This window comes from Danio aesculapii, chromosome 8 (genome assembly GCF_903798145.1).
Source record: "Danio aesculapii chromosome 8, fDanAes4.1, whole genome shotgun sequence".
NCBI classification, from domain to species: Eukaryota; Metazoa; Chordata; class Actinopteri; order Cypriniformes; family Danionidae; genus Danio; species Danio aesculapii.
The window spans coordinates 37193117-37337295 of record NC_079442.1 but is presented as its reverse complement, the minus strand read 5'-3'; the positions used below and the strand labels follow the sequence as shown (position 1 = coordinate 37337295).

The 144179-nt window shown below is 36.8% G+C and overlaps 2 protein-coding genes across 7 annotated transcripts in view; one reads left to right on the top strand and one right to left on the bottom strand.

The window, feature by feature from the left end:
* Positions 1-11945, bottom strand: part of agbl4 (AGBL carboxypeptidase 4) — a 746666-nt gene extending 734721 nt beyond the window's left edge. Inside the window, exons 1-2 of the mRNA XM_056463891.1 lie at positions 11897-11945; positions 8032-8154 (exon numbers count right to left, since the gene is read on the bottom strand). Coding sequence (XP_056319866.1) covers positions 8032-8154; positions 11897-11933 — 160 coding nt within the window. The 5' untranslated portion in view covers positions 11934-11945. The remainder of the gene's footprint in view (positions 1-8031; positions 8155-11896) is intronic.
* A 13106-nt stretch (positions 11946-25051) lies between these two features.
* On the top strand, positions 25052-136189 carry elavl4 (ELAV like neuron-specific RNA binding protein 4). Of its 6 annotated transcripts, none has more exons than XM_056463887.1 (8): positions 25053-25587; positions 64718-64804; positions 73693-73933; positions 95862-95965; positions 112966-113119; positions 124193-124418; positions 129727-129765; positions 132172-136189. In XM_056463887.1, exons 1-8 carry the CDS (start codon positions 25540-25542, stop codon positions 132497-132499), a joined length of 1227 nt encoding a protein of 408 aa, XP_056319862.1. In that variant the 5' UTR covers positions 25053-25539; the 3' UTR covers positions 132500-136189. The 6 variants fall into 6 exon arrangements, with proteins under 6 accessions (XP_056319865.1, XP_056319862.1, XP_056319859.1 ...); XM_056463884.1 differs by lacking the exon at positions 25053-25587 and adding an exon at positions 26184-26285; XM_056463889.1 differs by lacking the exon at positions 25053-25587 and adding an exon at positions 43546-43858.
* The last annotated feature ends 7990 nt before the right edge of the window (positions 136190-144179 follow it).

Sequence of the window (144179 nt, the reverse complement as noted above, 5' to 3'; positions counted from 1 at the left end):
GGGTAGTTACTTTTGAAAGCAATCCATTATAATATTGAGTTAATATTGAGTCTTTAAGCTGCCATCACCAAAAAAAAAAACTTTTATATAAAATATTAAATACATTTCAGTAGTTCGGTACTTTCTCCTTGTGTCATTTCATTGTTAATACACATATCTCATTTTTCAGATTATTTTTATGTTTGATTTGTTTGGGTGTTTACCAAAATCTGTTTCAATTCCACAACAACTCCATTAGATTTATTATTCCCAGGAAAAACATGACATGTTCAATACATCTTTTCCCCACTGTAAGACTGGTTTTGTGGTCCACGGTCACATAAAACCTCTATTCTACATGCAGTCCTAATTCTGTTTTATTTGTAAATGTACACTGTAAATCACAGACGTTTCATGTTCTGCTACTGCGGTTTCAAGACGATTAAAAAAAGCAAAAAATCCACTTTGTAAAATAACTGTAAATTTAACAGCTGTTTGGCTTTGTGCATTGAATGAGTGATAGGGCCACAATGAGCGAGAATGTGTTACAGTAAAAGTCAAGAAGCGAGGCTCTTAACCTTGTGGTTTAGGAGGGGGAGAGCATGAAACCCCTTCCACACATCGTCTCTGAGCGAAGGAATATTTTCTTCAGGGTCACAGCCATATAACACCATAGGCCTGAGTATCAGAGGAATGAAAGAGATAAAGCTACAAAACTGACAGAGGACAAGCAAGCCAGCTCCAACTAGCTAAAAAATAAAAAAAAAACGCTTGATAAAAACAATAAATCAGATAACGTCTCTGGTTTGTTCTCAGACAGCAGCCCAAATCAATTCAGTCAAATCCTTCTTAAACCCTCCAGAATAAAAAAACAGTAAGACACCGGACAGTGATGCAGCCTTCTTAGTCGGAGCTTGACTCTTCTGCTAAACACCAAGGCGTTTACAAGCAAAACTTTCATCTTCTGAGCGCTAAGCACAAAATCTGCGACTAATATCCTTTCCACTTGTCTTTTTATGCATGCCCATGTTGTTATGTTTTGTCGAGGGCAGGAATACATCTATAGTACCCTAATATCTGTGTAAGTACTCTTCATCCTCCCTGTAAGCCCCCGCTGTCCCCTGCAGCCACTTGTGCAGAGCGCAGAGCCTGATTGTTAGAATGTTCTATAATCAATGGGGTCCTGACTGTCTTGATGCAGGGTACACATCTGAAGTATATAAATATCTGCTTGCAATCCTTCCTGGTTTTTTTTTTGTTCCCATTGCATCCTTGTGTGTGTATTTTTTTTCTTCAACCCCCTCTTGTCTTTCTGGGGTGTTAAACGTAATCATTCATCCACTAGATGAACTCTGCAAGAGTGACATGAAGCATTTTTTTTTGAGGGAAGATAAAAACAGACGGAAATACTACTGAATGAAAAAAAAAGCGCAAAACAATTAAAGCCCCATCAGCGGAGAGATTTTTCCCTACTGTTTATCCTCATTAGCAAGCATGCGACTGAGGCCTTGTCCCCTCTCCGAACACATTCTTTTGTTCGCTGAATCGAAGGAGTTTTTTTTTTTTTTTTCATCTATTATGATTACAATGGATAATTTAAAATCCCTAGTGCAAATCCGTTAAATGCTTAGGGGGTACCGCACTTCTTGGATTGTCATTGGTGGATGCCTTATATTCTGCCCTTGGTAGGAATTGAATCATTATGTAGACACACATACACATATATGTATTTGTGTACACACACACACCTTCTTCCTCTGCCTCTAGCTGGCACCAGATTTAATCAGCAGCTACAGTCAGTAAGTTTTATCACTCAGAGCCTCTGATAAGCATCAGCATGTGGAGAAATATTTTCAACATAATTTGCCCCCGAATGAATTATGACACTGATGAGAAAATCTACATGAATGGAAGGCAGGATGACGCGTACTTCAAAACCTTCAAGATCTCCTCAAAATGCAAAGTGATTTGCATTAAATATACTTTTAAACCGGCATGCATGATGCAGATGCTTTTAACCAGAGGCCATAGATTAATGCAAGACTATCAGTGCCTGTTATTGTATATAAAAAGTATGAACTAAAAGTCAAAAGAAAAAAAAAATTATATATATACATATATTGATTAAACAAATGTTTCTAAACTCGAATGAAAGTACATTAGTTTAATAAAACCCTCTGATAATATCACGCGATTAAAGTGCTAATTATAACCATTAAAGCTCTTTTAAATTCAAGAATCTATGGAATTTACATAATGCAGCAAACGTAACTATATCTATAGAGCCATCAATACCGTTTTAATGACGCCTTGGGGAAATATTCATTATGTTTTTTACTATCAAACTGTGCATAATGGGGGTTATTTTAATAAGTTATGCTAAAAAAAGACAGAAGTGAGAGGGAATTAGAAACCTGTAGGCCCAAATGCCTAAGAAAAAGATATACCACTGACCTAATCTGCATATGGCTGACAAGAAAATGAGTTACATCTCATCTAAATGTAAATTAAGTGTTTTATGCCTTCAGTAAACAGTTTATGTATCCATGGTCTGTTTTAATTAACCAATTAGAATTTATTACCCGGATACTAAAGATAAGAGGCATTCTTCTGACTTTTTTTTTTTTTGAGGAAATTCATGACAGCTGTCTAAAGAGAGAAAAAAACACGAAACTATTTTTCTGGCAGAGGAAAGGAACTTGACTGATATCTTGGCTTTCAAGTGAGACACATTTGCTTGAAGTCTCGCTAGATGGTGTGTTCTTGGTTTGAAAGCTTGCGTGTAGCAATCACAGTGAATATATGTCATTGTTGGGGAGCTGAAACTACTGCTCACCAAACTACAAGAAAATCATTATTTGAAGAGGTTAAACTGCACTTGTGCTATTGTTTTGTTTTAATTAGTTACGAAAGACTTTTTTTAACATGAAAAATAATGAATGTCAGAGGTGGAGCAAAATCAGTCAAATGTATTTTATTGTATGAAGTATGCATCTTATTCTATGAAGTAAAATGTATTCTAGTTACTAAATAAAAACAACATATTATGAAGTGACTTTGTTCGTTTACATGGAATGGCTAAAAGTTTCACTTGTTTTAAAACAGCTGAACAAAATGTCACTCTACTGAAAAATGTATTTATGTTATTAGCATCGGTTTGTTTATCTCTTTTTATATTAATCCATATAGCTTCATGTCTTTATAAACATTTCTGGCACAGTAAATTGCTTTAAAGGGTTTGTTCACCCAAAAATGTGAATTCTATAATTATTTACTTACCCTCATTCCATTCCAAAACCCTAAGATTAAGATATTTGAAATTAAATCCAAACTGTCTATGCTCTCTGATCCTGCATAGACAGTAATGACCCCTGCTCATTCAAGGTCCAGAAAAATACTAAAAACATCCTCAGAACAGATCATATGTCTGCAGTGGTTCAATCTCAATATCATTAAGCTGCAAGGATACTTTTGTGAGCATGTAAAACAAAAATAATGACTTATTTAACAGTTTCTTCTCCTAAGTGTCAAAATAGGGTGCTCATTCATGAGGATGAAACCATTTGGCAAAAAAGTATTCTTGTTGCGTCATAATATACTGATTGAACTACTGAAGATGCATGGACTGGCTAAAGGCTGATTTATAGTTCTGCATCAAGCGTACACGTATGGTCCGGCGCAGCCTGCCCGCGGTCGCATAGCCCTCGCCATGGCTAAAGCCAACAATGACACGTACCTATGAAAAAAAATTTAACTACACAATGCAACGATGCATAGCGCAAGCTCCGTGATTGGTCAACTTGGTACCGGTGATGAGTGTGGGAGGTGCTGACAGCTGTGAGCCTATAAGTGTTGAATGAGCTCCAAATGTAAACTTTTGTTTTGTGTTTAACTTATGATTAAAGTTGTTGTTTGTCCGTCGGTTCCTGCCTCAGAATGAGCGAGTTTTAGCTACTTGTTGCGTTCAGAAAAAAAACAAAACATCCACAAAGAAACTTGACACAGAGGAACTTAAAAACCTACTGCCAGCTAGCATTTCGAAAGTGTTATTGCAGAGCAACACAAACAGCACGCAGAAGTTCAAATGCACGACTACGCGCAAGGCATGCGACATGGGTCACACTGATCACTTGATGCAGAAGTATAAACCAGCCTTAACGAAGATAAAAGAAACCATTGCTGTCTATGGAGGATCAGATTTAATCTAAAATTTCTTAATTTGCTCCCGGGGGTTTGGAATGACTTGATGGTGAGAAATCAATAATTTTTTTGAGGGGGGGGGGGGGGGGGGGGGGGGGTTAACTAACCTTTTAAATTGTTGGTGATTGGTATTTCTTGCCAAATGGTGCTGCAAACACATACATTGGGGAAAATAAGTATTGAACACGTCATGTTTGTTGGGAGCCTTTGACATGGAATTGAACCAGGTTTTGGCAAAAAAAAAAAAATGTTAAATCTGAAAAATGATTCAGAGGGTTTCTGAAGAACTACTGAGAGATTTCAGCTGCTGTCTGGGCTTTCACTGCCTTTCTACACCTTCCTTTCTTCGTGTGTTCAATACATTTTCCCTGTGTCATTTCAATTAATTACACAACTTAATTTGTAAACTAATTACTTTATGGATTTATTTGGTTGTTACCAACATCCAGTGAAATTTACAGGTCAACAGCACCTTTAGAAGGATGTTTTCTTGAAAAAAAATTGTGACGTGTTCAATACGAAGGACAAAATTACATCTGTAAAAATAACTGAATTTGCTCATACTCATTACGTATTTATTTTGAAAATGGGTTTAAATACTAATACTTTCAATTTCATGTTATACAATACATCATGTACAATACATGAATTTCAAGATGTGGTATTTTGTCCTTTAACTATATATTTCATATCATTTCTATTTCGAAGGTGCTGACTTTCACTGTAACAAAGGAGACTCTGCAAATGGTGAAAAGTTATCACTCGCTGACAGGTGGCTTTCTGATAAATGAGCCCAAATCACCAGAAAGCTTTACATTTCCACATCTTCTTCAACATAAAGAGAAGAGTGTTTGATTAATGACCGTCTACGTTAAGCTCCGAAAACTTTGCTGAACTATTGCATCGCAAGTCCTTCAATTGACACGGAGGCTTTAGCTCTCAAAGTCACTTACGTCAAAAGCCTCGATTGTTGCCAAGAAAGTGTCGCTTCCCTTTTGTCAGTGTGCAAGTGGTTAACATCATTTCACTGCAGTGTTGCTTTGCTGAAGCAGCAACAGGACATTAATTTGACATTAGCGCTGTAACATCAATTCTTCTCCATTTTCCAACTTGGATAATGCGTTTACTGGAAGCAGATTAATATCTATTCCATAAATCATTCAGAGAATTTGCCGAGCCAGAGACATGGGGGTAATGTCATATATGTTAGCTGATCCTGGTCTTGCGGGTGGATGTTCATTAATCAGTGCCTCGGGGTCCTTGGGGCCAGTCAGATGGGGAAACAGAGAAACTTATAAAACATCCTGATTATTTATTTATATTGACTTTGGCTCTGAAACCCATGTTATTATTCCGTGTCCTTTTATTGCCGTCCTTCGCTGCATATCATCATCTTCCAGTCTTGGATATCGCTTTCACAAACTACAAGCATCAGCATCCAAGCAAGCATACAACAAACATCAGTTTTGATAGCAATAAAGATCTCTGTAGTGATGGACGGCTCGATTCTTGAAGCGGAATGTGAACAGGGTTTTATTTTTAGTCTGGTAGAGCGTCTCAAAATCATATAGATTGATCAAGTTACTTTGGAATTGATTGGAAGAGGTCAGTTTTACGTTTCAGACACTAGATCCGTAACCAACTGCTTTTTTTCAGCTTAACATTGAGCACAAACTCACCAGCAACTGCTCAATAAGACCAGAAAGACTTGCTCCACCTAAAAATTGTACTATTACAGAATATTTCCAAGACCAAAAAATCTATATAAAAAACCCTCCCCACGGGGAGCCGAGCCACAGGCGAGCTTTTTCCCCGCAGAGGGGTGAATTGGTTGCCTGTCAAGAATATGAAAGCTGAGTCTCATCTGCTGGAGACCCTGAACCTAATCTCCCAGCAAAGAATGATATTGTGCCTGTTCCAGCCATACTGATTCACTGTCAATCTGGCCCAAAGCTGCTCTCAGCTGCCCACTTGACCTTGTCACTGCAAAAGCACTTTATTTTCATTACATCACTGTTCATTCAGACCGGCAAAAAAAGTGCCAAACAAAGGCCATTTTACTCAAAGCATTCTTCAAAATATCATAACTTGCTTTAATTACAGTTTTCAGCGAGGTAGACCGACAAGAGCAGTCACTTTCAAATGAAACGCTTTAATTTTAACCCCCTCCATTTAAAAGGGAGATAATTATCCATTAAAAGCCCCGCTTGCATGGACAATAGTCTCTCTCTGAGCTGTGCTGCCATATACGAAAACAGTATGGTTAAACAAAAGACACTGACGATGATTTCTGTACAAAACATGTTTGACGATTGAAGTCTACTGCTCTCCTGGGAAATCAAGGGGGTATTGCATTTGAAAAGGGACCACAGTGTTATTCAAACCGTTCAACGTATACATCCTACTAAATCTTTAATTAACTGCCATGTTAATACATTGTTCAGCTAAGGTACCGTTTAATTGATATTCTGGTTATATAGGAGATAAATTAGATCATGAACATGTCAACACCACAAGCTTACGTTAATATGTTACATCCTGCTTGTTCTCATGACAAGCTCAGCACATGCATTTTAATGGCGACTTAAAACAATCCATAGTAATAAATAATGACAAACAATGTGGATTAGTTAAACAATTGGATGCACTTTTATTTTTGTGTATTTTTTCATTAGTAGTTTACTACAATATTATAGTATAATATAATTACTAAATATAAACAGAATGTTAAAATGCTTTTACTATTGCAGATTCATGGAATGACAACTATAAACAAGTCAAGAATAAGTTGATGATGCAATAAACACTATTGTACTGAGCAATTCAGGCGTTATGGATGTGAAAATTGCAGTAAAAACGCAAAACAAAAATTCACATAGAAAGTATATGTTGACATTATATTGAAACATTTGTTTATATTTTCCAGAACAACTGATCACAGCATTAAGGGACAAGGAAACTATCAATCTGTGAACATGTTTTGTACATTAAATGAGGCAAATAAACATGCGTTATGGATGTGACCAAAAAAATGCCAGTTTAAAGTATGCAACAAACTTTGTAGAAATTCTGTCAATTAAACTGCACAACCCAAAAAAATAATGCTAATCAAAAGGATAAGAGTTAGCTTAAGAGTTAAGCTTTTAAAAACGATCACTCAATCAATGATTGATTTTATTTTATTTCATATTTTTGCATTTATGAGGAAAAAGTGTCATTATGGATGTGACATCTCTCTGTTATGGATGTGACGGATGTAAAATTCCACTCGTGTGACTTTGGTAAATCAAATATAGTATTCTGAAAACATTGACAGATATTTTTTGAGTATTTCTAAAGTACTGTACTGTAAAATACTTGCTTACACAAAAAAAACTTGAAAACGGTTTCCGTAGTTCCATATTTATTTTTCATGGCAAGGTTGTCATTTGCATGCAAATGCTCTACTACATTAGAGCATCAACACAATCCAGAATCTTTATATTAATTTCTCAATTCTATCGCACCCTAGCAGTGGAGAAACTACACTACCGTTCAAAAGTTTAGGGCCAATAAAAAAAAAGTTTATTATTATATGCTAATTAGAACTTTTATTCAGTGAGAATGTATTAAATTGATCAAAAGTGACAGTGAAGATGTTTACAATGTGTGGTCCAAGTATTCACACAGTGCGTCTCTCACATTTGACACTAATCCAAATGTGTGTGCATTCGCACATTTTGCTTGCTTGATGTAGATGCATTTTCAGATTTCAAAAAGGGACTTATTTTCAGAAAATAGAATAAAATTGGGATAACATTTATTTTGGAGAAAGAGAAAACGAGAATGTACAAAATACAAATAGTCTCTCACCACTCTCGAAGCAGGCATCGAAAATGACATGGCCCTTCTTGGGCGGTCCGGTGTATCCTGGAGGAGTGACCATCAGTTTGTTCACGTTCCCCACGAGAGCATCCTCTCCTCCTGCTTCATTATCTGCCACACAAACAGTCAAAAATGTTGTGAATGACCCTCAATGTACAATCACTAAAACACTTTAATCACTTATTAAAATGAAAAAATATAAAAATATATTTATGCTATATACATTTATTATGATTGGTGATATGCTCAAAATTATTTGGCAAAAGTTAAAGCATATTCTAAAACTAAGTGATCAAATATTGTCACATGATCAGGGTTGGGGTCTGAGTGCACTGTATGACAGTAACAGCACCGACACTGATTTTCTCGATTTATTTAACTAACATGAGCTGAAATTTGACAATGTAACTAAAACATTAAAAAAAGCTTTGTAAAAATTGTAATTAATTAATTAAAAAAAAGTTATTGTGTTAAAATTTGGGGGAATACATATAAATCTAATTTAGATCCTTATGTACAATAAAGAAAAAAGTCATTAGAATGACAGAAAATGTGGGGTATTTGAAGCGTACAAACCCTTTATTTTTTTAAATTGAAGATACTCAGGTTCAGTGATTTGGTTAAATTTAAAACAGCACAATTTATGATAAAGCTAGGACTAAATTACGTCCGAAATGCCTACTGAAGTTTTTTTGGAGAAAGACTAGGGGGATATAATCTGAGAGAAGAACGGAATCTTAGGAAGTTAAAAACAAGGACAATATTTTAAAAAGTGTGTGTCTGTGGTGTGAAATTATGGAACAATCTGGAACAGATTCTCAAACAATGTCAGGATATTAACCAATTTCAAAAGTTGTATTATATATTATTAAACAAATTTAATGATGAATAGGGGTGATTGAAAAAGAACAAAATGAGAACGGTATGATGATATTTCAATTAATGGCTGTTTGCAATATGTATTTTGTGGGTCTATGTTGTAAAATGTAAATGTATAAATGGAATCAAACATATAATATGTCAAAGATGCCAAAAGGACAAAATATGTCTCATGTAAAGCTCATATGTCTTGTGTAAAAAGAAGAGATAAGTAAAAGAAGAAATAAGTTAAAGTAATAGACGAATGATGTGTGGTGTAATGGAGTGGGGAGAATAATAACCTTGTGCTTTATCCCGCTCCATTTCTACCATGTTGAAATGTATATTGTTTAAAGAATTGTTTTGTGTATGATTTTATGTTCAAAATAAATAAATCAAATCAAAAGCTAAAAAAAAAACAAAAAAAAATAGCAAAAGCTATTTGCTAATGTTAAACAGTTAAAGTTATTACAACAAAAAAAATATTATTATTAAGCACAGGAATATATAGATCTGGCCGCATTAGACTATAGCATGATTTAATCACTTATCTTTGCATAACACATTGTTGGCAGTTGGCACAATACACAATAGCTTTTTGACAATACCTTGGATAAAAACATTAATTTCACATGTCACTGAACAAAGAAAATGCTCTTGAGAGCACATGTAAACATCACAGCCTTTCGATTTTCACATAGCCTTTTCATGTGAAAATCAAGTTGGGGAAAGTCTTGATAATTTTTCTCAGAAAGAATATTTCTAAAGGTAATGTTGACTTGCAGTTGTCACCAGATGTATTAAATACATGAAGAAAGGAAGGTGTTAAATGGCAAGGAAAGCCCAGACAGCAGCTGCAATCTCTCAGTAGTTAGAATAAGGGTGTAAACTATAGGGGAGCTAGGGGGAGCTCGACTGCCCTAAATAAGACATGGGCTTCCCTGAAAACATGATTTGTTAAATTTTGTGGGGGGGTCTCAAAAATAATTACAATGTGCTATTTTGACGTGCGGTTTCAGTTTTGCGTAATGTGATCATGGATTATTATGTGTAAAAGTGCAAAAATGTCATTCGTTTATGCATGACGGCGATTTACACCTCACTTAAAAAAGAAGAAACTACACATGCTATTTTTGACATGAGCATCAAGGTGTGGGGGCGCTGAGAAGCAAAGTCCAGTCATGTCAAAGACTGACAGCCAGATGCTTTCATATGGACGTTGACATATGACACTGCTTATTCATTTTACAAAACAAATGATGTGACGTTGTGTTTTGATTTATTTTCTTTATACAGTAGGCCAATACAATGTTCTTTTTACAATACAATGTTCAATACAATGTTCACACAGTGACACTGCTGTAAACATGTTGGACAATCAAGCTGAAAGGGTAAACTTGACGAAATGGAACCCCTTTCAATGGTGTATCTTTAATTTTCGAATTCAAGATTATGTTTTACTGGAGTGAAAAGTGAGATCCCATGACAATCTATAGGCCTATGTAAAATAAAAATGCCTATGCTGTCCTTGATGCCATCATCTTGAACTTATAGAGTGAAAATTACTGTTGTTCATTTAGCCCAAGCCCCAAAGACCACGGTAATGCAATCTTGGCCCTCATATTAGATAAATATTAGATCCTTCAGTCCCAACACCTGGACAATTTTCACAATATTGTTATGACACGTTTAACGTATCATTATATCATCTTTGCATCAAATTACAAAAAAATGAATTGCCACTTATGTGAGTCGTTTCTAATGCAGCATCTATGGGCTAGACAGCAAATTTAACATTGTTCACTCCCCTGGTGGCTGTTTTCAGTCTAACACAATTTTTCCTTTTTCCGAAAATCGTAATAAAACTAACAGTAAATTTTACTTTTATTATTTGAGCAAATATGATTGTAAAAAATTATTTTCACATTCACTGCGCTCTGAGTTTACCAAACTATGATAACTTCCCCTGCTGAGAAACTATACATGTGAAAAGGGTTCATAACCAGATGATGAAGATGAAAGCATGGGTGGACATTTCAGCAAGACAATGACCCAAAATACAACAGGGGAAACTTCCAACACTGCTTTCAGACAAATAAAATAAAGCTTCTAGATTGGCCGACCCACACATATGACCTGAATCCAATAGAAAATAAGAGCTAAAGATCAGATTTCATAGACAAAAGACTCCTGGAACCATCAAGATTTAAAGACTTTTATATTGATCTTAAGTTCAATATAAAAAAGTGCTATGCAAACAATCATATTAACATGTTTTTTTGTTTGTTTTTTAAGTGGCACCTTTTTCTTTCAATTATGAAAAACTGACTACTCTAAATTACACTTTATATTATTAAATTTGAAATAAATGTCATTGGTAGTTATAGTTAAATAATTTTGGTTAAATAATTTAGACTATTATTAACTACAAATAAATATGTATAAACTAATAATAAACGCAAAACATCCATTATAAAAAACTCAGAAACCCAGTTTTGCAGAAGCTAGTCTTCTCGTCTGAAAAAAGGCTGCTGTGGGATCTGATTCCACCCTTTCTAAATGTATCATAATAGAGTACACGTCTAATAAATTGACAAAACAAATGCAGAGCAAACTTAGTATAGTCGCATAAGGACGTAGCAGAGCCAGCAGAGTATAGGTATGCCAGTCACCGTGTCAGTGAATGTCCATCTTAACAAAACAGCATTACAAACACACGTGCTGAGGCATTTCATGACTTATGCACCTGTACCTGAACACGAATCTAAATACATAGACGCTCTGTAATATTTTGACTCTCTACATGCTGGGAAGTGTCGCATAATAAAGGTTTTATTCGGCTAACGTTAGCAAACAGTCGCTGTGTTTACATGGACGAAGCGCTGATATCATGCACCTGTTTCTCGCTCTCCATACAGAGACCGTATCATGTGCGCATATGTAAATGGAAAACGGTAAAAACGACTCTGTATGAATGTGTTTTAATTTTACACACCAGTATCGAGATGTTCTCTGCTGTTTTCTTCCATCATCCGCTCATACAACCACTGGCTGGCGACGCTGAAGGTGCGTTTCCAAGACGACGGCGTACTGCGCGCGAGAGGGAGGATTTGACGTAGCAGGTGCGCGCGCGCGCGAAAAGCGCACAGCTCCCCCAGCCACACGGATGTCTATCCACACCGCACCAGCTAATGTCAGCAATGTTTACATAGTCCTTTAGCAATAGCTGCTGATAAACCAAGAACTACAACATCCACTTTATTTTGCGTTCATTGGATTATTATTAATAATAATAATAATAATAATAATAATAATAATAATAATAATAATAATAATAATAATAATAAAGAGAGATTAGTGACTAGGGTCCATGTCTATTTTATTTGAAGCAACATATTTGCAATGTACTCTTTAACGTCTAACTTCAATTGTGTAAACTTTATTTTCAGGGAAAATGGGCAATATGGGAAAGAGTATGACCTGACCTTGGCCCACTCTCTTCTGTATGCATATAATGCTCTTAGACACTAGTACATACTCATTAGGAAAATTCTCAAAATAAGAGACGAGCTGATAAAGGCATTTTGTAAGAGGATGAATGGAAAAATGTGGTTAAAGCATCTAAATATAATTTCAATAGGCTTTTTTCTTTTTTTTCAGGCTACAGTACTGTAAAGGTAATACGTTATGGAGCATATGTGAGTCCATATATTTTTATTATGATACTTTTAGTACATGTATGTATATTTTTATTATTATTAAATTTTTTTATCATGTTTCATTTTATTTGACTTAATTTTTTCACCACTGCAAGGTGTACTGTTTTGATAGAAGTATTCAAGCATATTTTTTTTTTACCATTTTGTATCAGTCACATTTTAATTTGAACAATATGTTGGGTTTAACTTTTAAACATCCATAGCTTTTCTTAAATAAAAAATTAATAATAATTATAATAATATGTGAAATAATAAACAGTCTGATGACTAATGAACTACAATCTGTTCAGTGTGTCCTTCCCAAACCTTGTGTTTCAGGTGAAATATGGCAAAAGCTATCAGTTCCATTAGATTTGAAATAGGTATAGGAATGTGCATCAGCTTTCTATTACTCAAGATTACAATCCAAGAACAATATCATCTCAAATATAAGACCAATGTATATTTTCAATTTATTTTCATGGTCCTTTATACCATTTGAATCTGGTCATGACTCAGGTTTGAGAGAGTGGTTACATAAACCGCTTAGACTAGTTTTAAAAAAAAATGTCATCCATTTTGTTTTGTTTCAACTGACCATAACTTTTTAATACCAGATACAAAATAGTTGCTCTCTCTAATAAGAAAGCAAGACCTATTACCCTCTGTGTTACTAGCTGTCTGTCTGCTAGCTGATTAAAATAGCCAATCATCTAATTCCACACTCTATAGTGAAGCAAACATTCAGTGGTTACTTCAAGAAAGCCATTTTATAATTTATAACAAAAACTGTTTTGGCCTTATGTCAATAAAAAACAGTTTTCCTGTTGTGTGAAGTCTGAAAACGAAAGCTTTTGAAAATTATCCCTCATTTTTAATCACGTGACAGTCATGTGACTCACTCAGCTTAAAGCAAGATGGCTGACAATGAACACCATGGCTGTTTCTCAATTCCAAGAACGCAGAGAACGGACTTCTTGAGAAGACCGGTCTTGCTAGGTCACCTCAGAAGAATGAACTCAGGTGACCAGGAGAACAGAGAACACGTCCTGTGAGAAATGAGATGCTGCATTCTTCCTGATGGTCACATGACTTTCACGCGTTTTTTAATGGAAAATTATTTAAACATTACATCATTCAAACAACGATTTGTTTTTCTCCTTTTCACAATATACACTATGCATAAAGACCTTACAAATATACGTTGCACAATATAAATAAAACATTTTAATATGAATATCAGCCAACAAACACCCTTAATGTGTTTATGCCTTTATAAGATCATAGTAGCGTAATGTTCATCGTTTAATTTAGGGAAACTCCTGAGGTGAATAAGTTATATCTCTGAACTTAAATAATAAATCTATATAAAATGCTGCGCTTCCCACCTCCAGTCGCAATGACTTCTGGGACTTCTTGAGCGAGTTCTGTGCTCAAGTCTGTATCCATGCGTCCTTGATATCAAGAATACATTGGAAGAAGTTTCACGCGTCCTCCGTTCTTGCAGTCTTGAGTATTGGAGCTGAACTTTGTCTGTTGATGATGACTTTACACGAGAACATGAGGATGCAAGATCGCTGAAGAACACATATTGAGAAACCCATGTTCTTAGCTCCAACTTGCCTCAGCATACCTACACGAATGTTTTTAGAAAGCCTAGAAGCCCTCCAGAACCGAGTTTGGACACCGCTGATGTAAACATAGATGTCAGTTTGCATACACTGCAAAAATGGCTTTTCTTGCATAGATTTTTTTGTCTTGTTTCTAGTCCAAATATCTAAATATTCTTAAATCAAGAAGTATTTTCTAAACAAGGAAAACATATTGTTATGCGAAATAATAAGCCTAAATTAAGTGAGTTTTCCCTTAAAACAAGCTAAATATTCTGCCAAAGGGATAAGCTAAATAATTTTGTTTTTTGTTTTGACATAAGATTATTTTTCTTACCCAGATGGAAGATTATTTTGCTTGTTTTAAGGAAAAACTCACTTCATTTTGTCATATTTCTGAAAACAAGCAGTGGTATGAAGTAACAAATTACAAATAGTCAAATTACTGTTATTGAGTAGTTTTTCTCAGGAATTTTAATTTACTAAGTAGTGTTAAAAATATGTACTTTTACTTTTCCTTGAGTACATTTAAGTGCTGTATCTGTGCTTTTACTCCACTATTTTTCTCCAAACTGTTGTCACTACTCTATTGTTTCTTTATGAGGAGTAGCTGAGTACAAAAATCAGTCCTGTGATTCCTGTCCAATCAAATCAAACAAAGAAAGTAAATCGCATCATACTGAACAACCTCAAGACGGGCGATTTATAAATGCAGCAAACCTTTTGGAAGCATTAAAAATGTCCAAGAAGATGTCTAAAATCATCACACTCAGTGACCCAGACATTGTTTAGATGCATATCACTGATAAGAAAATGAAAGATGTCGACTATATGATGACTGAAATTGCCAAACAGCCTCAAACAATCACTAAATGGAACTAATGAAGGAAGGAAGGACCAAATGAATGAAGGAATCAAGGAAGGACTGAACAAACAAAGGAACTAAAAATGACTGGACTAATGAATAAATGAACAAAGAACCAAATGATGGAAGGAACAAAAGAATGAAGTAACGAATGGAGGGAGGGACAAACACATCAACTTTTCCACAGTGTATTTCTCACTACTCTAGAGTACTTTTAAAATGGCTACTTTTTACCCATACTTTACCCATTACCCATACTAAAATGAATTGCTAAAAAATTGTCCGTAGTGTATTTGTGTGAATGAGAGTGTATGGGTGTTTCCTAGTGATGGGTTGCAGCTGGAAGGGCATCCGCTTCGTAAAACATGTGTTGGATAAATTGGCGGTTCATTCTGCTGTGTTTATGTCTATGGTGCCGATTTGGATTAGACAACTTGTTTTTGGACGGTAGGAGGCAATCGGGGAACCCAAGGGAAACCCATGTGAGCACGAGGAGAACATGTAAACACAGAAACGTCGACTGGCTTGGTAAGGACTAGAACCAGTGATGTTCTTGCTGTGAGGCAACAGTGCTAACCACTGGGCCACCATGCCAGCCTGTCAAGGAAAAGGTTGGAGTGGGGGTGGAAGGGGGATTCTTCAAAATGAAGATGGCTGCTGTTATATGGAACTTATAAAGGTGCTTAAAATACCTTAGAAGGGTATTTATAATGGCTTAGGAATCGTCTGACTGGTGAATCATAAATTGAATGATGCAAGACTAGATGCAAGCAATCATGAGCACGTGATCCTCTCGATATTAGTTTAGAAATAAACTTAAAGATTTTTAGATATTTGGACTAGAAACAAGACAACAACTGAAGTTTTTTTTTTTTTTTTTTTTGCATTGTATATTTCAGATTGTGTTATTCAGAAGATAAAAAAATAGTGTTTTCAAAAACCTGAGTAAAAATGAGCTACATTGAAAATTATTGAAAACACTTTTACAAAAAAATTAGAAATCTTATCTGTTTTCATGGCCTCAGAGTTAATTGTACTTAATCTAAGCTACAAACCAGCTGCAAGTTAAAATAAATGTTTATTACAAAGGCTACATTAGATGCAAATGTTTTTTTTACCACAGAAATATTACTGTGTCATCAAGGCGACATTCAGATTCACGATGAAGTGGCAGTCATTTTATGGTTTGGCGTTGGATATTTTAAATGACCACATACACTATAAGATTTCAATTGCTCTGACCTTCACAGTGATTAGGATATAGTGATGCTCGCTTTCGAATTTGAATTCACTCTCTGGAGCCTCAATAATAAAAAAAAAACACTTAACATTATGGCCTTATGTAAATATGAAAAAAAGGAGAAAATATTATACCTGATATTACATTGAACCTAATATCTCTTTTTCATATATTGTGGGGACAGAGATAGCCGTCATCAGTCGTCCCTTCAAGTGTTTCATATTTTAAAATTGCAATGTTCTTCGCAACCGACATTGGCTGTCTCTCAATATAGATTGATTAAAGTGTATGGATTCCAGGACAATTGGAGCATAGCCTGTGCCATCAACCACAATCAAATCCGACCTCATTCATTTTCCATTAATAGTGCAGCTTTCTGATTAGCCTGCAAATGAACAACCATATGACTTGCGTTTCAGGAGGACATAGGCATAGAGACCCTCAGACACTAATTTTCAGGTTATGAGTGGAGCGGCGAGTGTCAGAAGCGGATGAAGAGAACGGGGGTCATCTTTAATAAGACAAAATTGGCAATGATTTTCTTTTTTTTCCCTGCGATCATATTTGACGGCAAACTACAACCAGCAGGGCAGTCAGGGTAGTGTGATTGTTTTTAAATAATGAGGAATTGTGCAGCATGGCACACCCTTCAAACTGAAAATTGAAAAGCTGTCCTTCATGGTGTGTCATTCCCTAACATCTCCAATTATCTGGCTCCATGCCTCCCTGTTTATTTATTGAGACTGTCAATTCGTATTATGAATACGGGCAACAAAAATATAGATCGTTCAACATGATCCCCTCCTTGTTTTTATTTCTTGTGCTTTTTATGTCTGCATATCTATGAACACCATACAAACACCAGACACATAGATACAGTTAAAGTCAGAATTATTAGTCCTCCTGAACTATTAGCCCCCCTGTATATTTTTTCCTCAATTTCTGTTTAACGTAGAGATTTTTTTCAACACATTTCTAAACGTAATAGTTTTAATAACTCATTTCTGATAACTGATTTATTTTATCTTGATGACAGTACATAATGTTTTACTACATATATCTCAAGATATTCAGCTTAAAGGGACATTTAAAAGCTTAACTATGGTAGGGTTTGTTCTGTAGACCAGAGATGGCCAAAGAAGGGCCCACAGGCCAAAGTTGGCCCATTGTAACCTTTGATTTGGCCCACTATCCCATCTTATAGGGGATTGAGGGGTGATGAGAGGGGTTGGGGTGCTTTATTGCGGAGCCACAAAAAAAAAGCAAACTGAATTTTAATGTTGTAGTTAAATAAATCTGAGATTGTAAAATGTCACTCGACAAATAGAGGACTCTCCAGAAGACCTTGGCAAGCAAATCAAGGCGAAAAACTAGTGTAACTCCATTCTGTTATAAATTTCATCGTTTTTGGTTTTACTGTAATAAGTTAATTTTAAAATGTGTGTTTATATATATATATATATATATATATATATATATATATATATATATATATATATATATATATATATATATATATATATATTTATACACACACACAGTTGAAGTCTGAATTATTACCCTCCCTTAATTATTAGCCCCCTTGTTTATTACTCATTTCTATACATAACAGTTTTAATAACTCATTTCTAATAACTGAGTTTGGTTTTGGCCCTTCATAAAAGTTTGGGCACCCCTGCTGTAGACACAAAAAATGCTTAAGGGGGCTAATAATATTGACCTTAAAATAGTTTTAAAAAAATTAAAAACTGCTTTTATTCTAGCCTAAATAAAACAAATAAGACTTTCTCCAGAAGACAAAATATTATAGGAAATACTGTGAAAGATTTTTAACTCCTTACTCTGAAAAATAAATTCACAGGAGGGCTAATAATTTTGAATTCAACTGTATGTGAACAAGACAGGACCAAAAAAAATGTTGTAAGGAAACCAGAATCACAGCAGATATTTCTATGACAATTATGACGTGCCAGCAAAAGCAGAATTTCTTCTCCACGCACTGGTCCTGTCGTGCGGTCTGCCAAGTGAACAGATGATTTAATGAACCCATCAATCATACAATACAAAAGCGTAGTACAGTCCACTTCTTGATCCTCTGATTTTTTAATTGGTTCCCACGAGACACAATGTTTTTCCACATCAAAATAAGTTTTACCCCACCATTATAACCGACTCCGCTGCTAACAATCATGCGAGACGAGTGTGACGCCAACGACGGTAGGGTGGATTGAGCAAAACACTGGAGTTGAGAATTTCTATTTTGGCAGGAGCCATTTCAAGCAAACGATATACAAGAAGAGTCGACTTGAGTGTTTTTGAGCACATTTCCAACATGGCCAACATGTTTCTGGTGGTGTACAGGGAAACCCTTTTTAGACGGACCATGTTGGGACTCCACGCATGAGTCCCTTGCAGTGAATGGCAGGTCATCTGCATGGAACAGACAGCACACAGGAGAAGCGGCAGGCTCTGAACAGGCTTTATGAAGACACATAGAGTCACTATGGAGACAGCAATCAGAATCCTCTTGGGATCCTGGTGGACAGAAGAGGGAGAATGAGAGGCAGATGACTCGAAAATCAAGCGGCAGACTCTATGATTCAAGTGACAGCCCATCCCAGTGCATGAGCACGTATGAACACAGTCTCCTGAACACTTTCTAACCAGGTCTGTAGCACAGGATAAAATCTGATAAGGCCTAAAGTACTTGGTGAATAGAAAATGCTGTAACAGCAACAATGCAATTACAGCGAAAGAAAACATTGCTTTTTTAACATGATCCCTTAGTAGTATGCAACACACTGGGTGGACTCTTAACAAAAACTGCCTTTAATATAACCCCGAATCAGAAAAGGTTGGGACAGTATGGAAAACTTAAATAAAAAAATGAAAGTAGTGATTTCCAAATTTACTTTGACTTGTATTTCATAGCAGACAATACGAACACAACATATTTAATGTTTTGTTTGGTCATCTTCATTTCATTTGTAAATATACATCCTTTACTGTCATTCAGACCTGCAACATATTCCAAAAAAAAGTAGTGACAGGAGCAAATTAGGGCTAGCAATTAGGTAAAATGGTTAAATAATGATGTCTTTTTAAAGACGTGACGTCAACAGGTGATTGTAATTTTCCGCTTGTTAAGTGTGATGTCACACGAAGCGGCTTCCGGGTCCAAGCACCATATCAAACTGTATGGGGACACTCAACAAATGGTAATAATAAATGTTTACAAAGCGATGCAATTGTTTCGAAAATCACGATCGCAATATAGACAGTCTTATTCAAAATTTTGGGCACCCCTCTGTGGCTGCTTAACCTCTTAAGGCCCAAGGTGTTTTTTACATGCATTTTTTATTTCTCTTTGCTATTTGGGCTTATTGGAAGCTAATTAGAATACAAATCTAAGTATCATCTTTTGATATGATGTACTTTTAGAGAAAAATTATGTCCATATATGTGGACTTGTGGTCCGTATTTACATAAAACACTTTTTCCTTAAATTTTTTATTGCAAATATAACATAGAATTTTTTTTAAACTTACTTTGACTATCAGAGAGTAAAAACTATTTTTTCCCATTTTGGACAGTTAAAAATAGGGTTTGGGACAGTTCATATGCTGCAAAATAGCCACTCAAGCCCTAGGAGGATAATAATGTGCTCTTTCTTTATGAGAAAAGATTCCTTTCAGTTTCTAGAGAAAGCTAGATAATGTCATGTTTTTTAGACAGAAATGCGTAGTGCAGTATATTGAAATGCGTGAAAATAAATTGAAACTGAAAAATAGGCTATGCAAAAGTTTGGGCACCCTCTCTTTTGTGTAGATTTCAAAACCTGTAGTCAATGCTGATTGATTACAACACAAAATTGACTGAGTGACTCAGTTAACCTGAACAATCCTAACATAGGTGCAACCAATCATGAAAAAGGATATTTAAGATAGCTGATTGCTAGTTGTGCTTCTCTTTATTGTGAACCTGAAAGTAGCAACATGGGAACGTCAAAGGGACTTCCTAATGATCTAAAAACTAATACATCAACATAAATTAGAAGGATGCAAAAAGCTATCACAAAGGGTTAAAGTCTTTCCACAGTCAGAAACATAGTAAGAAAATGGAAGGCCACAGGAACAGATCTGATGAAGGAAAGATGTGCTGGAACAAGAAAATTATCTGAAAGGCGAAGAATGTTGATTTGAAAGGCCAGCAGGCTATGGCTTGCAATTATGAAATTATGAAAATGATCAGGGGTGTGTGTGTATATATATATATATATATATATATATATATATATATATATATATATATCCAGGCCTAATATCCGACGGCCAGAAAGTATATGTGTATATATGTATATGTGTATATATATATATATATATATATATATATATATATATATATATATATATATATATATATATATATATATATATATATACATATACATAAATATTTATATATATCCAGGCCTAATATCCGACGGCCAGAAAGTGATTAATTATTTATAAATTGTTAAAATATTAGTGTCTAAGACGCAGCAAGTCCAGTGACTGTTGTGTACACCATGATTTTATATAAAATTCACTTTAATGTGTGATATGACTAAAACGTGGTCATAAATAAATATTTTCTCAATTCAAATGAGTAGCGGTAACAGTATTGCATATGTCACCGATACGTCACGACTTAACAAGCGGATTATTTGGTACTAAAGCAGGATACAAGAAAGGTCTAGTCCTTTAGGAGCAAAGATAGGCCGAGGATCGCCAGTTTGCCAACAAATACATGAGAAAATTATTGAAATGTTTAAAAACAATGTTCCCCAAAGATAGGAAGACATTTGGATATTTGACCTTCAACAGTGCATAACATAATTAAAAGATTCGAGGAATCTAGAGGAAATAAACATTCACGATTCTCACAATAGATGAATTGCATTACATTCTATCAAAGACTATAGAATACACAAGATATGTCACAAAGAGAAAAAAGTGTAAGGGTCAATATGGCGAATTAAGCCCCGCCTACTAGTACAGGAGCCAATTATAGATCGATATAGACTGACGTTTCTCCGGGGGAAAAGCTCGAACCAGATATGTGCTTTTACAACACTTTTTGTGGTCAGCAAACACACTAAAATCTTAACGAATACTTGCTTCACAGACATAAGAAATATATCCACATAAAGCTTGAAACCTGTACTTTTAAATGAACCAACATTTGAAAAAAAAAATTTTATTTTGTAATCTGTATGAAACAAAAGCAAGGTACAGTCCGTCCTGTCAAATACACATCACATGACAGCAACTACTCAAACGCTAACAAACTTGTAAATAAAGAGTCGCTGTCATTTCTGAAGGAGATTCACTGTCAAGACCAAATTGTTAATTACTTCTGAAGACCAGCGCAATCTGATGATCATAATCTGTATAGGATAATAAATATAGAATAATAATGTGTGATACGGCCATAAATGAAGTTGGTGTCATGATCTCTTTATTTTCTAGTGCGCATGCGCATCAGCTCTGGCAACCTGAAAATATGCAGATTTATCTTGCTTCGAACTTTTATAATCAAACCTTATGAGACGAATGTTGTTTAATTTTATTGTTGATTCCGAATTTGTAATGTAATAGTAAGCTTGGCTAACAGTTTTGAGGAATTTAATGTTTCCCCATTCCGACAGAATGCCCAAGAATACTACCTGAGAGGCGTTTCATAGATGGCCGCCGAGTGAAAAGACTTGCCTTAAAGGGACTTTGATTCTATTCAACTTTTTTTTTTATCTTTTGAAATGTTACAGATAAAGGAAATTTTTGCTAACTATTTTTGCGAATGTTATAATCCACAAGTAATTTTAGAACCAGGCATATTGTCCATTACTTCATACATACAAAGGCATTTACAGCGCCTCCTGAACACACCTTCTGTTCTTAAAATCTGATAAGCCCCACAGAACTTGTTAATGAAGAGAAAATTCAGTAACTGCAATAACGCAATTACAGCGCGCCTGAGAAAGCATAACTTTTTTCACATGATCCCTTAGTAGCACACAACACACTGGGTGGATTCTTAACTTCATAAGATTTGCCTATAATAATATTATTCTAAATAGATTAAACATTAGGAGTTACAAAGCTGCCACCGTGGAGGTCCAAACTGTTCTATAATAACATAAAACAAATGTGATACATTTTTAAAAAATGCCTCATGCATACAAACACAAATCCTTGATGACATAAAAAAAATGGTAGCATTCTCTCTTTCTCCATCTCCCTTTTTTCAGTTGGCTTTAGTCCACCCCAACAGATGGGTCAGTGTCAATAGGCTGCTATTAACTGGACACACGCCTCTCATGGGGCCTGGAGACCAGATCATACTGTACCATACGCAGTTTTCAAAAAGAAGAAAGAAAGAAACAGCTCATTTTCCTGCAGTCACAACCACTTTCAGCTAACCTCCGCTTTTCACACTCACTAGAAACAAAACAGGCTGAAAATGACTTATTCTTGCTTGCTTTGTTATTCTGAGAGAGAAACATATGGTTTGTGGTTCGTATTGTACCTGAGTTTTTCGCTGCATCCATTGGCATAAAGATGATGATTAGGCTTTGCCATAAATGATATTATATTTAATGTGAAACAAATGATAGGTAATTGTCTAACACAAAACAACATAATGAATCATAATTTCATCCACTAAACATTTTAAATGAAACATCTTGTTAAAGACTAATTTAGTATGCACGTAGGAGATGATTTTTAAGTAAGATTGCAGCGCTATGTGGTCATTGGCTGATGGGAATACATCTGCGAGGCTATGACTAAATCAATGAATAACCATGACCTCACGATTGCTCATACCGCTTGAAGTTTGCTCATATAAAATTAATATAAAGGATCGTAAAAAGAGACATTTTAAAACATTAATCAAGAATCGCAGTCACTAAAACCTATCATTAATAGAAAAATCAGTTAAAACAACTATTATGAATTATTTAAATCTGATTTGATTACTGTAACTGTAAAGCAAAAAAAGGCTAAACAGCAAATAACAAATATTGAATAAGAGTCAAGTTGTATAATATTCTATGCCATCCTCAAATCAAATTAAGAGCTTTTTTGTTGACGTTTAATTATTGAGCGGACAGGTCATTAATCTCCGGGTATCAATTGCAACGTAACAAAAATCAGCATTCATATTTCCCTCTAAAGATTATTGCATTATAATCTTTCAAACTTGAAATTGTTGAAACAATAAATGACAAAATAGTTGGTCACGCTTTACAAATAAGGTTTCAATAGTAATGTCAGTTAATGTATTTACTAATAATGAACAATTCTTGTACATATAGTTAAACATTAAAAATTAAAATCTAAATTCATGCTTGTTTACATTAGTTGTTCTCCCTGTGTTTGCATGGGTTTCCTCTGGGTTCTCCGGTTTTCCCCACAAGTCCAAAGACATGTGGTATATAGTAGGTAAATTGGGTAAACTAAATTGGTTGTAGTGTATGTGTGTGAATGGGTGTTTCCAGTGATGGGTTGCAGCTGGAAGTGCATCCGCTGCGTAAAACATATGCTGGATAAGTTGGCGGTTTATTCCGCTGTGGTGACCCCAGATTAATAAAGCGACTAAGCCGAAAAGAAAATGAACGAATGAATTGATAATGTTAACATGAACTAACAATGAGCTATTTAATTTCTATTAACTAACATCGTCAAAGATGAATACATATTGTAATAAATGTACTGTTCGTTGCTTGTTTGTGTTAGTAAATACATTAACTACCATTAATACAACCGTATACAACCAAATATTCTAGCAAATTCCACAGGCAATTTTTAAGATCAGACTCCTTCATTTATATACAACAGTTCTAAAAGCCATTTATACCAAACCACATGTGAAAATGTATAAACTGTACTATATTATACCACTAAATGTATAAACATCATTGCCTCAAACACATTTTGAAACCAAGTGACAAATGTATCTAGACCTTTCAAAATGAACCAAGGTCATGTCACATTATCACTTAAAAGCATCGTTCACAAGCTATGTACATTTTGTTAACATTCAGTGGAATCTTTCATTAAGATAAATACCACTTGGTTTGATATTTCATTACATAATGTAGTGGCATTTATATACACTGACTTGATACATAAGAGTCTAAACGCATTTTGGGGCAACTGCAGCTTGAAAATCGAATTCACCAATATCTTTCTCTGCTGCCATTTCACAGAAAGAGGCATGGCCATTTCGCAAACATGCTCTGGTAACATCTCAGGAGGGGTTTTCTCCGGCTAGGTGCCACTGGTTAAAGTTTTCCTAATGCTATTGGTCTATAAATCAGCCCTGTTCTCTGCCATACATCAAATGCGGCGGTTGCAAAGCGATGGAGGAGCAAGGGGGAGCCAGCGGAGAGTAGAACGGAGGTGTGCGGGTGCCAAAGCGATCATGTGTTCCCCGCAAGCAGCAGGAGGAGAGCCGTGAAGCCAAACAGAGAGGAAAAGATGAGCCAGGAAAGGCAGATGTGCCTGTGTCATGTCTGTTATGAACAGTCTTCCCACCTTGTGGTAACACTGTGAACTGTAACTGCAGGAGAGCGTGATCGAGAAATAGAGAGAGGGAGCTAGTGGAGGGTGGGGTGGGGGTAAAGAGAGATAGAGAGAGAGAGGGAGTGATTGTGAGGAAGGGAGGGAGCAAGGAAGGAGAGAGAAAGAGAAAGGGTTGAGGGATGGAGAGAGAGAGAGAGGAGTTTAAACTAAGAGCTATGTTTTGGGACGAACTAATCTGCTAGAGAGCAGTGTGAGGATCGGAACGCATTGTGCGAGCGAGTGTGTGGAGGACAGATAAGGGAAGAAGCCCGGCAGACCGACTGCTTGTTTTAATGTGCTGACTCTGGGGAGCTAAAAAAAAAAAAAAATTGACTCTTCAGTCGTGCGGCGTGAGCCAGGGCACAAGCGCCACATTTAACAAGAGGTGCACCAGAAAATACGGGCGCAAGAGAGGAGAGAATACATCCAGCCAGACAGCACTTATAGAGGATTTCTCCTTCCTTTTCTTCTTTTTTTTAATCTGTTCATTTTTCTTTCTTTTTTTATTTCTCGGGACTGATTCCCATTTCCAGTAAAGAAAAAGGAGCCGTAGAGCCAGGAGAACGCCAAAAAGAAAGCCCCGCAACAAAGCGACAAGAAACGAAACACCACCAACAAGATGTTTGAAATCAGCCGAACACTGAACGCTGCTTTGTTGAGCAATGAGGTAAAGGAATTGGATTTTCTTCTTCTTCGTCTGTCACCTCACTTCTCTAAGTGTGTGTTCATTATTGTTGTGCGTAACGTTTCTATGTTTGATCATGCTTTTAAATGTGGCAGGTCTAAATGAATGTGCAGGGATTGAGCATTTAGGTCCAGTTAAACGGCTGCTAGCTGAAGGCAGAACCTCTTTGCTCTCCGGGCGTACTGTAATGGATGAGAGACTAGACTCGCTCTCTCTCTCCCTCTCCCACGCACAATCATTTCATTTTCTCATTTACTCAAAGCAAGATAGCTGTAACTGCTGAGCTTGCTTGATGACTTGCCCATCTGGGGCTTGCACTGACTGTGTGCGTGTCTGTTTGTGTGTGTGTGTGTGTGTGTGTGTGTGTGCAGGGTAAATGTGAACGTAAGCACACGGCTCTTTATCACTGTGGCAGTCCAGTTTTCTCTTTTCCTTCCGCCACTTGCTTTTTCTTTAGCCTGTATATTTGGTTACCACCTTGGCTAGCATTCTGTTCTTCTCCTCTTCTCTTCTTTTCTCCTCTTCCCTGTAAACGCGCACCTCGCGAGCAGTGTCTGAAGATGATGGTAAGGTGTTCACAGAACTCGGCAGCAGCCCAGGCGGAAGGCTCCTTCCCAGGCATGGGCTCGCTGCTTTTCCCCCGAGATCCATCCAGCCAACTGGGGGCCAGGGCACTGGGGGTAAGAGGATAGACTGATGAACGAGAAAAAATAGATGGCACAGTAGAATAAGAACACTAACTTCAAATGTGTGCAACCCTAAGGCTTGAATTAGCCGATGTTTTCATGCCTCATTGTGTGACGATACGGCCGCCCACTCTGACTAGATCTTTCTATCAGTTAGCCAGAGAGAAATAGAAAGTGAGACAGATTGCGAGAGAAAAAGCAGCTTGTGTAAGTGTATTGTTTGTGTATTCCTGCTCAGAATGTGTTTGTGCCGCGGTGTACTGATGCCTGAAATTGAAAGTGCGCCGCATGTGTATGTGAGTGCGTATGCTTTAAGTCATTTGAGCATAGTGCGTTTAGATGGCTAAAGGACAGATTTTTTGTACGTACGTTTTGTTTCGGGCGTCATTTGGAATTTTAAACAACTTTCTGAATGTGTGGTGCTGTGCAAAACATGTGCCTGGATATTAATACACAGTCAGTTACAAGACTATCTCAAGTTAAACAATATACCAGTGGCTCTGCTGTGTTCCTTCTCTAATTTGTAGCACATCAAAAATGAAACTTTAGTTTTATTTCTCCACTGATAGGTGGCCTTACTTGCAGATAAATAGCTGGCTAAGGCTTTTCCTGATTATAATGAATGTGTTTTCACTAAAGTCTGGAGCTGTGATACTGGGTATTCATCCTTATGTTCTCATTCAGTCATTTCTGATCTTCTACTACAGTCTTGGGGGGGGAAGAGAGATGGCTGTATGGGAAAGCCCTGGCTGGCTGGTGCTGTAAGCGCCGGTCGGTTAAGAATAAATCCCTGACTTGGTGCATTAAATCGACACGAAACTGTGGGTGTCTAATCTGTGATGGGCTCTCGTTCCTCGTCTCCACAAAACAGGATCAGCCTGCCTGCCTGGAGCCGCACCACATTCTCACACAAATCAGACTCATACTGACAGCACTGGAGCTCCTCTGCCAGTGCACAAACACACACAAGTACACACACTGCGATCGCATGCAGCTGGATGGTTATAGGCAGAGAGAGCAGATTTTTAAACCCTTCTTTGCAACCTTTCTGAGGTGTGTGTGTGTACACACTTGCCTTAAAATCCTCCGCAGCTCAGGGATTTGAAACATTTTGAATATTCATCCTGGTGATTCTCCAGCTCTAAGAAGACAGAGAAAAGAAACAAGGCATGTAAAGTCACAAGCACAAACGTTGTCATATGAACTACAAGCAAATCTGGAAAATCACTGTCACCTAGAAAATTTGTCACTATTTAGAAAAAACGTATGCAAATTTTCACATTTAATTTAGATTAGTAGCAGGGATATGTATGCGTTACTAGTCATTGGAAATCGTGTGACTGCTTGAAGTCTAATACTGGATTTTTCACATTAGTGAACACCTTTTATCGAAGATAAAGATGTCTGGTGAGAAACTGAGCTACTCTTGGTTGCTCTTTCTACCTCAACAGACTGTAAACAAACTGTTATAATGCTCTACTTTTGTACTTTTATGTTAAATATTAAGAATAAAACTGTGAAATGACTGATTCAAATTTTTACTGTTACAATCACTGTACATTTTATGTGAATATTTATATTATTTCTCTATACAAAACATTTCCTTGTCAGTTTTCTTTTTTTTCCATTACATTTAAATAACATATTGTGCTGTTTATTTATTTAGGATAAAAAAAACTCTGCTACTTATTTTTCTTGTTGAAATCTGCATTTAGTACTCACATTTATCCGCAAACACACAACTCACATCTCAGATTGTAATTAACCAGGTTAAATCAGACCATCGTTACAGTGATTAATTGTGCCTTCATTAACTGAAGCCAGATCATTTGCATACATTAAATCATTGTACAGGGAAGAGGTGGAGGTCTATCTAGGCTTTTATTTTGGGGAACGGGAGAATATATTCTCCTTTGTAGTTCTCTGTCAGTATTTTTTTTTACAAGCATTAGGTTACTCTCAGACATCTTGCTGAGAAAAACGACTAGAACGTTCCATCTGAATGCAGCTTTTTCAATTATATTTCTATATGCGCAGCATGTGTAGAATTCATACATCAAAGTTATGATTATGAGTATTTTATGATTAAGTAAATCAATCAAGCAATGGAAACACTCGGAGCTACATACAAAGATGTTTTCACAAACATGAACTGACATTAAAAGCCAAGCGCAATCATGAGAAGCAATGGATCAGTAACTCTGAGAACGCTCTACCTATAAACAATCTGGAATAACTGCATAAATATAAAACATTACGTTTGTCTAGCAAAATAGAACAGTAGTTATGTTTGATTTTGGTATCCTCCTGCCAACCCACTCTCATGGGTTCTCGAACATCCAGAAGACATTGAAATGATTTCTAATCACGGTTAATAACTGCAGTGTTTTTTTTTAATTAAGCATGACACATTGCCACTCGAGATACTGTGCTAAGCAGGACACGGTGTGATTTCCAATTATAGAACATTTTCAAGCATTCAGCACAAATGATGAAAATCTCTGAAATAGCGCAAAAAAGTACAATTACGAGAAAAACGGCATGTTCCAAAGAAAAACGCGTCTGACTCCATAGGGTTTACGTGTATAAATCCAAACACATGCAGATTTGCTAGATTAAAAATCTCTGATGATGATTGGAGATGCTATTCATGTGCACACACACACACGCACACACTCCAGCAGGCCAGGGGTTACAGCTGCTCTATGTCAAATGTTGGTGTGCTGGCTTTCTAACTTCATTTTCAGCCATTTCTGAAGGTTACGTTCGCTCCTAAATTCGTTGGAGGGAGCTGAGAAACAAACAGAGATGAGGGGGAGAGGAGAGGGAATTGAAGAGCGATTGGCAAATGTCTGTTGGCAGTGCGAGAGATAGGCAGGGTCATCTCTATTTCACAACAATGATTAGCTCTGCCCATCTGCCGGCTCGACAGGCTCCTCCTGCTGTGATTGCAGTGTTCTCTGTTCAATGTAGCCCTGGAAATTAGTTCATTTGTGCTGCTCAACCCCAGCCTAACTGTACTGAGAACAGGTGCAGCATTCTACCCCCGCACAAAGCCTTAGCGAGCGTGTGCGAATCCTGTACAAGAGCAGCCGAGCAGCAAGTAAAGCAGACTCATCAACTGTGAAAAGATTCACATCTCGCAACACAATAGCGGTAGATTGCAGTGGATCAACTTCCTGTTCAGAAATAAGAACCTTTTTTCTCCTGCTACTAGAATGTCTCTCCTTGCCGAGTTATTAGTGTTCACCTCGGAATTCCGACATCAATAGCTTTTTACCTCTGTGTATATTTAGCCAGCTACAAAGCTACTGCTGTAAACCAAATATGACACTAGCACTTTCTCGCTGCTGAGAATTTTAAGTGCTCCCCATCAATATTCCGTCCGGATTTAATTTCCGATGCCTCAGTCAAGGACAGACTCAGTCCGTGATTCTGTGCTAGTGTGGAAATGCCAGAGCCATCGCAGAGAAAGATCTGGAGCCCTGCAGCTTCAGAGGATGCCGCTATTGTAAGGGCGCTTTGCCATTTTGGAAGAAAAGGCCGCAAGAATGAGCTATTTAACCTGTGGGTCACTCAACGGTCACTGCGCACACATTCACAAGGCATTCACCAGAGAATTAGCCACCTTGCATTGCTCAAACACGCAAGTGTGTGCATGTATAAATGATAGAGTGCTGAAACAGAGACTCCTGTTCTGCAAACTAGCGATGCATCGCCACCTGTTTTTAATAGACATACGCCAAATGTTGCACAGGACTGCATCCAAATACTGTAAGCATTATGATGATGCTCGAAACTCATGGGTTGCAAATAGATGTGAAATTAAGTTTTAAACTAACATATTCCAAATCATAAGAAAAACTTAGCAAGCACTGTTGTTGTTTTTAAGTAGTCTGGTGGTTATAGTCCTAAAAATACATGTTTTTTTTAAGCAAACGCAATACTATCTTTTTTATACATAGAAAATGCAATAGGATCTTTTCTTGTGTGTATTTCGCTACAATTTCACAATATTGATCTATCCATCCAGGAGTGTCCACTAGTGGCTTAAAAATTGATGTGCTAACTTAAAAGTTCAAGGTTTAAACCCTATAAAAAGTGATTTATAAGCTACCACCTCTGTGCCCTTGAGCGAGCTGCATCCACCACCTAATCCATTTTGTGTATAGATTTATAATATACTATAAAGATTCTAATACCAAAACAACAGGACAGTCCACTCAGGATTAGCGTGTTTCTATATTACCGTGTGTCAAAAAAGAGAAGTTTCACTACAATAATGACTACTGGTTTAAACTGCACTGTAAAAAATGCTGGGTTCCACTCAACCGATTTGTGTTGGGACAACATGAAGGAATTAAGTTAACTTATTAGTTTTTACAAATTTAAGTGGATTGAACATAAATCAATTAAGTTGCCCCCCTACCCCCAAAAAATGCAAGAATTGTGTTCCTTTAGCTCATTTTAAATAAGTAATAAGAACAAACAGAAAACATAATATTTTAAGAAGGCAAAGTATAATACACTGGGGACCCTAGACATCCTATAATATGTGTATAATATGTGTTCAATCAATCTGGCTGCAGGAATAAGTATATTAAGAAGGGAAAAATTATGGAAGTGCTCATTACGAAACACATGTAATGAAATTTTGTACTTCTCAAGGGCGCATTGTGTGTGCATTTAGATATGAACGCACACCTCACTTACATATATGCACACGCACACCGCTTCAGGATGCGTGAGCATGTGTAAGTAGATGAAAAAAGCTCCACTGGGGGCCCGTCACCATTGAGGCGAGGAGCAGGTGTCTCCAGCCAGGCAGAGAGGGAAGCAGGCCAGTCTGCCTCGGATGATTCTTAGCCCCACCAGAGCTTCCCTCGCACTGGTGACATCTGTATGTACTGGAAGGTTCTTCTTCCAGGGATGAAGGGTGGGATCTCTTAGCCCTGAGTCAGAATAGAAAGATCTTATTTTTTCTGTACTTTTTGAGGATTTCACAGGAACTAGGTATTGATGAATAGAGCAGCAGATTGGAGGTCTTGAAAGCTCTCCCTCTTTTCTCTTTGAAAAGACAGCTAAAAAAGCAACCGCAAAGAGAGGGGTCAGCGTAAGTGAAACAGGCACCATGACCTGGAAGTAAAAAGCCTGTGATTTCAGCAGCAGGGGCCGTGTGTTGGTGATGATGGTCCCCAAAGAAAAGCACGTTCACGTACCTCTCTCCACGTTCAGTATAAAGGTCTAGTCTTCATCTGGAGTTTCAGGGGTGTGATTTCTGCAGGGAAAAAAAGAACATCAAAACAGAGGATTCAGTGAACAGCGAAAGCTTTGTGTTTCAAGTGAGACTATTCAAGCAAAAGCCATAAAAAGATACAAAATAAAAGAAAGAGCAGAAAAGGGGAAAAATTACAAAGGAAGAGTAATTTCTATGGCTGAGCCAGCACTCAAGACTGTTACCGAGAATGCATACAAAAATTCATTTTTTTTAAATGCAGAAAATAGTTCGTGCTTTTTCAGCATCAGTGTGGTTTTATTCTTTCAGGTAAAAGAAATAGACATTTTAATGATTTAATGTTTCCGAAATGATGATGAAGTGATTTTTTAAAAGCGAAACATTAAATGCTTACACAGGAATGTGTGTTAAGTGCAATACTCGCTTGTCTGGTTTACCCCTGCTTGCTTAAGTACTATAATTAATGGTTTTGTTAATTGAACAGGAATTGCGAAGGCGCTGTAGTGTAGAAAGCAGCACCAGTAATTCATCAATTTCGCTCTCTTTTCTCCTTTTGCTTTTTCACTTTGCACGCATGTTACCTTTTCAGCTTGAGAATGCTTTAAGAACTTGATTCTGACCACTTGGACATGATTTGTTCCCTCAAAGATGCTTGTTTGTTTACATTAAAAACACATTTGTGAGACAGTTTGAAACACTCCAACGGCCAACATGATGGATTTTATGTTCAAGACAAAAGCAGTTCAATTCCAACTAGTTGTTATTAAAGACGTCCAATCATCTATCAGAATCGGGCGGCCATTTTGTAGTAGGATTATCCGCGTTGCTATGACACGCAGGCTGTTTCTAAAGTGATAAATGTGCTCTCTGCCTGAATGATAGCCTGTGCCCATGAGCTGACACGTTGACGAACGGCGCTGTTTCCCCGAATTGATAGTTTCTGAGCCCATACATTTCATTGATTCGTTAATTGTTCGAGGGAGTTGGAGGCGCCTGACTGTCATGAATAAATGATAGATGCCTGGCATGTGTGCATTACCGAGGAAGACCTTTGAGGCGTGGTGTTGCTTCCTCAGAGACGCCAACCGTCCTCTTCACAGCCCTGAGGAGCTGCTGGTCCCCGTTAGTTTCCCCTCACATTAATAATGCATTCTCTCTAACAGCAGTGTTCAGCATTAAATGCTCTGCCATGGAGCCTGTTCAAAAACATCAATACAAACTCACTGAAATAACCCCGTTTTAGGCAGGGGTGGTGGTGGGGAGGGGGTGAAGTTACATATGCAAATTGCTTCTTAAGGCATTCCTTCTGTCTACAGCTAGCGGCTCTTGATTCTTTTTCTCATTCCGAATCCTTTCCTTTCTCTCGCCTTGCTCTCTGACTAAGTACAGCACCATGAATTCTAGGAGAAAGACAGCATGGATGGAGGGGCTTGGTGCAGAAATACTGACGGTGCTTTTCCCAGGGCTCAGAAAGACAAGGTGATGGAGTATCCACAAACAAGGAAAGATAGGTGGTGGAACAGTTGGAACGAGAAAAGGAAAAAGAAGAGATCGATGGCACATTTCTGTTCGATTTTTCCCCAGAGATATGAGTTGTACATATAATATCAAGGAAGTAAAATGACATACATTTTCAAATAACTCAAAGTAGTTGCTCGGAATCAAATTCTGTCCATGCAGCACTGAGAAATTATTACATGATTGTTATTTGTCATACAACAATCAGAGATGTAAATTTGTCAGTTTAGTATTATACTAGTTTAGCAAGCAGGACTATTTACATTGACCTATTGGTAAGCACATACAGAATAGGCACCAGCAGATTACCACGGAATTTTTAGCCCATCAAGCCTACTTATAGGCGACGCAGTGGTGCAGTAGGTAGTGCTGTCGCCTCACACCAAGAAAGTTACTGGGTCAGTTGGCATTTCTGTATGGAGTTTGTATGTTCTCCCTGGGTTTGTGTGGGTTTCCTCCAGGTGCACCGGTTTCCCCCACAGTCCAAAGACATGTGGTACAGGTGAATTGGGTAAGCTAAATTGTCCGTAGTGTATGAGTGTGTGTGGATGTTTCCCAGAGATGGGTTGTGGCTGGAAGGGCATCCGCTGCGTAAGACGTGCTGGATACTTTGGCGGTTTATTCCGCTGTGGCGATCCCAGATTAATAAAGGGACTAAGCCGAAAAGACAATGAATGAATGAATGAATGAAGTCTACTTATTTACTTATGTAAATGTGTTTTAATATATATATATATAAATATATATATAAAATCTGTTTTGATTTTAATTTCAGAAATATTATCGAATAATAAGTATGCAAATGTTTATGTGATTTTTGTAGAATACTGTTTACTGTGTAAAGATATATTTTCTGTCTTTTAGTAGATATAATATATGAGAGACTTTTTACCATGATTTTTACTATACACGTGGTTCTAGTTAGATTTGCATTATAAACCTTACATAAAAGGTTTTTGTTTTTTGTAACATGTGAAGTTCTTAGTTAATATACTCTCAAAATCATTCTGCATAAATCACTAAAGTTGTTTACAAAATTCTGGGCAGAAATAGCAAATAATTTCTAGAGTCTATCTGATCTGCACTCAAAAACATAATTTTTGTTGCTTTTTTAAACTACTTATTTAAAATTAGATGAAACAAAACAATTTTTGAGATTTTGTTGGGACAACTTAATTGTTTTATGTTCAATCCACTTAAATTTGTAAAAACTAATAAATTAACTTAATTACTTCATGTGGTCTTAGCACAAATCGATTGTGTGGAACCGAGCAGTTTTTACAATGTGCCTACACTAAAAATTGCTGTTTTGTTCAAACTACTTATTTAAATTAAGTGGAAACAACACCACTATTGAGTTTTTTTGGGCAGACAAATTTGTAAAAACGAATAAAAATAACTTAATTCCATCATGTTGTCCAAGCAAAATTCGATTGTATGGAACCCAGCATTTTTACAGTGTATTAGATATATATACTTTGCATGAATATATCGGTATTAATAATGAATATAATTTGTATTAATATATAGTACTTATCAGGGATATTATAAAATAAATAAACAAATAATACAAATGTAGGCCCACAAATACACCATTATGAAAATTCACTACAGATTAATTGAAATCCACAGTAAATATTCAGTGGAATGAATAATATAACAAATATGCTACATTCATCTTGTGGTTGCTCTAAGCAAAATCTGGTGTGGTCAGCTCAGTGAAAGTGTGGCCCCCTCTCTGAAGGGAAGCACTGATTAAAGACCAGGACAGATGGACCACAGCGGTCTTCCTCATCGTGCTTGAGAGCTCCGACTGCGATCAAACACAGCAAAGGCCACCCTACAGCCAACCGTCATACAACTCGATCTTCACTATTGCTCAGTCCCCCCTCCAGCCAACCGGCAATGGCTACACCGAGCAAATGAGATGGAGAGAATCGTCAGTGATGTTAATGATCAGAAAAGAGCTGAAGTGTCTTGCTCAATGTCACCTTCATTTGGAACAGGCCATGAGGAGAGTCTCCCACCGGGTTTGATATCTACTCAAGGATTCACCAGTGCCACATTCATCTCATTTTCCCCACAAATAATGAGGCTTCCCTTAATGTTAAACAGAAACACACACTCATTAAAAGCCCTCGCGATCATTTCTTAGTCATATTTTTGACCTTGAAAATGTAGAGTAAAAACAATACAAAAGTCTCTGAGGAAAAAATGTGAATAGACAGACAATATATAGATATAGTTTTTACCAGTTAAATCATAACACATGCATTACCTGAGCCCTCATCCTTTAAAATATCTCAGATTTGAGAGCAAAAGTGTCGCTTTCAGACAGGTTTTTCGTATCTGAACGTGGCGAGCTCCATCTGGGTGAGCCGAGCCTAAGCTCAGCAGCCTGACACATGCAGTGTTGCCTGGCGGTGAAGCCGCCAAAAAGAGTTGATGTGGTGTCGAAGTTCTCCTTTGAGAAGGTGACAGGAACAGGAATTGGACTGGGTGATACTCATGTCCTCTGACAGAGAGAGATATTTGCTTCAGAGGGAGAAAACTTCACCCCTTACTCCCATGGCGAACGAGGATTGTGACAATCGGGATATGTCACATAAGAGAGAGAATTTGATGTGAGAAGAAAAAAAAGTCCTTTAACAAATCGAAATTAAATCGAATCTATGTCTGGGACTATCCAATTTTGTTTTCTCCTTTAAAATATGTGACCATTGGCCACAAAACCACCCATAAGTTTCCATTTGTAGAAATTGAGATTTAGATATCATAAGAAAGTTAAATGAATATGTTGTCCATTGATTGATTTAGGGCATAACGTCAACATTGGGATGTGAAAGTAAGGGATCAAATTAAATAACAGAGCTAGGTGTCACTTTACAAATGCAGACATCCATAATAAAAGCATTCGATTGCTTTCCTAACTTTTTATGCTCATTTGAGACAAAATTTGTTGTGTTTAAAAGTAAACCCACCAAGATCGACATGTTTAGATATTATTATTATTATTATCATTATTATTATGTGTAAATGTCAGTTCAAACACACACGCAAAACCCGCAGTGTCCCATTTCACTCCGCTTCAAATCATGTGTACAGAATCCGTTAGGGAAATAGCATCTATTTATCACTATAGAGCGAGCCTGACAGTCACGCACCGCTATATGAAAATACGGGAGAAATACGGGAAAATACCTTTACGGGATGATAGCGGGATAGAATTGTAAAATACAGTAGAATCCTGGGAAAAACGAGAGGGTTGAAAGGTATGATTTAGGGTTTGTTAGGATTAGATAATACTTGGACATGATGCAACTATTTGAATATCTGAAATAGGGTTGTATATATATATATATATATATATATATATATATATATATATATATATATATATATATATATATATATATATATATATAAAATGAGAAATAGCCTTTAAAGTTGTCTAAATTAAGTTGTAAAAATTTCATATCAATATTTAAGCTTTGATATTTTTACAAATTGTCTTCACGAAACAATCTTTAATATTCTACTGATTTTTGGCATAAAATAAAAATCTATCAGGATCACATATACTTACTTACTCCCAGGGATATTTATATTGAAGTTGATTTTTAAACACACTATGTTGGTATTTCGTAACATCTAATTTTTTACGAGGTGGGTCGTTAGCCCAATGCTCAACTCTCAACCTGGAGGACCAGGACAAACAAACATAAACTACAGACAATTTAGCTCACCCAATTCACCTATTATAGCGGATGTCTTTGGACTGTGGGGGAAACCCACGTGAACATGGGAAAACATGCAAACTCCACACAGAAATGCCAACTGACCAAGCTGGGACCTTCTTGCTGTGAGGCGAAAACGCTACCCACTGCGCCACCATGCCTGTATTTGCTTAACTTTTTACAGGTAATTTACAGGAAAATGCTAACAAACTAAAATAAACATGAAGAGCTTTGAATGTATACACATGCATTTTTTCTCACTTTTTTCTCTAATCTATTAGTGGATTTCCAAATAACAGCACTAAGTGAAGTGTGTTTAGAGAAATTTCTAAAATTTTAAAATAAGCCTCCAAATGAGATGTGCAATTTTTAACACACTTGAGCTGACAGCTTGCAGGGGATCTACACTTCAGTGTCTTTAAATAAACCTGTTATTATTCAGGGTGAAAATTGAGACAAAATAAATGCTCCATCTCACTGGAAGATTTTCCTCAGTTGAAACAATTATCACCACGTCTGTTGCATGTTTTAACATGTTCAACTCTCAGAATAGACGCCCGGTGATCACGTTGGAAGCAAGAGCGAAAGTGAAGTGAATGTGTAGGACACATAAGGAGGAAATCATTAACATTGACAGGACACTTACGGGGTGCAAGCAACAAGGTGGACAGAAGGTTTGAAATATTTGACAAACAAGAGCACTTGAATTTGTGGTTATGGCCAACGGAAGAAGTCAGGTGGTGTGTAGTGTGTGTGTGGAAGCAGTGAGAGATGGGGCATGCAAGGTTCAGAGTAATTAGTCAGATTGAGGGCTGAAATGAGGCAGTGTGAGAGGAGGCTGGGGCTAAGCATTTGTGTGTGTGTGTGTTTGTGTGTGTGTATGTGTGTGTATTTGTGTTAGAGGCCAGGCTGGTGGGATGCTCTAATTGGAGCTAAGCGGCCGCAGAGGATCAGAGGTACTCCAGAAACAAAGGAGCACAGGCAGAGAAAGAGAGAGAGAGAGAGGTTGCTGTACTGGGTGTGTGCATGTGTCTCTTAGTGTTTGAGTGAACAATAACTAAAGTGACATTTTACATGCTCAGCTAGCAAAGGCTTTGACCAAACCTCTGACTGCATCAAAATCACACACATGCCCAAACTCAGGTGTGAAAAAGAGAGCAGACATTCTAGGGAAATTCGCGAAGACAAAAGGGCTTTGAAATATGTACATAAATATTTGGATTTCCAAGAAAATGCGTTCTGAGTGTTCTGCACTTCAACCCACAATGACACTCAATCAAACATTACAATTCAATTTAACAACTGTACGCCGAACGCATCCAAGATTAAAAAAAAGAATACATTTTCAGTGTCAATTAGTTAGCTGAGCATATAAAAACACCATTTTACAGAATGAAAATAAATCAATTAGCCTCGTTGCTTTTAGCTCGTTACTCAATTCACATGCTGCTTCACTTTTAATGGCTTTTTGACAGCCGATAAATGATGTGATTTACATTAGCCGGCCTGTTATAAAAAACCCTCCGCCGGTGGTCAGAGCAGCCATCCTTTAGCTCGACAATACCTGCATAAAAAGCTCATTTGGCAAAATGGCTGACATAAAAATGCATGTGGGTTGGAGGACAAATAACGGCATCTTACATAAAATGATGCTATCTTAGTTTGACTGCTATTATACCTGCTGTTCGTTTAGTTTTTTTTCCGAGAGGCTTATCCAACGCATGATGACTAAATCAAAGTCATTTATGTGTACAGACATACACATACACATTTCTGCAATAGTAAAGACCCCTGAGGTCACATCCTCCCACTCAAAACCTCCATGTATTCTTGGCCAAACTTCCCACCACAGACCTCATGCCAGTCTAATCCCTGAGACCCCTCCCTCCATCTGTCCCCACCCAGCCCAGGAGTGAGCAGATACACAGAGGGTCACACGCAGCCTCTGAGTCATACTGGACGCATTCCCTCAGCCTGCATGTCTACTGTTGTGTACGCGGACGTAATTTAAAACACTTTTTCATGCAGAAATCATATTAGATATTGATTTAGATTAACTTTTTTTGTTAACAGGTTTGTAGGTGCATATCTAGAAGTAAAAGTGTGCATTTTAGATGCTCATTACTTTAGATTTTTAAAAACACAAACATTTCATGTACTGTAGTTTCTCCATTCATAAAAATGTGTATGATATTGTACAACAATTTGAAAATGTTTCAATTGCAATTAGCTAAATGCCAAAATCAAGAACAGTGCTTGATGACAGGACTACATAAATACAGCATTATTTTTAGAAACACAAACATTTCATGTACTGTAGTTTCTCCATCCCCATATGGGGTTTTAGAAATGTGCGCAATTGTACAACAATTTTAAAGTCTTTAAACAGGTAGGACAGTGCACTACCTACATTAAATACAGCATAACGACAGTGATTATGAGGTTCAGTTGCGATAAGCAAAATGTTAAAATGCACAACTACATTGACAACTACATGTACAACTACATAAATACAGCATAATGATAATGATTTAATAAAGATATTTCCCAGCCATAAGATATTTTAAAAATCGCATGATAGCAGGTATATTCCTATACTTAAAAATAGTCAGATATAAACATGGATTAACTTATTTTCATGAACATAATTTTATGCATAGGAAAAAGTGTGCATGTTAGATGCTCATTACTAGGCCCACACGGAATCTGCGTGCACAGAAATCTGAAGATTTCCGCAGATTTTTAGCACATGAGTCCATGTATTTAATTGTGTAAATGTGTGTAAATTTAAATTTATTCAGTTAGATTTTTAAGTAGTCCTAAGCTATTATTTTTTAGAAAATGCATGTACTGTAGTTTCTCCATTCATATGGGGTTTTAGAAATGTGTGTAATTGTACAAGTTTTAAATGTGATAAGCAAAATGTTCAAATGCAGAACAGTGCTTGATGACAGGACAACTACACAAATACAGCATAATGATAATGATTAAAAAAATAAATAATGATATTTACCAAATATAAGCTATTTTAAAAATAGCATAATAGCATACTTTTAGTTTTCTGTACTTTAAGATATTTCATACTAGTCAGATATTGCATATGCATGTATAAGAAAAAGTGTGCATTTTAGAAGCTCAAATTTTAAATTGCCTTATGCTATTATTTTTAAAAACACAGACATTCCATGTACTGTAGTTTTTCAATTTATATGGGGCTTTTAAATTGTGTGTAATTGTACAGCCATGTTAAAACATAAAAAAGGTAGAACAGTACACTGCCTAAATACAGCATAACAACAGTCATAAAAAAAACTAATATTTTCCTAACCATTAGCATTTTTGATGATATATTCCTATACTTGACAGATATTTCTGATTTGTCCAAAGCTCATTTGTATAAGCACTGGACAAATAAGCATGTGTGTAATTGTACTACAATTTGAAAGCGTTTCAGTTGCAGTAAACAAAATGTCAAAATGCAGGACAGTGCTTGGTGGCATTACAACTATCTAAATACAGCTTAATAACAGCGATTAAAAAAAAAATAAATACTAATAATTTCGCAATTATAAGCTATTCTGAAAATTGCATAATAGCTGTTATATTCCTATACTTCACATATATTTCAGATTTGCCCAATGATTCCATTTATAAGCATTGGAAAAATAAGCATACATGCTTGTGTATGTGCAGAATTTTAATACAAAGAAAATTTAAACCAAACCTTCCAGATGGGTCTCGTCTCCTCTTCTATCAGCAGCATCAGCTGTTACAAAGACCAGCAGCTGACATTTACTGTAGTTCTTTATAAATATTTCCCAGCTAGACACGGGCAAAGAGACAAAAATAATAATAATAACTGTCATTGTAGGAATCCCAATTGCTTATTTATGAACTGTTGATGCTTCTTTGATTCCTGACAAATAGTGTAAAACACCTAGTGATGAATATTACAGAATTTTCACAGCATTCTAATTTATTTTCTGTTATGTATTGTTGCTTGATACTTACAATTGCCAGAAGCCGATCACGTCTGCCACTATTGTCTGAAAAAGGCACAAAGGAAATCCAAGAGAATAAGAGAGTAAAACGTTCAATCTATATGCAATAAATCCACTCCACTGAAAAACTACATGCAAAACACATCTGCATAGAGGCACTCAGCACTTTGTTTACATCCAAATGAGAGTGCAGAGACCTTGGCATTGAATACCCGCATGAATATGTCTCTCTCACATACACAGATCTATGAAATGCCTAATGGTCAGATGTAGAGGAAAAAGTAAAAACCTACCAAGTGTAGCAGTTTCCTCTATTCAACATATTTTTTTCTCTCGCTCTGAATAAACACACTGTATGAAAGTGAAAGTCAAAGCACACATTTCTGCCTGAAGCTCATATTACGAAATGGTTGGTGGTATTCAAAGGGAGATACAGATTCTCGTTCAGTTTGGAGGTTGTGAAGAGCTCGGTGATGTTGCCATCAGTGGTTGCTAGACATCAGATTGGTGAACTCACAGAGAGGTTAATGGACTGACTCAAGTTTCCATGTGCTGTGATGAGAGGTCCTGTGTATAATTGAATCACGCCAGCACATGAATGAAACGACAGCTCAGTTTTTTTTTTTATTTCTCTCCCTGTTGGTGGGAGGGACCTGAATTAATGTCTTGTTGTGAGGAAGATGAAAGTTAATGCTTTCCATAACTCACATCGAACCACATGGTTCAGTGAGCAAAATGGGATGTAAAACACACTAACTAGTTTATGGCGTGTTTAATTATGTTAGACGTGTTCATTTTAACCTATTCGAGAGAAAAAAAGAGAGAGAGAGAGAGAGAGAGAGAGAAAGAAAAACGCTACTAGGGCAAATGCTTTTAAAAGTACAGGGATATATAAATAGGCTGCATAAAGTTTGTTTTTTCTTGGGTCGGGCTTTCGAGGACCTATCGTGTCCCTAAAAGTAAGGTCTGGCCATCCAATGAGAAATGTCTTTCATTTTTTATGGCTCCGCTGGACTCTCATGCCAAAAGTGGTTCTTGTCAAGTCAGTTGCTCACCGTAAGAGACCTCCGCTGTGGTTTTTAGAAGTGCAGGTGCAGAGACGATAAGACCACAGACGCTTTCCAGCCCATTCCAGCCCTGTGATTTGTTCTATTGTATCAGTACAGCAGCACAAAGACCCACACCATATTAAAATGACACCCCCATTATTTCCCCGCAACAAACCAGAGAGCAAAATGCATTCACACAAAACTCCCTGAAGACCCATTGAATGTGTAACATTAGGATTGTATATGCGGAGTAAATGGGTGCAAGCAGGAAATGTGTTTTTTGCCCGTGATGAATTCCATATCTTGGTAAATAAAACAAGATCTGAAATCCCTTCATTCGGCAAGCAGTCGCTCTCAGGCAGCCCTCACCGGTGGAGATGTGAAATGGGTTTTGTCAGGGGTGGGAGCGGCTGGTCTCGCGCTTAATTATTGATTCAGTGCGCGTGCAGCTGCGAACAACAGCAAATGTGAGAACAGTTGGCAATAATATCTTAAAAAGAAAATATAAAAAAAGAATAATACAATGGACGACATTATTTTGCAGCAATGTCCTTCTCACCTGAGTAGATGGCAACTGAGGGTAGCACGTGCGTGTTTGAGTGGTGGGGGGTGACATCACTCCAAGGGAAGACTGAGCTCATGAATATTAATTAGCCTGTGCTGCTGTTGCTTATGTTCTACACTGATTTGACATTGAGATTTATTGTACACATGTTAATAATTAGCTAATATGGACTGTTAATTAAACATTTAAAGACTACAAATGCATCAAGATTTTTAAAAAATGTAAAGCTTTTTAAATTATTGGTAATTATTACTGACGATACACTCAATTTGATTTCTTTACATAGATATAAGATTTCGTAAATGATCATGTGAGATAATTGTGAGAAATGTGTTATTTTAGCTCAATTCACAAAGATTTTTTTACATTACATTTAAAATTAGTAACAACATTTCTAAAACCTCAGGTAAAATATATGTCCATCTGGTAAAGTACACATTTCATCTAGTTTCATCTTTCGCCATATAGATCGCAAACAGATGTCAAGTTCGTCTGAGGAGGTAACCATAGCAACAGTAAGCTAAGCATTGTCTAATAAATAGCTTTTCTGTAATTGTTTATCACAAATTTATCACAAACAACGATTGTGAAATTAGTTTTAAAAGTCTTGGGTAACTGAAGTAAGTAACTGCGAGTGGCGCCAAATTACGCTGTTTCCCGAGAACATCATCAAATTGGGTCTTGAAAATTACGTTTAGAATCATTTAAAAAAATCAATCATCCTAAAAGTCATTGCATAATTCACACACCGAATTCGACCGAGGTAAAAGACACGGTACGACCGCGTGCGTTCTCCTTCATGTTTCAAATAGTAAATTAATTCCCATCTATTAACCTACTCCTCACACGTACCGTTTGCTTTTGACAAATTACACTTAAGCCGAAACGTTTTACATGTACTTGTCTCCATCTTGCAACCGAAGGTCAAACTAGGTGTCAATCACAGCCCGCTGTTTCCCCAAAGGTACCACGCGCGCTCCCAAATGACTCGCGCCTCACACACCCTCTCCAACCGTCTTCTCTAGAGCAACGCGCGCCACCCCGTCTGTCCCGCTCAGCCAATCAGATCTCACACCATCCTGACACTACCTTCCATAAATGGTGTGGAGGAAAAAGAGACGCGCGCAATACTAGCTCCACAGAGTCGCAGAGGAAACCGTCTTTTTTGTTTTTATCGTTTTATTTTGGATTCTTTCCCCTCAGATATATTCAAATACGAAAACATAGTCGCTTTTCGACTGCAGCTGTAAGTTTTCGGCTCCATCTCTCCGCCGACCTGTCTGCATCCGACTGTCCTTGGGTCCACGCGACACCTCCTACAAGACTTTAGGAAACGACTTACCCCCAAACGCTCAAAAGCGCAACGTTATTATATATTTCTTTTGTTTATTTATCACGTATTTGAATAAAATACCGAGCTTTTACTTCCCCCCTTCACCTCCGGACACGAGAATGGTCATGGTGAGTAATGTGCTCGTATTTGAAAGAGAATTACACTGTAACGCTAGTGAAAATCACTGAAAAACCGTCTCGCGCAGCCTTAGCATAATGCCTTCATCCCTCGCAATATTTAGAATTCCACTAATTTCTTTCTTTTAAGCACATAAATAGCGACAACTGGGATGAAGACAGAATATTATTGTTTAGACTATTTGAAGGTGCGCACTTTGCGTAAAGGTGTGTGCCTGTAAATGTGTTTAGTTATGGTTTGTACAAAGACCAGATGTGTGAGAACAGTAACCTGTGTGCTTTGTACCCTGAGTCTCATTTGCCAACAGTTGTGTCGTCCCACATTTGTCTTTTTAATTGCAGCTTTATTAAAATTCAATGTTGGCTTTTTTGATCATACATTTAACAGAAATACATATAAATTTGGAATACACACACACATACACACAATTTTAAACATAATATGGATTTACTATATATATATATATATATATATATATATATATATATATATATATATATATATATATATATATATATATATATGTGTGTGTATGTATGTATGTATGTATGCAAAAACCTCTGGAATTCTTTTACAAAGAGCTTTTTCTCTGTCTCTTATGTTTATGTTTAGTTATTTCATGTGAAAAGGGATGAAAATAACCCATTCTTTGCCATAAAAGTGAAATTACTGAATCAAGATGTATGAGTCTGAGAAAAATGCTAATATTAGAAGAAAATTTCAGATGGCACTTAGAGGTTTTTGCATCTGAGCTCTTTATATATATATATATATATATATATATATATATATATATATATATATATATATATATATATATATATATATATATATACACAAAGTCTTATTTGTTTTATTTCGGCTAAAATAAAAGCAGTTTGATTTATTTTTTTAAACATTTTAAGGTCAAAATTATTAGCCTCTTTAAGCTATATATTTTTTAGATAGTCTACAGAACAAACCATCATTATACAATAACTTGCCTAATTACCCTAACCTGCCTAGTTAACCTAATTAACCTAGTTACGCCTTTAAATGTCACTTTAAGTTGTATAGAAGTCCATTATAAAATATCTAGTAAAATATTATTTACTGTCATCATGGCAAAGATAAAATAAATTAGTTGTAAGAAATGAGTTATTAAAACTATTACGTTTAGAAATGTGTTATATATATATATATGATAAATATATATTTTAATGTGCAATACAGATATGTATTATGTTAAAATGTCCAAAACTATTATCTGTCACACATACATAAATGCATAGTGGATATTCAGATATTTAGATTCATTCAGTATGGTCAGTTTTCAGAACAATGTATAATTGACTGCTCAACCAGTTTTAACCATTTTAATATAAAATTATCTTACTTGGAAAAAGCAAACAGACACTTTACAATAGCTAAATTCAATACTAAATGTCTATGTTTTAATCCTTTTTCTATTTAACACTGTAATAAGCTTCCTATATAAAGTCATTGTGTATGAGAATAGAAGGATATTTAAAATCTTTAACGTACTCTGCAATCATTGCATGCTTTTAACTTGCATTAATTAGCAGTGCTGCGAGAGCACCCTATTACCATAATGCCTGTAGGTGCAATCAGTCCGCTCTAACTCAAGCTGAGCCCTTGGTTGCGATTGATTGCCTTTGCTGGTACTGAAAGGGCTTGTGCTAGCCGAAGCGCCTGTGCCGTCTGCAAGGCTGCCAGAGCGAAAGTGTTAATTTACCAGAGTAGAGCAGATGACGGACTGCTGAGGGAGCCAGTCAGAGAAGTGAGGAGGAGGGGGCTGCTCTGACCTCACCAATGAGGAGGGGGCAGGGAGTGGGGCTGCAGCGTTCAGCTCATGCCGAAGCCCGTGCATTCACAAGCAGCCTCACTCGGAGGAGGAATGCCCACTCTCTCTCCTGCTGGCCACACGCTGCCTCGCCACCGCTGAGACACATACTGAGAGAGAGAGGAGAGACCGAGAGAGATCTCCAAGTGAGGAGACATTAGCACGGCTATAGGCGAGAACTCTGCCCGCCGACTTACAAATGGAGTGGAACGGGTTTAAGATGGTAAGGATGCTGCGGTGGTTTCGTGCAGACAAGCATGTGTGTGTGTGTGTGAGTGAGTGTGTTTTTTGCCCTTGCTGTGTCTCACTGCCTGCAGCTGCAGTGGTAGCATTGGAGTCTCTCTGTCTCTCTCCCCTTTCTCCTCTTTTTCAATTCTGCATGCTACTCCTCCCCTTTATCTCAGGATGAGAGGAGCTTTATTTGAGAACAAGGCTGAGGAAAGGAGACGAGAGGAGAGAAAGGACAGGTGTAGCAGGTTCTTAGATGCTGCGGTTTAAAACCATTTACGTGTGGAGGCAGCGTTGAATCTTAATGCTCACCTTTTTTTGCTCTCATCTTCCATTTTCCACCCAGTTTTAATGCTGGCAGCTCCAGTTTGATCTGTCAAAAGGATACAGTCATAGTATTCATATGATAAATATGATGATCTTATTTTTTCTATACGATTTCATATGAAAATCAAGAAAACCTCACATTGATCATTATGTGTAGAAGGTTGTGTAACTGTGTACCCATGCCAGAGTGTAAGTTTGTAAATGAGAATGAGTGGGAGTGACCTCATGTGTGTGTATGAGAATCTATTAGGTAGGGAAGGTGTGTTTTCTATGCATAGTGTATTTAGTTATCTAGCACGTCTGGAAATCACTGCCTATGTTTTCCCATCTTCTATGATAGAGGTAGGGCAGGCTGCACTAAACATGCTGCACTGTGTGTGTGTTGTGCAAGTGTATGTGTCCATTGTTGACTAAGGGCTCAGAGACTGCCTCCCCCGGCTGTCACCAGGCTAGTGGGAGACTGTGCCTGCCAGGAACCAACTCTCCCCAAGAGAGAAAGAGAGAGAGAGGGATGTAGCGAAGCTTACAAACGAATGAAAAAATCCTAGGCCTGTGTTAGCACATACACAGCAAAGGTGGAAGACATTATAATTGCTCAAAAGGCTAAGGTAGTGCAGATATATGCATTTACTAACTTGCAGTGACTGTCAGTTCCCCCACCTGAGCAGTTCGGATTAAAATGTGGGCAGCATTATTCAGTTTTCAGGCAAATGTTTGACTGTTTGTGTGTGGGCTTTAACATGCAATCAAAATGCTAATTGAAAAGAGAGCGATTCCCAACGGTGAATCTCTGCTTTACCTCCTTTCCTTTGTGCGAAACAGTTTGTTCAAGGCAGAAAAACATTGGGGCAGCGAGGAGGCTTGTCCATGTTGCTTATAGTGAGGAAATAAGGTGTGGGAGGGAGGAAGTTAAGGGAAAAGAGCTTCCACATAGGCCTATACATTTCTCCTCCTCCTCCGCAGTGCTGACGTCCCAGCTCCATGCACACCTAATGGCCATTACACAGAACTATGGCCACGTAGATACAGCCTCTCGTCTTCTTTCACCTCACATCCTTTCCTCCCTACCTTCTCGTCACCTCTATCCTTCCTCATAATTTCACTCCCTCCTCCAAGCAGCCTCACTACTCTGCTTTAGGGCTTTCTCCTTTGTTGTCCGACTCCAAGGTTGCATATCAATGCTAATAAGGCTAAAGCTGGACTGAATATTAAAAAGGGGTGGATGAGGGCGCAGGTGGATGACCGAGAGAGATCCAGAGACGAGCTGCCGAGATGCTGATATCTGGGCAGCAGGGGTGGAAAAAGTGCCCCAGGATGTGTGATGGCTGGGTGGAAGAGTTTGCACCCGTCTCCACACAGCGTGACTACACATGACAGCTGAGTGTCAAAGTGGGCCACCTGATATTTTTTTCTGAGAGTTAAGAGTAGTGGCTCAGGTTGCCCCCCTCTGGCTGCAAAGACTCAAGGGGCTGTATGAGCGTGTGACACTACTGCATCCATCCCTCATTCCTCCTGCTGCAGAAGAACGGCAGCATCATTCTGACTGAAACCCTTGCTGTGCTTTTGCAATGAGCCCTCAGACGGTGGCGCCGTAGAGCTTCCACCTGAGTGAGTTTAAAGCATGTTTCGTGCAGGTTTTAGTTTCAATATTTCAGGCACACACTTTTCTTTTTCTCTTTATTGTATTGTTTTTCTGCATAAAGACATTCATTTTCTTATTAGAATGATTTGTCTATATTAGATAATTTTACTCTGATGACGGCTAGGCAAACATTGATTAAATAGCTAGTTTTTTTTTAATTCTTATTCAATTTTGTCCAAAAAATGTGCAAGATCACAATAGCAGTAAATGACACAACAAATGACTAACATTATTATTACTATTTCCTTTATTTATCCAGGAGATCACATTAAGACAGTACTGTCTCTTCTTCCAGTGAGACCTGGCCAAGACGGTAGTTTCCCACGCAAAAATCACAAAAAACAATACCACAAAATTACAAAATCCCCATTCATAAAAAAGGTCCGATCATAAAAAACAATTACAGGTATCCTTTAAGATGTCATACAGAAGATGTTTAAAGTTACTCAGTCGGAAGTGTGTCAAGATTAAGCCAGTTTTGCAGAGCATTCCAAGCCCTAGGAGCATAAAAGGGAAAAGCACATTTGGCAAGTCCTGACAATACTCTTGGGACTATTAACTGAATACAAAAACCAACTCTAGTGTGTGGTTATTTGTGTGAATTGTTAGCAAATTAGACAGATAGGATGGTAGTTTACCTTAAAGAACCTTAAAGTAAGTACAAATGTAATTTTCTCCTTTGATACAAAGATAACCAATCTAAGGAATCATACAAAATACAGTGATGCACCTGTGACAAAGCGTATAGTTGCATGATAAACAAAATCTAGTTATCTAAGTAGAGTAGCATATATATAAAGTTACTGTGTATATATGTATATATGTATATGTGTGTATATGTGTATAATATATATATATATATATATATATATATATATATATATATATATATATATATATATATATATATATATATATATATATATATATATATATATTTATATGTCTCTTGTCTTTCTAGCTCTTTCTATTGGTACACCATTCGAGGATGTGATTGTCTGGTCCGTTACCTTAGTGCGGCCATTGCTAAAATCATATATTTAGTCTTTTTTTAATTTAAAACCAATTTTAATTCCTGCAACGTACACTGTAGTACTTGAAAAGTGTTCTGTAAATACGCTTAGATTAAATACATGAAATATGGCAAGACATGACAGGGAATACTTTCAACAATCGGAGATCATGCAATCATATATATATGATCACCATAATCAATTATAGACAAGAATGTACTCTCTACTTATTTCTTACGGGCCTTATAAGGAAAACAATAAAAGCGGTATAAGAAACGTTAGCTTTTTCAATAACTTGTCAATGTTTATATCAAAGGCTAGTCTCTCATCAATCCAAATACATATATATTTATAAGAGCTAACTCTTTCTATTGGTACAAAATTCGAAGAAGTGATTGTCTGGTCTGTTACTTACCAAAAAATCATATATTTAGACTTTTTTTTATTTAAAACCAATTTTAACTCCTGCAATATATGTTGTAGTACTTGAAAAGCATTCTGTAAATATCAGATACATGAAATATGGTCAGACATGACAGGGAATACTTTCCCTTCAACAATAATAAATGGAGCGACCACACAAAACAAGATTAATTTCTCATCCTTTGGATTGCACACAATATATTTATGAATAAAAGATAATAAGACAAACAAAAATATTGTTATATAGTTTAATTTATATGTAATGTATACATATTGTATATACACATTAGTGACAAGTGTAGACTTTACCATGTTGAAGTCTGCATGCTATCTCTGCTATCCTGCCATGGCATACTTAAGAGTAAACAGTGCTCTGTAATCTATTTGCTATGCTCTTCACTCCGATTTGAAAAAGTATCCTAATACTTAATCGTTTTCAACGGCTTTGACAGATTTAGAACACAAATGTAACCTCTGAATGTAATTACTGAATGAGTCTCACTCTGCCAACTGATTAGAGAAAATGCCTTGAGAGTTACTGAGGTAACTGAACATCCAGCTCTAGGGAGGATAGAGCGCACTGACAGGTGAAGGCAGAATGCGCTTATTAGACAAGTCTCGCATTCAGACTTAAATAACTCAGAGAAGATTTCAGAAGCTAATGTGAGCTTTCATCACATTCCATATTTGCGATCACATCACTTCTGGGAGAGTTTTACCCTTAGTGTTCGAATAAAAACCTAAGAAGATACTGTATCTGTTCAATAAAATGTTCAGATGAAAACTGCCCATATAGAGAGATATCTTTTACATCTCATTTTTCACCCTAGATGGCAATGAGACTTCTCAAATTAAGCTGAGAAAGGTCCGTTTCAAAAAACAGATTGTCACATGTTGAGCTCGAATTTGGTATCTTGTGCAAACAAAAGTAGAAAAATGTCAATATATTCAATACTGATCAGTTTATTTCAAGATTAAATTATTTGTGCTCGATAATGTATTAGCATTAACTGTATAGCTCCAGTGCTTCCCACAGATTTGAAATATACTTGCGGTGGTGGCCAGGTTGAAACACACCTTTTACCCACAGCACATAAATTGTTTACTATATGCGACAAACAAAACATAATTTGACTTTTAACACTATTTTTATTATTATCTGTTTTGAACTTTTTCGTTTCAATGGGTTAAAGTAAAATAAAACTGTTGAAATAAATAAAAAAATCCACTATTTCCCTTTTATGTCATTTCTCTTATAAACGCTACTAAAGCATTTTAGATGTATAAAATATGTAATTTATTGACATTATCAAATCAATAAAATATACAGCAAATGAGAACTAAATGACATAAAAAAGGAATAAAAACAGACAATATCTCTAAAAATTATAATAATTACAAGAATAAAATGTGTAGCTAATTTAAATAAGACAAATGAGTTGGTTACCCATTTCTAATGGTGTACAAATATTCTGCAGCCAATTTAGATGTAATTTTGTCCTCTCTGAGTATTTAACAAAGTTTTTCTGAGTCGTTTAGATTAAAGAATTAATTATTTAATATCTCTCTTGCGGCTGTGCGCATAAAATGAACGACAGCTTAGAAAACGAAAGGAAAAGCAAATCCCGAACATTTTAGTAGATTTAGGAACCCCGACCGTACTCAAAAAAGGTGCATGTCTCCAAAAAAAGTGTAAAAGGATGATAATAATAGTAAAAAAATGTGTCACTAAATATACTCGGGCTCCCGTTAATATACCTGGGCGGCCCGCCCAAGTAAAGTCTATGTGTGGGAAGCACTGAGCTCTACGAAGTTAGAATATTTCAGTTATTTGTATTTCACAAAATTCTCAGGAGAAGGTTTGAGGAAAATATACTTAAAACATAAAACAGCTAGAAAGTCTTTTGACATTTAATAAAGAAACACCTAAAATAAAAATGGTGTGAAACTGAACGCCTTTTATAAATAAAAATGATCCCACCTTATGTATTAACAAGGTTTAGGTAAGATTAAACAATGTGCTATGAATAGTAATCTAATATAATCTTAATAACATGCTTTTGCGAAGAGGCTTTTTATTATGTCAAAGCTAAATATACATGAATAACAACAAAACGCTCAGGTTTAAATTTTAATAGGCGTCCACAGTGATTTCTCAGTTTGATTCATCCTCATTTTCTTAGCAGAAAGCTGAGGAGAGAGCAAGAAGGAGAGAGGGAGCGAGCAGGCTTCACAAGCGCGAGCATAATAATTCCTCTGGCGCAAATTCAAAGTGCCACGCACAGACAGACGATAATCAGCCGAATATACACAGCACACACAACCTGCTTACCAACACAACACACCGCTCGTCCTGGCATGCTGACAGATGCATAGATATATAAAATAATATGTTCGGCAGAGGCTCCATCACAAACAGTGATTGTTGGTTAGAGCTGATCACAAGATAAAATAGAGAAAGGTAAAAGAAGCACATTACCGCCCATTTCTTTCAAGCTGGCTCTCATCCCCTATCATTCTAGCTTCCGACCTCCCTCATCCTCCATCCCACTTTCTTTGTTTCATTCCTTCTCCTCTCTCCCCCACCCTCACTCTCTCTCTCCGCCTGTGTGTTTTGGTATTCATACAGACGTTCGGATTTGAGTGGCAGGCTCTCTCGAGACTGTGCACAAACTGCACATTTCTCTGATCTACATTTTGCACCCCAGGAAAAGACAGCAACAGCAGGCGAGTTTTTGCTCTCACCATTGCAAATGCAGTAGCTTTTTCTCTCCTGCCTATTACCCAATTAACTGACCTGCCTCCCGTGACGGTAAAGGACTTCTCAAGGTCATTCGCATTACAGCGACTCGCATCACACAATCACACGGAAATCAAAACCTTTAAAACCTTTACAGTGGGAAAAATGGCTGATGTATTTAAAAAAATTACATAATGTGGCATAATGATGGCTGATACGGCATTCAAAAGAGCACACTCGAGGACTTTTATTTGTGCTTATTCTCAGTGGATGAAAAGAGGGATGTGAGGAGTAGAAGAAATGCGACGAGAAAGGGAACATGGATATAAATGTCAAAGAAAGTTGCACTCTTTATATATCAGTGGTCAAAGGTTACAGCAGCAAAGGGTTATGGAGCATGCAAAGCATGGCAGCTCCCGCAATGAACCCTAACTGAGAAAGGGCAAATGGGGTGGCACACAAAAACCATCTTTCCCACAACAGTAACCATAGATACCACCGTTGGCATTTCATGGAAAAATTACTTCGCGAGAAATCTTGCCCCTGTAGATGCGCTTGGGTTGTGGATATTGTTATCTTGCTGTCAAGAAGAGTTAGGCTGATTAGAGGTGGGAGCAGACCTTTAGCAGAAGTTGCTGTCTTGTCCGGGAGCTAATGTCTTCCCTTCCACAAACACGCCCTGTTTTGTTTGTTCTTCTTCTTTCCAGGAAACCTGGCATTTATTCCATTAGTTCACCATCAACCTGCAATCAGAAAACCATGATTAGTAAATGAATGTCGAACACACACTGATAAATATTCTGAGCATAAACCAGACTGCAAAAAACATTCCCCTCACACTATGCACAATCATCGTTGAACTTCTGAGATTCTGATGGATTCTATGAGGATAACCCTATATTTTATAACAAATTATATATGAGTATAGATGCCCCATGTAGGCATTTGCAATTACAGTGTAGCCCTGCATCTGAAGATTAATCTGCTCATTTGAATGCACGTCCCATTTGTTGCCTTTGCTGATATTCTACAGAGGTTTTATCTTGCTAGCTGCAATAGAACACATTTGGTTGCCCTTTTCGTCATAATGTCATTCTTTATATCCTCATATCCCGAAAAAAAGGAAATCCTGGAGACATGTTGGCACAGCCATTGCTGCTTTGTAAAAAGTGAAATGACAGTAAAGCACACCACTTCTACTGTAAGTAGTTGCAAAAGAGAAGAGAAAAAATATGGCAGAACATCCATTAATCTGCATTTTGTAGCCTGATGTATATGAAGAGGTTAACAGATTGAATTTCATTTACCTCTTTGTCTCTAATATTGAGATTGGTGCTATTTATTAGCTGCCCGTGCTAGTTAGTAATTCAGCCAATCTTCCATCAATTACCCTGGCGTTCTCTTATTAAAGCAGATGCTGTGGGGTTGCCGCTCTGTCTTGCAGCTACTTTCTTTTATGAGCTCAAGCGCGGAACCCAATCAATAACTAAACTGACTTCATACAATACACAGAGATGTTTCTCCACCAGCTGTGGGTTCTGTAGAGTTAAAGACAGAGAGATTTTTGTATGTATGTAAATAATAATAATTTACTGTTTGATTCAGAATAACATATTTTATGCCAATATATATTTTATGTTTAGACTATATTGAATATATATCAACTAATTTTGCATATGTATTTATGCATGTTAATTTATGCATTGCCCTATATTTACCCTCATTTTGTATTCTTTAATCTAAAAAACAACAAAACAATTAATTAAATCATAATGAATAATAGAGTACCCAGAGCTGTGCGATTCATTGAAATCGAATCACAATCGCGATTTGAAACGTTGCGATAAGCTAAATCGCAAGAGGCTGCGATAGGAAATATATATTTGTTATTTAATTTCCCCCGCCCAGAGCAAATGTGTGACTGCCGTCTGTGTGTGACAGTCTTACTAGCTAATTGAATGAGCACACTTTCGTTCTGGCCAATCTGAATTGCGCAACAAAACTATGCAGAACGCCCACAATAAAAAACAAACAAACAGGAAAGCACGGATGAGTGGGATGATGTCTGCTGATTCAGAAGGATTAATAGACGAATTAATATCAAAGAAAAACAGGACATTGGTAATATAAGAATATTTTGGTTTCAAAGTCACCGAACAAAAACTGATAATTTGTAAGAATAGTTGACAGCACAAGGAAATACAACAACCAGCACCTAAAAAAGCACCACAGGCGGTGAAGTGTCTTGCTAAAAAGTGAACTGAAAGTTTTGCCAGTGACACTCAATCTATTAGCAAGCAACAGAAAAGTACAATTTCAGAGTTGTTTCAGCCATGTTAGTTTGCTGAGTGTTCTGTATTTTTAGAATGATTCTTTTTTGTTTTTTATTATAAGCTACACTATCTCCCTAATTTGAGTTGATTTTGTTTAAAGAAAGGTAAGCTCGTTTTATTTGTGTTTACTGTTTGCTCTTGACAAAAATGAGTGTTTAATTTCTAAATATTTAAAAACAATTTGAATAAATTTGAAGTTAATATCTTTTCAGTTCGTTTTTATCTAACACTCACTGCATTTTAGCAGTAAGAAGCTACAATACAGTTTACTGAGCTGAAGCTTGACTACAAAATTAAATCGCAAATTAAATCAAAATCTCTGTCTCAAAAAACTCACAATTAGATATTTTCCCCCAAATCGCACAGCCCTAAGAGTAACCCTGCTAATGCTATCTCTAGCAAATTTCTGCAATTTTCCTAATTTTTATAATAGTGTTGTGATTCCTCTCTCACTTGTAGCATTTAAAATGGTTGTTTAGTTTTTATTATTTAGTTATGACAAAATACCAACACAATGTTATGGACAAACTAAACTACTGCACTGTAAAAAAAAATCCTGGTTGCCTTAAAATTTTAAGCTAAATCAAATTAACCTTATAAGTCCATTGAACTTAAATTGTTTAAAAACTGACTTAAAACAACTTAAGTTAATAATGTTCTAACCTAATTTTATAAGTTACAATGACATAAAAACATATGCTGTCAGGCCTAATTGATCATATATATTTTTTTACAATGTGGGTTAAATCTTTAAATTATTTTAAATGACATATTTCTGAACCCAATTTCAGATGAAACAGACATTTTTGAAGTGTAGCAAAAGCATACAAATAACATTCAGTTTAGTATTTCAGCCATGTTTAGCATTTTGTGCACATGTAATTACCATGCATGTGTTTTGGTCTGAAACAGTCATCGCACTTCCATTTAAAGGATTTGGTTTTGTTTCCCTGAATTTTTTTCTGGAGCATAGTTTTTTCCTGTAAGAGAGAAAAAAGTATATTTGTTGATGTGTAGAGAACCCATGCTGGTGAAGAAAAAAAAATGGTTTAAAAAACACAGAACGTAAGGTAAAACAAAAGACCACTAGGGAATGAGAAGAAAGAGCGATGGAGAAATTGTGTGTAGTGTTGGAATGGAAATGGGAAAATAAGAGATGATGTTCTGGAAGCCAGAGGGTGTGGAGAAAGGGACTTTGAGAAATAGGCTGCAGGAAGATGAGGAGGCTGAGATTGGATTAACCAGAGCTCATGTGTGTGGTTTGCTGGAGTGAAAAAGAGAGAGAAGGAAAGCTCAGTGTGTTTATGTGTGTTCAGAAGCCCACCTCATCCTCTCAGGAACTTGAGACCACAGTTAGCTGCCTTACGGACACTGTCTTCCTTTCATTTCACTCCCCTCATACATTCACACACATCTACTTTCAGGCTATTTGTAAAGCTTTTAATGTTTCTCTATAATGAGCAAACATTGCGTGACAAGCTTATACAGAGAAAATAATTAAAAGACAAATATACGGTGCAAGGTCTTTAGCTGGGTTTCACACTCCGCATAACAAAACACATTCATCCTCATTTTACCAGCTCTCCACGCTCACTGCAACACTCACCAAGGGCTCCCAAGTGCAGCTTTACAACTCATCTATATAGCCTCAATGTGATTTGTAGTTGGTAAAGCAGCTTGTTAGCCAGAGAGGTTCATGAGTGCACAGTATGCATAGTTTCCAGGGCGCGGAGGATCGAGGCTGCTCTTGCTCTCCCTGTGCCCGGCACAGGTGCAGCACTGTTCTGCCACCTGCCAGCTACCTATACAGCCATGTCAACGCCACACCTGGAGCTGACACAGCCACCATAGTGCATGCACAGAGTAAAAGGAAACCACACAGACACACTCGAGGCACAGGCCACATATACACTCAACCTTGAAAGAGGAGATATCTGAGAAAAACTGGATGTGAACTTATATAAAATAAGGAAGCTATGGGCTGCCACTGTGGCTTGCAGTATGAATAGCTTTATAATGCATCTTTATTTTGATTTAGATCAGGGGTGCCCAAACTTTTTCTTTTAAAGGGCCAAAAACCAAACTTGATTGAGGGCTGTGAGATGGAGTAAAAAATACCAAAGCTTATTACTTTAAAGTTTCAATTTTTTTTTGCTAATATTTAAAAATAACTAGAAAAGGTTGCTTAAAAATATATTAAAAATATTGATCCAGTGTCATTTTTATTGTTTTATAATGAACTTATATCTTAAAAACATAAACAATCCCATTAATAAAATAATGGAGTTCAGTGTTGAATACACTAGTCGAGCTGATCCTGCCTTTGCCTTGATTTGCTCATCAATGTCTTGTGGATTGTCCTCTATTTGTCAATTGACAGTAATTACATTTTATAAGTCTGATTCATTTGCAACATTTAATTGAAATTGAAGTTTTTTTGTAACTTCTCAATTAAACAAAGAAACTAAAGGTTACATTAAATTTGAAATGACATCGAACTCCCCATTTTCTCCCTCCCTTTTCAGATGGGATGGTGAGCCAAACCAAACTTTGGCCCACGGGCCCTTCTTTGGGCACCTCTGATTTAGATGCAAAGCACCCATAAAATTGTTAAGCAGTCTATTTTGTGAATACTTTTAAGGCATAGTTAATCCAGAAATGAAAATGACCTCACCCTCATGTAGTTTTAAACCTTTAAGTATCTTTTTTTTTTTTGTTTAATTAAAAATATATATATATGAGCAATTCTATGAAATTTTTTTTTTTCATGCAAGCAAGTATTTTACAGTACTTTAAAAATACTCAAAAATATCTCTGTCAGTGTTTTCAAACTATTATATTTATCAGTCACATAAGTGGCAAATTCACATCTGTCACATCCATAACGGAAAAGTGTCACATCCACAACCAAGCTTTTTTCTCATAAATGCAAAAAATGTAAAATTAAACAAAATCAACCATTTTTGTTCTATAGTGAGCCAACTCTTATCCTTTTGATTAGCATTATTTATTTTGGGCTGTGCAGTTTAATTCACAGATTTTCTACAAAGTATGTTGTATACTGTAAATTCGCAAACTTTTTTGTCACATCCATAATGCATGTTTATTTTCCTCATTTAAAATCTAAAAAATGTTTACAGATTGATATTTTTCTGATCTCATCACTCTGTGGAAAATATAAACAGTTGTTTCAATATAATGTTAATGTATACTTTCTATGTGGATTTTTGTTTTGAGTTTTTACTGCAAATGTCACATCCAAAACGCTAACATCCATAACGCATTTGCTAAATATTGCAACAAAAAAAAAACCTACAAACAAAATTTTTCAATTGTTTTGCTTCTCTTGATGTTTCCTCTTTTTTAAATTTGTATTTATTATTTTTCTTTAACATATAAATTTGGCTGGAGTAGTTTTTGGGCCGTTAATGTGAGTTATTTTGTTAGATAAGCTCCAGATTTGGCTTCAGTACTGACTAATCTAATGTATATGCACAAATATAATATTGTATAGCTTCCTATTAAAAATATGAATTTAAAAGATAGATTTGTGAGGGATGTACTTATATATGCTGAGCATTGTATACTTTTTACATTTTTTAATACATAAGGACTGTTTGTCAGGTTTTTACTCTTAAATCTGTCACCAAAATATGAAAAATCATAATTAAAGAAAGGGTTATAAAGCATTTTTCTTAAATATTTACTTAATATATATATATATATAAAAATATCAAGGTCAGTTGATGTATTAGTCATCAAAAAAAAGAAACAATATATATACAAAACAAAAAAATACAAAATTATTCATACTTTGTTATAAAATTTCAGTCATACTGCCCACTCCTGGTGTAGCTCAGACATTTCCTCACGCAGACATGGCAAGGTCACCTTTACTGTAATGCAGAAGTCCCCCAATGGTGGGAGGAACTCGTGTAACATCTATAATATGTGTAGGGGTTAGATAGAGCAGGCAGAAGTGTATGTGAAAGAGAAAGAGCATGTGGGGGTGGGCAGTGTATCTCTGAGCCTGTCACTGACAATCAACTCGTGGTCCGGGGCTAGTTGACAGACAAGGACAACACGCACACAAACCTAAAGAACTCCCTTGTCTGGCTTTGATCATACCCGGCACATACAGTGAGTTTCATAACACAGATCTAAGTGACTTTACTGATACATCCACCAAATACTACTCTGATTTGACTAAATTGCCTTGCATCTGATAGCAAAGGTCGCTCTGCGTCATAAACAGCGTTTATGTCCACAGGAGATATCACAGAGATGGCCAGGGGCTGGAGCATGTCAGTGGCGTGCCACTGGGTGTGTATGTGTGTGTGCAAAGCCAGGCCCAGCAGGCCCCTTACCCCACACTGCCTGAAGGATGTGAATCCTGCCGGAGCAGGCATAGGGCCAAACTCTCTCATTTTCCATCCGGAGCCTGAGGATAGAGCTGGTCACTGGAGCCACACAAATTTAAGTGTCATCCCTGAATCAAGATGCTCACCAATTTTCTGCTCGCCTTGGCAGTGAGCTGGGCTGCTAGCAGTGGCTAACGGAGCCAGCGGCCCCCATGGCCGAGATAGATAGTGGATTGTGCAAAATACACACATCCAGCTCCTATTTGATGTGTATGAACGATCATTTGTTGGTTTGCATCAGCATTCACCACAGTTGTGTAACTTCACAGGAACATTCATTTTTGAATTGCAGTTCATCAGCACAGTATTTATGTGTTTTTATTTTTATTTTTTTTGCTTTTTTATTTGAAAACTTGGCTGAACCCTCACCAACACATTAGCTGCACTGTCACATTGGGCGCTAATTCGTCTCCACAGAAGATCTGCAAGAGAGGTTAATTTAAGGCCAAGGAGATCCCACGCACTGAGAGAAAATACAGCCATTCATCCAGGAAGAGAGAGAGGGGGAAACTGCAAAGGAGCGACGTCGGATAGAGAGACCGAGAGAGAAAGAGAGTGGGGTCAGCTGATGAGGTCAACTTTGTGAGATTTGGAGAGAGTGGGTAGGGAGAGACGCAGGTGTTTCACCAGACCTGTAGCCCAAAGGAAAAACACAGCCTGTGTCACTGATGCTGCCATCCCCCACATGCATGTGCTCCTCCTTTCTCTACTCCTCTATCATCTTTTGATTTCATCTCCTTCCTTAAACATCTCCTACATTAAATATCCATGAACAACATTTAGATGAATCTAGAACCATGATTATGTGCACTACTTCATGTGCATGCTTTGTCAATTTGTATTCATTTAATTTTCATCATTTAAAATCTCTTATAATGGTTTCAAGCAATTAAACCCACAGACAATCAATCATTCTAATCTTTCTATCATCCAGGCCTTCAAGTGAGAAAATGGATATACACTTGAAGTCAGAATTATTAGCCCCCCTTTAAACTTTTTGTCTTTTTTTTTATATTTCGCAAATGATGTTTAACAGAGCAAGGAAATTTTCACAGTATGTCTGATAATATTTTTTCTTCTGGAGAAAGTCTTATTTGTTTTTCTTCGGCTAGAATAAAAGCAGTTTTTAATTTTTTAAAAAACATTTTAAGGTCAAAATTATTAGCCCCTTTAAGCTATATTTTTTTTCAATAGTCTACAGAACAAACCATCATCATACAATAACTTGCCTAATTACGCTAGCCTGCCTAGTTAACCTAATTAACCTAGTTAAGTCTTTAAATTCCACTTTAAGCTGTATAGAAGTGTCTTGAAAAATATCTAGTAAAATATTATTTACTGTTATCATGGAAATAAATCAATTGAGTTATTAAAACTATTATGTTTACAAATGTGTTGAAAAAATCTTCTCTCCCTTAAACAGAAATTGGGAAAAATAAACAGGGGGACGAATAATTCAGGGAGGCTAATAATTCTGACTTAAACTGTACTTATTTTTGGCAGCTTAAATTACTTTAGTTCTTTTTTTAAAGGCAGAAATAGGGATTTATTTTCTAGTAGTTTATCATCTGAAGCTAGAAAATTGCTTATTAACACTTTAAATTTATTTACAGTGTGCTGACCTTAAAGTCCTAATTATTTATTAACATAAAACTGCTCAAGCACCATAGATCTGTGAAGTGCTGGCTTTCAGCGTTCAGGTGTTTATGTTTCAGCAGCCATCTGTATTCAACCCTTACTTATTACTTTACAGACCTGTCATTATGTAGTCACCCTGAATCACCCCAGGAAGTGAATCCCGCCTTTGAACAGCAAAAGGTCAGAGTAATTCCTCTGAGATATTCATTGGACCCATAGACGGGTGCAAAGAACTCATCTCTGAGAAACAGATGCTAGGAAAGCACACGAGGCATGAGCTAAATGAACAGCAGCCTTCATTACTGATCAAATGAGGCTCGCTGTAATGATGGGGTAATGTGATCAGGGTGTGGTCCTTTGCTATCTGCTAACGTCCAAGCCCATCGTCATCGCCCAAGGGAGAGAGGCAGGGAAATTAAGCGAGAACCACCTTGGAAGCTTCTATCGATCTGGTGTAACATAAAACCGGACTTCATCTAGAGAGGGAAGAAGAAAACGTGTCAAGCAAAAGTTAAATGAAAAATTGCTTTTATACCGAGGCATTTATTATTCCAAGTCCCTCAGAGGTAGAATAAGAGGGAGAGAGAAAGAGGTACTCAATGAAAGGAGGGAGGGAGGGAGAGAGGTAGGACGGATGGAGACGAAAAAATCCATTTGGTAAAGTAGATGCGGATCGATGGTGACGGAGCGGAGCAGTCTTGGCGCATGCCGTCCCACATTACTGCCCTGATTGATCTGCCGGAGTGGCAGTCTGACCTGAGGGCTCTGGAGGAGGTGTCCCACTGAGGAGGGGAGCCCACGCAAAACACGGGGAGAGAAAAATAAAAATCAATACACACAGAGAACTTTACTGACCTGACGTTAAGATACAAGAAATGTATGAAGCTGCGTACCTGAATGGGTTCTGACAGCTCACATCCCCTCCAGCAGTTCAGTGCACAGGAGGGTTGGAGTCTCAGGCAAGTGTAGCGACCTCTGTGAACATTAAGGAGACTTGTAGCCTCCGCCCGGAGACTCTGTTAAGTACAAATTTGTTTATTTCTCAAGCTAAGAATTATTTTAAAGGATTTAGTCTAGGGTTACTTACCAGACTCCTGCTGCTTCTCTTAAGAAGCTAAAAAAATGAATGAAGAAAAAGGTTATTCCCTGGCTATGTGTTTTGGCCAGTATGAGTAATTTAAAATTATGGTGCAAGAAGAAACATTTCGAGGTGAAATTCTCCTTTATGCGGCACTGTACGTCGTGAGTGTGTGATACAAAAGAAGATCATACATACACATACATTTAGCTGCTGAGGTGACCTCCATTTTGTGGCAGACAGTCAGTTTTTAACAGCGTCTTTGTCATATCAATTATCTGCCACAAGGTTGTCTGATACGAGCTGTGGGCGCATGGAAACGATTGTGTGAGATGCTTGGGTCCAGTATGGTTCCTGTACAAGGTTAAGTATGGGTTGTTTGATCGAGAACGTTCTGTTGTGGATGAAGTGGCTGATTTATTGACCATCAAGACAGGAAAGAAAAGTGTGGGAGATTTTTTGTGGCAGAGGGTGAGGTGACATCTCTGTCTTTATTGGTTTTTGTTACTACTGTGTATAAGGCAATGGTGAAGATGTATTAAGGTAGAATGAGATCTTCATTTTAAAAACCCCATTGAATTTTCTGTCATGTGTAATTCTGTAATGTATTAGCCTAAACAGAAAAGATACATGTTTTTAGGAATGCAACGATTAACCGATTTCACTGTTAACCACCCTTTAATTCGTCACATTGAATTAATCGTAAAGACTTCTCAACATCGCGTTTCTGTTGCACAGAATGAAACAAAGTTATGCCAACTGGGCGCTAGTTCCGAGTTTATACACCTAGGCTAATATGCACGCACACTGGATTAACTATGGCTGAGACACCTAGCAGCAGCCAGCAGTCTTCCGCACACAAGTTAGTTATTTCTGATGGAGGAGCGCAGCTTGCGTGTGCATATAGGTTGCAACGCGCCAAGCAGCGTGACGCACTTGCGCCTTCCAAGCACGTCCAGTTAAAAAACATCTCATGCTGTAGATAGTCGATATAGTGCAATGTAAACAAAAAAATGTATGTATTGTTCCAAATTATTTAAATAATGATGTATGTTTGAACACAGATGATAACAGCAGTTCATCTAAATACTTAGCTAATATAGATTTATATTAGACAAATACAATTATTTATTCTTATTTTTATTTATTTATTTCTTGTTCTGTTATTTATTTTCAGTGTAAAACTATTACTTATGTTTAAAATTAAGTCCAAAGAGACAAATTGACTATTGCTTGTTTTTATTATCATTTTGTGCTGTATTATTTGCTTACTGCGATAAATAACACTTTAAAATATGAGTTTTCATGTAAATTACTAAACTAGTAGTGTTTTGAAATTAATGAATGCATAATAATGGTGATAACCGTGAAACCGTGATTATTTCTTAGACTATAATCGTACAACCAAAATCTATAATCGTTGCATTCCTACATGTTTTATTAATTTTCTTTTTACATCATCAACATTCAATCTAATTTTCTTAATAAAAATACATATATTTTTTAAATGGGTATATCCACAAAAGTCATTTTTTGTGATGTTTAGCATATAGATGAGCTATGAGTTTATATATATCACACGAACTAAAGTCACAAAACTTGAATTCATGGGGTATTTAATATATGCAGGTTTTTGGTTGAAAACACTGTTAGTGATTCTTTATCAGTAGCATATTTTGAGCAAATGAAGTGTTTCATTTATTGTGTTTGTGTGTGTGTGTGTGTGTGTGTGTGTGTGTGTGAGAGAGAGAGAGAGTCAAAAAGTTAATGTAATGAAGTAAATGTCAACTTACCTTACATCCTACAAACTCCAGCTTCTCAAATCTGGCTCATCTGATTGTTTTAATTTGTATGCTTGTTTAGATACCGTATTTTAATTGCATGGAAAACTGCAGTTTATCTAGGTCTATTTTTTAGTTTCAAGAAAACTAGAAAGGGAAGGAAGAGAGAGAAAATAAGACAGAAAGAGAACAAACCACTATTTCTCCATTGTTACGTATTCCATTTTTTTTGATTCCTTTGAGCTTTGAGAAAAGGTCAGTGAAAACAGAAGATGAATTCATTTATAGTCTGTCCTCTCCCTTCTGTCGCCCGCAGACATTGATCTGTCCTCTGTAACCAGAGTAACAGCGAGCGCTTTTAAAACCTTACTGTGAATGATGCACCAAAATTTTGATGCATCATTTGGCTGTGTCATCCCGCTTATTTATTTGAATGATTCAGCATGTGGATGTAAAGCTTATGATTTGTTCATGCAGATATGTTGTTTCATTAGAGAACAAATAGACATTACATTTAATGCTGTATGTACACTGATGTTTCATCACTAGAACAATAAAAGTGTTTTGTTACACCCTGCGGTCCTCAATAAAACTAAAACCAAGGTGGCACATGAGATTAAAAAAAAAAATCCCATGAGGCTCTTTTTTAAATTACAGACCCATGCCCCAGATAACGCTATACCGAGAGCTGTCAGCAATCCAACTGCCCACCCCATCTCTTTCTCCTCTCTCTTCTCCGCTGACAGTCCATTTTTCGCTAGACTCCGACACCTGGGCGCTTACGTGAACAATTTAAATATCCGCAGAGGACACAGGGGCCCTCCCCCAAGTCCTCCTCCTCCATCCCGTTGGATGCAGAAGTGTCTCCTTTATCGTGTGGTGCTGGATGCCTTCTCCTGAATCCATCCATCCAACAGAAAGGTCACGCTCAGAGTCTCCCTCTTTTCCTAAATTGGCTGTTTTCGCTGTTAGCACCATGGCTCAAACTGTGATTGCGGCAGCCTCGGTATTGGTCCTCTAAGGTCTTGTTTACGAAGCTGGATTTGTCGGAAAACCCATGATATTAAATCTACAGTCGGAGGCTTGCTGTTTTTCACAACTTGCAGTTTCTATGTCCTACACAAATTCATCTATAGCCTGGAGCGTGAAAAAACACCGGTTTTATCAGCGAATAGGCTATTCTATATATCACCCGTTCTCCGCAAGCACCTATAGATCCCATTTTCATTATAGCATATCAAAAAACTAAACTAAATTCAAATGATTGAGTCAAATTCAAAGCCACCTGCATGTTTTAGTGTGCCTGGAGACCGTCAGGAGTGTCTGTTTGGTATGGAGAAAAATGGGCATGTTTGATTATTGACCCTGCCCCCCTCCCGTAGGGATCGACAGAGACTCAGTGGCGTCAGGCAGACCTGCCGCAGCTCCAGGGCTGGGCTGAGAAGGGACTGCTGACACAGCCAAAGATGGTAAGGAGACTGCTGCCCACTAACTGCCATTTTTACCCCATTAATAGCCATATTGCTGCTATATGAAATTGTATTGTAAGAGGGAGGGTGTGTGCAGGGGTAGAGAAAAAGAGACCTAATAATAAGTTTTAAATAAAACTTATTATTAGCATTATTACTGTAATTGCTATTAGGGGTGTTACCTGATAACATATTATGGGTGAATGTTGGGCTGCACGATTTGGAAAAGAAATCTAATTGCAATTTATCTGATCAAAATTGCGATTGTGATTTAAAATGCAATCTACTATAATTTGATAAAGGAGCTGCAGGTTTGATGTGGTGGTTTTAACAGCACCAAAGAAAGACAAAGCATAATCACAAAGTAGGCTACACTATGCTGTTTATTTAAAACCATTTTTTCCAATAAAGTGGTCAGTTGTCATGACAAATTAAGAAAATAACTACAGTATTTTAAATTCATATTATAAATAAAACCTGATATTTAGATATAAAACCTTTAAAACCTTTACATTTAGATTGTGCTACATTTTTCATTTTGATTTCATGGCATTCACGGTGCATTGACGATGCTTTCCAAACACAATTTTAGATTTTACTTCACAGCACTAGAATTCTTGTAATAAAAGGTATAATTTATTAATACATTTATATTTGAAGAGTTCAGATGCAAAAACCTCTAAAAATTTGCATTTTTCTCAGACTCCTGTATGTAGGCTCAGCAATTTTACTTTAATTGTGACGAATAAGTTCTTTTCATTGCCTTTCAAGTGAAATAACTGAACGTAAACATAGGAGGCTGAGAAAAATATTCCTTTTAGGAGAACATTTCAGATGGCATTTAGAGGTTTTTGCATCTGAACTCTCTATTTATATATTATTTGTAATATAATTTTGTCCTTTAATACAAGCAGTCAAATAAATGAACTGTACTTTTAATTATACCTGCTCAAAAACGTTTTAAATGTATCAAACAAGACTTTTGTACATTCAAAGAAAACATGAGCATTTATAGCAAATGAATAAATAAATGTAAATATTTTCCCGCTTGCATTTTGAGTGTTGTCGAGTTAGTTCTTAAACACCTGTGATTGGTAATTGCGTTCCCCCACTCAACAGAAAGGCCTGGGATTGGTGGTCAGCACGGCTCTAGCATTATTCATCGATGAGTGACGTGGATACAGATAAACGGCCTTTCAAAGTGTTACACAATATCTACCCAACAAACGAGATTGTATCTAATTTTGGTAATCCTAATTTAATTCAATTCAATTCACCTTTATTTGTATAGAGCTTTTACAATGTAGATTGTGTCAAAGCAGCTTTTTCATTCGAATTGTGTCTTCTGTAACTCAAGTATCGAATCGATTGATCATCTTTTTGTCAAATGCCCACGTTAAATTCTTTTGGTCTGATTTATCCATCTTTTTTACATCAAAATGTAAGTTTAACATTGATTTTTCCATGTGTGATATAATTTTTACTTTTCTCATGACAAACATAACATAGAATTTACAGGCAATTCTTTTATTTTATTGGGTAAATATTATATTCACAAAAGTAAATTTTCTTCATCATTACCCAAGTTGCAGAAAAGTTGCAAAAATTTCTTTGTGACTTATATTGTTTAATTACTACTTCACAAAATGTTTACAGCAAAAAACTGTTAAAACTGTGAAATTTCATAAGGATTTTGTAAATATTATTTAATTTGATAGATTGCCCCTACTTTTTATAATCTTATTATTTATTTTTTTATTATTATTAATTTTTCTTGTTTATTATTGTACTTGATGTCATCCATTGTTATGGTTAATATGACTGTTTTGTTAAAACACAATAAAAAAAAAAACAAATACAGATAAACGGCCAATGTTACATTCTATAATGCGCAATTTTCCCAGCTGACCCATGATAAACACGGTGGAGAAAACTCCCGCTGCAGGCACACTCATGTTTGTGTGTGTGTGGATCCACAAGTATTGCTGTAATGGCCGAGAGAGGAAAGAAAACGTTAACTCACACAAGCAGGTACACACACACACAGTTCACAGCTTTCATTATCCCTATAGTGAAATAGGGGCTTGTGGGTTCTGCTGTAACAGTTGTCTGCTGTTTAAGAAACGTTAGTTCGTTCGTTTTTAATTACCCATAGTCGCCTCCCTCGCCATAGTAAAAATCGAAATAATCTCAGTTTTTGCTATTTGAAAATTGCACCTTTTCAAAACGCCATTTATTAATTCAGTCATTTTTCTTTTCGGCTTAATCCCTTTATTAATTTGGGGTCGCCACTGCGGAATGAACCGCCAACTTATCCAGCATATGTTTTACACAGCGGGTGCCCTTCCAGCCGCAACCCATCACTGCGAAACATCCATACACACTCATTCACACACATACACAACGGACAATTTTAGCTTACCCAATTTACCTATACCACATGTCTTTGGACTTGTGGGGTAAACCAGACCACCCGAAAGAAACCGACACAAACACGGGAAGAACATGCAAACTCCACACAGAAATCAAACCGCAATTTCGGTTTAAAATCGGTTAACCGTGCAGGCCTAGGCGAATGTTGTATTGTCAATATGTAAAATGTCTGTAACATTTCAGTGTCTTACGCTACTAAAATACTGCATTTATGCTTAAGGAATGTGTAATAAAGAATATTAATCTTGATTTGCATCGCATTTGCAAATAATCCCATTTCTTCTCTCTACTCTCTCCTTTCTTACATAAACCTCAAGATTTTTTACTAGTGTTATTTTCTCCTAGATATAGCTGTCACAGGTCCACATAAATAAGAGCATAAATCTATAGATGGGAGCACTAGCATCAGAAGACTCCGGTAATAACTGGAGAGCATTACCAGTAAAAACACATCAGAATAGAAACCTGACATTTTATCATCTTAGCTAATAAAGCCATTAAAGTGCTGTGTGGAAATGGCAGGTATCAGCGTCACACACTGAAATGCATCTACAGTATCTGCAGTGCTGTGAACACACACACCTCTGGCTCTGCGTGACTCAGGGACATTGGACTGGTTGAACCTGTATTTTTATCCCTGTCCTGACATCCTCTAAGGCACTTATGTAAGACAGAGTGGCAGAGCCTCTTCCTTCCCGCATCCACGCACACATACACACGTTGTAGTCTGCGCTGGGCAGAGCAGCATTCAGAAACAGTCGGCATATCTGCCATTGCATTTGAAAAAAATAAAGGAGTGTAATCTGGGGCTACTGTTCAGTTGAATCAAAGAGAAGATGATGTCTGTCCCCCGGCTGACACCAAGGCCTTTGTGATGGCTTATCATATCTGCCCGCCTTGCCAGTCTGTCTGTCTGTCTAACGGTCTCACTGCCTACTACAGCTACAGCAAAAACAGCTACAGCCAGCTAAGCTCTACCTTACTGTAGCTACTAGCATCCAAACTACAAAAGTTTATACTGTACTATTCCAGTTAAAGCTGCTGTAAGTGCATTTTTCAATACTACCCGACAGATATCACTGAAATAGTTATCCTGAGAAATCACATCTGTGACAGCCCTGGGCTCTGCAAAACTTGGAGAAATCCATTAGCATTTGGTATCAATATCAATGGCAGTTGCTCGGCTAGCATGTGACCCCAGCTGTTAAACTGCCCATGCTAACTAGATGGAACAAGATGGAAACCATGATGTCGTTTTTATAGCTAATCAATAGCTATGTTTCCATCCAATTTAATTTATGCACATAACTGGATATCGTATATAAGAGGTGCGAATAAAGCAGCGTTTCCATCCAAGTAGTCAAAGAGAACAAAATCGTCACTTCCTGATTAACTGGTGTCCGATATTAAAAGTACAAATGGAATTTACTGCGGTAGGAGAAGCTGCGTGCATAATTTTTTCTTTATTTAATATATGACTTACGTCTCAGAAGACAGTATACCAACACACAATGAATGCGTGGTCATGTTTGAAGGTGTGAGACGCGGAGCACAGACGCTCTTGACAATTCTAGAAGTAATGCAAAATATAATAACACTAATACTGAAATGGATTTAGAATGACCAAAACAATATTTCAGATGTTTTACAGTGTGTTCGCTCTGCTGGTTTGTCCAATCACACACATTTTTATCATCACATGATCTCTTACAACAAAATCACATGACTTTTTTTAATGCGCATACTGGAATTTGTTCGGTAAAAGTCTTTCCATTGTAGTTTATGCGCATTTCTTCTTATCGAATAAAAAGTTTATCCTATTCAGTTATGCGCATATGTTTTTTTATTTTTTATTTATGCGCATCTTGACGTTTCCATCAACTAGTTTTTATGCACATATACAAAATGCGCATTAAAAGTAGGCGGATGTAAACGTAGCTTATGACACTTTCTTTTTGTGTTTTAGTTTGCTGACATGCCCAGATGTATCTAAATACATAGTTACTTAAAGTTGTTAATGGAAACTGTTTGATAAAGCATATAACCACATAAAAAAAATAAGAATTTACATCTCAGCCACTAAACTGGACACTAGACTGTACGCTTCATAAAAAAGTATTATAAATAGTGTTATTAGTATCTTTAAGCTAATATACTACAAAACAAAGACAAAGCTCACTGTTATGTCTCAGTCTAAATTCATGATAGCATAGAGTGGGTCGTATGCACAGACCATAAAACACAAAACCTATCAAACCTATTTGAATTCAGTACAGAATGCTGTATTGTAAAGCGATTTATGTAGGAGGCTAAGAAACAGTTAGACAGACTCAGCATTAATATTAGACTGTGGCTGTCATATGCTGCCAAATGCAGCTTTACCAAGCTCAACAGATCTGCCTGAGCTGGGATATAAAGACTCTATTGCCTGTTTTAAAAAATAGGGTGGACTGCTTGATGTTTTACCCTCTCCTACTTTTTTCATTAAAGTTACGTCAACTGAAATATGCTACGCGTTTCAAGGCATTTTAGGAAATCCTTAAAAAAAGCAACGATGGAAAGACTAATTTTATTATTTATTTGGTCACACTATATTTTAAGGTAGTGTTTCTCAACCACGTTCCCGAAGGACCACCAACTCTGCACATTTACTAAGTCTCCTAAACCAAAAAAACCTGATTCAGATCATCAGCTCATTAGCAGAGACTGAAAGACCTGTACTGTGTGTGACTGACAAAGGAGACGTCCAAAACATGCGATGTTGGTGGTCCACCAGGAACGTGGTTGAGAAACACTGTTTTAAGGTACAATTATCCCTATTTACAAACCATTAACAAAATATTTAGCTCAATGAACTACTAATTAGGTGCTGATTAATATTTAGTAAGGTACAAGTTGGGTTTAGGTATTGGGTAAGATTAGGGATGTAAAATAAGATCATAGTTTATAAGTACTAATAAACAGCCAATATCTTAATAATAGACAGGTAATTAACCAGTGGTGAATGGTTGTGAATGGTTGTGAATGGTTGTGGAAACTGGTTCTTAAACTTAAATGTTACAATTTATTTTATATTAAATGTATGTAATTAAGATATATGATAGCCTATTTCAATATATGTAATATTTTTATCAATTTCCTAAAATGATTTTTGAACAAATAATTTCAGCGACCCAATAAGACCCATTAAGACATTTTTGAAGAATGCAGACGGCTGGAAAAAAGCAAATCACTCAGAAAGACATTATTATTATTATTATTATTATTATTATTATTATTATTATTATTATTATTATTATTATTATTATTATTATTATTATTATATGGTCAATTCTGCCTTTAAATCAAATCTTTAACTACTTTGAAATAGTAGCCAAGGAAAAGAGAGAAATCACTGCACTGACCCCTGTCAGCTGCTGGGGCAAAGGTCTAGCAACAGTGAATATGTAAAGGAACAATTACCCTTCTCAATATGACAACATGAGCAGTTCAACTACAGGAAAATAATAAGGCAGCTTACTGTGCAAGTGCTAGTGACGGGATCACAAAGAAAGGACAGGTCTTTAATTGGCCATCGAGCCACAACAGGTCCCTAGAATCAGAATGAAAGGTGTTCATCTGGTTTTTTTTTCTGGAATATGCAGAGCTCTCATCCCATGAGGTTCGAGCATTCCTCTTTTTTTCCACCTGAAAGAACAGTGCACAGCGGGAGCCGCAAACAGACTTAATAAGTCTCCCCTCACACATGCACACACATGAAAACACAGAAATAAACACGTACACACTCTCAATCAAGACCTGCTGTGGTGATGGCTATTTTGTCCCTTTGTGTCGCTCTATCCATTTTTTTTTTTTTTTGCTGCAGAGAAGTGCGGAACAGGATCCATTTACATGCATATCCTGAGAGCTTTGCAGATGAGCCTCCTATGGGCTGCGGGCAGCTTTTTTCTATTTGTCACGTCGGAAAAATGTGAACGTATACAAAGACTAAAAATGGAGACACAGCAATTGATCCAAGAAAAAAGGATGCATGCAAAGTCTGCCCTTTTTGTTACTATTTTACGTAAGAGAGAAACGTAATATTCAAACCAAATGTATAGACTATATGTTTTGTTTTTTCTTTATATACAGTTAAACTCAGAATTATTAACCCCCCTGAATTATTAACTGAATTATTTTTTTTTCTCCCAATTTCTGTTTAAGGGAGAGAATTTCTAAATCTAATGATTTTAATAATTGATTTCTAAAAACGGATTTATTTTATCTTTGCCATGATGACAGTAAATAATATTTGACTAGATTTTTTTCAAGACACTTCTATACAGCTTAAAGTGACATGTAAAAACTTAACTAGGTTAATTAAGTTAACTAGGCAGGATATGGTAATTAGGCAAGTTATTGTATAACAATGGTTTGTTCTGTAGACAATTGAAAAAAAATATGGCTTAAAGGGGCTAATAATTTTGACCTTAAAATGTTTTTTTTTTGCTCTGTTAAACATCATTTGGGAAATATTTAAAAAACAAAAAAAATTCAAAGGGGGTTTAATAATTCTGATTTCAACTGTAGGTATTTGATTATTAGTTAACAGATATGTTTCCCTAAAAAGGAAAGTTTATGATAAAGACCATTTTGCATTTTTAATTTTGGAATAATCAACACAAATGGATTTTTCAATAAGACACAACACGCATTAAGAAAGTAGTAAATAAGGTCAGTTTTGATTTCACAATGACTTTAAAGATCATTTAGGGAGAGCAGAGAAATGCTGCAGCTCTATCTGATCGTTTCTCATCATACGCAACTAAACAGCTTTGTTTTTAGTGTCCTCTTTACGGTGCAAGTCTTCTTTCTTTTTTTCTCTCTCTCTTTTTCTTTTTTGTTTTTAATACTCCAGTGCAAACACTAGCATGGTGTCAGATGGGGAAAAATTGTTAACCTTTCTAAATATGCCTGCTTTGATAAAGGAGAGTCAAACTTCAGAGTGCAGATGCGGAGTATTTTTTGAAGAGCTAAAAATAAGTGCAGCTGAATTTCAGCTTAGATCCATTTTTTTCTCCTCCTCATCTCTATTATTTTCCACTCTCGAATATATCAGCAGGAAACATTAGCACTATTCCTTCACTATTTTACTGCAGATCTTGATCTGAATTATGCCACATCGAGTCAGGTTTTAAACATGGCTGATTTACAGAATGAGCTATAATCAGGTCATGCTAGCTGTTTAAATACTCATTTTTTATTCTTTTATCCTGTTTTTAGTCTGAGAATCTTGTCTGCCTGTCAGTGCTCTTATTGAATGTTCCTAAAAAGACTGATAATGTAAAACACACAGCACACAATGGGATGGTCATTACAGCATGTCCTAACAAGACTCGACACTAACAACCTGCTAAATTTTCCCTCATGATTCTCCATGTTCATTAATAAGCACGATGAGCTAGAATATGGTCCAATAATATTTCAGTGTGGGAGGGGATTCCAAGTGAAGTGGCCAACTAAATGTTTTGTTCCTTTTTCACACCATGTCTAGTTAGGACACATTTTAGGTTCTGCTATGGCCATTCAGACAGTCATAGAAGGTCAGCGTAGTGTTAAAAAAGGTGTAAAAGCCGAAGCGAAAGTGCACCACCGGCGGTTGTTTTTTCCCTTGAGAAAATTTCATGCAGTGTTGCTTTTGCAAGCATGAAGATTTCCCCCCTAATCTGCTCTCACACACACGCTCACTCATATCTTCAACTCTCGTGACAGTCAGAATATGACACGATTCTAGATGTCACCCAGCCCCCTCAAATTGAGTCGGGTGACAAAATTAAACACACATGCACTCACACACAAACATCCTTTATGCAAATGGATGAATACATTTAGCTGCAGTGTGGAGCAATCTTGAAATAAAAAAAGTTTGAGGCTGAAAAGCAGCACCGACTGGGGCCTCTTCTGTTCCTTCTTCCCCAGGGCCAAAAAGCTTCTCTTCAAACACCTGCTCTTAAAAGCGCACGGCTAAACCAGTGGCAAACGCTGTTCGCCATGACAGTCGCTCCACGCTGAAGGGCTCACATTGTTACTGTCAAGTTGAGCCAACCATCAAAACGCTCAGCCAAACTCAAAAATATCAGTGATAGAGTGAGGGGGAGGGAGGAAGAAAGGTACTGAAAGCCTAGAGATGCATAAACAGTTTTTCAGTAAGTGTGTCATGCATTGTATTATTTAGAGTCAGTCTGTGAGGTTTCACAGCTAATAGTTTCAGTTACAGCTGCATACACCAGATTATTCCAAACCCCTTTTATTTGGGATGTTAATAACGTTACTGATTTTCTACTCAAAATAATGTAAACCAGATTAGCCAATGCTAAAATATTAGTTCTTTACAGTGGGTGTACAAGATCAAGTTTTCAAGTAATCAGTGCTCACATTTCAAATGACACGTCCTTTAACTCGTCTTTTGTCTGCAGATAATCAGCAACATGGAGCCTCAGGTGACGAATGGGCCAAACTCCGCCACAGCCAACGGACCCTCCAGCAACAGCCGCAGCTGCCCCTCGCCCATGCAGACCGGCGGCTCTAATGATGACAGCAAGACCAACCTCATCGTCAACTACCTGCCCCAGAACATGACCCAGGAAGAGTTCCGCAGCCTCTTCGGCAGCATTGGCGAGATCGAGTCCTGCAAGCTGGTTCGAGACAAAATCACAGGTACTAATAAGGAAGTGGGACAACTGAAAAGACATTTGCATTCAATTTGCATAATGAACTGTGTAGTGGAGGCAGAAGGGATGCAATGTCTTGGGTATTATAGGTTAGTTAGAAAGCAAAACTTTGGGATGCGAGCCAATTAAGTTAGAACAGGAGGAGTCATTAGCTTTTAACGTAGCTGCCGATTGATTAAAATGTTAATCAAATTAATTAGAAGAACGAATGGCATATTTGAATAATAGTTGCTGAAAAAAACATGTCGTTACTGACAAAAACACTGAAAAACACACACTTTCACCGGTTTTGGTGCTTGCATCAAATAAAATTTTCTAGTTATTTTACACTTCCTGACAAAAGTCTTGTCACCTATACAAGTTTTAGGAACAACAAATAATAACTTGATTTCTAGTTGATGATTTGGTATCAGAAGTGGCTTATGTAAAAAGGAAAAAGCCTCTAGTCTACGCTTATTTTAGCAAAGTAATATATGATCATGTCTCATTTTTTACTTTCACAGTAAGGATTACTTTGCTTAGACAAAAGTCTTGTCACTTAACAGAAATAATGTACAGTATAGAATATAAAGTCATGGTGCAGTGAAAAAAGAATGAATATTGTGTATCCATACATCTCTGCACTTACTCAAATAACGTATTAATAAAGTCATCTGGAATGGTGAAGAAAGCGTTCTTGCAGGACTCCAAGTTCATCAAGATTCTTTGGATTCATTTTCAATGCCTCCTACCCCATCTTATCTCAGACATGCTCAATAATGTTCATATCTGGTGACTGGGCTGGCCAATCCTGGAGCACCTTAACCTTCTTTGCTTGCAGGAACTGAAGTATGAGGAGCACTATCCTGCTGTAGAATTTGCCCTCTCCTGTGGTTTGTAATGTAATGGGCTGCACAAATGTCTTGATACCTCAGGCTGTTGATGTTGCCTCCAATATGCAGATCTCTCGCACACCCCATACTGAATGTAACTCCAAACCATGAATTTTTCTTCATCAAACTTGACTGATTTCTGTAAGAATCGTGGGTCCATGCAGGTTCCCATAGGTCTTCTGCAGGATTTGTGATAATTGGGATGAAGTTAATCAGATCTATCGGAATAATCTACCTTCTGCCACTTTTCCAAATAATCAACTAGAAGTCATTATTATTTGTTGCTCTTACAACTGGGATCGACGACAACACTGTTGTCAGGTAGTAAAGAAAGCATCTTATATCCAAGATAAAATAAAATGTGAAATAATGTTTCATCATCGTTTAGTTTAACAGATGTCAAAAATAATACATGTTTATTCTGACCAGTGCTTATTAAAAATCTATAATTGTAATTAGACAAAGATGTATTACTTTATAAAATGCGAATTATATATTCAAACGTAACAAGGTACAAAGCACATCTGATCTAAAAAAAAGAACTAAAATAATACTAATAAATAAAAAATAATAAACTAATAAGTAATAAATTAAAATAACTTTAAAAGATACAAATAAAACATACACTCATAATAAAATGTAAAGCATCTTTAATTTTTACTCAAAATTGGTCTCACAATACAATCACTGTGTCATTGTATCTGTCTCTTACACTTGTATATCGTCATACCTAAATTTCAAGACAATTCAGGAGTTGGAAACATTGGAAACAGAGGGGCTATTCTATTGTTTACAGTGCCCAGAGAGAAAGGAGAAGAGAAAAAGAGGACATAGAGGTGTTTAAGCAGCACTCCCCTGCTAATAAGAGTTCTAATCCCACCGTAGTGACTATGTGGGTGGTAAGCAGATGGATGGGGAGGCTGCTCAGAAATAATGCCAGATAATGGCCTCCATTTTATATCCTACTTAGTGACACTTCGCTCTGGATAATCTCATTAAAACAGGGCCAGGCCTAAAGCCACTGGTTTTGAGACAAAAGGGAAAAGAGAGAGACGGAGGGAGAGAAAGACTCTTGGCTCTTGACCACAGGTTTTGCAGGATTTCATTGCCAGGCAGTCAGATGGTTGGGCAACAGAATCGTCATTAGAATCATCATCATGAGAGTTGACACATGCTCCTTTTTCAGTGCTTACATGTGGAAAAGTCTCGGGATATGGTCACATACACCAAATGGAACGTGTTTTTTTTTTTTTTTAAATAGCTGGTTGCGTTAGCCAAAAGATAACATAACATTACTCAGGATCACTCACTGTCTTACCACTTAGTCCTTGTTCAGGCTCAGGAACACATAGTGCATCATGAACACAGCTCTTCCCTGTACCGCACTCTTTGCTCTGGGATCCCAGGGGCGCAATTTCCCAGTTCAGAATTTTAAGCTAACAAATCGCTTTTTGATCATTGTAAAAGTAGAGCGCACAAGGAGGCAGCGAGTTCTGTCTGCTGCCGTCATTAGCTGCTGTCTGGGATTCAAAATAGATTGTGGGGCATCAGAGATTACATCTGAACCCCGATGTCATAATATTTGACCAGATCAACCTTCCTGAGCTCTCCGCAGGACTTTCATCTATAGGGTTTGGACGTCGGCGTGAAGTCACTTCTCAGCTTTTCAAAGAATTCTGACGTTCGAGCAAGCCTTTTACACAGCAGTTGAAAAGCTAGCGAGAGACGGCTCCCTCGACAAGGTGAGAAGCTTTGGGCCTTTGCACGTAATAGACAGGCTTCTTCTTTTTTTCCCTTTTTTCTTTCCCTGGCTCCTGTCAGCTTTGATGAGATGCAATGCAGTGATGTACCGTTTGCCACGGCTACTGTTCCTCTTGCCCTGTCAAGCCCGGGTGACTCCCGCTTGCCAAAGTGCCACCCTAGATTGTTTATCCGTCCTTCTCTTTCCTCTTCTTGCACTTTCAAATGCACACATGCTCTCTCATCATCTTCTTTCTGACCTCTGGCTGTACGTGCAATGCACTGGAGACCTGAGGCTCAATCTTTTATTTAATGTAGTCATACACGCATGGATGTTTCTTCAAGGAGCACTCTCTTTTAGATAGCAAAATCCCTTAAAACACATTTCCAGTCTACTAACAACTTCTTACAGTTGATCCACATGTAATTTCAATGCACCATTCATTCTGTAATGGAAATGATCTTGCTAAGGCTGTTTTACTTTGGGCTATATTACAGTTTTTTATTGGTTTGGTAATATTTTCATAAACAGTGTACATTGTCACATCTTTTAGCACAAAACTTTAAACTGATCACATTTGTAACATTGATTTCATTGTATGTACACATATTTTCATTCCACATAATCATTGTTTCAGAACACAAGATTATTGTGATATATATTTAGAACATTTGCTTTAATCACCAAAACAAAACAGTAAGATCTTTTTTCAACATAGTACTTTTAACAATCAGTTCATTCAGTCGCAAAAAAAATACAAGATACAGATTTCAAATTTCTTTCAGTGCTGAATTAATATTACTGTTCTGTAAAACTGTATACACAGCCATCACAGCAAACTGACAAAACCTATATTTTTGTTTAAAAGTTTATATAACATGAAAACGTGATCAAAGAACCCATATAGAGATCTGATATATGGCAATATATGCAAATTACATGCAGTTAAAGTCAGAATTATTAGCCCCCCTTAGATGTTTTTTTTCTTTTTTTAATATTTCTTAAATGGTGTTTAACAGAGCAAGAAAATTTTCACAGTATATATAATAATATTTTTTCTTCTGGAGAAAGTCTTATTTGTTTTATTTTGGCTAAAATAAAAGCAGTTTTTAATTTTTTTTAAAAACATTTTAAGGTCAAAATTATTAGCCCCTTTAAGTCTACAGATAGATAGTCTACAGAACAAGCCATCATTATACAACATCTTGCCTAATTACCATATCCTGCCTAGTTAACCTAATTAACCTAGTTAAGCCTTTAAATGTCACTTTAAGCTGTATAGAAGTGTCTTGAAAAATATCTAGTCAAATATTATTGACTGTCATCATGGCAAAGATAACATAAATCAGTTATTAGAAATGAGTCATTAAAACTATTATGTTTAGAAATGTGTTGAAAACACTTCTCTCTATTAAACAGAAATTGGGGGAAAAAATAAACAGAGCGCTAGTAATTTAGGGAGCTAATAATTCTGACTTCAACTGTATATGACATACAAGTTCATATTTGGATTTCACATATATAAAATATGCTATAAAGGAGATATTAAAAAACATTGAAACAAATCCCTGCTTACACACATGCACACATATATTTGAATATAGATAAACATATTTGCAATTCCAATGGTTGACAAAATTATGTAAACAGCCATTTTTGCTATATTTTGAAATATGTTGCATGTAATATATATGAAATCCAAATATGAACTTGTATGTCATTTATGTAATTTGCTTATATTCCATTTATCAGATTTCTATATGTGAACACATCAAATCATTTGCATACACATGCGAAAATTATATTACACTACAGTGAATACATTTTTTATTTTACTTTGCAAGTTACTTATATGTGTCTAATTGTGATCACCAGGTGTAATTGGTAATTGGTATCACTGAAAGTTTATAACTTACAAATGATCAGACAACAATCAGAAAATCTATGGACACAATAAAAGATTCATTGATTAAACATTAAAAAGTTGAATTAAATGACAAACAAATGCATTAAACTGAATGAAAATAGATGCAAACCAAAAGTTTGATAGGGATAGCTTTATGTAAGGCAGGTACTGTGTATGAAACATTTATTTTATATGAAACACTTATTTTGTGTAGTGAAAAGGATGTTTTGTGATTATGTGTATTGTACTGAACACAACTCAAAATATGCTGAAATGTTTGATAAAAGGGCACTTTTGATGATCTGTAATATAAGTACTAAGAGTTTTGAAAATGTACCGATTGCTTTTGAAAATTGTGACATACCAATTTTAAAAAAATGTAAATCCATGTTAAGAGTATTTCACACTTTTTGTTTGTGAAATAAATAAAAATGATTTATTGAAAATGTAAAATAAATGAAATTGAACTAATGAAAAAGTAATTAACAGTGGACGAAATATTTATTGCACTAAATACAGTTATCTACTGTTAACAAATTTAATCGTATTGCAAACAAAACACAGCTAAAGGGATAGTTTATTCAAAACTGAAAAATGTCATCCCTTCCCACCTTCCCTTGTTCCAAAACTGTTTAAGTTTAAACTCAAACAGTTTGTGTTTAACACAAAAGAAGATTTTAAAGAAAGCTGAAAACCTGTAACCATTGACTTCCATAGTACTTGTTTTTCTATGGATGTCAATGGTCACAGGTTTTCAGCTTACTTTAAAGTATCCCATTTCTTGTGAAAAGAAAGAAACTCAAACAGCTTTGGAACAAGTGAAGGGTAAGTAAATAGTGAAAAATTCAGATTTTGGTGCAAACTACCCCTTTAATGTGACCTTTGCATTTGAAACGAAAGAAATTTGCAATAATCTTAAGGTTGAATAAATAAGTAATCTCACCCCTCTCACACATAGGTCCCTGAAACCTAGTATAGACTATATGTAGTCTACTGAAAAAGCAGCATTAAACACATCACTAATTGTATTTTATATTTATTTATTTATTAGTTGTTTCTTTTTTGGTTGATTCATTGCACAAAAGAGTAATTCCAAGAATAATTCATTTCTGTAGACTGTGAATTAAAAGAGACAGTGGGCCAATATTTATCAGCGATTATGTAAAGTGTCAGCAGAAGCGGCTTTATCACATTCCTCACAGTGGGGAAAGCATTTCAGAAGTCATTACCGCAAGGATTGTGTCGAGATGCCGAATAAAGCAGATGGCGATGCTGCTAACTTAGCGGAAAGCCTTTGTTTTTAAAGGTTTGAATCAAGCTGAAAATCCCCTACTCTAAATGCACACATCCCCAGCCCAGTGTTGCTACCTCAGCAACACCCATTCTGTGCTAATAGTGAGGATAAACACATAGCCCATAGGGAGTAATGGTGATTTTCTGTGAGCCAGGAATCATATTGAATGAAAACTTTTAATGGAATACATTAAGAAAGTGTTAACGCTTCTGGCTATCAGCACAAAGCAAAATGGAAAAGACTGATTGAGCGGCAGTTAGAAAGGGGAAAAGAATTGGATACTTGTCAGGTTCTCCAGCTCTGCAGATCCTTTTTTTCTGCGTGAAAATGAACACAATTGTGTTTATAATGATACGGCAGAAAAAGGACACACTCAGGCAGGGACGTGAATTGATTGCATCTGTGATTTTCCATCTGATGAGGAGAGGAGGGGAAAAAAAGAGCGACTGCAGATAATCTTCTGTTCATATTCTTCAAGCAGTAAATAATTACCTCACGATTAAAAATGGCTTCTGAGAAACAGCGTCAACCCCCCATCACACCACCACCACCCTCCCACCCCCCCTGCGGTTTAGGCCTCTCCCTGTGTAGCAGAAAAGCAAGCGGCAAATGCTATCGCTCCCAACCTGCTTTGTCGCCTGCCATTTTGCTTCATTATTTTCCCCTACTTGCCCAATCCGCAGATGCCATTGTTGGTATTTAATGGCTTGGCACAAGCGGCGGTGCTGCTATCAGTTCACTCTGTGTTTAACACTTATGTAGCTTACATCAAAGCTGCTTTGTGCGACTGCTTGTTCAGGTACACAACCCACTCGTACGGCGAGCACCCAACCATCTGTCATGCTGCTGACCCGAACGCGGTGTCCGCGGTCTGCTGCCAAGCTTAGCGCATGCTAACCTTGCCGTCAAGCTGAGCTGACATCAATGCGGAAGCGTATACTGTATGACTCGTGTCTCTATACTGACCGGAGAGCAGCCTGCTCCACCCACTAGCAAATTAAGGATGGCATGTGATTTAAAACCAGGAAGACATCTTAGCATTCCTTGGCAGATGTGCTGGAACTCACACCATCATACTGATGAAAAACTGCAGGGAAAAGCAGATGTAGTGGCATGAAAAATTCATTGGGCTTGATGTTTGCAAAAGCACGTTGAGGTTTGAAACACCTCAGTAAGTGTTAGACTGCTGCGAACGTGTGAAAAATCTCCATGTCAAACATGCGCCGTGTTTATCTGATGCTTTAGAAATAAATCATGAACTGTTTTCCATGTTTTGTCATTTTCTGTTAAAAACAGCATAAGGCTGAATTAAAACAACCAAACACATATAACAGGGTGTCTAAGTGCTAAAATTGTACAGGTGAAATTGGTATTGGGGGAAAGTCTGATAGAATAGCAAGAATTAGCTACCGTAGTGATTGCAGGGAACACCAACTTCCTCACATAATTCGACGTCGTGATGTGTTCCACATTCAGCCTGGAGTAAACAAAGTAAATGATAGGTTGTTATTCAGGGTAAAGCATTCAGACCTCATTTACATTGTTTGACAATGAACTTTCTGTCACCATCACACAGCCGCTGACAAACATAAGCACAAGAATAAACAAATCACCTTCTGTTTTATCATTTTGTTTTTTCAGAGAAGGCTATTTACTTTCTATTGGGTTATATAAAAATGTGAATGGGGAAAATTTGGCTTTATTTTTTTCCTCCAATTGCTGCTGATATTTGCTGCAATCTTGTATCGGAGTTGGAGCCATGGCCTTGTGTTTGGTTAGCTACAATCATAATCAAAAATTGGCCAACTTATAGTTTTTGAGTATGAATTTGAATTGGCCACATCCAAAAGAAAATCTGAATTAGAATGGCAGGAGGAGGAAATTCACCACTGAACTGCACTTTAAAAATAATTCATCACAGGTAATGCATTCTGGGAAACAAAGTGTTCTTTCACCTTGTTCTGCAAAAGTTAATTTGCTAAATGTGATCATTTACAAACAAAATACTAACTCCTTTTCTGAAACTATCAAGCCTATTTAAATTTGGGATTTCAAAAAATGATTTTAATTATATTTTTTATATTTTGCCAGAAATTAAAAAAAAAAAAAAACTAAATATTTAGCTTAGAGGTCTGACTTACTAAAATAATACCAAAGATCCAGCAGTCACGTTTTTTGTGGTGTTGAATTCTTTGCTCACATTCATCCCTTTTGCTTTCATTCTCATGCATCTTTAGGTGCTTTCACATCTGTGGTTCGGTTCATTTGTTCTGGACCAAGGACAACAAATGATACATTGTAGCATTTTCCTGCCGTTTTGGGTCCTTTTCACACCACACTGACTGCTTTGGTCCAAACCAGTTGAAAAGAACTAAAATGCAGTCATGTGACAAAATCAACATCACTCATTTGCCAGATGTTATTGAATGTATTTCCTAAACTACTTTTTCGATTGGTCAGAGTTAACGTGCGGAAAAAAGGCCAACTGAACTCCCGCAAGTAAACAAACCGGCAGACACAAAATGTCGCTTTTTACTAGGAGGGATGACTGTGCTGGCTGATTGTATCCCTGGTCATAGTATACTAAATAGTTTGTATTCATCACTTTGGACAAACTATACATTTCGAGAATAAAGTGTGGCTGCAGTTGGAAAACAATGTTTTAATGCATTGCAAAGGCGCATGGTAAGTCACTTCAGGAGGAGGCGTGAATTAATTTAGCTAAACTGCGACATGGTCATCTTTCGGAAATAATACCAATGATCCATCAGGAAATGTATTTTCCTCTGTCTCTCTGTTTAAAATTGTTGGTAAAACGCTGTCAACAAATATTTTTCCTCCACACCCCATAAGATGGGACAGCGCATCGGACTACGGCAGCTGGATTAGTCCAAAAAGGCGCAGTTTTTTATACAGTTGAGTCTGTTTTAGTTCGGATCATGTTCTCACCACAAACGAACCGCTGCAGGGTTTGTTTGAAAGCGTGCCGAGAGCACCTCTTCAAGGAGTTCTTGGTATGCTTTTTTGGTCTGCTTTTTGAACCACACCAAGAGGGAAAATGAACTCTAGTGCGAGTTAATCGAACTAAATAAGGCGGGTGTGAAAACATCCTTTGTATGCTAAACTGAACAGCAAACCAGTTTCCTCCTTCACCAGTGGCATCATCACCAATGAACACAGATTCAAAATATTCACCTAAAATGCCCTCTTATATACCAAGTGAGTCAGCATTTATCCATAATATCCTGAATCAAGCTTGAACGGCAATAATTCCAATAAAATCCAGCCAACATTTCCATTATTGCAAACTTTACTGTTCTTTTTTTTCTCTAGCAATATTGCGAACCCACGAAGTGCTACTGAGGTTAGTCACAAATATTACCTTGCGGTTAACTTGGCATTAGCCACTGGCTCCATGCAGCTCCAGCAGTTCCAAGTGAGCGTGGGATCTCAGCGTTCCCTGGGGTGGCTGCCAGTGTTGTCATCTAGTATGCGGGGTCTGACGTCGCTTCGTTGGGGTGTCCCAGATTTACAGGGGCTCCGTTCGTTTCCACATGCACACTCCTCCCAGACAGCCCACACACTACAGGCTACACGCCAACACGCCCCAGGCTCCAGCACAGCAGAGTGGGGGAACGGGGGCGGGAGATTCCTGTGTCTTCCAGCTGTCGCCAGCCTGGCACAGCAAAATACAGACGCATAATTTTAGATGGATTTACTGTATAGGGTTTACTAGGGTGTGAGTTGGTGAAATCATTGGGTGTTTAGTTTGACTGATGTTACCAATGTGCCAACCCACACTTAATCAGTGCCTATGGAACTCAGAAAGCAGAAAACAAAACAAACTAAAAGTTCAGCAGTATAACCCCAAGTTTCATTCATTTAAGGTATTTCACAAAACAGCACATGTGAGTTTCTTATAATTGGAGCTCTGTATCTCACAAACTCTTGCAAATATGATTAAATCAGTAAGATTTGTTTTTGTTAAAAGAGTAGAATATTAATCAGAACAACCATTTTCATCATCCATCAATATGAGTAATATTTTTGCACATTAAATCAGCATATTAAAATACTTCTGAAACAAACATCATTTAATACTGAAAACTAAGGTTAATGGCTCAATATTATATAAATTATAATAATATTACAATATACCTATACAATAAACAATATACAATAAAAAAACTATACAATATATAGTTTTTGGTCAAGTAGATGGCGCCAAACTATCCAAACCTAAGCATTTTAACATCAGTTTATATCCTATACAAAAAAACATGACTTTTATTGTAATAAATCCATAGTCTTAGTTCGTTTTTGTAAAATAGTTGTACCTTTGTATTTTACAATTGCAGATGAAGCTCACAATGTTTTTGCATTAGATAAAACAACATTATATCTTATATCATTCATTCATTTTCTTTTCAGCTTAGTCCCATTATTAATCTGGGGTCGCCACAGTGGAATGAACCGCCAACTTATCCATCATATGTTTTATGCAGCTGATGCCCTTCCAGCCGCAACCCATCACTGGGAAACACCCATACACACTCATTCTCACACACACACTTAAATGCTATAGTCAGTTTTTAGCATACCGCACATGTCTTTGGACTTGTGGGGGAAACCGGAGTACCCGGAGGAAACCCACACGAACACAGGGAGAACATGCAAACTCCACACAGAAATGCCAACTGACCCAGCCGAGGCTCAAACCAGCGACCTTCTTGCAGCGAGGTGAAAGTGTTACCCACTGTGCCACCGTGTCGCCACTATCTTATTGTATAATAAATGTGAAAATAACCCATTGAAGAAGGCTTTAAGAACAAGTGGGATCCTGTTGGCTGTCGCTTCAGCGTGACTTCAGCTAATCAGTTTTGGCTAATGCAAACAATTATTTTTCACTAGTCCAAAATCCAGCTGTGTAAGAAAACTTACAACATACATGTTTTAATTTTTAGTTATTAAAATGGCTAAATTCTGACTGAGGAAAGTGACTGAGGTGTCAAATGGAAAAGTGTCAAGTGAATTAAAGTGATCTCACACGGTACTGCAGTAATGTGCAGCACAGCACAACATGGTCTAACACAAGAAATACATGGCAGCAGGGGGCAGTTATACAACATAGTGAACATACTGAACTGGTATACTGTAGTAGCCAGAGCATGTTAGCGGAGCTGAGCGGTGTGACGCTCTGCTAAGTGTTCTGCTCCATGGTCGTGCGCTTGCTAGCCGGTAAACCAATACCGCTCAGATCCTCTAAAATCTTTTTTACAGATAGACCTTTGTAAATATAAGGTTCAAAATGGCTTAAAATGGTTTAATTAATTTATATTATACTGTATAGTCCTTAATTGTTATAGCCTTTGTTTGTTTTATATTGGTTTATGTAATGTTTTTATTATATCTGTTATTTGTATCTTTAAATGATTTCAGTTTAGCTTAGGCTATTTATCTAGATCTATGACGCTATTGTGTTGAACCTACAAAAGTGGACACGTAATTTGTAAAGTTTTATGTCTTTCTGTTGTATTCATATTTGAATACAAATATGTATTTATTATCTCCAAAATAAAGAAAGAAAGAAACCCAGCCACTCACGGCATCGACAGCTGAATAGAGCGCTCATTTGCCCGGTCTCTCACATACAAATACATGCATCTAAACGTGCATGTTTCGTTCACAAACACACCTTTTAAACAAAAAGTAAAAAAAAAGTGACAAAAACTATCCACAACTGAAAGTCAATAGAAAAGCGGTTGTTCCTTGCGCCACCTAGTGGCTATTGTGTAAAGCACAAAAAAGTTTTTTGTTTTTTTTTAATAAAAGGGCAGCCTTTGCTGCTGCAGTACTACGCGTGACTGCACGTGACAAATTGCAGCACTGCGCGTGAAGAAACTCACGTTCTCAGTAGCCACATCTGAATCATGTCAATATGGACCAAAATATTTAAGGAATACTTCCAGTACCTTGTTAAATCTATGTTACGAAAGATTAAGGCAGTTCTGAAGGCAAAAGTGGGTCCAATCCTGTACTAGTAAGGTGTACCTAATAAAGTGGCCGATGAGTGTATATTGTAATGATATATACTAGTAATGTAATAAATTTGGATTTAAAAAATTTGAAAAAACATTTCTTTATTCTAAATCTTTGATGACAATTAATCCAGCAAAAAATTTTTTTTAAATGTCACTATAAACGCAGTTTTTTAACCTTTTAAAAAAAGAAAACCACCCCTGTCACCCGGCTGCCACGGGCCTGAATGTTTCCAATATTTTTCATATTTTCAATTAGCAGTTAAAAGTACAATATTTACTTTTGTTTTCTTAAAACACAGAGCAAGTACAGTAAGTACACAAGAAACAGGCCTTAGGTTCGCACAAGGTGAGGTAAGCTAATGGTTTTACACAACCTCTTAGCGAAATATGAATCTCTAATGCAAATCCAATCAGAATGATGCTTTTGTCTGGGAGAGAGCACTTAGGCATCCCTTAAGTGTTTTATGTACAAATGGGTCGAATTAAGGCTATTAGATGCAACGATAAACAGCATTAAGAATAGAGATTATCTCATTTCACCTTACATTATCCAATTACACTTCAGTCAGCTTTTGTCTCTTTGGATGGAAGATCACTAAGCTAATTAAATGAAGTCGTAAAGTTGCCATCTTTTGGCATTACGCAAGCTGTGATGCAATGGTGTACTTGTATACGATAAAAAATGTAGCAAACAATGTCTTTGAGATGTCTTTTACTGCAGAGACATGTCTCTGTCCCTTGATGCTGTAGCAACAAGGGCGAAATGTCAAGCAAGCAGCAGCGGTGATACATTTGTTTTGACAAATTGAAATGGATTTTCGTCCGTCCTCTCTTTTTGCCTTCCACATCCTAAATGTGACTAAATTTAAGTCTGACCAAACAGATTTTCCTGTTCGTAGCCAGAGAGCTTTGTGATATCAAGGTGCGTTAATGTCACATGCTCGTTGAGCTGTCATCTCGCGTCTGTGCTGCTGTTCTCTCTCAAGCGAATGCTAGTTTCAGCTCTCCCACCTGATTTAAGCTTAAGGGAACTGCAACTGTCGGCACAACATGGCTGCCGGAGGGTTTTGTGGGGAGGAGGGGGGTGTTGCTGGAGGCAGTGCTGTGTTTGCTACAATGTTCATCTCATTTTCAATCAATGGAAGCACTGGGCCTTTAAATTATGTATCAACAATTGATGTAGAGAGAGGGGAAATTAGTAAAAATCTAGCGTGAAGACTTTTAGCTCACTGCCAAGCCGCAGAACAGGGAAAATCAGCCAAATATATCTTTCATTTGCAAAGCTTTGATGATAAATGATATTGAGCACAGCGGAATATGTGTGTGCGCACGCAAGTGTGTTATAGTAAATGATATGTACCATAAAGTGTTCGTGAGAAAGACAGAAAGGACACCCACTGGACACACACTCATTTTATCATCTCACACTCTGACTCCTGCTGCTGAGGTAAGAGGCGTAATGGTTCAAATGCGACTCCTCCAAATGGAGCCTCTCACTCCAAACAGCCTCAATTTAGTGGAGAGAGAAACATCTCATTCCTCCAATTTAACTCAGCGTGTTCCTCAAGAGCTAAAGGAGACCTAGACCCGGGTAGCTTAGGTCTGCCCTTCCTCGTCTTCCTCATCATCACTATCATTGAGACGATGATTACGAGAGAAAAAGAGGACAGCCTCTTTGGGACCTCGTATCTCTGGCATAGAGATGCTACAACTAATAATGATGTTTTTTTCATCCACACATACAGTACAGCGGGTTCACAAACATGACAAGATACTTAAGCAACATCTCCTGGGAATGCCATGCAGCTGTGCATATTATGGATCATATTTCCTGGATCACAAACATACACCCCAGGTTATAAAATCATACAGCGGGGGGTCTATAATACCTGTTATCCGTAAGCATTCCCACTCTTCTCAATGGCAGATGCCCGTTTGGGGATGGACCACCTGGAAGTATGTGATTTGTAATCAGCTATCTTTGCTCCTCATGGGACCCCACATCATTTCATATGAGGCTCTCAATCTGCAGGAAATTACAAATTGAAATTGATGATTGCTTGTGACCATCACAAGACCATGCATAAAGCAACTAACTAACTACTGTATCTAACTTTTAAAAGCCTCAAAAAAGAAGACACCTAGGCTGCATTTACACTGCATGGTTCAAGTGACCCAATTTCGATTTTTTCTCCCATGTGGCATAGATCGGGTATGCCCCATGTACAGTACGTGCAAGCGAGAAAAAAAATCACATTGATTCCGATTTACTCAAATCAGATTCAGGCCTTGTTCATATGTGGAAATTTATCTGATAGGAATCCAATCTGTGTCCTTGTGTTTGCAGTGTAAGCAGCTAGATCAAATTTTCACCTGTCAATGCAAGTCGCGTGTCATTAAAAACTGTAGCGAATGACATCAACTCTGACACGTTCGTTTTGGAACAGACTTCAGAAAAGTCCTAAATCCTTAAATCTCATATACTAGGACAAAAAAGCCATGTCGGGTGGCGCAGTGGCGCAGTAGGTAGTGCTGTCGCCTCACAGCCAGAAGGTCGCTGGTTCGAGCCTCAGTTGGGTCAGTTCGCGTTTCTGTGTGGAGTTTGCATGCGTTTGCGTGGGTTTCCTCCGGTTGCTCCGGTTTCCCCCACAGTCCAAAGACATGTTCTATGGGTGAATTGGGTAAGCTAAATTGTCCATAGTGTATGAGTGTGAGTGAGTGTGTATGGATGTTTCCCATGGGTTGCGAATGGAAGGGCATCTGCTGCGTAAAACATGTACTGGATAAGTTGACGGTTCATTCCGCTGTGGCGACCCCGGATTAATAAAAGGACTAAGCTGAAAAGAAAATGAATGAATTAATAAAAAAAGATGGCCAAATGAGAACTTTTCTTTCATAACTATAGCAAAACAACTTATTTAAAAAAAATAAAATAAATAAATAAACCCTACGAAAAGATTAAATACAGGAATGGAGAAAAAAAAAAAAGCGCTCTTATTATCAGCTGTCAGTCAGCGCCCACTCTTTTTTTTTCTGGTCATTGCGTCTTTGCCATATGCAGTGTAAATGCAGACAAAGGGATACAGGTCACATTTTAAAGATAATGTAAGTGGGTCGTCAAAAAAAAACAGATACAGTCACAAAATCGGAATTGACCATCAAGATCTGCAGTGTAAATGCAGCCCTAGTCATTGCATTTATAAGATTTATTGGAATTTAACTTTTAAATGCGCATGAGATAATTTTGTTATATGGGGAGTTATTTTTAATTATTTTACTGTACAGTATTACATTTGTATTTCTAATCAAATAAAAGCAGAACGAGCATAAGTATCTTTCAAAACATTAAAAAAAAGGCAAACTTTTGCACCTTAGTGCACTGTACATTGCTTAAAGATATATAATATAATTGTACATATCTAATTATACTTGTACACATACACTTTGGGTTGTTCTGTAGAAGAAATATGCTTGTTTTTCCCATTTTTGGATTTCCATCAGCCAAACCTGCACAGCTTAGTTTACACACACACACTTAGTTTACACACATAACCACACATCAAGCTTTGGAGCATCACTATCACGCTCCAGCTTCAGCCGTGTCCCATTGCAATGAAAAACCCATCAGGAGCCTACACACTAATAGTCATAAGCTGTTTATTTGTGAAAAATATCCTTTTAATTGGTGTTAAGCATTGTCTTTGAAAAACCCTTCCAATGTTTCCAAATTCGACTGCACGTCTATCCTGCTGGGGAACGGAAAGTGCTAGAAAAATGGAGATCTGCACTCATTAAAAGCTCATTAAAAGCACAATGCATCATTTCAGATTCAAATTTAATTGACAATTAAAATATATAAGTTAATGTAACCATTACACTAATTAAACAGCATAGAGGTAATTCTCTTTTGCCGTGGCATTTGATGTTTATTGCTCTTTCTAATGGGCTCTGTCAAAATCCTCAATCACCTTTTTGCAGCTTCACAATTTACACAGTTTATGTGTATCGATCATCTCGCTTGACAAAGAAAAAAGAACGGAAAATATTCTCTTTGATTCCACGTAAACAGCGCATTCGGCCCTGCATGTTTATGACAGAATATAATCACACTTCTGTAGATCAAACATGACATGAAACATTCACAGAGAAGGTCTGATGCAGGATAGCAGAGCGCTGACTTAGCCATGAAACATTCTCTGTGATTCTTACTTCCCTCAATAATAAATTCATGAGGCAGCCCTGACTGTAACCCTCTCTGGTACCTACGCTGCGGTCCATTGTAGGTAACCCTGGCTGTGCTGAAGAGATTGTGTTTGTATGCGCTTTGTATTCATGTGCTGTCTCTGCGTGGGTATATGATGTAGTTGCGTGAACAGAATTTTCTCTTCTGTGTAGGTGTGTATACCATATATATGTCCAAATATACTGTACTGGCTTTATATATACTCACGTATGGGCACCATACGTGTGATATTGATTTTTTTATGTGCAAAAACACACGGGTTGACAGAACAACTATTTGGCTTGACTGAAGCCCCATATAATTGGGTCCACCAGACTCTGTCCAGTGCACTTCTAAGGGGCCGCCGCACAGGACGCATTCTGTGTTCAAAAACAGCTTCAAAAAAGACAGAACGGAACACAATGCAGGGGTCTCAAGACACGTTTTTAAGCTGAACTATTTTTAACTTGACACATAGTCTTGACAACACAATGTGAATGTTGAAAAACACAGCGAAAGCCACAAAACAATGGCCATAGATGCCCAGTCTATCCATAGACTGACAGTTAAAAAATAGCACAGAATACACCACACTATCGATATTGAACTAAACCAGGATAAATTATGGACATATTCTCTGGTTTTCTGTTCAAACAAGGTTTATTTAATGAGCGACTACATCTTTAATCTTTTTTCCAAACCATGTATTGTCTTATCATTGTATATGTTGATAGATGATGTTCATGTTCACTGATCAAAGCTTATTTATGAATAAAAGACAATGTTTAACCTGTTCACCATATTAAGTGATATATATTTTTTTCAAAAACATCAAGCTACTTTATTCATATTTATTACTGTTTAGATTTAGCTTTCGGATTACAAAACCTTTCAAGAAATTGCTCATTTTATTAAAAAATATCTTAATTTGTGTGATGACTGAAAGTTTTATGTGTTTGGAACCAACCCTTTAAAGATACGAGTAAAATAGCAAATGACAAATTATTTTTAAAAAACACTGTGTACCCTATCATACACCCAGCGCAACAAGGTGCAAGATGTATTTTGCGTGATTTGTTGCTATTTTCAGACCAGCGCAACCCTAACTTTTACGTTTTGCACCACTTTGTTTAAATAGCAAAGCCATTTGCACCACTTTGTGGACTCATGAGTGTGCTGGTCAACGCTGGCCGCGTTGCTATTTTGAGGAACTGAAATAGACCGCACCATTGACCAACTAAAAGCTAGTCTAAAGTTCAGCGCAGAGCACGTTAGTTATGCGCCTATGCAGGTCCAAATGCTTACACATTGCTTAATACACACAGGACATACAGCAATATACAAACATCTTTACATATAAAAAAAATTATAATAAAGGATTAAAATGTTACAAAAATTATTATTATATATAAAAACAACTGCCTCTATGCCTTCTTCATGTCAGGGGGCTTTTTTCTAAAATAGTTGAGAATTTTCATTTGTATAATGTTATTATTATTAGCAGTATTATTTATTATATGCATATTTATATATTTTTTTAATTTTAAAAAGTTTAGATTTGTCCACCTGTGGGGTTTTGGAGATGTATGCATCACCATATGGGACAATAGGAAGTGTGTTTGGATGTTTTTTGACCACACTGTTATTGTTCATTTATTCGTTTGCTGGAAATTAAAAATTAATTTTGAAATAGTTTTGAAATAAATTTTTGCTTCTAACAAACAAAATTAACAAACAAAATTAAATATGTAGGCTACTGGATGTCTTCAGTGGAGTGCGTACAACACTGTTTCCTTATCCTCGACAGTAAAGGAGTAAAGTAAGGAGTAAAGTAAAGAGAAAGTAAAGAGACCAAATGGAGGAGGCTCATTCTTTATCCTAATGCAGATGAAGTGTTTTCTCACTAGTGAAGTGTTCAGTTTTTCCACTTACAAAGTCCGCCATATAAATAGCAAATGTGCCGTGGTGCAAGACAACTGACTCTTAAAGGGAATGGGAGATGAGACTATAATTGGTTTAATACACGTTATACTCAAAACACCCAAAACTCTTTAAGAGAATAAGTACAACCATCTTAGACTGTATTTTTCTGTTCTTAAAATAGTGGATTCAGACACACCTTTAATGCTTTTGCGCCATGCTCTTGTATCTAAAAAAAATTCTAAAAGCAAATAAATCCAATTGAAAAGCACATTAAAGTTTTTTTTTATCTTATTAACAGTAATTTGCATCCTTTAAAAGATTGCAAAAATGCACACTCACTGCACATTTTAGCATATATGCAGTTATTTTAAGACTTTAGCATGCTTTAATACTTACACAACTCCTTTAAAGCCCTTTTTTAATAAAAATTGTAGATAATCTAGACAGCCTCACTAATAGATTAGTTAAGTCAACAGCCGTCCCCATTCTTCGCCTGTAGGTCTGTAAGCAGGTGCAGTACTAAGTTGTGTTTATACAACATAGACGGCTATGTGCGTGCATGCATGTGTCTGTAATATTACATGTTTTCTTTGAGGTTGTGCCTCTGCAGTTTGTTACAGAGCACAGATGAGATATGAGATATTTAATAGAGATCAGTTTAAGGTTCTGTTAATGTGTCTGTTCGCAGGGAAATTAAATTAGCTAAATAATTGCCTTGCCAAAAAAGGCCCTTAGAGATTGTCAAAACAACTCACAGCCTTCTTTCTTTAAAGCAGGATGATTTTATTCGCAGTATTGTCATAGACTACAAAGACTAATAATGAAATTATGCACTTAAATTAATAATTAACCAACTCACTAAGGGGTTCTTCTTTTAATTTTCTTAAAATATTAAGAATATGATGAAGTATATGTAGGTGTGTGCGCTATTCCTTTTTACTTAGCAAACAGCCTGCTTCTGGTCTCTGACTCTTGCTCCACTGTGTGATGGAGAATAAATGTGTGTGTGTGTTATACTAGTGGGAGAAATCCCTTTGACTGAAGCAGTGGCCTCGGTCAGCCTCACCTTATCCTCAGGCAAGAACTCCAAAGGAGGCATGAACAACTGCTAGCGACAGTATGGAAATGCCATCAAGAAAAGGGGCATTACAAAACAGATTGTTTTATGAACCCATTATTGTACGCTCAAACACACAACCATTCAAACACACACGCACATATACACACAATGGAAATGGCATTACGGGGCATACCAACATGGGGCCAAATGCTCTAGGCCACGAAGGGAGGAGAGCGAGGAGCACAGCTGAGATGCTGGAGATGGAGAAAGACAAATGAAGAGGTTAGGCAGAGAGAGTGCTCAGTGTCTCTTCTTTCTCAGTGTGTTCTCTGAATGTATCATTATCCAGAGCTTTGGGAACACACTTCATTTACACTAACCTTTCCATTTCTGTTTCTCTCTCACACAAACACACACACACTTTCTCACTTTTCGGAGCTTGGCACAGAACATGAACAGAATTTTCACAACCACAAAAAATAAATATTAACTAATATTCAAAAGTTTGTGGTCAGTAAGATTTAAAATAATAATAATAATAAAAAGTCTCACCATGACATTTACTTGAGAGTAAGAATGTTATATTAATATATACTGTTACAATACAGAATTTTTTTTTTTTTTTTTGTTAGAACATAATTCTTTATTTCAGCAGCCGTTACTCCAGTCTTCACTTCTCAAAAAATGGGGAATAATAATTTGGTGCTTATGTAAAGTTTTTTTTTTACATGCTGCTTAATATTTTTTTGTGAATAATAATAATAATAATAATAATGATAATAATAATAATAATAATAATAATAATGATAATAATGATAATAATATTAATAAGTCTTGCCAAGACATTTATTTGATCAAAATAGAGTAAAAAATGTTATATTTCTATTTCTAATAGTTTTCCATTAGAATATATTTTAAAATGTGCTTTATTCTGTGATGAAAACTTAAATTTTAACAGCAATTACTCGTCTTCAATTTCACATGATCCCAAAAAAAATTGGAATGGTAATCTGGTGCTTAGTAAAGTTTTTTTTACATGCTGCTTAATATTTTTTGATGAAAAAAAAAAAAATAATAATAATGTCTAGCCAAGACATTTATTTGATCAAAATAGAGTAAAAAAATTATATTATGTATCTATATATAAAATATATCTATTTTTTTAAATGCTGCTTAATATTTTTTGTGAAAACTTTCTTTAAATTATTTGATGAAGAATGTCATGTACTGCAAATGAAATCCTCAGAAACATTTTGACTGCTTCAATGCTACTGTACGCTAGATGCCCTCTCATAATTAATGCTTTAAAATACTACACAACCCAGACTTTTGAAGAGTAGTGTATGCAGATATTTTACTTAATACATAGTAATGCCTCAAATCACAAATGAGGCTAAATGAAAAGTGAGTCATTTAATTTATATTAAAACATTTCTGAGTCAATTTCTTCAACCAAATTATCAAGGCTACTTACTGCTTTTTTTTTTCTGTACACTTACAGCATTTCAAAAATTGTGTCATTAGCCTCTTTCAGCTAACAAAGAGAGTGAAACATCTGAGAATATTTTGACAGTTTAACTCCAGCTGTTCTACTCTATGCGCTTCAAGTCCGAATCAAACCCAGCGTCTCAGCATGGGAGAAAAACACACAAACAAGGACACTAAAAACCAAAGTCTCAAGCAGTTGCTAGTGTGATTTTTGAGACTAAGGGTGTGAAGTTTACAACAGCTACAGTACTAAAAGCTACTACAACTACAATTACTACTGGATTACTCTCTCTCCCATCTAGATTAAAACACCAATGTACTGTAAACCCTCTAGTTCAACTCATACGAATCGGAGCAGGATTTGAACCAGTATTTAGTCTTACTAGCTAGCTAGCCTTCATTACAACAGGAAGCACAAAAAAAACTATTATTTAAAGCAGGCCTTCACAAGCACATTGATTAGACAAACATACAGAATAATCCCATCATCGGTTGACCCAGTGCTGTATTGGACCCGTAAAACCAATAAAATCCCTGTTGGACCAATAAAATAATGGCTATTTATATGTAAGGAGACCTTAAAATACCAGTGTCAGACATTGAATAGTGTCATGTGTCTTCTCAGTTTGCCGGTTCAGACCTGATTCTTTATGAATGTCAGAGAATATTAATAATCCTCCCTAATCCAGACAGAAAGAGAAGGAAGGCTTGCTGTTTGAAGTGAGGGCAGCGAAAAGTTCTCAGCTCGCGCCCCCTGTGATATCTGCTGCGCTTTCGCTTATGTTTGTTTGGCGCAAGATGTAGCACTCTTTCACATTTGTGATTCACTTTGTGAGTACACTGTGGATTTAGCGCTGTCTGTTTCTATTAATGAGGATAAGTGCAGCGCTGTTCTCAAGTTCCACTGCACTTGTGTGGCGAGATCTTTAAAGAACGAAAAGGGAAAAAAAAAGGGGGGGGAGCAATACCACACAGGCCTTTAGCTGCAGGGTTTCTGTTTAAGTCAAATAGCAGCTGAAGGCTGCCTCGCCTTCAGAGGAGAAGCAGACGGTTAGAAGAGGTTAAATCAAAATAATTCCACCAAAGACTCTGTCAGAGCTTTCCAGCCAAAGCTTTCGCTTAATGTGCGCTATCTAAACATAAACTCACACTAGGCGCTGCTAGTCTGGCATTATGCTACATATATCGTTAAGTGTTAATGTCGTCTTTCTCATAATGTATGCAGTTTTTGTAATGAATGTTTTTTTAAGAGCTGGCAAGGACAAGCAATTGGCTTTCAAAGGAAGCGTATTTCAAATAAATGCGTTCACAGTTTTATGTCTTCCTGAACACGCTGTAACATTTATTTTCTCTTCCTCTCACTACAGGGCAGAGTCTTGGCTATGGTTTCGTCAACTACATCGACCCAAAAGATGCAGAGAAAGCCATCAACACGTTAAATGGACTCAGACTTCAGACCAAAACTATTAAGGTAAGTAACTACATTAGCAAAACTCCAACACTCAAAGATAAACACTGCTTTCTCACACTCGATGGGGAATTAAAACTGGTCCCTGCTTGGAATCAAACAGCTTTTCCATCACAAGATTTACATAATAAACATTATACATATATCTCAAAAAACAAATCTAAATAAATGTACAATATTATAGATTTTGCTGTAATTACACTGTTAAACCCAATAAGTTAAGGTAATTCAAACTATTTGAGGAAACCATTTAAAAAACCATTTAAGTTCAAAAACTATTCCTAATGAGTACTGTGAACTTAATCCATTTGAGAAAATGAAGCAATTTATGCACAGTAAAACCCAATAAATGAAGAGAACTCAAACCAACTGAGAACTGTTAAACCCAATAAGTTAAGGCAACTCAAACCATTTGAAACCAATTGCTACAGACCATTACTGTGAACTTACTCCATTTAAGTTGAAGTAATGAGGTATTTAGTTAACTTATTACCAACTCAACACTGAGTTCAAAACTCTTTTCAAATGTGTAGAATTAACTTTGAGTCAATTTTGAGTTAACAACACTCATTTCACTTGATAAAGTTGACTGTTGGGTTTTACAGTTTACAGTCTATCTAATGAAAACAGATTAGCTAACATTTTAATAAACAGCTACCTAATTACAGGGTCCTGGAAAACCTGGAAGTCATGAAATTTTGGCTTTTTCTAGGCCTGGAAATGTTTTGGAAAAAACAAATAAACCTAAAATGTTTTGGAAAAGACAGGGAAATATGTTTAACAAATATCTGTGTACTTGAGTATATTTAAGATGATAACGTTGGGTAAAAAACCTATTTTAAAAACGATTGCGCTGTCCGTCCCTTCACGTAACATTCTCTGCATGGGGTAAAATGCAGCTTCAGTTGCAAAAACTTCAATAAGCAAAAGCAGTTTTAGCTTCGACTCTCTTTCACTCGCTTTCACCGTAATTCAAGATACATTTTTAGCGTTGTGTCCAAAAACAATCTCTAACTCCAGAGATCAGATACTGTGGGTGATAAAGGCTAATTTGTACTATTCACAAGCACAAGCCAACATTTCTAAAATTTTCACACAGACAACAAAACTATTTTACAGCTTTAAATATAAATATAAACTACATAGATTGTCACATTTTTTGATATGCTGTAATACATTTTATTGCGCATTTTTTCTTATTAACCATTATACGTTGACATTACATGAAACATTAGGTAGTAAACATGAAACATTTTAGTAGTAAAAATGTGTATGAACCCTGTGATTACAGTGGATTAGACCCCAACAGTTTAGTGATATTAAATACGAGTACTATCTATAGATATTTTTATGAAACTTTATTCAAAATTCAGTGTATTTTTTAATTACTTAATTATATCATCAAAGAGTGTAGAAAATGCTAATGTACAACATACAATTTTAGTTAATCAACTAAATGAAATGCCAATTAATCAATCAAATCAAATGAAGTGATTTCTTTTAATCACATTAATTCTGTACGGTTATTACTTGCACTAAATGAACATAAAAAGCACAAACAGCAGTAATAGTGCGGCGTGTCTGTATGCATACCTGAATGTGTACATCTCATTGTTGGGATCAGCGCCGGGGTTCATGTTGTCAGGTTACAGCCTGCCTGTTGTTTACCAAACACTTTTCAGCCAAAGCAACCCACATTACACTAATTGCAGGAGCCGTTCCCCCCTCTGGAGCCGACGCTTCTCGCTCAAGGGCAGAGCGTTGAGAAGCTTCTCTCAGTACCTCTCCAGTTAACAGGTCACACGCACCTGGGATTGAACCTATTTAAACGTAACAGATAACAGGTGGTAACAGTGCCACGTTGCATTTATGTGGGAGCGCCATTTCTCACGTGCGCGCCAGTCAATTCGCCCAATGTTTCCTGTCAGTGTTTGTGCCAGTGGAGCTGCAATGATTAGCACATGTGGCGAACACTGGCTCGTGCTGGGCTGAGGCACGGCGGCACAAAGAGAGAGGAGGGCAAATCTGACTCATTAAGATGCAGAAGGAAACAGGAAAGCAACTGAAGGAAGAAAAGGGAAAAATAGTGTAATTGATATGTAAATGAAGCTCCAAATGTCAAATCATGAAGTCACACAAAAAGCGGGAAATAGCATGTATAATGAAATAATGCGGACATGCTAAATAGGAGCCTAGAATACGTCTGCTTTCCATCCTAAGAAGTTCTCTCATATTCTGTCATGTTCTGTTCTGTTTTGTTTCATTCAGTGCTGATATATCAGGTGTGTTTTGCTCTATTCTGTACAGATTTTAATCAGATATGTTTCATTCAGTCTTATTTTATTGTGTTTTAAACTTTTAAATTCGGTTATATTTGATTTATGTTCTGTTTTATACCATTTTCTATTATATTTTTTTATATTTAATTACATTTTATTAGCTTCTGTCTGTCTGCCTGTAATGTTTTACGTTGTTTTTCTGTCATCTAATCTTTGTTGTGATATTCAGTTCAATTCCATTCTATGATTTACCTTGTTCTATTTTGGTCTTGTCTGATTTGCTATGTTTTTTTTTTTTTTTTTGCTTTGTTTATTTGCTATTTTTTCTCTCTCTTCTCATATCTGTTTTGTTTAATTCCATTTCAATCTGTTTTGTCATTTTACTGTTACTGTCAGGTGTTTTGGTATAACCGCCCTTTTCTATTTAGTTACATTTTATCCTTTCTGATTTGTCATGTTTTATTTTGTTCTGTCTGGTTTATTCCACTCTTTTTTTTTTAACCCCACCTGTTTTTGTTCTGTTAATAAATAAAATTATGGAATGAATTAGACAATGTTCTGTTTTATTCACTTCTATTATGTTTCCATGTGTTTTGTTCTGAGATGTAATGCCTTATTCTATTTAGTTCTATTCAAACTTTATCATCTTCTAATTTGGTCTGTTCTATTCTAGTCCGATTTGCACTATTATTCTACTAATTCATGTGCCATTGCATTATGAAATGAAATAAATGTGTTTGATTTGAATTGAATACAGGTATGTGTGATTTACAGGGACACAAAGCTGTATAATGGCATATGACTTAGTTGCACTCTATTAAGCTGGTTTATAGGGACACATCTCATGTCCCTGCAATTCAAAGCTCCTAAAAATCATACTTAGCGGGGTATTTTGACATTCAAATTTTACCACAGTTTAAAAAAAAATCTGTACAATGACATGGGTGTGACTTATTTGTGCTCTGTTACGCTGGTTTACAGAGACACACTGCATGTTCCTGTAATTCAAAACTCTTTAAATAAGTAATACTTAGCGGGATATTTTGACATTCAAAATTTACCACAGGTAAAAAAAAAACCTGTATAATGCCATGGGTATCACTTAGATGTACTCTATTAAGCTGGTTTATCGGGACACACTGCATGTCCCTGTAATTCAAAACTATTAATAAAAAAATCATACTTAATTGGGATATTGTGACATTCAAGTTAACACATGTAAAAAAAAAAAAAAAACTATAATGACATGGGTACGACTTAGTTGTACTCTATTAAGTTGGTTTACAGAAACACACTGCATGTCCCTGTAATTCAAAACTCTTAAAATAACATATTTAGCAGGGTATTTTGACATTCAAATTTTACCACAGTTAAAAAATAACTGTATAATGACATGGGTATAACTTAGTTGTACTCTATTAAGCTGGTTTCACACACTGCATGTCACTGTAATGGCAACTTGTCACTGTAATGTCATTACGTCTATGGAGTCCATGTATAAATGTTTGTCTGTGTGTGTGTGCATAGGAAAATTACATTATAGTTTTGTTTGTTGTTTTTTTGTCATGTTTTATGGTTTTTGATCTATGGTCATCTTTTATTCACTATTCTGATACTTAAATTAGTTCCATTTTATTCTCTTTTGTATTCCACTCATTTCTGTTATATTAATATATTAAATTATGGAATGAAATAGAAAGATCCAGCAAAATCTGATGGCTTCCATTTTCCTCAACAGCACCTGGTGGTAAATTTAGAAGCAGCAGCTGGTTTTTAACGGGGAATTTTGACTGCTGCTCATGGCATAATCTGACTGTGTGTTTGTGTTTTCATCTGGCCCATAATCCCAGACCTCTCACTTACATCCGCCCTAATCTAATCAGATTGGATTTCGCCTGCTTATGAAAACACGGCTCAGTCTGCGCGGCTCAGTACCTCTTAACATAACAGCAAAAGAACATGTTCATGTTTGCGCATTTGTGTGTGGGAGAGAAAGAATGAAATAAGGAGAGAGAGAGGAGATAGAAAAGACTTGTCAGGGCTGTTTTTTTTTTTTTTTTTTTTTTTAAGAGCACAGCACAAAGCTCGCAAACATGGGCGTTTTCTAGAGTGGCAGCATGTATATGTGTTGGCCAGCAGTGTTTCTAGTACTGGTTTCAGCATCAGCTAAGAATCCATCAGAGACCGAATGACTCACTCTGTGTGTATTTGCCGATCATCACAGCTTCCTGCCACGCGGCACTTCTCTCAGTGACAAAACACACTTCCAGGCAGACAGAGAGTAGTACACACATACATAAACACACTGTTAAAACACTGCACTTAATGGCCAAACGCACCTCATGTTTTCAGACCCATCCTGGAGACTCTTGAGTTGGTTCTTTTAATTATTGTACCCGATTTTAGAAAACAGTCCTGAAAAAGACGTAATACAAAAATAAATTAATAAATAAATAGCTGCTGTGAATCAGTCAACAGCTCTCAAGTTATCAGTTTGAATCATTCTAACATTCCATCACAGCAGTTACTGAATTAACATCTGACTCACTGAACTGCAAGTCATCCTAGCTGTCATTCACTCCGACTCAAAAATAAACCAACATGTTATGTGGATTTTTAAGCATCTTTGAGCTATGCTATGAAATTACTTCAGTAAAATTACTAACAGTTAATATACATATAATAAAATTTAAATATGCATTACTATTATTTTATTAATACAAAAATATGTTAAAGTCCAAATTGTTTGTGAAAATGTGAAAATTTTGTTCTTTTAAAAATATTTCCTCAGTGTTGCTTAATTGGGGAGATTTTTTAACATAATTGTTTTACTTACTAGTTTGTTATGACCCATTTCTTTGCCATGATGGCAAACATGTTTTACAATTTATTGTACAAAATACTAGTAGTCAGCTTAAAGTGCAATTTTTAAAGCCTTAACTAGGTTATCATATTAACTATCATATTAAGCAAGTTAGGTTAATTAGGCATATTATTGGACAAAATTGTTTTGTTCTGTAGACAATCGAAAAAATATATATATATTTCTAAAAGGGGCTAATAATCGTGCCCTTAAAATTGTTTTCAAAAAATTTTTAACTGCTTTTATTCCAGACAATCTAAAAAGAAATAAGTGTAAAAGACTTTAAATAACACACTACATAAGAAAGTAAATAAGACTTTCCCCTGGAGAAAAATTATTATAGGAACTAATTCAAAATTTCCTCAGTCTGTTAAACATCATTCATTCATTCATTCATTTTCCACTTTTTTGTCCCTCTATTAATCAGGGGTCGCCACTGCGGAACGAACTGTCAACTTATCCAGCATATGTTTTACGCTGTTGATGCCCTTTCAGCCACAACCCGACACTGGGAAACACCCATACACTCACATTAACACATGACATATTGTTCCATTGTTAGCTATAAAGCTAATTTACATATGTAGTCCCTATATATTTTATATACAGCTGAAGTCAGAATTATTAGCCTTTGAATTTATTATTTTTTTTAATATTTCCAAAATCATCTTTAACAGAGCAAGAAAATTTTCACAGTGTGTCTGATAATATTAGCAGTTTTACATTTTTTAAACATCATTTTTAAGGACAAACTTTTTAGCCCCCTTATATTTTTTTCGATAGTCTTCAGAACAAACCTTCGTTAAACAATTGCCTAAACTTACTCTAATTACCTTGCCTAATTACCCTAACCTGCCTAGTTAACCTAATTAACCTAGTTAAGCCTTTAAATGTCACTTTAAGCTGTATAGAAGTGTCTTGAAAAATATCTAGTCAAATATTATTTACTGTCATCATGGCAAAGATAAAATAAATCCATTATTAGAAATGAGTTATTAAAACTATTATGATTAGGAATGTGCTGAAAAAAAATCTTCTCTCCGTTAAACAGAAATTGGGGAAAGAAATTAACAGGGGGGGCTAATAAATCAGGGGGGCTAATAATTCTGACTTCAACTGTATATAACAATATACAGTATAAAAAAAATGTATAAATAAAATATAGTAGAATATACACGTACAATACATCATAGTCAATAAAATGAAATCGTGACTCTGGTGACCCATGACAAATGAGGGACTAATTTTAATTATAATATAAACAAATATATGAAATATTATTGTATCACATTATTCCTAGTGCTGGATTGCAGCATCCACTGCGTAAAACATATGCCTGAATAGTTGGCGTTTCATTCCGCTGGGGTGACCCCTGATAAATAAGGGACTAAGCCGAAGGAAAATGAATGAATGAATATATCATATTAATATTATTTATGACAACTTTTAGTTCAGCATTATGTTTTGGAAATCTGAAACACTAATGTGAGTATACAGTGGTTTGGCCCGAAGGCACAATTTAGTTTAACACTAAAATTCATGCCGTCCACTGGGGACTTGTCATAACCTGCAGGAATGATGTTGCTGTTTCCGGCAACATACTAACATAGACTAACGGGTAATGAAGCAAGAGTTGTCTTCCGTGACTTAGCTTGCCTACATACAGAAACAATACACATGCCACTGTGCAATGAGCTGTTCACACGCACATCTCATGCATGATTGATTTTTTTTCTTTCATCCACACACACACACATACATACTCAAACATAACTTTGATACTGTAATCGAAACGGTTTCACACACTGTCCCAGTCAAGTGCAAAGAAACATGCAGTTCATTGTGTTCCCAATGAAAGACAAACAATGGGTTTTCGACCAATTTCACGGGATGAATGCACATAAGCCTTTTTAGCACATGTAAAAAGAAATATTTTTATTTGTTAAAATTTATTTTCATTTGTTTCCAACGAATTTATAATAATTTAAATTAAGATTCATCCAATTCAAGCTGATCACCTTATAGGTTATGATTTGGTCTAATTTAGATTGATTAACCTAATAAATCCTTATTTTCAGTTAATGATTCATCGTTTACCCGAAGTCGCTTAGAGTCAGTATGCTGGCCAGACACACCCTCACCAGTTCTGGTTCTTAGATAGGGGATATAACTGTAAACTAATTTCCTTTAAGTAATATTAGGCCGCCCCATGCTTGTTTATACATAATGTAAGTTTGATTTAGCCACTAGATTATACTACGTCAGTGATTGCCAGAAATCCACAGGTCTCTAAATGCTGTGTTCATGCTCCATCCATTGAGCCTGAATGTATGAGCAATCCTGGTCATAATCTGTGGAGACATCAGCCTAAACAATCTACTAGTTACAATGATTTCAGGAGATATTAGAGTTAAACAAGAATTTTACATTTATTTGTCAGGCAAAGACTTTTCATTCCAATAGCACATAATAAAACAAAATAAGCCATTTCAGAAATATACAACATCAATTGTCCAAAGACACAGTTAAGAGTTAGAGATTAATGCCTAACCGTCTAGAAGTATGTTGCAGCATATACAGTAAGTCTTGATGCAAAGCTCAGAGGCTCACAAACTGCAACGGCGTACAGGATCCCACAGACACTTTTGCCCCCTTCCCTTATACACTGAAACCACAACAAATAAATTCAAGACAATAAAAGCTTCACAAAGACCCTTGTCTGGTCATGAATTGATGTGAAGACCAGTGGTGTACTATCACACCCGACCCAAATTTTAAATGAAAGTAGGCAAAGAAACGACGAAAGTCAATATATCTTTGATTTATTAGCAATATATATATATATATATATATATATATATATATATATATATATATATATATATATATATATATATATATATACACACATGGAAGGACAGATTTTTAACCTACCTTCTTTACTGGCTTATTACTTTACATTTAATAGGTTCCTTTACAAACATTTACTCAAGTAAATAAACAGAATTAATGATGGGCTTAAAATCAATCAGACATTATTTTTGATTGGCACATCCGTGCATGCTTGTTTTAAACCAAACTATTAGGAGTCTGTCTTCTGTTGTCGCTATTATATACTAGTAGTTACCCTTTTAAATTGCATATTGTTATGCAATTTATGAGTAGTCTTTGCCTCATCGTTTTTAGTGTTATATATAGTGTCGTTCCCTGTAGCGGTAGGCACGATTAAGACAAATGTGAAATACTGTTTTACAGGGGCGATTTTAGGATTTTCATTTTAGGGCGGATCAGGATCAGTTCCATTTGGGGTAAACAAAGAAAAATGTACACATATACATTAAGTAAGAATTTAAAATAATACACTAAAATGAGGGAAGTTTTATCAGAAAAATAAGTGAGTATACCGAGGGTATATACAATTACTGATCCTCAGAAGTGGTAATACTCAAACAGCTCCACTAGTGAAGACCATTTTCCCTGGAGTGCAGCATCTGGCAAAGATCTTATCAAAGCCGAAACCCAAATTAACAGATATAAGGGAAACGGTGAATTATTACAGTGAAATTTAGACCACCTTACCAATCACACAGAGACATTTAAAATGACACCACACATGAATATAGAGCCACAAGATACACCATATTAAAAACTTGGACATTCTGTGTGGAATGTGACTGAGCTGCTCTGGTGGAGAAGGTAAAGCTAAAGGCAGAGGATGCATGATCGAGACAATTGAAAAATTAGTTTCCTAGCTGATCTTCTTTTCAGATTAGAAAGTTTATTCTTTTAGTGCCTCACAATTCTCATGGTCTCACCTTGTGGAATTCCATAACAGTTCTCAGGTTCTGATATTATGGAGAGGCTTAGGCCCAATCCCAATTCCTCTTGGCCCTTCCCCTTACCCCTCGTTTTGCGCGTTCATGTGAAGGGGTAGGGGTGTCCCAGATCTCTTTAGCTTGAAGGCTAAGGGGAAGGGGTAGATACTCCTTCGAAAGGAGAATTTTCAGGACCACACTCGAACTCAAGGGGTAAGAAAATTTCCTAGAATACACCAGCCACAACGGCAGCATAGCTGTACCCGTAAGTACAGAGATCCACAAATTATTATTTTTTGTCATTATTATGAATTTTTACAACAAACATATGTTTTAATACATTCATAATGGTGTTCGTGTTTTACCGTCATGCTTTAAAAAAAAAAAAAAACGAAATGCTAAAATACAAATCGCTAAATTTTGCTATCTATAATCCATAATAATAACTCCTGTATAGTAGTCCCCACAACATTCTGTCACTCGATGACACTCGAATACCCTGTCAGCAAAGTCTAGTGGCTGGGAATGAGCTTTTTACTGTGTCTGCTAAAGTGTTAATGTTGCTTTTTGTGTGTTTACATAGATGAATAAGGCCACGGTGTAAATGCACAATATTATTGCCACATTATATCACTACACTCTCAGAAATAAAGGTACAGGAGCTGTCACTGGGGAAGTACCCTTTCAAAAGATACATATTTGTTCCTGAAGGGTCCATAATGGTCCAACAAAAGGTACTTTTTAGGTACATTTAGGTACAAATATGCACCTTTGAGGTACCATTGGGGACTCTTTGGGTACAAATAAGTATCTTTTAAAAAGGTACTGCCCCAGTGAGAGCTCTTGTTCCTTTATTTCTGAGAGTGTATAATAACATGATATTTGCCTTCAGTGATATCCTGAAGATAAATAGCAAAAAATAACGCTACTGGAGTAACTACAGCAGTAGCGATCTTCTGATCTCATATGAAGCAAGAGATCGCGATGACATATGATGACGTTTGCAGGTGCTGTAGTGGTGTCCCATTTCTTAGGGGTAAATTTTGAAGCCCTTCACACTCTGTTTTAAGGGCTAAGGGGAAGGGGTACAAAAATAGAATTGGGATTGGGCCTAAGCCATCCTCACAGTATCAAGTGCAACAGGAAGTGGAGGGGAAGGGGTTCAAGATAGTGAGCTCATGAATATCAATCAGCACAATCGCATGTACAGTTCCATCTGTGAGACGTCAAAATTGAAATGTCACCATCGAGATGCTCAAATAAAATCAATATAAACTGTCAATAGTGCATTTGATTTTCGCTTCCTCTGCATAAACTGTTCTCTAGAAATCACAGTAATTTGTGTGACAATTGTTCTTTCTGCTCATTCATTCCAGAATGCGCAAACTCAAATGTAAATTTGCTTTTTTATGCGTGAAGGTTTAATGCGTGAAGATTTAGCACCATGTGTTCTCTGATTTTTCCACCTACTTATTACTGTCAATGTTCGTCTCTAGATAAGCACATTCTGACTATCCACGCTGGTAATTTCCAATGTCATTGGAGAGATCTGACTTTTTATTCCTTTTCTACCTAAACTAAAGCAAATTTTCACATGTGCTTTTAATGCAAGCTCTATATATAAATATGTGATTTTTTTTATATCAGCCGACTGTGTTCAGTTGAGTGGGCTGAAAGTCCTTGGGCGATGCTACAGAAATAGAAAGCAAGCGACCATCAAAATGTGCTGTTGTTTCTTGTGGTCGCAGCTGGTAAGGACAAAAACAGTGATTTACACGGAATCGCTTTGATTGCTTATCACTTGCCAGGTTTGGGCCATGTTCTCCCTCCAATCCGTGTGTTTGTTAATCATCCAGATCTTTTTATCTTCACATTTTCTCTCTTCATCCATGCGTCCGTCCATCTCAGCGGGGGTCAGAGCAGCCAACATCTTTATCTCTTCCTTGTGATCTCTCTTTTACACCTCGCTCTCCTTTCTCTCTGCACTCCACGAAGCCTCTTATTCAGACCAGCACCGGCCCTCTCAAAAGATGCTCTCCTGCTGTAATACGGCGTGAAAGAGAGATGAAATCCTCTGTCTTATAACTTCTAATAAGCATGTTCCAAGGTCATCGTTCTCATAAAGCTTCCATCGTAACCCCACCCCCCCATCGAGCCGGGATGAAGACAGGCCATCTAATAGCAACAGACAGCTGCGTCTACGAGTGGATGAGCGAGAGAAAGGGGGGAAAAGAAGGAGAGGGTAATTATCCGAAGTGCAGTTCTTTGCTCTTTTCAGCAGAGCTAGAAAACGGCGTTTATGAGGGCCCTCCTGCTGAAATAAGCTGATGATGTATATGTTTACAAGAGGCTGTTTAGACGAGGAAAAAGGAAGTGTGTGGCGGTTTATATTCTTTGGCAAGATGTCACAGTGTCAGGTTCAGGGATGCGCCGTCGCTCCAGCAAGTCAGCTAATGCAGGAAGTTCATGAAAACAGATCAACAGAGCTGAAAAATATGTTTAAAAGTAAGAGGGAAAAAAAGTGAGTGAGTTTCACTCCAGTCGCAACTTCCTTACGCTCATCATTTTGTAACACACACACACACACTTCTCCATGACACTTCTCCGTTTCTCAGCAAAACTCCGGCTTTGCCTTCCTGTCGAGGTGTGATGGGAGAAATCCCACTGAGGGTGAGAAGAGCGTAGCCTTGTGCTGTGAGATACGTGTACACACACACACACACACATACACTCCTCACAGCAGACAGGGTGTTGATAGATCTGGCATCTGGAGCTGCTTGACAGGGCAGGAAAAAAGCAAAAAGAAAAGATGGGAGGAAAAGAAAAGAAGGGAGAAGAGGAGAGGGAAGAGCCCGCCAGGGTTCCATGCCTTTTGCCTTCACCATTTAAGTGGATTTGAGGAGATTACGGCGGAGTGTTTAGCATGTTTAGCTCAGCATTTGTAGCAGTGTAACAGCCTGTGATGGCTCCGGTGCCCAAATGTCAGAACTAATGAAAATATGAGATGGAAAGGCTGCTTCAACCATTAATGGGAACAGATTAAATTGACGTGAGCATTAAAAGGGCATGGAGATAGAAACATCTCTCCATCTCGAATTAAAACTGAAACGCTGTAACGAGAGAGAGTGAGGAAAATGGTGAGACAGACAAAAAAAAAAAAAAAACTCAAGAAAATTCAGGCTGATAATGGATTCGTTCACACAGATTTGAAAATTCTGTCATCTTTTACTCGTCAGCGTGTTGATTCAAACCCATATGAGTTCTGTGGAACTCCAAAAGGAGACGTCTTGGAAGAAAAGGTCATCCTTTTTTATGCAATCGTGATAAATGCAGCTTTGAAGCTTTGGAAAGGACGACACTAAAGCAGCTTTAAAATATCCATTTGACTTTAATATTACACGTATTATATGTATTTATTTAGACATGCAATAATATTAATTATTACTATTCCTTGAAAGAGTATATTAATTTTATTATTTACATTGTAACAAATAAATAAAAAGAAAGAAAGAAAGAAAGAAAGAGAAAGAAAGAAAGAAAGAAAGAAAGAAAGAAAGAAAGAAAGAAAGAAAGAAAGAAAGAAAGAAAGAAAGAAAGAAAGAAAGAAAGAAAGAAAGAAAGATTACTATTACAATAATAATACTTTTTGGGTGGAAAACCATTGAGAGACCAATGTATGATTTATTTATTTATTTATTTATTTATTTATTTATTTATTTAGGTTTTTGTATGACCCATACTTCAAATCCATATAAGTACTAAAGGAGTGATGGTTGACTAATAAATAAATAATTTTTGTAAGTTAGATTTTTTTACATATGTACAGTGCTCAGCATAATTGAGTACACCGCATTTTGAAAATGAATATTTGTATCCATTTCTCAGTGAATATAGGCTGTATTGTGGTGTATTTAAACAAACAGATTTATTAAACAGATATATTTATTAAAATAATATTTTAGTCACCAAACATATTTAGAAATTGAAAGATAATACAATTCAATTCAAGCTAAACCAGAGTATATACAGGAATCAGAAAGTGAAATTCAATACCTTTTAAGACCTTTTTTATGACTCTTTCCATTACATTTTAAGACCTTATAACCACTTTAGGTTTCAAGCGGAAACACTGGCGAGATTTTAACTTACAGGATATTTTTGTTTATTCTTTGTAATAATGTCAGAAAGTAATTCAAAACTAAAACATTATTTATATACTAAATAAAAATCTAGAACTGAATGGAAGAACTGCAGAAATAATGGTGTTGCCTTGGTTACGGCAGTAAATAAAGCAGCATGTTGTCAAATCTAGCAGGATTTTATTGATTTCATCAAATACGCAGCATCCTGAATATTGCAGATTTAATTCAGGCAAACTTTAGCATACAACCATACATTGCATAATCAAAAATGATATAAAATGTAATACCTTGTAAAATAGCATTTAAGAGTTTTGAGTACTTTTTAAGGGCCTTAAATTTATCTACATTGATTTATAAACGTTTAATACTTTTTAAGACCCTGCGGACACCCTCAAAAAAATTGCAAAAAACATTTCAAATTACAACATGCAAAATTTCAACTACATTTTTCTTTTCTTTTTTTTTTTGCATCTCTTGACTTTTCCTCTTTTCTATTTATTTTTATTGAATATTTTTCGATAACAAATAAATTTGGCTGTACTAGTTTATGGACCATTATGATAAGTTATTTTGATAGATTAGCTCCAGATTTTCCTTCAGTACTGACTAATCTCATGTATATGCACAAATATAAGATTGTATAGCTTCCTATTAAAAATATGAATCTAAAAGATAGATTTGTGAGGGGTTTACTTATATATGCTGAGCACTGTATAAATCATTTGAACTGGTTCACAAAAATGTAGTCATGTGCTATAAAAATAATATTTGAACTAAAACAGTCTGTTTTTAATACTAAAACAAATTTTGATATTGTGTAGTAAATAATCATAGTTTTGTAAATAAATTCAGTATTTAAAAGGATAATCCAGGATAAACCACATCACTGATGAAGGATTGCTTCAAAGTTCAATGACATTGCCAAGACATACCAAATTTGCCAACAAATCTGAGCCCTGATTGAGAAAATGCAACGGCTGAAAACTGCATCTTGTGTGTCAGAAATGGCAGACACTGGTATGTGAAGTTGAAAACAAGTAGAGTGTGTTTTAGAGTGTGACAGACACTGTCCAAGGTGCTGGCGAGTTTGACAAGTTGAGAGAGGTGAGAACGTGCCGTGTGAGTGTGTGTGAGTGATAGATGCAGGGAGTGTGGTGGAAAGAGCGCTGTCCAAGGTGCTAGTAAGCACAGCGCTGATATTAGAGCATGTGACGAATGCGAGGGTGAGAGAGCTATAGATGGCTTGGCTCTCACTCTAGGCACAAACAGAAGGTTCCAAAGTGTTATTCAGCACAGATGACAGCCAGCCTTCTCTCTCTCACTCACTCTCTCACTCCATCATGTGTGTTTTCTGAAAACAAATTAGCCTTTATCATTTACTGCTGTGTGCTCTAAATGAGGTTTATAACCTTATTCTAAAAAAAAGTAGTTCTATACTGCGGTAGTGAAGAAACAGAAAATGTCCAATTATGTGTTGTTAAATCCATGTTTGATTTTCTTTAATTATTTAGGAAAACTATCCTAAATATAACCAAAACAAGTCATGTCACTCATATCGTTTTGAATGGGGAAAATTATAACAATCAATATGGCAAATAAAGCCTGTCTTCTAGTACAGGAGCCAATCATTGATCACTATAGACTGACGATACTCTGGGAGAGAGGCTCAGACCAGACCAGTTTCTGCAGATTTTGTGTGATTTGGATGTTTAGAAATCAAACTAAAATGACAATTGTTGTTTAATTTTATTGGCGATTTCTAATATAAAATTCAATCATAGGCTTGGCATGCATTTTTGGAGAATTTGATGTTTACTTATTCAAACAGAACGCCTGAGCATAATGCTTGATAGGTGTTTCAAAGATAGCCACCGAGTTTGATGACTTGCCTTATGGGGACTTTGATATAACATGTTCATAAATGATCAAATGGAAGGAAAGAAATTGTTGCAGTTCACAACAAGGTGCTGTACGTTGTCAATGTAATGCTTTAAATGTCTGGGTTACATAATACTCCAAAAAATGTTACGAGCATAATATTTGGTGGAATAACCCTGATTTTCAATCGAAACAAATAAAAATGCTTGTTATTTTTACCATTTTTTTGTTTCTGCAAATAAAAAATGTAAAGATTTAAAAAAAACAAATCTCAAAAAATATTATAAAAAATGTTTTTTGAGGTGGCACGGTGGTTCATTGGTAAGCACTGTTGCCTCACAGCAAGACCAGTTGGATTTCTGTGAGGAGTTTGCATGTTCTCCCTGTGTTGGCGTGGGTTTCCTCCGGGTGCTCTGGGTCTAAAGACATGCAATATAGGTGAATGGGGTGTCAACATGGACTTTTAACTTCAGTCAGCCAGCCCTAGGGCTTTTGGTTAATTGTCATCCCATACAAAATCGCCACATTTAAGATCTGATTTCTTTAAAAAAAACATCTTCACTGCTTGGATGAGATATGATATGAAGTGGGCATCAGGTCAAACAAGAGGCATTAAGTTATATTGTTCCGTGCCATATCTTTAATATATTATATTAGTTTTACCCCAGTATTTTCAATGGAATTTCTGCACTAGCCTGCGGCTAATGACGGCACCTGCGTTTAAACGCTCTTTCGTCATGTTTTACACTTTAAAAACCAAATGGATGCTTAAGTCTATTTAACTGATTGTATTTTAATTACATTACAACATCAATGCTGTAAAAGGAACCTTATGAGATTGAAAATAGTCACATAAAGCTTTCACTGGAAGTTCATCATTGGCTGAAAAACACTAGCTGTGGAAATAGCCCATTTGTTAAACTAAATTGGCCTTAGTGTATGTGTGTGAATGTGAGAGTGTATGGGTGTCCAGTACTGGGTTGCAGCTGGGAGGGAAACCGCTGCGTAAAACATCCACCGGATTAGTTAACAGTTCTGCTGTGGCAACCCCTGATAAATAAAGGGACTAAGCCAAAGGAAAGTAAATTAAATGAATGAATGTATTTGGAATTTTCAAAAAATGTCTTTTCAAGAGTTCACACTTAGATATGCTTGACGCTAATAGCAGGTTTGGCATTCTGTCCCGGGAGAGAACCCTGAGCTCGGAAATAATTGAGCCCAATGCTCCCGCCTTGAATCAATCTGATTGGATTACTGCTGATTACGGATGAGAGGCCTGCCGCGATCAATCATAATCCATTCTCCTCTCGAAATTAGTTTATAAAACTTCACTTAAGAACAGAATGGAATAGAATAGAATAGAATAGAATAGAATAGAATAGAATAGAATAGAATAGAATAGAATAGAACACACTAAAGGTTTACTTAATATTTGTAATAATCAAACGTTTCTGTTGACTGACTGTTGGACTGCTGCTCCATCTAAACGTCTTTCAAAACAGACCACAGTTATGCCTGCAGTTCAAAGGGGTTCATGAACTTCTACCATTGTACTTGTGTGTATAATTTCTGAGGTGCATCACTTCTCTTTAGAAACAGGGTTAGAGGTGCTGCACACTAATATTGAATTTACATTTTCATTCCTCCTGTGAAACAATTTGCAAAGCGCTTTAGATGTCATGTGTATATCCCTTATCTGCGAATGAGCACGGATCACAGAGAATCCCTCGCAGCAACTTGTTCCTATTCAAAATATTATAATAAGTTCTCCTTTGTTGTTAAGTGGAGGATTTGGGGGCATTGTCTTTTTGAAGTCTCTAGCTGCTCCAGGTCAATTCAGAAATACAGACCACCAGCACTGTGTGAGACAAAATAATATATGACCTCTGGCATCTGAATGCAACATACTGCCAATGAAAAATGCTGAATAAATACCCTGAACAGTTTGCTTCATTTAAATCCTGCCACTATAGAAACATGATCACAGTTAAGACTCAAGTGTGTTTGTGTGTGTTTTGTCTTACAGGTGTCATATGCACGGCCTAGCTCAGCTTCTATTCGTGATGCTAATCTGTATGTGAGTGGACTGCCCAAGACCATGACCCAGAAGGAGCTGGAACAACTCTTCTCTCAGTATGGACGGATAATCACTTCCCGCATTCTTGTCGACCAGGTCACAGGTATCAGTGGGACCACTTTTCTCTTAACCTAAAGCATGCAAACAAACAAGCTAAACTATATTTCATAAAACACAGTAGTCAACATCTGAAGTTGATCAACGCCTTTAATCAAAGTTGATATGAAATTACAGTGTGTTTTTAATGCATCTGACATTAAAAAAAGATATTTAAAAAATATGAGTAACTAAGTCAAGGCTAAGTAGTTTAAGCTACCAGCTTCTGATCGTCATGCATGTCAGTGGACTTGAGACGCAAAGAGAAACCACAACGACAGGGTTTAAGTCAAAAAAAAAAAAAAGTTTTAAGTTTAAGCCAAAAAAAATAAATAAGTAAATAACAGAGTGAGAATGTGGTAAAATCTAAAATAATAAATCAGTAAAAATAAGGCTTTTTCTGGATTGCTTTTTAAAAGGAAAGGAGGACGGTGGGTCAGTCGATCAGTCAGTCAGTCATTCAACAGCAGCCTCTGGTGGATTTATGCAAAAACAGCAGGCACGAATGGCACTGGCGAGAGAAATTTGAGATCTTAAACATCATACCCAGCGGCCTCTAGTGGATTCGTGAAAACAAAAACTGCAAAACAATGTACTTTTGATTACTAACTTAATTTACAAAAACAAATGCAAAAAACATCTAATATAACACTGTAGGGCTGCACAAAATATCATTTCAGCATCGATATCGCAATGTGTGCATCCGCAATAATCACATAGCAGGATCCCCAATGTTACATTGGGATTATATTTGACCAGGAACCACAGTTCAGAACATGTAGTCATTGGAAACTTTTATCATAAAGGATCAAAAGTTTATCATTTGCGTGTTTCAATGCCTGTGACTATATGGGCATATCAAGAGTTAAAAGCATTCAGGCACAAGAAATTGTACCATTTGAAACTTGAATAACAAAAATTTTATTGACTTATTTATACATTGAAGACTTTGCAGTGGTATTGTACACTTCATTATTCAATTTCTGTACTTAAATTCTTATCAAACAGAGCTATTTAAGTCATCTGGTGAAATTGTATTCATATCGCAATATAGATTGCAGAAAAACAAAACATCACAATGTCAGATTTTCCCAGTATTGTACAGCCCTATAACACTGGTATTTGTATGTGCATATTACTTGTTTGCATCTGGTCATGAAGATGCATCCCAGCCTAAAGAATCATCAGAAAATCGGAACGATCAGAAACAAGTCCACGACATGGAATGACTGATGAGTCTATTTTAAAGCATCCAGTCATCTCCTTGGCCTACCCTTCATCCAACATCATGAATAAATCGACCAAGATATAAATGGTCATGGAGCTGAATTTCTTAAACATTCAATACTTTTCCCGACTGCATAATTCATAACGGCACTCACCATGCAAACAATATCGCATAAGCCACAGGAAAATGTACTCCACATTCTAGTGATGCCGAAACCCTTTCTGAAGAACTGCTGAAGAGCTGCTACACGGCCACATGCACACACACACACACACAGAGGCCTTCCTCCCTTGACACGGATCCTTCCTCTGGCCCTAAGAAGGCTTCCCGTGAGAAAAGAGTCCACAGGAGGCAGCTTAATGATTAATTAAACTTGAGTTGCTAGTGATTAAGGAACGAGGAGTGTTTTCTTTTTGAAGCTGCACTGATCGAAGGGCTGCCATTAAGAGACATTGAGCAAATACTGCAACTCTTCTGTGAAGCCTTGAAAGCTAAGCAGGGATTCTGCATCGTCCAAAACGAGAGCGAAGTCAAAGAGGGATTAGATATGTTAATCAGGAGCAGTCAATAGATTAAAAAAAATTCAAATGAATGTTGACAATTCAGATCAACTCATCTATATGCTGACACGAACTGATAGCACAATCACTGCAACACCACTGTAAGCAATTTGTGGTACAGACTCTGACTCAACATGAGAATGCTGAGGTCATTAGCGTCACCAAACAGCCATGTCAGACATGGAGAAGGAATGCTGAAAGGCAAATTAGTGTAAAAGAGTAATCCCATAAAAACACTAATGGGAGTGGGAGTCCAAAAATCAAAATAAACTCACTATTTAATTAAATTCATCTTTATTTCTGTAGCGCTTTTACAATGTTGATTGGGTCAAAGCAGCTTAACATAGAAGTTCTAGTAAAACTGGACTGATACAGTTTAGGGTTGACGTTCAGTTTAGTTTAATTTAGTTCAGTGATTTAAATTTCACTGCTGGAAGTCCAAACACTAAAGAGCAAATCCATCGATGAGCAAAACCAACCAATCAAGCCAGTGTTGAGGAACAACCTTCACCAATTGATGAAAGTGAAGGAAAAAAAAAAATTCAAGAAAAACCAAGCTCAGTTGGGCATGACCATTTCTCCTTTGGCCAAACTTCTCGTGCAGAGCTGCAGTCTAGGCGGAGAAGGCTGGATTTGCAAAGTCTTACTTTTTTTTGTTGGAAACCGTTAGCCATTGACATAAATAGTTAGGGGAAAATACTATGGAAGTCAATGGCTACCAGTTTTCAACATTCAAAAAATCTTCTTTTGTGTCCAACAAGAAAAAGTAAATGGAACATGTTTGGAACATTTAGAAGGTTGAGTAAATTATGACAAAATAAAATGTTTGGGCTGACCTATCCCTTCAAAAGTAGGGCTGGGTGAATAATCAAAAAAGTAATCGTAATTGACATCCAGAACCTATAATCAATCAAATTTTTCCAGGTCGATTTTTTTCAATTAGTTTCCCTACCACGAGAGGACTCACAGAGTCACATTCTGGTAAGACTGATTTGTACTTCTGCGTAGAATGCACACGTACAGTATGGTTCGCATACCTGCGTACCTCTCAAAAAATGTGACATTACGTCGCAACAACACGTAGCGCAGGCTTTGTGATTGATTAGATAATGATGACGAGCATGGGTGGCGCAAATTGATTTATAATATATAATATTATATATTATATATGATATAATTTTATATTCATAATAATAATTAATTTAGTAGATTAATTTAGTTTTTTTAATGTTTATGTTCAATAAATAATCATAGACAGTAAATAGTGTCTGTTTCATTCAATTATTTTAAAATCAGGTAATGCACCCTTCATTCAAAAATCTCTCACTTGTAATATACTGTGAATATACTTAATGTACAAAACTTGTCAGTGGACTGTGAGAGCAAAAAAATAAGCAAAAATAAATTAATTAATCGTAATCAAGTTAAAATGTTCAATTAATCGAGATTTGGATTTTTGGCCAAATCGCCAAGCCCTATTTAAAGGAGACACAAAATGAAATAATACATACTTTTTATGGACAATAAATAACTGCAAATATTATCAAAGACAATTCCAATAATATTTGTAAATCAACTACTGTACTATACCAAACTACTATACTGCCATAAACTTTGCATCTAAAAAGGGAAACGTGTACAAATGCTTATGCATAAAGTTCAGTATTTTCTTGAAATACTCAAATGTAACGGTAATGGTAATTGAAATTCTGATGACACATTAAAATTAATTTCATTTGAAATAAAATGTATTAAATGCACACAAAATAAAAAAAATTTAAAAAGAGTACAATGTTTAGGATCAGGGTTTCCACTCTTTCATGGACACCAGATTCAAGGACTTTTTCAAACTATTATTAACTTTTAAATCAAGCCACTTGATATGTTATTCATACGCTGACATATGTAGAGCCACGAAAGTCCTAACTGCACTTTACATTTCACTTACGATTAATATTCACGTTAAAAATGTCAAAGTAATTTTCAGAAATGTAGATGTTTAATAAAATGTGTTAAATTCATTACTGGTGATATTGAAATGCGGTTTGTAAAATATTAATAAAATGCAAGTGATTTGTCATTGTACAAGATTTACATGTAAGATTTTTCAATTAAGAATTGCTCCGTTTTTTCGTTCTGTTTTTGACCACAGCACTGTACAATAGTTGAAATAATGCCATTAACTTTTTTTTTTGTTTTTTGTTTTTTTATTTAATTTAAGCAGTTTCAAGGACCTGTGTAAGTCCTTAAGTACTTTCCATGCCTTAAATCCATACAGCATGTCTAAAATTCAAGTACTTTCAAGAAGTATGGGAACCCTGTAGGATTGTATAGTGCAATTAGGACACCAAAAGGATTTGTGGAAGAAAAAACAGCAGAAACTCAACTAGAATCAATGTTCATGAACATACTCGGTGTGATAGTATTATGTATGCTGATTTTTGTCAGTCTGGTGCCCCTCACATGCTTAAAAATGAGCATCATTTAAGCTGAGACTCATATTGTCATATTCCTCTATGCACCAGTTTCAAGAAAAGCACAGCATCCTGAAATAACACCGTAAGTCATTAATAAAGACAAACACATATGGCATGATAAACTAACAGTGGCTTTCCCTTTCAAAATAATAATACATCATGCATCCTTGTCATACGTTTCTTGGTAACCATTAGGGAAGCATTTTCTCTCTTCACCCTCACAGAAAAGATAATATATTGCCATGGAAGTCCTCTTCCCACATGTTTCGTTTATATAACTTGTTCCCTAGGGTGCGTCTGTTTGTTTTCAGTATATTGGGAAAATGTGACTAAATTAAAGGGATTTGAATCCGCTTATGAGCATTTGACTGAATTCATACAATGAGTACTTAAACCTTGCGTGTAACCTTAGTGGAGTAAGGTTTGGCCCTTTGATCATTAGTTAAATATTCAGAGAGGCTCCGCCAAGCCTCGCTTAGCAGTCAATACATGTCCCATCAATGAAAGCAAATACAATTGATCCATAACGCTAGCTCCTACAAGCTGCAGCTCTTAAGTGAAAAACGACTGCCTCGACTTCGCTCCCGTGAGGTACTTGTGGAAATCCCTCTTTTAAACTGCTACGCTTCCTTTTCTTCCGTCTCGTTTCTTTTCTTGCTCATTGATATTTTTGCATGACTTGAATTCTATTAACTATACCATGCGAGCACACTGTCAGTAGCGGTTTTTAATGTCCACATGCAGTTGAGCCATCCTTCCGAGACAAGTGTCCAAATCAAGGCCTGTAAAACACAAAGAATCTGTGATGTATACAATGAACAGAGATGCTCCACCAGACATCGCAATGCATGTCATGACACTGCTGCCTTGGCTTCCAATTACACAAGGACAAACAGATGGATTTATAGCAGTGCGCCGACAGAACCAGGCAAAGAGCTGCTCCAGTCTTCAAAGACCTCCCTTTCTAAGCCTTTTCAAACACCATCTGTAGCGGCAGCGACTAAAAGTTACATAAAACGAGGACGTCGCTCTCCTTTCTCTGATTAGGCAAAAGCATCGACGAGGAGGTGTATGCTTTTTTTCCCTCATAATATATTTAGAGCACTAGTTTAATAAATGTTCCATACAGTTGGCACAGCCACTTAAAAGTGAGAGAATGAGAGACAACGGAGAGGTGCTTATGTTCAGAAAGAGGAGAGAAGGCTTTCATTAACAGACAAGCTTTTCTGAGCTTTCGCTTTTTTCCCCAGAGAACTCTCTCTCTCTCTCGTTTTCTCCTGTACGCTGTAAGTGTCGAGGACCAGAGCAGTGGGTGTGCGGTAGAAAGCGCTTTGTCAGGCCGGCTATGGCAGTCTCTTGCCACTGTTTCTTGTGTGCTCGCTCTATGTGTCACGGTTATTATTAAACTCAGCATTCTCCGGCTTCATGTGTGCTGAGCCGAGATAAGTACAGGTAGAAAGTTACGTAAGGTTGGAGTGATTACCGGGAGAATAGTGCTGTTAACCGGCACATTGTAGCCGTAACTCTGGTCGGTTCATGATAAGCGCTAAAAAGGAGCTAGCGGTGCCTGTGTCTCCAGTTTTAGCTCGGCCGCTTGCTTTGTTTGGGCAGCCTGTTATAGAAACGGCTGCAGGCTCATTATGGTAATGTCAGGGAAGCGAAGGGAAAAGAAAAAAGTAAAGCACAGTCAACATTAAGGTGTCCGTTTGCATTTTTTAAGCTATTAAAATGCAAGATTTTTTCAGGACCCTAATTTTTAGAGATTCTGCAGGTATCTCATAGATCGTCAGCTGTTCGCTGAGTTGCAGCCTGAATGACAATGGTCAGCAGTATTTCTACAGGAGGCAACTGAAATCCCATCACGATTTCATTATAGTTGCGTTGGTGCACAATCAACCCTCTTCTCTACACATTTTTTTAAGGTGTGACTTCAAGTGGGCACAGAAAAAATATATATTTATACTATCTGTATTATTAGTTTGTCATTCATATTATGCAGTAGTGCCAAATCTGTCAGTTCAATATTCAAAGTCTTTACAAACTTTGCTTTTTAGTTTAAAACTTATATAGTTTCAAATTAACTTCCCGCATTTAAATTTGAACTGGAATTCTACATCATTTTTATTGCCTCAAATCAATTTCAGAGTGCAATAAAATAAAAATGAGGAAGCAGTGGCGCAGTAGGTAGTGCTGTCGCTTCACAGCAAGAAGGCCGCTGGTTCGAGCCTCGGCTCAGTTGGCGTTTCGGTGTTGAGTTTGCATTTTCTCCCTGCATTCGCGTGGGTTTCCTCCGGGTGCTCCGGTTTCCCCCACAGTCCAAAGACATGCAGTACAGGTGAATTGGGTAGGCTAAATTGTCCGTAGTGTGTGTGAATGTGTTTCCCAGTGATGGGTTGCGGCTGGAAAGGCATCCGCTGCATAAAACAAATGCTGGATGAGTTGGCGGTTCATTCTGCTGTGGCAACCCTGGATTAATAAAGGGACTAAGCCGAAAAGAAAATGAATGAATGAATAAAATAAAAATGTGTCCAATAGATGAACAAACATTACCATAAGTCGAAAAAATCATGCAGCCATTGGCTAAATTCTCCATCAGTCAAAATAGGAAGTAAACTACTGGCTAAAAGTGACTTACAGATAGCAAATATAGAACGTCAAAACACTCGACTGCTTTGTTTAGATTTTAGTAACTACAATTTTGACTTTTTATTCAGTTTGTGGCCTCATATTATTTGTAACACTGTAAGCTATGACATCAACTTGCTTTTTACAACAAAGACGGCATTTTCATGCGCAAGTTACATAGTAAACAATGTAAACACCTGGTCTCCAGAAGAAACTGTGACATAAACAAACGAATAACCATTCATAATTCAACACTATCATGTTGGTGGACTAAATGTGTTTGATGCGATGTCGTTCTAAGGATTCTTACCATTCAAATTAAACTGTGAAGTACAGCAATGAATGCGTGTCTATGCTCCATATCTAATAAGCGTTTTCTGTACAACTTACATTTAGGAAATACATTCTCTATAAACTTCCCATTGAAACACAACTAGCTACAATCGATACTTGAGGGTTGTAGCTTTAGATTGATGTATAGTTTGACAAGATTACTCAAGTTCTTTTGATGTAATCTATTCATAAAGACTGCAAAAACAGTGTCCACATCCTGACGCTGGCAAAATTCTATTAAAAATTATGTAATTGTCAAATTTTAAGAATTTCTCAATACTCAATCCTTGATAATATACTTGCTACAGCAAACATCATATTGCACTGTGCTCTGCTGCAGATCACATATTGTTTAGTTCAGTTCTGTGTGATTTAAATTTCACTGCTGAAAGTCCAAACACTGAAGAGCAAATCCATCGCAGCTCCACAAGTCCCAAACTAAGCAAGCCAGTCGCGACAGTGGCGAGGTTTATTAATGCAAGTACTTATAATAATTACAATAATTTGATAATAAATAGGTACTGAACCTACAATTAAGCCTAACGTTAACTGATGTATTTACCTTAACTTACAGAGGGCTTTCTTAGGTAAATGCAATGTAGCTGCATGTTAGTGCACATACTGTACTAAAACTGTGCTACTGGTATTCCAAGCATAAAGAAATTTAGTATATAAGTAATATGCGTATAGGACTTTCTTAACATAACCATTTAAAATGACTTCAATTAGTGTGAAACCAATGACTTCATTTCATGTTTGAAGATGTAAGGCGTAAGAAAACTGTATCTAATTAGCTAAAGTAGGTTTGAGGGAGCTTTAAAGCAAACATTTTGAGAACACAGTACTTATTTCTAGGAAGAGAAATTAAATAAAAAACATTTCCTGTCATTTTTTATTTATTCCACCAACCGTCAAATTGTGGGACAAGGAGAGAATACATCTCTGTTGACTTCAAAAGATTTTAAGGTATTACAGTAGACAGGATTCTAGCAGACATTGGATTTGGAGACGTCTTTCTCTCTTCACTTTCGGACTTGACTGGTGTTTGTGTTCATCCTAAACCGGCAAAAGCTAGCAACGATAGCATATAGTTTATGTCAGATCCATCAGTTAATTCCTGCACACTTTCAATGACAGACAGAAACAAAAAGCCGTCTAGTTTCGGATCAAAATTTTATGAAACGGAATGTGTAATCTCTTGTATTTTTAGATTCTTGAGCTGTTGCATGTCAAATATCTTCTAGACAGAGAGAGGAACAGAGAGAGGAGGTGTCATTCCCAGTTTCCTCTCTCTGCTCCACTTTCGAAGGATTCTGCTTTGACCTCAGCATCACTCCACGGTGAGCACGAAGCTAACTGTGCATCCTAAACTCTCCGGAATAATGCATGCTTTTCGATCCTTTACTTCTGACGGTCTAATTAAAGAGAGCAGGTTTTAGGAAGGGAGAGGGAAAAGTGAAAAGCTGTCAGGAATGACTCACGCTGTGAAGGAAAGAGAGTAATGCAGCCGCAGCCTGAATGAAAGCTTGCTGCATTGAAAAGATTGTGTGCAAATATTTGTTTGCAGAACGGAACATATCAAAAGACACTGATTTGAATAGACAATCAGGCAGCACAACAGAAAACATCAATACTAGCGGGTGACAGCTGAGAGAGTGAGAGGAGAACGAACTGACAATATAGAAAGCAGAGCGCAAGACACACACACTCGCATGCACGCAAATACACGCTCATTGTATTATGCAAATTGCCCTCTTGGCAAGTCATCTCCACATGCACCTCCCCAGAGCAGAAGGATCGTCTCATTAAAAACCAACCCAACAAAAGACCTCCCAGTAAGCCAGGCTCTTTTAAATGTTACTTTCAGGTAGCGGTCAAACCCATCGCCTTGGAAACCGCGGAAATGTCGCGGACAAGCTGCATACCATGAGGCGGCGTGTAGCCGTCAGCTGGCGCAAACCACACAGCTTGAGGCCGTCGCACACACGCGTTCAATTTCCACACCAGCGGGCGACAGCATCTTCACACAATATTGCCATCCTCTCTTGAAGAAAAGAAAACAAATTACACGTCTGCCTGACAGCACCGGAATGTGTGGCTAGCCAATAGAATCTCCCATTCCATCGTGCCTCATATGCATAATGTGACACCAGCAATAGGATCCATCACACGGGCCGCATATCTCTGTCATTTGTCGTTTCCGAATTATTTTCGCTCTCTAAATATAGAAATGAATCATTCTGATACTGAAGGTGTTCGACTCAGGCAGTGTGGGCAAGAAAGTCTAAACAAGTTACCATGTACTGTATATCTGATTTATAAAGAAAGTGTCGCTGCAGAGCTTGTGGACAGAGCTTGATGCCTCTGGACATAATAGTTTGACCTACCACAACCTAAGCCTAAGCATAACTAGGTCAAGTTCTACCCATTTTACCCTTTTAAATCTACGGTCAGGATCAACTGGATTTAAATGTGGTCTCAAAATTTTGGGAGGAGCATGTGCAGTTCAGTTCATCTTTATTTCTATAGCGCTTTTACAATGTAGATTGTTTAACATAGAAGTTAATTGAAACTGCAGTCCAGTTTTCAGAGTTGAAGTATAATTTAGTTCAGTTCAGTGTGGTTTAATTTTCACTACTGAAAGTCCAAACACTGAAGAGCAAATTCATCGATGCGCAGATCCACAAGTTCCAAACCAAGCAAGCCAATGGTGACAGTGGCCAGAAACAAACTTCACCAATTGTTGAAAGTGAGAGAAAAAAGACCCTTGAGATGGTTTGACAAGGTTAAGTCACCATTGGAAAATATAATTTTATCTAGTCAGCGTAAGACTAAACCCTGATAAATAACCAATCATGTCCTGATTCCTATTTTATTCGCAGCAGGGGAGTGTTCTGAGGCAAGGCTAGACACTGCACTCGGACATATCTCTGACTTTCAGAAAACAAGTTCTTTCCGAGCTCAGAGCCCTCTCCCTGGACAGCACGCCAAATATCCATTTTCCTTATTCAGTCAAATATCTGTAGGTGTGAATTAAACTCATGAATAAAAAGAAATTGAGCAGGAGATTTTTTTCCAGAGCGATGGCTTAGTGGTTAGCACTGTCACCTCACAGCAAGAAGGTCGCTGGTTCGAGTCCCAGCTGGGTCAATTGGCATTTCTGTCTGGAGTTTGCATGATCTATATATTATATTGCAAGTCCTCCTTGGAAGCTTTTACTTACGAATTAATTTAAAGCAAGGTTTAGCCACTTGACATGTTTAGTCACTTAGGTGAGAACAGGATGACAGTTTTTAAACTGAACTTGTACAAAATTATGAACAAAAGGTATATCCCCATTACTGTGTCCACCTGGCATTAACATGTATTTGAATGTATCTCGTACGACAACATGTTTTCAAGTGCAATGTATCAATGTGAAAATGCCATTTTTCACAGCAAGTTTCCTAAAAATCACTTGTTGGCACTTATAATAAGGACTGCAATATTCTGTAGAAACAATATGAAAGTGTGAACTGTAAGTTTTGATTTCTTTAATGGGCCCTTTTCACATTTCTGTATTTGTCATATTTCTTTACATTGTAGGTAAACCAACCAAAAAACATTGTTGTACATTGTTGGAGTAAAAAATACAAAAAAATACCTTCAATAGTATTAGACTTTCCAAATCAACAAGTCCAACATGTTTCCTGTTGGTTAATCCGAAGGTATTAGAACACAAATCATAGTGTTCAAATTGTTCACTAATGTTTCTAAAAAACTGAAATGTGACTGTGAAAAGGACTCATGTCACTGTTGCAGGCTGGATAAAACCAGTAAGCCTATGGTGTGTTGTTTTTGGTGTGCTGGCCCCACAGGTGGCTCGCGGGGTGTGGGCTTTATTCGCTTTGATAAGAGGATAGAAGCGGAGGAAGCCATCAAGGGTCTGAATGGACAGAAGCCCTCAGGTGCCGCCGAGCCCATTACGGTGAAGTTTGCCAACAACCCCAGCCAGAAGACCAGCCAGGCACTACTGTCGCAGCTGTACCAATCCCCCAACCGCCGCTACCCAGGACCCCTCCACCACCAAGCGCAGAGGTTCAGGTAAATTTACAGTCAGCCTACAGTAATATGTACACTTTCTTACATAACTTCTATTGAAAATCACATAAAAATTGGTGGAATAGAAAAGCAAAATAGATGTCTGGATTGTGAAAGTGTTACCTGTAGAGTGTGTCATGTCACCACCAAGGAATATCTGTTCCCAAAAACAAAAATGAGATTCAGAAAAGAAACCGAAGCGAAGGACTGATAAGAGACAGTGGGGTTCTGTCGTTCACAATGTCCCTCTGATTTCTTTTTCTCATATCCCATCCTCCCCTTCTTTCATTTCACATCTGCTCCTTTCATTTGAGTTCAGCCAGGCCAGCAATAACTTCACTCTTGTAGCTAACACCTTTACAGCCCAGGGCAGTGCTTCTCAACCTTTTTAAAGGCAATGTGAAGTAAATTTTCCCTGCCGTTCGTCCTCACTACACATATAGTTAGTCAGAGGCGGCAACAACAACAACAACACCTTTTGATCCTGTCGTTGACTTGCTAGGACTTTGCTTAAAATCTACTTCCCTCGGAGGCTAATTCACATTAGCCATGAGTCACGTCTTATGAACTTCGAGCTGGCAAAGCCTGCCAAAACAGATGAGGTCATCTTGCAGTGCAAGATTACTGCTTAATAGCAGCAGATATCAACTGACAATCAAGCTGACATTGCATGTAGTATATTGATAGTGCTAGTTTTAGCCATTTAGCTTATTGAAAGTTAAACGTTTGCATAAATATCTGCAAGATGATATGATGTCATACTCCAGGGCTTCTAAAAAAAACTATATAATATAAGTGTCAATTAACAGATTATAAAAACTTCTCAAATCAACTCACCCTTTTTGAGTTCTATTTTGTCCAGAAAAAATGCATTATATTGATTAGTGAAATTACATGTATAATAATGTTACAATGTATTATTTGAAATAAACGCTCTCTCTTTACATTTCGATTAGTTAATTCTGAAAGAATTGTTACCACAAATAGTTTTTTGCAGTTTAAATGTTTTAGACATTGATAAATCTAAATTATTCTTGAGTACCAAGTCGGCCTATTAGAATGATTTCTCATGGATCAAGACAGGAGACATAAACTGCGTCCTAAATGGCACACTATACACTATGTACTTATGCACTTACACACTCAACTGCAAAGTATATGTATTTAGTGTCGTCCCAAATGGAATGTGTTTTTTTACTAAGTGGAAATTCAAACCTCTTCCCAGGTGACGATTGTCGGTTGCCAAATTAGTGAATTAAATGACCAAACTATCAAATAATACCTGCCATGAGTATAACCGCATTCACTATCAGAAGACGCTATAATCGCTCTCGTAGGAGAATTTTGCTTTCACAATCCAAAACAAATAATCCAACATCAGTTCTGCCCCTTCCGCTACATGAGTCAAGTCAAGTCAGACTTTATTTATAGAGCACTAGAAAACAGTGAGCCAAAGTGCTGTACAGACATATACAACAAAGTAAGCATAATAGTATATAAAATACAAGATAAAATATAGCTAAACTAGCCAAAAAGCCATATAGATTAAAATAACCAGTTAGTAAGGTGGGGTAAGAGAGATTTAAAAACAAATAAAAGAATCTCATACTGTATTCTAAAATTCAATGGCAACCAAAAAAGCGAAGCTAACATGGGGGAAATGTGGTCATATTTGCGAGTACCAGTTAATAGGCATGCTGCAGCATTTTGCACATTTTGCAATAGGGCAATAGCTGACCTGTTACTCCCCACATACTGTGCATTGCAGTAATCTAACAGAGTGGTCATAAAGCATGGATTACTGTTTCAAACTGTTGTTTTGATATATATTGTTTTATATATTTGCTCTACATGAGCAAAGCAGCTGCCGTTGAGTGTGTGAAACATTCCACACCACTAATCCAGGTATTAAAGGTGCTCTTAATCTTTATAGAAATTCAGTGTCAATGCACTACTTTCACTATTTATACTACAAAATGGAACAGAATAGTGCATAAGTAAGCGATTTGGGACTCACCTATAGCTTCTTGAAATTCAAGAATAAACTATATTTTATATTACTGTTTTATAGTGTTTTTGATCAAACCTACTGAGCATAAGAAACTCATTTTAACCTGCTAACCACAAACATTTGAAAAGTACTGTAAATCAATGACAATTCCCAGCAAACATTTTCGTGTTTAATAGACGTCATACTGTAGATATCTTAATGTAGACAGCTTGGCTAAAACAAGGTTAAACTTGGGCTGTAAGTGAAATTCTAATAGATGTCTAAGAATAGCCCAAAACTAGACCAGTCATCAAATAGACAGATTAGACAGAGTTTATATGTGTAGTCATTAATTTCAGTTTATTTGATGACTAGTCTAGTTGTGGCCTATTCTTACACGTCTATTAGATTTTCACTGACACCCCAGATTTAGCCTTGTTTTAGCCAAGACGACTATGTTTAGATGTCTATTGGACATCTTTTAAAAAACAAAAAATGCTTGCTGTGTATAATGATACATTCTACATGACACATAATAATACTAAAACCTTTAAACAATACTAATATGTTGGGACGTTTTGCTCTTGTATGTTCACAATCATATGAATAGAACTATGCAACAGGAAGTCTAAAGTACAGCTCAAGAGCGTGATTCAAATTATTTCATTACTCGGTTTTATCACAAATATAAAATACTTAAGATGAGTTACACTCTCTCACTCTCGTCTAGATGAACCGTCAATGTGATGTTTACTTTAAAGCAAAAGATCCTTTGTTTAGACAAACAGGACTCGTCAAGCAATTAGCATCGCACAGCAATACTGATGACAGAAATCAGTAATTAATTCCTCATACATCACAAGCACTTTTTATTCAAGAGATCTGAAAAGGATGAGTTCCATTTGCATGTATTAGTGGGCCTTACAAAGACCTCATTGTGTTGTGTGTGTGTGTTTGGAGAGGAAGTGTGAAAAGCTGTAGGCCGGGCCGAGTCGGGTTGAGACATGCCTGCATATATCTAACACGTCGCCTGCTCTTGCACCTCGGAGTCCTCTCTCCAATTAACTCATTTACCCACAAAGCAACCTGCCTCCCTAATTGGCTAATTGGCATCTTAATGACTAGACACACTGAATGTCCTCGTTTCATTTTGGCTGCGCTTTTTCTCCAAGTTCACAGAAGGGAGAGTCACCAACTGTTGACCCATCATGGAGAGGGAGGGCGAGCATGTGTACACGTGTGTTTGTCTGCAGAACTTCAGCTTGAAATGTGAGAAAGCAGTAATTAGCCCTGTCGGCCATCTTACAGCGGCTTTAATAGGAAATGAGACAGGGCCGAGTGAGGGACGGAGGTCGCAGAGTAGCCAAACAGACGGGAGCCCAAAACGAGAATGACTGACGTGGAAGGAAAACGCAATACACCGGCCCTGTGGGTCACTGGGGCTAATAGAGAGAGCGCAGACGGAAGAGACAGCAGGAGGAAAAAAGGGCACTCCCAGTTAATGCTGCATTACATCCTGCCTCCCAACTTCATTGAAATGTCATTTTATATTAATGTTTTCAAATAGGCTGAAAGATGGCCCCAGACCAATTTCATCCATAACACTAGCATATTATTTCGACACAGAGGTTCATTTTTGATATATCATTCTTAATACTTGTTTGTATGATTCATTTTTGTTCCTTTTTTGAGTTTTTGTTTTTAATTTGCTCATATCCCTCTTGACCATTCTTTAATCGTGCAATATAGATTCAAAATATGGCAAAATAGATTGAAAATGTATATATATATATATATATATATATATATATATATATATATATATATATATATATATATATATATATATATATATATATATACTTAACGTAATACAATACGTTATATATACTGTATATATATATATATATATATATATATATATATATATATATATATATATATATATATATATATATATATATATATTCATCCACTAGTTTATACTAAACTAACAAAACAATAATTACACACATGAAACAATAACCGAAATTAAATTATCAGTATAACATATAAAAAAGAACAGAAAAATCTTACCTTAAGGTCATTTGAATGTATGCTACTGATGTTTAGACATGTCTTCCGCAATTTTCAGGAGCTAAACCTTTATCTTATATCATATTAAAGAAGACACACACAATAATAATAATTACCAGTTTACAAAAAAATCACCATTCATTTAGAATTCAACTTCCCACCCCACAATGTTTACAAAAGTGACCAAAGAAGTTCTTATATATATATAATTCATCCGCTAAAGTTTATACTAAACTACACACATGAAATCAAACTGCCAATACTTGAAATTACATTTCCATATCCATATAACACATAAAGATGTATTTGTGTGTGCCAATTTAAAGAACAAAAAAAAATCTTACCTAAAGAGGGTCAATTGAATGTAGAATGCATGCTCCTGATGTTTAGACGTGTCTTCCACAAGATTCAGGGGCTAAACCTTTATCTTATATTAAAGAAGACACGCACATTAATAATAATTAGCAGTACACAAAAAGTCCATCATTCATGTAGTTATAGTTCAACCTCCCGTTCAAGTTCTTAAAGTGGTCGCTCACCCAAAACAGCAAATTGTCATAATTTATTCACTCTCTAAACTAGTTTGAATAAAGAAGACATTTTGAAATATATTAGACACTGGTAGCCAATGATTTCTATAGATTCTAGAGATCATAAATCAATTCCTGGAGGGCCTCAGCTCTGCACAGTTTTGCTCCAACCCTAATCAAACACAGCTGATCTAGTAGTGTCTAGTAGTCTTGAACACCTTGCTTAGTTGGATCAGCAGTGTTTAATTAGTGTTGGAGCAAAACTGTGCAGAGCTGCGGCCCTCCAGGAAATGAGTTTGAGACCTATGCTATAGATGGATGTCATTGGCTACTGGTTTCCAACATTATTTTGTGTTCAAAAGAAAAAGAAAAAGTTTTGGGTGAACCATCTTTTTAAGTGATCTAGGCAATTAGAGCAAGTTTTTATACATATGACGCAGTGGCAAATATTTCAGGACTGCAGCACTGTTACACTAAACAACACTCCCAACTGGGTGGGCATACAAGTGGCCTCTTTACCATTAGTGTTGCTGCAAGCCTGCTGCTCTTTGGATGTATGATTGACTCTGTGAGATGCCTGATGGGGCAGCACAGCGTAATGGCCCATCGCTAGATGGGCGTCTTCCTTCAGTAAGGCAGGGATGTAGCATTAGTTCCACTGAGTGAGTCAACCATCTGCCTGGCATTAACCCCAGAACCCTCCTTCTCTTTACAGGCTGGACAATTTGCTTAATATGGCCTATGGCGTTAAGAGGTAATTAAAACTTCACCGAATGCCAGATGTCCATGTTGACAGTATGATTTTTATCCTATTTTTTCCCTTCTTTTTGAAAATCACATGCATTCAGTTCAGTTGAGTTGAAGGCTTTTCCCTTCCCTTTGTTTTTTTAGTTCCTATTGTTTACTTGATTTTTTTATTATTTATTTCAACCTTCTAATTAGTAGCCCTAAAAAGTAAGTGTAAGTATTTTGTTATAATTTTTTAGTGTTTGATTATGATGGTAATGAATTTTTTGAGTTCCGTTTGGTATTTTGTGTTTAATTGTGTGTAGCTCCTGTTTTGAGGCGTGGCTTCCATAGGATTCAGGGGCTGAAGCCGTACCTCCGTCCAGCTCAGGGTTACACACAACAACTAAACAAAATTATGTATATTCCTAAAGCATTGGGTTTAACAGCTAAAATGTATGGATAGATAGAAGCTCTCATAAATTTTATGGGTTTGAGTGAGCTGGTCTAGAGCGAGACGGAGGGGGTGACAGCTCACCTGGATCCCTGCAGGAAATGTAGTGTTTCACTGCAGGTTTAGGAGCCTCTGATCAGTTGGGTTTGCTCATGTTCTTTTTGCTTTGTGCTGCTGTGGATGTAGTGAAAAGGCTTCTTTTGAACATCTTTTAGTGCTTATGACATTTTGTTGCATATTTTAGTATGTAATGAAACACTTTGATGTCCCTCGAACACCAAAGACTCAAGGCTCAGATGGAGGGAGTAGCATGAATGGTTGTGCATTGTACACTTCTTTTTTTATACAGATAGCTCCCTGTAAAGACTAAAGGCTCTGCGTTCACTAGTTTTCTTCTCTTTCTAGAAAAGTCCTTTGCATATCAGGCTGATCAGAATGAACCATTCTAACAGTTGTTGTTAGAAAGACAACCAGCCTTTTCGGGCAAAATCTGACAGGAAGTGTAGCAATAAAACAGTATATGCAAAAGAGGCATCTGTATCTTTCAAAACAAATGACGAGATGAAAGATCCCTTTTTATTTACACTCAGCGCGATCAACTGTCAAAGCCTCCGGAGAGGAAAATTTAGGGGAGATGAAACCGACAGGGGGTTGGGAAGTCATCATGCTCGCAGAGCATGCCGTAGAAGGTAATTAATGAACAAAGCCTAGTCTGAAAATGTGAGCATTGCTAGGTGAAGGTGGGCAGCTCAAAAGGGTGGGATGGCTCTAGGTCAGTCGCTTGTTGCTATGCAACTCCTCGTCCAACTGTTTGCCTTAGTTTGAACAACAGACAGTGCTCGGCCCTGCCCTAGTAGTCAGCAGACACCTCTGTGTCAGCAATACGCTAGTCCGACCCTCACCCGCTTGCCCGCAGATGACTGGCATCCAAATTACCATGAAACCATATTCGATAAATAATGGCACTGGATTCATTATTTACACAGAAATACCAGCATAATTGAAGTCATGAGATGGTTGCTTGTCACACGCCGCAAAGTGAGCCGACTTACCATTATACCCTTCATTTACATAATGAGACGCAAGCGACAGGACACAAAAGCAAAAGAAAGAGACAGATGTATTGACTCTGCCAGGACGAACGAGCTAAAACGCAGATGAAACGTCTGAGTAATTCTTGGCAGAACAAGAAGCAGGGAATTGGCCGGCCCTGTAGTCCGTGCAGTGCTATCGATCACAGTCACACACTGCGGAGCGGCAGAGGGTGTGGGTGGAATACACTCTGTTCCCCGTGCTTGCTGGCTGGAAAGAGCCGCTTCCATTTTCTGCTCACTGGCAGCTTCCTATCCCCCTCCCCAAACCTTTCGGATTCGAAGACGACAGCAACGGCGGCGGCAGCAAAGCGGAAATCTCAATTAAAGCACACCCAATAATGCCTATAGTCATTCCTTGAGAGGTGGCACACGAAATGAACCTTTTATCCAATTTACCTTTTATTTAAAGTGGAAATTTCCTTTAAGCGGAAAGGCAATTAAGTGAAATCAACTGAGCATTCAAATCTCTGTATCATGAGGGAGGGGGAAAAAAGGGAAGAATGGAAAGATTACAAGGAGAATGAGAGCAGATTTACTCGCTTGCATGCAAAATCTCTGATGAATTTCGAAGGTATTAATGTGCAGAGTTCCTGCAATTTAGTCTCCCAATAGATCCGTGCAGGAAAAGCAGCCTGTGCTTGCGTGCGATGCTTTTGCGTGACCCCCTGCAGCCAGCTCTAGAGCGCAGCCTTTTCAGTCGGCTTTCTAAAAGCCCTCCAGTTGCATCCCGCTTGAAAAACATAGCAGATATTTAGACTCCGAAGTGATACATTGGAAAGATCGTGTTGCTGAAATTGCTTGTGTGCCCATTCAAGACACAGTTTGTAAGCTTGGCTTGCTGCAGCTCGACTTATTCATCTTCCTCACTCTCTCTTTTGTCCTGCAGGTTCTCTCCCATCACCATCGATAGCATGACCAGTCTAGTAGGGATGAATATCCCCGGTCACACAGGAACAGGCTGGTGCATCTTCGTCTACAATCTGTCCCCAGACTCGGACGAGAGTGTCCTGTGGCAGCTCTTCGGACCGTTTGGCGCCGTCAACAATGTCAAGGTGATCCGCGACTTCAACACCAACAAGTGCAAGGGGTTCGGTTTCGTCACCATGACGAACTACGACGAAGCAGCCATGGCCATCGCCAGTCTGAATGGGTACCGGTTGGGTGACCGTGTCTTGCAAGTGTCTTTCAAGACCAACAAGACCCACAAGTCCTGAACTCCCTTCCCACCACTTGTGTAGCTCCTTACAGCTCCTCTAATACTAAAAAACCCACCTCTGCCCACTCAGCTACTCTAAACAGGAACACACCCAACCAACAAACCCACAAAAAAAAAGAACTGGATATGGCTTATAATATAACTTTGGACCTATAAGCCAATGTTGCCTAAGTATTACAAAAACGACAAATTGAGAAAATTCATTATTTGGAGACCCTGGAAGTGGTACAGGGATTCTGTTGTATATCTTTTCAAGTTATTGTGGTTGTCTTTACTTTTTTCTTTTTTTTTTCTCTGTAAACAGTAGCAAAACCAGACCGCCCTTATTTTGAAGAAGAAAACGTCCTTCTTTAGATCGAACTCTCTTGGTGTCGATTCAGGATTTTTTCTTTCTTTTTTAAATCCGGATCCACTGTCGTTAGAATAACGCCTCCCAGTTACGAAAACGGGAGGGGGCTCTTTTTAAAAAAAAGAAGAAGAAAAAAAATCAGTGATCATTCATTCATTTGTTTTGGTGTAAATTGTTAGAGATCCCCAAAATGAATTGACAGGGATGAGGCCATCCCTTTTCTCTAATGCAGAAGATGTTTCTAGCATAGTTTTGGTTTTGTACTGCAAACAAAACACACGTCTGTCCTCACGGGGGATTCAGGGGGAAGGGGCGAGGGAAGGGACGGGTTAGAGCTCCTGATGACACGTTGCGTCAAAAAAAAAAAATCTACACACACACTGTTGCCAAAGAGAAAATCTCTTTGCTTGAAAATGCGTTTAGAAAAAATGAAAAAATAAAGAGAAAGAAGATCTATTTTTATAAATAATGATTAAAATAATTATTGAAGAATTTTTACAAGAATCTGGATTTGAAAAAAGAGAAAAATATTTTGACTGGCTAATTAGGGACGGGGGGAGGGGTCAGGGCCACCTTGTCTTGTTCGTTCTGCCGTGGTACTTTTTAGGATCCAAGGTTGTTTGTTTTTCGGGGAGAACCGTGTATTGGCGATGGAAGAATTTTGTAGATGGAAGAATTTATCTAAGGGATGCAAATTCAGGCAGGTAATTTTTCATAGCAGTAATTATTCAACAGCGATACCCAATAGGAGAGGGAGAGGGGTCTTCCCAGGCCGACCACATCTTCACAGTCAAGAGCCCAAAGCAAGGCCACTCATCGTCTACTCATTTACTTTAGACCATCCGTATATTTGGGATATAAGTAATAAAGACACACAAAAGCACGCGCACACACACACACACACACACAAACACCCACACACACTTCTTTCTCCATTCAGAACATGGTTTGGTTTAATTCGCTATGATTTTGTGATATCGCATTCGAGATGTACTTCCTTTAGCGATCAACAGTAGGTGCTATATTACATGGTTCACATATCTTAAATATCCAACTTTGTTGTTCTTCGTGTTGTTTAGAGAGAAAAAAAAGAAAATTTCGATGTTGGCATTATATTACGCTGCTGTTTTTCTTCTTTGGTTGATGTTTATTCTTTCGAAATCGTCATCGCTTGTAGGCCACCGTCTGCTCTGGAGAAACCCCAGATAAACAAATTCGGGCCTTGAAGACGACGAATTCCTTTTGGCTTGCTTACTTCTAGGTTATTTGCTGAGTGTACAGCGTTTGTCGAAATTCAGCGATAATTAGCTAGTTCTGTTAGTCTAGTATTCGTTTCCTCAAAGGATCTATTATGACTGTGTCTTTCTTTGTTGTGTACAAATAGATGATATATAGTCAACATTTTCTGTTCCAATATCTATATCTACCTGAGTTGTCACTGTTTTTCGTTCAGGGTTGTCTTTTTTCATATGAAAACTTTATGAAGTGATGGTTCAGTTACTTAGAAAACTTGTGAGGAATCCTGTTTAATATGTTGTCATGTCGCTTGTGAAGATAAACAAAAAAAGCGCAAAAAAAGAACAGAAAAATTGGATCGGTTTATTTCATTTACCGCCGCAGCAAAAGAAATCGAACAAAAAGCTTCTTGAGAAAAAAAAAAGATGTATTTATTTATTGATTGATTGACTGATTGTCTCATTGATTAAATTATTTATTTATCTCGATAATTTATTTATTTACTTGTTTCTTTCTTATGTTGTCTGTGTTTTTGCGTGATTCTGGTACAGGGAGGGGGGGTCTTTCTGAGCTAAAGGGAACAAACGACTAGGGGAGACGCTCTTCCATTAGTCCTGTGCACTGAGAAATTTTAGTACGTTTGTGCTTTGTACCAATATATCAAAATTACAATATAAAAAATTTAAAAGTCAAAAACGAAAAAAATGTCAAGAGGGTTGGTGAGGCTCTTCCCTTATTAATAGAAACAGTTACTCGCTATGCATAACCTAGCCGATAGTTCAATTTGCTATTGCTTTTTTCTTGTCTTGTTAAACATAAATCTTTAAATCTTTTTCAATAAAGTTTAGTCTTAATAGAATGTTATAACAGTTGTTCTGGTTCAATATAACCTGTGATAAGTTTGTGTAGTTTTAAAAGCCACTTCCCGCCCTCCCTCCACACACTACCGTTGCTTTGTGATTAAACTTTATGCAAAAATGTGGGTCTGAAATGTAGTTTCTTCTCATGGATCACGTCAGGCTTTGCTGCCCTAATTTAACTGATCAATATGTGTCCGTTTGTTTTAGTACGATTCATCGTCTCATCTGAACTGTAACCACCTTCATTTAAACACTCCAGAGGAAAAAAAAGACAAAAAAATGCATTGACTCTGATTGTACTGGTTGAAACAAACAAATAAAAAAATAGCTATAGAAGATAATATTTGATAGATGACACCTGTTATATATTTTCTAAGATATAGTCTATTTTGAGAGGTAAACTTCCTGAATGGAGAGAGCTCAGCTCTTGTTAAGACCGGTGTGAATGCTGGAGAGCGCAAAATACGAAAGTCACCTACATGAGCAGTCTTACATTGCCATCCATCCTCCTCTGCTCCGTCTCTGAGGGACGGCGGCGGCACGGCCCTTCTCAAACCCCGCTGCAGCTGGGAGTTTGAATTATGCAACGACCCCAGTAGAATGTTGTTCTGATGTACAAACAAATCACGTCCTCCTCTTTTGGTTAACGGCATCACCCTCCGCGTGTCTGAGCGTGGACGACTGCACGGGAGAGCGTTTAGGACGCGTGTTGGAAACGCGGGGCCGTGCCTCTATAGTGCGAGCCCATATCGCAGTGTCTCTCCCCCTGTAGCGCCTTATAGTGGCAGCCTGCCAATAGGAACCCATCAGCCAGTAGTGTAGGAGGGAAGGCAAAGTGAGGAACAAGGCTCTTGTCATAATTCATTTTCTCCTGAAATGTGTTTGTTTACTATCTGAGAAATCTATAAATCTTTAAAGACAAAAAAAGACGAAAAAAAAGAAAAAAAAAAGTTCACCGGACCAGGCTGGTCTCTCCTACTTATGTTATTACTTATCTATCGATTATTGATTATTGTTACTATGATTAATATTATTCTCATTATCCTTATTCTTATTACGAATCAAATTACTGCGATGAATGACTTCATGTTATCCTTGCTAGTTTAGGTCATTTCTGAAACTGGAAACAAAATATGGATAAAAAAAATACTTGCTGTAAATGTTTTTTTCTTTTTCATAAAACTGTTGTGTTTGAATTATTTGTACTTTTGAATGTTGGGACAATAAAATAAGGTGTTGAAAAGCTGTGTGCTGCCATGTCGTGTTATCCGCATAACACCCAAAGATTTCACTGGTACCGACTCTCTGCCTTAATCTTTCAAATATTCGCAGGAAGTTTCATTTTCTCCAGGCCCCTGGAGGCTCCAAATGTCACTTGAGCTGCACCTTTTTGATAAGAGTCTGATCAGTTATGCCAATGAGCGTGAATGCCAGTGTTATTACTCACACAAAAGTTGAAATTCAGAATGAGGCACTGAAACTTCCAGTAGGTTATTACATTAAGCATATCCGCTCGCAGACTGTAATACAAAGCAGACAGATGTGATTTAGTGAGACATGAGAGCACAGCGCCCCCTGTACCCATACAGGAGAATTAACTCACTGCCTTTCAAATACAACAAGCTTTCCTGCTTTTTTTTATTATTGCTTAAATTAAAAAATGAATAAATACATTATACAATATTATTAAAAACAACAATATGAAAATGGATTATATGAAATATGAGTACTCACACGAGAGGAAGGCTGTCATATCAGTTTTCTCCTGGTATTAATTAAATAACAATAATAAAGAATGTTATTTAGTGCTTGTAGAGAGTCTCCATGATAAATATAGCTAAACCAATGGTCTCAAACTTAATTCCTGGAGGGCCGCAGCTCTGCACAGTTTAGCTCCAACCACGTCCAACTCACACCTGCTTAATAGTCTCTAGTAGTCTTGAACATCTTGATTAGTTGGATCAGCTGTGTTTGATTAGGGTTGGAGCAGAACTGTGCAGAGCTGTGGCCCTCCAGGAATCCAGTTTGAGACCTATGATCTAAACAAAACAAATAAAATCAACAATATATTAGCGAAAGTAATATATTGCAGATATTACATTTACAACACAAATGCAACACAGTGGAAAATGACATTTCAAAAAAATTGGACGCTACTAGAGCTTATATATCAGCAAAATAAAGTGCAATGCTCAGACACCAAATATTTCAATAATCAGAATAGTCTCTTGTCTGTGCTAAAGTATTGTTGATAAATTCAAAACTAAGAATAAAGGGTTACAAATAAATAAATTAATGAATTAAATAAAAGATATGACATAACTCAAAATTGATTGAAATAAACAAAAATGTCATTCAAATAAATACAAAAATTATTAACTAATAAATGTGTAAATGGATTATCTACATAATCAGAAATTTAAAAAAATTAAATATTATTTTGGAATAATTCATATTATTTTTATATGGTATGAATAGAAATACATGCATAAATACATACATACATACACACATACATATACACATACACATACAGTCAGAATTATTAGCCCCCGTTGAATTTTTTTTTTTCCTTTTTTACGTATTTCTCAAATGATGTTTAACAGAGCAAGGATATTTTCACAGTATGTCTGATAATATTTTTTCTTCTGGAGAAAGTCTTATTTGTTTTATTTCGGCTAGAATAAAAGAAGTTTTACATTTTTTTAAAACCATTTTAAGATCAAAATTGTTAGCCCCTTTTAAGCTATATTTTTTTCAATAATCTACAAAACAAACCATCATTATACAATAACATTAAAAATCACTTTAAGCTGAATACTGGTATCTTGAAAAATACGTGGTTAAATATATATATATGTACATCATGACTAAGTAATAAAATAAATCAGTTACTAGACACAAGTTTTTTGTGTAAAACTATTAAACTTTTAAACTATTAAAATTATTACGTTTAGAAATGTGTTGAAAAAATCTTCTCTCCGTTAAACAGGAATTGTCACTTCAACATACATACAGCACATACATACATACAGTTCAGTATTAAGATAGTGGTTCCTTGCACATGGATGATCCTTCATTTGTGGATCCATACTGTACCATTTAAAAGGTCAAAAACCCTGCATTTGACTATTAGTACAGCTTTAATAGAATGTTAGGTTATGGTTAAGGTTAGTTCAAAAACGCTTACTTATAGTGTGAAAATCCCATTAAAATAAAGTGTTACTGCAGCAGTTTGTGCACTGATGTTAAGTACAAGAGACGACACAAAGAAAACAGCTTAAACTTAAAAGTAAGCAATTATTTATCATTCAGTTATCACCCTTGAAACAAAAGTAGACATACTCAGTGTTGGGCGTAACACATTACAAGTAATGCGAGTTACGTAATAATATTACTTTTCTAAGTAATGAGTAATGTAATGTATTGCTTAATAATATTTGAACTACTTTTATGAAACTGTAACACGAGTTACTTTTTAGTTCAGTGAATTAGCTTTTCAAAGATAAATTGTTGAATTTAAAAGTCACAATGAATCATGCAGTCAATAACAGAATGTGATTATTATTTTGAACGCATCAAAGAAAAGGAAAAGGGGATTGTCTTAATGAACAGTGATTTTACATAAGACACATAGTACAAAAGTAGCAACATATTGCTTTAAACTTTCAGTAATCTGTATGTATGGCATGTATAGCTCTGGGGTAAGGAAGTTCTCGGATAACATTATCCTAAAATATTATTTTTGATGTTTTTTTTTTATGATTATTGATGATTATTTTGAGGGGGTTTTTTTAAAGGTAAATGAAGGTTATGCAGTGTGTTGTTAATTGCAGAGCTCCTCTTTTAAAAAAAGCAAGAAAAAAAAAACAAGTTCTGAAAGAGATCAAGCCTCAGGCAGGTAATAAAAAGTAATGCAAAGTTAACTCAAAAGTAGCATATAACACATTACTTACTATAAAAAGTAACTAAGCAACACAACTAGTTACTTTTTTCGGGGAGTAACTCAATGCTGTAATGCATTACTTTCAAAAGTAACTTTCCCCAACACTGGTCATATTCACCTAACAAACAACCCTTGTTATGAGAGAGTGACTGTATAAGTATAGATTTATTAAATATACTCGTCATTAAAACAAATATGTAATCAGCCAATCACATGACAGCAACTGAATGAATTTATGCATGTAGATGTAGTGAAAAACTACATCTAAAATGATGAAGAAAAGTGACTTTAAATGCAACATGGTCTTTGACACTAGTTGAGCTGGTCTGAGTACTTCGGAGACTGGGATATTCCAACATAATCATCTCAAAACAATATATCCAATAAGAAGGAGTTACGTGGGTAAAAAAAAGCCTTGATGCAAGACATCAGTGTGATGTGCATAGACTGGGTCAGCTGACAAAGAGGCGACAGTGACTCAACAAATGCTATTTGTTACAATAAAAGTCTGCAGAAAAGCACCTCTGAACACTCAACACATCAAACCTTGAAGCAGACGAGCTACAGCAGTAGAAGAAGAGCACACCAGTGCACTCCTGTCAGACAACAACAACAAACTGAAGCTTCAGTTCTCAGACTCACCAAAATCAGTCAACAGAAGTTCTAGTGAGTCTCTATATCTTGAGCAATTGAGCATCATTTAAATTACACACACTCAAGTGGTTACTTGTATCAATTTCTCTCCTCTATTTAACACAAAACAAGATATTCAGAAAATTGCATGAAACCAACAGCTATCGACATCCATGGTAGGAACAAAAACCAATACTGGAAGTCAATGGCTTCTGATTTCCAGCATTCTTCAATATATCTTGTTTTGTGTTCAACAGAATAAAGAAACTCAAACAGGTTTGTAATAATTGGAGGGAAAATGAAATAGAACTAAAAGTTTTGGGTGAACTATCCTTTAAATGTCAAAGCCTACCTGAGTATACTGTATCAGCCAACCATGTCCATCCTTTTATGACTAAAAGTAGCCAATCTTAAAATGTCATGAAGCTCAAAGTTTCTTGAACATGACAACAAGTTCACTGTACTCAAATGTCCTCAACCGTTAGCAGACCTCAATCTAACAAGGCCCTTTTATGATATGCAAGACCAAGAGATTCGCATTATTATCTGCAGCCGACAAATCAGTGGAATCCAACCCAGGCTCGTTGGAAATAAGCAACATTTTTGCAAGACATACAATACTTTGTTTCAGGTACATAAAAAAAAGTGCACTGTGTCCATTGATAGGCACTATTTATGATAGTGTATTTGTATTTTAAATACAAAATAGTATTTTGTAAATTGCATTTGATAGGGTTGATGAAAATTGTTCCATATTTGGTATCGAAATACTTTAGTGTCTTGTATTTTTGTATTTTTAAAATACTGTAAAATACTTTGTAAGTCTACATGATGACATTATTAAAATGCAGCCTCTGATTGGTGGTTTCTCAGTTATTTGCCAAGAATCAGAACAGAAAATTTATTTATATTAAAGAAGATGGATAATGCTTGGAGTATAGAAGAAAATTATGCATCTCATCGTGGCGATACCTACCTACCAATTGATTGGCAATTACCAGTAGTATAGTTAATAAGGAGGACAGATGTCCGCATAAATATGTGAAAGTGGGACAATATATGAAACATATTTAATAATACAGCAATTCAGTCTATACAGACTAGACAAAAACACCCGAGTTATATGGCATCAGCAGGATATATATGAAGAGTTTGTGCAAAAAAAATTATAACTCCATTTGTAGTAATTCTGAGATACAGTATGTTTTTATGTTGTGCATTGAAGAAATTATATGGAAATTACATATGGAAATTACTAAAACTGGATTTTTAGTCAACTGGACAGGGCTTCATGTATGAGATTTGTTAAAAATATGTATAGTAAATTAAAAAAGAAACAAGTAAAAAAAAGTACAGATAACTCATGTACCCATGTACAGTAGGAGTAGAAGCAGGAGAGTCTGCTAAAACTTGCTCAGAGAACAGCTGTTGCAATCAAATATTGTTTATTTGTTTGATACACCGAAGGAATGGAGGTATTTGGTATTTTATTAAAAAAATGTCAATGTATTTTTGCCCATCCCTGACTGTGTCCACATAGTTTTACCTTGATTTTACATTTCTGTTATTTCTATTGTGGACCATTGCTTTACTTGACTCAAACCTGAACACTCTGCATTACAAGTACAACATCCTAAAAAAGTGACCAATCAGGCTAACTATCCACATACAGTAGGAAAGGTTGTCCACACACAGATGAGGCAAACGTATTTGATTACAAATGAAAGTTGTTTTGCTGTATTTTTTGGTATTGTGCAAAGAACTACACAAAAATAATCCTTTATTTTTCTATAATATCCTTAGTGTGAAAAGAAACACTAGTCTTCAACACAGGCCCATTGTTGGTACCCCTGTCTACATTTCCGGAGACTGCAAATTATCTACTCAGAGGTACCTCTGGCTCCATTTCATCTGTAAAATGAATGCTATGGGGCAGTATGACATTGCCGATGGCTTCTGTTCCTATTCACGCTACTGCTGACCTCTTACCTCTTTGTGGACGGTTTTTCCGGTGTTACCAGTTGGTCCAGTAGCTCGCCATGTACGCTGATGGACTTGGAATGCAGAGCAGAGTTGACCACGACAATGAGGTTCAAGTGCGGTGAAGAACAGTTCCAGAAACCAGGTAAAACAAAAGAAAAAAATATTAAATTAATAAACAGGCTCAAAACGTGGTGAAATCACATGGCCATAATGGCTTTTCTTTTTCCAAATTGCCTTTGAAAACACTATCGGTTGGGTTTAGGGAAGGGGATGGGTTGGTCAGTCAAAGTTGTTTTGCGGTATTTATTTGGTGTTGTGCAAAGAACTACACAAAAATAATCCTTTGATCATCTATAATATCAGGAATTAAAGTTGTCAGCACAGGCTCACTGTGGATACGCACCCCTGTCTACATTTCTAGAGACCACAAATTATGTACCCAGAGGTACGTCTGGCTCAATTTTATCTATGAAATAAATACTATGGGGTTGTTTGACGCCGGTGAATGCTTCTGTTTCTTTTCGCACTACCGCTGACCACGTACCTCTGTGTGGACGGCTTTTCCCATGTTATCAGTTTGCCCAGTAGCTCGCCACGTATGCTGATAGACTTGAAATGCGAAGTGGAGTTCACCACGACAAAAAGGTTCATGTCCGGCGAAGAACAGTTCCAGAAAACAGGCTCAAAATGTGAAATCACATGGCCATGATGGCTTTTCTTTTTGTAGATTGCCTTTGAAAACACTATCGGTTGGGTTTAGGGAAGGGGGTGGGTTGGTCAGTCAAAGTTATTTTGTGGTATCTATTTGGTGTTGTGCAAAGAACTACACAATAAAAATCCTGTATTTATCCATAAAATCCTTAGTGTGAAAAAGAATACAAGTTTTCAACACAGGGCTCATTGTGGATACATACTCTTGCCTACATTTCTGCAGACCACAAATTTTTGTACTGAGGTACATCAGGCCCCATTTTGTCTGAAACTAATGCTATAGGGCAGTATGAGGCTGCCGACGACTTCTGTTCCATTTTGCGCTACCGCTGACCACTTACGTCTGTGTGGACGGCTTTTCCGGTGTTACCAGTTTGCCCGGTAGATGCCTGCGATGACGAGGTTCATGTCTGGTGAAGATCAGTTCCAGAAACCAGGTAAAACAAAAGCAAAAAAAAATAAAGAAAGAAAGAAATAACAGGCTCAAAATGTGGTGAAATCAAATGGCCATGACGGCTTTTCTTTTTTTAGATAGCTTTTGAAATCGATTGGGTTTATGGAAGGGATTGGGTGGGTCAGTCAGTGAACAGCAAGCTGGCCTGGTCGGCAGAAGTGTATTGTGCATCTTCTGGTGGATTTACATGGGAAGAGAAATTTGAGATCACAAAAAAAGTGTTCACATCAGCCTCTAGTGGATTTGCAAAAACAAAATCTGCGAGCAGATGTACCTGTGGTTACGTATTTCACTGTCCCCAGAAATGTAGACCTGGGTACGTATCCGCAATGAGCCTGAATTAAAAGTTGTTGGCGTCATATTGCCCACAGAATTAATTTAACTTAGAAACTGCAGTCAAACGTATGTTTACGTGTGTTTTTAATGATTTCACAAAAAAACATAGGCTGAATCATGTATTTCCAATGAGCCTGTTTTGGTGCAATCATGTCCAAATCTCAATGTAATATTTCTACCGCCTCACTGAATCATTGCTACTAAGAATCAAAGTACATCTGAAGGTGAAAGGGGGTCCAACCTGGTACTAAGAAGTGAACAGTGTGTATAAAATGTCAAAAATCGTGGGGTAGGATTTATTAAAGAACATTAGTATGGATGTGTGTGTGCACTGACTCACCTCATGGATTGTTGGCCTCAGTTTGTGGCCGGTGGCGTTGTGGTGGGCAGGGCTTAATGGTGGTCTGTGTCCTTGGGGTGGGCAGGGCTCAATGCTGCGCTGAAGGGCAAGGGGTGTGATAAAGCCATCCGCTCGTTCCAAGTCTCTTCACACCGTTAAGAATTTAATGAGGCAGAAGCCCCATGAAGGAAGAGCATCAGCATCATGAGTCATCTGGCCTCCTCTTTAAAAACTCCTCTATTACCCACAGTCTCCAACAAAGGCTAGGGATCTGATGGCGTTTCTAACTGACGGGGCTCGTGTCTTCATTACACCATGCTCTCACCTTGTGAAGTGTCTGCAATGGAGAGACGAGGCAGATGAGTAACGTGCACATCCGCTGTTTGATTGCCATCTTTCGTAAACATCTGGCACCATGCCATATGTGACAGATTTGCATATTACGCAACGCAAACTCAATATCTCACAACCTGACATACATTTGCGCTGAAGATGAGGAGTTATGTCATCCAGCATGAAATGAAATGAGAACACATTCATTAGCGAAACAGATCTCACTTGATGTGAACATATGAAGGCGCACACCTGTAGAATAGATATCCTTCGCATATTCATCAATGAAGAAAATATGAAAATGAGTGTATCCTGAAGTGACTAATGTAATAATGATACATTTTGGAGTTAAAAACAGCTAGAAAATATCACTAAGGTGCAGTTGCCATTGCATACATTTAGGGAAATGGCCCCTCTTTATATAGTGTCCTTAATTACTATGTATTTACATTTAAATGCATCATTTGCTACAATGCACTTATGTACATACATCATTT

What these genes read in the sequence shown, in the direction of transcription:
- elavl4 (XM_056463884.1), top strand. Translation starts at nt 26,226, where the DNA reads ATGGGCTCGCTGCTTTTCCCCCGAGATCCATCCAGCCAACTGGGGGCC. An exon ending in GGTTCGAGACAAAATCACAG is followed by an intron (nt 73,934 to 95,861) that starts GTACTAATAAGG and finishes CTCTCACTACAG; the next exon opens with GGCAGAGTCTTGGCTATGGT. An exon ending in CACCAAGCGCAGAGGTTCAG is followed by an intron (nt 124,419 to 129,726) that starts GTAAATTTACAG and finishes TTCTCTTTACAG; the next exon opens with GCTGGACAATTTGCTTAATA.